Here is a 144,179-nt window from a genome sequence, read left to right as displayed (position 1 = left end):
GTGTTCAAAAATATGAGTGCGGCAGAGTTTCAAGCTTAACAATCCCTGCAGTCCAATACCTCAGTTGTCATAAAACCATCTGATAAGGGTGGGGGTGTGGTTATCCAGGACATTATGGATTATGATAAAGAGTGCAGACACCTCTTAGATGACCGCAATAATTATACCCCTTTGTCCACAGACCCATTTCTACAACTCAGGGCCACGATTACCAACTTGGTTAACTGTGCTGAAGCTTACGGGTATATCTCAAAGCACGAGACTGACTCTTTGACAACTGGTGTAGGAGTTATCCCATACTTTTATACCCTGCCTGAAACCCATCAGAACAGGACACCGCCACCTGGACGTCCCATTGTCTCTGGCATTGGCTCACTATTGGAGCCTTTGTCACGTTACTGTGATCTTTTCTTGAACCCACTGATACAAAAGACCTCCACTTATCTCAAAGATACCAAAAGCCTCCTGGCCCTCCTACAAGATCTTACAGTGGGCAATGACTTCACCATCTTAGTATCACTTGATATTGAGAGCCTTTATACTAGCATTCCTCAGGATGACACTATCCGGGTCCTCTGTGAGGCATTGAATGAGGCAACCTGGGATTATCAGACCCCCAGACATTTTGTCATTGAGTGCGCCACTTTGGCACTCAAACAAAATTTCTTTGAGTACAAAGGGGATCTGGTCCTACAGACCACAGGGACCTCTATAGGCAGTGCATTTGCCACACTTGTGATACCAACCTAAGGTTCACATATTCCTTTCATAAAGAAGGAATGATCTTCCTGGATGTTATATCTCAAAGACAGGAGGGCGATTTTCCACTAAAACCTACTATAAGACCATATTTAAAAGCAACCTGTTGACTTTCTCCAGCTTCCACCCGAGACCCTTGCGGAAAATTCTCCCTTATGGACAATATCTACGAATAAGGCATAACTGTAGTAAGGTGGAGGATTACCGCTCTCAGTCTGCTGAACTCACGAATAAACTCCGGAAGCGGGGGTACCCTGAGAGTATCTTAAAAAGGAGCTGCAAAAGGGCCAGAAATCAACTTAGGGAGGCACTGCTTGAGGACATCACCAAGCATACTGAAGATGTTCCACTTACTTGTGTAACGACTTACAGTGTTTCATCTAACGCCATCACCAAATCTATAAAGAAACACTGGCGTATTCTTGAAAGCAACAACAGAAGGTGGGAAAAAACGTTATTTTCTTTCAAAAAGGCTAGAAGTATCAGGGACGCAGTAGTACATGCGCGCCCTAGAAAAACCAATAATGACTAAGATTACTCTGTACTTAATGCTTGGGGCGAATATATGATGTTACTTAGCATGCGTTTAGTTCGCATGCCATTACTACGCGGTCGTTAGTACGACTGCGTTGTTAGTTTGCATACCTTTACTACGCAATTCGGAACAACGAATTGCAGTAGGGGGTGCTGGATGTTGGAATAGTATAATTTACTATTCCAACTCCAGTCTATGCGGACACTAGGGAAGGTGTTGGATTTTAAATCCAACACCTTCTCCCCCCTAACGCAAGTCGCTGTTCCGACTTGCGTAGTAAAGGTTTGCTAAGTAACAACGCGTGCGTACTAACGTCCGCGTTGTAATGGCATGCGAAGTATCGCATGCGTAGTAAACGCTGTTTACCCTTGGGGCTTGCCCAGAGTCACTGGTCATTTCCCTTGTGGTTCGCTCAATGTTTTACTCTTAACCACAGCCACAAAAACATTGGATCTGGAGAGTGGAAAGACATGGACACAACGTTCTCACACAAATTGTAATTCGACCAATGTGGTCTACCGTATGACATGCCCGTGTAGATTACGGTATGTGGGCATGACCACACGCAAAATAAAGCAACGGGTGTGTGAACACCGAAGTAACATCCGGTGTAGAAAGAACACTACAAAGCTGACCGAACATTTCCTCTAGTCAAATCATACCACCAACGATTTGCATTGGACAGTCATTGAACAAATCAAACCAGGGAACAAGTCATCCTGAGTACTGTTCGATAAAGAACAGCGGTAGGTTTATCGCCTTGACACATACGCACAGGGACTCAACGATAATATTCCTTGGGGTTCAGTGATGCGACACTGAAGTCTTAAGGACATAACCTCTGTCCCCACGAAATCATGAGTCTTGTAATTAGACTTATTAATATCAAACTGCACCACATTATCAAATGCTTTGTGTGTGCCTCTAACTTTCCAAGGTCTACATTGTAACAGTGCACCTGCCCGCTTATGATCTACTCTTAACATCGTGCTCTTTTATAGACGGGGCATTAAACTTTTCATAATCATTCACTATTAACTTGATGACTACCTTAATAAAGTTTTACCCTTCAGAATAGCTCTATTGCTTTCCTAAGGTTAGCGCTCCAGCCGTTTAGTACACCCGACTGGTACGCATAGACGTGCGCATAGATGTTCTTATGTCACGTGACGTGGGCCAGTGACGCACGCCACAGATTCCTGATTCTCCACCGGTTACTCACTTTAAAAACTCCTCGACCTGACCCCATGGCAACTTCGGGGTCCTTGGGAAGGGAGTATGTAGGTGCCATACGGGCACATGGCTTTGACGAAGTGAGGAACGGTATGGGTTCTCTAACTCCTTGAGGCAAAACAATAGCCTTGTTGAGTTTGACAATGTGTTACTTGTGTCTTTAACCTTACAGCGTGTGACTACAAGCCACAGCCCCCCACCGTGATCTATGCTGTGAGGTTACCATATACCCTATGTAAGCCCTGTTTCTCCTATGCTCCTAAGTCTGCCTTCTTCACCGGTGCCACGATTCTCACAACTTCTCGTGCCCCGGATTTTTTGTCACGTTCATCGTTTTTAATGACTTTCTTACCGGTAATGCCCGAGTAGGCGTGTAGAAAAGTAAGCGCGCCCATTATTTTGAATGATCTAGTATCAAACAAATCAAGAGCCTGGCATGTCATCAGGTCACATGAATAGCAGAACTTGTTAGGGCTAATTGTTCACGCATCACTCTCACTGATACAGCACCATAGCCTGCTAGAGATAAAGCCTATTGCTGCACTTTGAAGAGCACTGAGCAGCGGCATGAGCTGTGTCACTCCTGGACATTTCCAAGCACTCTAGCAATTATGTATTCTTTGTTATGTGACTTGTGTTGTCTTTCTGTATGTCTCTTTGTTTCCACAGATGCATACAGTTTTCAGAAATTCTGAAGGCACAACCACAACCATGAGTTAATTTGGTGTTTTTACCACCACAGGTTAGGGTGCGCCTTAGCATGCGCATACCGACGTATTGTGCTGGTCCTGACGAATGCCTAGCTAAGACCATAAGGAGGCAGAAACATGTTGATCATTCTTTTTCTTTCACATTAGGATGTATCTGGTCAATCTAACCAGTTGCTAAACATCCTCCACACTTGTTTTTACTTATGCCTAGTTTTCCACCAATAAAACTTTTTTGATAAAACCAAGACATTTTTAATCACTTTTTGCACTCACCTTTTTGCACACTCACTCCACACAAAAAACCTGCTCCGATGTTGAGAGGCATCGTAGCACACTAGGGAGGCTCTCAGCCTCCCTGGTGGGAACCCAATGAGGAGGCATGTTACCAACTAGGTTGGGAATGAGGGTTCTTTTTAAAAATCAGAGTGACTTCTCTTGCTGGCTCTTCTTTTGTGGGCCGCATTCTTTTGTTGTTTATACAATATTGCTCAGGGGGACTAAGAGTGGCTTTATCTACCCTCTCTCTCCTGTTGTTTAACTCTATCCTCAAGCTCCTCAAGTCTACCCTGGGGCAGAAATACTGTTTGGCCCATTCTGGAGAGGGAGCACCCCACCCCTTCTTTTTTTGACCATTTGTCCCTTAGTTGTATTGTGCTTTCTGCCCCTCTGGTGGGCAGAGTGGGCATAAACTCCCCCAATCTCAGATGTTCAAATAATCACCCTCACACACAAAACTCGGCTCCTAGCCCAAGAAAACTACCCGACCCCAGCACCCCCACCTTGAGCCCTAAAAACCACCCCCAGCCCTACTAACTGCCCCTTCCATCCACTGCCCTGAGCCCTAAAATTTAGCCCCCTGCTCTAAAACTATGTCGATCTTGGGCCCCCGATCTGAACCCTAAAACCACCTCCCACCTCTAAAACCTACCCCCAACTCGCCCCAGCCCAACTTACCAAGCCACGCTACGGTCCTTTTTCCTGCTGCAGTTTTTGCAGTTCCTCTCCCCTCCCATCTGCTCAGACAGCTAGAACACCGACAGACTTAACCATATGTGTGGTTAAGGCAAGGGATGTCCCGCTTTTGGGTAAGCAGGATGTGTGCTTAAGGCTGACATATAACGGCTGTTCCCCTGAGAATTACTGAAAATCAGCGCAGGGGATGCACTGAGTTAAAGGACATGCTAGATATTTTATTGTCAGCCTGCTGAGATCTGGCCATTGTTCATTTTGTGTATGCTAACAGACAAATAGTTCTGTATTTAGTCAGAACTCGGTTTGGGCACCCATGCAGTCTTGTAAAATCTTCTCATTTGTCATACTTGATGACATATGCTGTTTCTGAGGGCCCTGTGTGCTTCATGCATGTGCTGAAACTGTAAAAAATCAACGCAGCTCAGAGTTCAGTTTAAGTCATGATGTCATATTGTGGTTTTAGTAGCAGTTATGCCTTGGAATGATGATTGCTTTACGAAAGGCTGGGAACTGTAGTGGGGGCAATAATGCTGGTAGGGACTTAAAGTATAACCAAGCACAAAAAAAGGGTGAATTAAATTAAATTAAATTATTTAAAATGTTAAAAATAAAAATAAATATAATTAAAGTAAAAACATTAAAATGAAGCATATTTATGATTTGATGAAAAAAATCTTTTTTTAATCAACAAATTAGCATAACAATAACGTTGGATAAAATAGAATTAAATTACTTTTTATTAAATCTAATTATCTCTTTCAGTAATTATTAATGCATAGCGAAAAAAGCATTTTTTTTTGTGGGAATGAATTTTTAAGTTAATCATCAGAAATGTATCTTATTTATATTAATATATTTAAATAATCAAATATTTGATTCAAAATGAAGTTAATAGTGTTCTAGCAGTTGTTATTGTTCTAAATTAAAAAGACATACATATAATAAAACTTCCTTAATATTTAACATTAAAATAATGTTACTATTTTTTTCGAGTTAAATAAACATTTGTACCTTTCCACATACTTTATAAGTGGGAGACTCCACAGTCTCTCAATGATAAAGTAAACGGAAAATGTAAACAAGTTCCTTAAACGTTCTAATAAGTTAATACATGTTTTTTTAGCTGTTTTTAGGATTAAATTTCATTTATTTATATTTAGAAAATTTTAAAAAATTTAATTTACCATTATTTCCCAAAGGGATTTATTTTACGTCCCTACCTCCATGGAGGGTGTTGCAGTATCTGTAGGTAGCCATGTATGGTGCTAGCTGGACTTAATACTGATCATTTGGCCAGTAGCGAGTTGCACTTGTAAATTTAGATCCACTACTTTTTTCACGGGGTGGAGATATGTAAGTCTACTCTTTTGAGTAGCTTTACACTCAGTTTTTGTTAATAGCCAAAAGTAGTGAAGTGACTTGAAAGCGAAAGAATAAATGACACATAAAAATTACTCACAAATGTAAATTACCTTTGTAAATTGCCCCATCAAAGTGGTGTATCTCTGTGGACTGAAGAAGGGTGCAGATCCTAAGTTATTAATGTTGCAGACATGATGGACATAACTAACTTGATTTTTCCTGTGTTTGGGTGATCCATCATTCACGGGATATGCAGCCAGTTATCTGTTTGCCTGGAAAATTGGCCTTAGTTAATGGTAAACCAGATTATGCCTCTCACGCGCTCCACTGAGCCCTTGCACACCATGTTCACCTTGACTAATATTGTCCTTTTCTTTTCTTATTGAACAGGCCTCTTCTGCAAGGAACTTAGTCTGCACTCCTGATCTGCGGCTCAGCCCCATTGCCAAGATGGACAATACCAGAATACAGTTGTACCATATATAAGCTGCATCAGTTGTAATTATTATATAAAATATTTAACTCTGAGAGACCTCCCTATTTTGAATTCCATCATAGGTATATAACTTGGGAGTGTGTGGGTTTCTGAAGACTGAATAGGTTACTGTAAATGTCGTCTTCATTCACATGACATTCTCATGGAGTGCCTGAAGCCATTTGCCTCTCTCTCTCAACTTTACCTTATTCCTCCTCTTATCCATTGATGGAATCCTTAACTCTCCTCCTCCCAGCTGTGACAACTATTATGCTGTAGTCTATTGATTCTGCCTACATTTGTCATACTTAGCACTGTGAATGTGGTGCAAGCGATGGTAAATGTTTGCAACAGGAGGGTAAAATAATTTCTAGGTCAGCCACACCTTACCCTATCCGAGCCATGAGAAATTCTGATGCAGAATAAAATACACTCAGGGCCCACTTAAGATTTTCTGCAGTGCGAGGGCAAGCGATACTCCACCACCACGCCCCTGCGCCGCCAAGACTTGTCGCCGCCCGTCCGCCAGATTACTGACTGTAGCTGCTGTTGGTATACCGCCTGTACTCAGATTATCAGAATTGATTCTCACAAGGCTGAGAAAGATACTGTGAAGTTATTGCATGTGTGCTTTAATTTTAGCTTCTGGGGCATCTACCATAACCTCTGTGAGAACACCATGAGTGACACGATTCATCAAATCACAGCAGAGGGTCAGTATTTTTCACAGGGCAAATTCACATGAAAACTCACCAGGATTCCTAAAATGAGTATAACACCACCAGCAAATGATTTATATTGTGACTGCTTTTTTAGTTACCCTGTAAATCTGGCCTTCATGACAATGCATTTCAATGAGGACCAAGTCCATGAGTCCTGTAATGCCCTTTGGGACCCCACCCACATGGGGTCTGTGTGTGCTCAACTTACCCCATATATTTTTCTATTTTATTTTCTGGCTACAGGGACCATGTCCCAGAGTCCTGTAATGGCTGTCATAATATATTGCTGATGTTGCAGTCAGGATTGACTAGTACCATTTAACTTGTCCAGTGAGAGCATATCTGGACATCAACAGTTCAGATATACCTAACTTTTTAACTCCTTCAAGCCCAACCCCTTGCCCATCTTAATAATGCTAATTTCTTGAAAATAGCTGAACTGATTTACACCAAATTACAACCCACCTGCTTTCCGGATAAAGTTGTAACTCTGACTTACATCATATGATTACACAATGGCTACCACCACTGTGTAAAATATATGCATTGATATATATATATATATATATTACCTACTGGCGGTCGCCAGTAGGTAGTTATAGTTAGGACCACGTTTCCATAGGAAAACCTCAACATTCTATTTTGAATAACTTTGGCGCCGGTCGACGAATCCTCGCGAATTTCTCAAAATAGGTGGGGCGCTACGCTTCGCTCCTACCCTGAAAGTCTCGGGGGGATCCGTCAAGCGGGGGCTGAGATAAAAGGGGGGTCCCAAAACGCGTTTTTCCCATGCATTTTTCCATAGGACCTTTAGAACGAGCTACAGCCCGAACGGCTGAACAGAATTACTCAAAATTTGGCAGAGAGGTAGTCCCTAGGTCAAGGAAGTGCCTTTTGTAGGTTTGGTGTAAATCTGTTCAGTAGATTCTGAGAAAATAGCCTTTAAATCAATATATATATCTGAGCCCGCTTACGGTACGCTTACCGTACGCTTACGGTAAGCGTACGGTGGCGTGCGCGAGCGCGATTCTGATTGGCTCTTAGATCTTAGTAAACATTCGAATCGGCCGAAACCAGGAAGCGGCGGCCGCCATTTTGTCTCTCGCACTGAGTGTTGTTTATCAAACATGATGGCCAAAAACATGTTACGGGGCTGTTTTGACAACTCCCTCCCACATAGTCATGTTGAGGGAGTCCACAAACATCCCCCAAGAGCAAAAACGGTTTTATTTTGTTTTTCGGCAATTTCGCGGGGTACGCTTACCGTACGCTTACCGTAAGCGTACGGTAAAAAAATAAAAATAAAAAAAACACTATCCACACTTACCCCACCCCCTGTGCTTTTGGTGGCCGAAGGCCACCAAATGTACAGGGCTTATTAATAGGTAAAAAAAACTAAATTTTGGCAACATGAAATTATAAAATTGAAATAAAAAAAACACTATCCACATTGACCCCACCCCCTGTGCTTTTGGTGGCCGAAGGCCACCAAATGTACAGGGCTTATTAAAGTTGATAAAAACCGTGCACGGAACGAACTGCGTTAAGTGGGCGCGCACGCCTCGAATGGCGTAAAGTAACTTAGCATTTAAAAAACCGTACAAATTCACTGAAAAAACCATAGGTTTCACACACGTTATAGTTAGGAATTAGCATTTAAAAAACCTTGCAAATTCACTGAAAAAACCATAGGTTTCACACATGTTATAGTTAGCGGAAATTTTACTGATAAAAAACCAGTGAAATTCCCCCGTTATAGTTAGTGCAGGCAACTATAACTCACGCGACCGCAATCTTCTGCTGATGACATATGTGTCTTTATGAAAAAAAAATATTTGTAATATATGTATAGCTAAAAATGTATGGAAGAAGACATGGGCATATAAGTGTCTAAATACAGTATTAGCATCAGCAGAGGATTGCGGTCGCGTGAGTTATAGTTGCCTGCACTAACTATAACGGGGGAATTTCACTGGTTTTTTATCAGTAAAATTTCCGCTAACTATAACATGTGTGAAACCTATGGTTTTTTCAGTGAATATATATATATATATATATATATATATATATATATTGATATATATATATATATATATATATTCACTGAAAATACCATAGGTTTCACACACGTTATAGTTAGGAATTAGCATTTAAAAAACCTTGCAAATTCAATGAAAAAACCATAGGTTTCACACATGTTACAGTTAGCTGGACATTTCACTCGTAAAAAACCATTGAAATTCCCTCGTTATAGTTAGTGCAGGCAACTATAACTCACGCGACCGCAATCCTCTGCTGATGCTAATACTGTATTTAGACACTTATTTGCCCATGTCTTCTTCCATCAAATTTTAGCTATACATATATTACAAATATTTTTTTTTCATAAAGACACATATGTCATCAGCAGAGGATTGCGGTCGCGTGAGTTATAGTTGCCTGCACTAACTATAACGGGGGAATTTCAATGGTTTTTTACGAGTGAAATGTCCAGCTAACTGTAACATGTGTGAAACCTATGGTTTTTTCATTGAATTTGCAAGGTTTTTCAAATGCTAATTCCTAACTATAATGTGTGTGAAACCTATGGTTTTTTCAGTGAATTTGTACGTTTTTTTAAATGCTAAGTTACTTTACGCCGTTCGTGGCGTGCGCGCCCACTTCACGCAGTTCGTTCCGTGCGCGCACGGTGCGCTTCGCGCACCGTGCGCGCACAGTGAGCACGCGGTGCGCTTCGTGCACCGCGCGCCCACTTTACGCAGTTAGTGCCGTGCACGCACAGTGGGCACGCGGTGCGCTACGCGCACCGCGTGCCCACGTTACGCTGTATGGGCCATGTACGCACGATGCGCTTCGCGCACCGTCCGCACACGGACATATTATGCGCTTCGTTGTGAAAGGTTATCTATTATTTGTTCCATTGAAACATATTCCATGCACACGGGGTGGGGCAATTGTGGATATTGTTTTTTTTTTATTTCTTTTTTACCGTACGCGTACGGTAAGCGTAATCGGCGTTTTTTAAAAAAAAAAAAATATTGAATTTTTGGCCTGGGGGGTTCTTTTGGGACACCCTAACCATGGCTATGTGGTTAGGAGCTGTCTAGCCTGTCCCTTTTCATGTTATCCAGCTTTGTTTTTCCTCCCCCCCTCAGAGTGCGAGAGAGAAAATGGCGGCCGACACTTCCTGGTTTCGACCGATTCGAATGTTTACTAAGATCTAACAGCCAATCAGAATCGCGCTCGCGCACGTCACCGTACGCGTACGGTAAGCTTACCGTAAGCGCAGAAGCTGCCACAGATATATATATTGATTTAAATGCTATTTTCTCTGGAACTACTGAACAGATTTACACCAGACCTACAAAAGGCACTTCCTTGACCTGTAGACTACCTCTCTGCCAAATTTCAAGTAACTCTGTTCAGCCGTTCGGGCTGTAGCTGTGTCTAAAGGTCCTATGGAAAAATGCATGGGGAAAACGCATTTTGGGACCCCCCTTTTTTCTCAGCCCCCGCTTGACGAATCCCCCCGAGACTTTCAGGGTAGGAGCGGACCGTAGCGCCCCATTAGTTTTGAAAATTTCGCGAGGATTCGTCGACCGGCGCCAAAGTTATTCAAAATAGAATGTTGCGGTTTTCCTATGGAAACAGGGTCCTAACTATAACTATCTACTGGCGACCGCCAGTAGATAATATATATATATATATATATATATATATATATATATATATAGCAGGTAACCTTTTTCCTTCACGATTCACTGGTTTCCGAATCGGAAAAATGGAATGGACTTGACTCCTTTTTCTGTTGGGCAAATTAGTTGATTTTAAATGTTCTATTTTCCTTTCTGATGCGTTTTGGCATGATTGCCTTAATCATAGGAAATGACGCCTTGTAACAATATAAATGAAATGTTTTAAAAACTGAAATTCACCAATTATAATTTTACAAAACGAACTAAAACTTTGGCCCCTGCCATGCATTGCTTTTGACTTCACATATCACATGATATGTTCAATAAAATCATTGATGACATCACGGATAGCATGACAACACTGTGAATGGAATTGCGCTAGTTATAGTCATTTGGAGGTGGTGTGTAAATTATACATTTTTAGGTACATCTATACCTTAAAATTTCCTAATGTTTATGTGTACTTTAAGTTTGGTTTGTATAGAAAAAAATCACGTTTTCAAAACCAAAACTGTTAACCTTTGGTTTTTTTCATTGAATTTTTATGGTTTTTATTTTTTAATAAAACAGTATTTTAAATCGCAGAGTGTACCATTGTCAGGGGGAGTGTCATTAAGTGGAGTGTTATATAATACATTCAAGGACAGTGTCATATGAGGTAGTGTTATATAGTGGAGTGTCGGAGAGTGGAGTAGACTGGAGCGACGTACAATGGAATAGCATAGAATGGAGTGATGTAGCATGGCTTAGAGTGAAGTGGCATACAGTGGAATCGTACAGTCGAGTGGCATACAAGGGAGTGGCGAATAATGGCGTGCATAAAGTGGAGTGGCACAAAAAGGAATAGCATAGTATGGAGTGGTGTAGACTGAAATGGCGTAAAGTTGAGCAGCATTGAGTGGAGGGGGGACAATGGAGTGCTGTAGAGTAAAATATCGTAGAGTGGAGTGGCGTAGAGTGACATAGAGTAAAATGGCATCAAATGGAATATGGAAGAGTGGAATGACATGGAGCTGAGTTCTGAGTTGAGGGGCATACATTAGAATGACTTAAAGTGGAGTGATGTAGATTAGAATAGCATAAAGTGGAGTGGTGTAGTGAGGAAGACCGTAGATGGGGGCATAGAGGGGAGTGGTGTTCAGTGGAGCTGAGTACAGGGTGGTGGTGTAGAGTGAAGTGGTGTAGAGTGCAATTGCATAGAGAGGAGTGGAGTAAATTAGAGTAGCATAGAGTGGAGTGGCATGCAGTCGACTAGCGTAGAGTGGAGTGGCGTAGAGAACAGTGATGCAGTGCGGAGTGGCATAGAGTGGAGTTGCGCCCAGTGGAAGAGTGTAGAGTGGCATAGAGTGGAGTGGTGTAGAGTGTAGTGGTGTAGAGGGAAGTGGTGTAGAGTCAAATAAATTAGACTGTAGTGGCGTAGAATGGAGTGGAGAAGAGTGAGATGGAATAGAGTGTAATAGGGTAGAGTGGACTGGCATAGAATGGACTGGCATAAAGTGGAGTGGAGTGGAGTGGCGTAGAGTGGAGTGGTCTACAGAGGAGTGGCATAGAGTGGAGTGGAATAGTGTATAATTGCATGGATTGGCATGTAGTACAGTTAAACAGTGTAGAGTGGAGTGGCAAACAGTCGAGTGGAGTACAGTGGAATAACGTAGAGTAGAGTGGCATAGAGTGAGTGGTATAGACTGATATAGTGTAGAATGGAGGACCATACATTGGCATAGACTCAAGTAGCTTATAGTGGAATAGCATAGAATGGAGTGGCATAGAGTGACATACAGTCAAGTGGAGTAGAACGAAATAGAGTAGAGTACACTGGTGTAGAATAGAGTTGCATAGAGTGGAGTGACGCACAGTAGAGTGGCATAAAGTGGAGTTACATAGAGAAGAAAAGCAGTAAGTGGAGTGGCCATACAGTGGTATAGAGTGAAGTGGCATGGAGTGAAACAGTGTTGAGTGGAGTGGTGTAGAAGGAACTGGCATCTAGTGGAGTAGCGCATCGTGGAGAGGCAGAGAGCAGAGTGTCAGACAGTCAGAATCATCTTTATGTTGGTAAAAAATAATGGTCATAAAAATGCATACAAGTCAATAATAAGCAAATATACAAGACAATAATCAGAAAACATAATGCAATAAATGTGTTAAAACCACTATTCACAGATAAAAACACATAATCCATATAGAGAAGATAAAATGCTATAAAGGATTTAAATACAATACTTGAACAGCAAGGCATGATGTCATTTTACAGCTGACTTTAGAAATAAGTCCATTCTAAAACAGACGTTAGGCTTTTGGTCTAAGTTTACCTTTATTAATAATGAAAAGTAGTAAAGTTGGACTTTTGGTCTAAGTTTACCTTCGTGAATACTGAATAGTAGTAAACTTACACAAAAGTGTATGTTTACCTTTGTGAATCGGGCCCTAACACTTTGATAGCAGACCTTCAAGACTCTGGAAAAGAAGCCTCACAAGGAGAATTAAAAAAGTTAGTGAGCAAGGGGGCCCAGAAGTTAATATTAGCCTTGAGCAAGTCCATTGGGATGGCATCCAGACCAGAAGCTTTGTTAGCCGGGCTGTAGAGCAGAGTGGCATACAGTGGAATGGCGTAGCACTGTAGTGGTGTAAAGTTGTGTGGTTTAAAGTTGAGTGGAGTGCCATAGAGTGGAGTGATGCAGAGTGACTGGCATAGAGTGGAGTGGCATAGAGTGGAGTGGCATAGAACGGAGTACTGTACAGTTGAATGGCATAGAGCAGAATATTGTATAGGGGAGTGGTGTAGAGTCAAGTAGCATAGAGTGGCATATAATCAAGTGTCATAAATTGAAATACTGTAAATTGGAGAGGCGTAGAGTGGTGTAGACTCAGGCGATGTACAGTGGAATAGTGTGGAATGGAGTGGCATAGAGTGAAGTGGTGTACAGTAGAGTAGCATAGAGTTGAGTGGCGCAGAGTGGAATAGCATAGAATGAAGTGGTGTACTGTTGACTGGCGTACAGTGGAGTGGCTTAGAGTTGAGTGCTGTGGAGTTGGGTGGCGCAGAATGGTGTAGAGTGGAGTGGGGTACAATGGAGTGGCATACAAAGAAGTAGCATACAGTGCACTGGTGTAGTGTGTAGTGGCGTACTCTGGCATAGAGTGAATTGGCATACAGTGGAGTTGCATAGAGTGCAGTAGCTTACAGTAGAGTGGTGTAGAGTGGAGTGGCATATAGTGGAACAGCATAGAGTGGAGTGGGGTAAAGTCAAGTGGTGTATAGTGGAACAGCATAAAGTATAGTGGCATAGAGTGGAGTGGCATAGATTGGAGTGGCATAGATTAGAGTGGCATAGAGAGGAGTTGCAGAGTTGAATAGCATAGAGTGGTGTAGAGAGTAGTTGCCTAGAGTGTGATGGCATAGAGTGGAGTAGTGTGTGGTGTAGTAGAATATATTTATAAATATGTATTGTGAAAGTGACAGAACGGATGCAGATGACATCTTACAGGAATATGCATTATGGGGTGTAAAGGATTTTTTTGCTGTTAGGTCAACTTGATTACGTAGTAATAAAGTTATAAGTGCCAAAACACTTAGTTATAGAATGTACCACGGTATACCTTGGTAACTTCATGGTAAACTGTGGTACATGCCAATTACAAGGCAGTATATGATTGGCTAATGGCTGAAAAATGCAGCCTTGTGGTTATCACCACACTTTGACTGTATACTGGGTTAGGACCTTATAAATATAGGTAAGTAGCAGGTTTCATTGTTAATCCCTACTTATTTCCACTTTAATAAAGTGGTAATATAAGGGGAAAATAATATTTATTTTAAAATACATTTTTACCTCACGTATACCTGCAAAATGACTGTAGTAGTTACAGGAAAACTAAAAAAATTAATATAAAATATAAAATGCACTTTAGTACAGTATATTTGTGAAATGTAGTGAACTACAGTGAAAATGTTCTTTGTGCAAATTGTTTTTCAAAATTATTTTTAAGTAGCACAGTACATTATAGGTAGAACCGTAGTACTGCGTTTTTTTAAAAGTAAATATGTAAAAAATTCAAAATACACTATAGTACAGTATATTTGTGAAATGTATGGTAGAACAGTGTAATTTTATTTTTTATAATATGTTTGTTGTTTTTAAAAAAAAAATTAAGTACAGCTGTACTTTCTAGAAAGTACTGCAGTGCTCAGTAAATAACCGCGGTAATCCTTAATTGTTTTTTAAATATATGAAAAACGTGAGATAATTTTCCCTATTCAGTTCCACTTTAATAAAGTGGTAATAGGAAGCAAAATAATAAAACCTAATTCTTACCTATATCTAAGACTTTAACCCAGAACACAGCTGAAGTGTTCGTACAATAACATCGCTACCTTTAAGTTTTGTAACGGTAGTCATTAGCCAATCACATAATGCCTTGTCTCGCTATGTCCCGCAGTACTTTTGCGCAATACCGCAACATATTACGAAACGACAACAGCCTGAGATAGCACTAAGTTTAAATGGCTTATAACTTTAAAAATATTTACTCTATTTACCTGCACTATAATCCTGCTAAATTTCATGGAAATTTGAGTTTCCGTTTGGCAGCTACGTGCGAGTACAAAGCCTTTGAAGAATGTATTGGCGGAAAAGGTCGTTTTGGGCTCCCTTTTCCTTCCCCTCCTTGACCAATCACCATGAAAATTTGCATCCTCCAGCAATGTAGAGAAAGCTATAGATCTGCAAACTTTTATAGCAATTTATTAGGTAGGTGCAAAGTTATTAACAGTCAATACTGAAGAATTCCTATGTCTGAGACTCCTAACCATAACTACAAATATGTGGGCTCCAGGGTACCCAGCATCAAGAGGCTGCCCGGGGGATGGGGTCCCAAGGGCTGAAATAGGCCCAGAGATTGGGGACCACGTGACACCCCCTGTGAAATCATTGATGGAGGTGAATTTACTGTTGATGCATTGGAGCGCAATCTGATCTGTGGTGAGAGGCTTCTTTCTTGTTGTCTCCTGGTGAAAGCAGAGTCCATGGTTCTCACTTTTAATTACCCTGAGTATGCCTATTTGACCCTGCTCTGTTTTACTTAGTGGTATGTCAAGGCCTTCCTGTCTTCTCCCTCATTGATGTGCAGCTTACCAAAAGGCCCTCAAGAGTGTTTACCATTAATTTGGGTGACAGGTTCTTTATGCAGAGGAATTTGAGGACATCTCCTACAACCAAAGAAGCACTTACTTCATAAAGTTAGGAGGAAGTACCCTTTTTTGGTTGAGATCGCTCTCTTTGTAGTCTTGTCATCTTCTCTAGCAAGGATTCATGTTATCACAGATTTTATCACACACCCAGTCACAGACTCATAGAGCCACTCACACACCCAGTCACTGATTCATACACCCACTCACACACCCACAAAAACACTCACATAGCCAAAGCCAAACCCATACAACCACTCACACACCTACTCACAGACCCATATAGCCGTTCACACACACACTCATTAACCCATACAATCAATAGCACACCCACTTTGCTAAAACAAAAGTTACAGGGACATTATAGTTAGAAAATAGAATAAAAGACATTAAAAAAATTACACAAAAAAGCAAAGGTTAGAGGGACATATTAGTTAGGCTCAGATTTCTCTCTTAGAAAACCATGGAAATTCAGCAGTTATAGTTACTTGAGCTAGTGTCAGCTTATGCCCATGCTATGTACTGCTTATGACCTCACATATTACATCACTCATGGCATGTTAAGTGACATAACTCATGAATTCACTGATGACATCTCAAATGGCACTTTTGATGACATCGCCAAGTGAGTGTGAGTGGTTTCTTAGAGTTTAGAAGTGTTAAACAAATATACTAAGCTACTACAAAAGTTAAATCAGAATACTAGGTGTACTACTGAGTGATACCTATTTTTACATATGTGATCTGAGTGGCTATGGGACTGTTTGTATCAGTGTATGAGTGGCTGTGTGGGTGTGTGAGTGGGTGCATGAGTGGCTGTATAGGGGAGTGAGGTGGGTTCTACTTACCTGTATGGGTATGTGAGTGATTATGTGAGTGATTCTATAGGTGTGTGAGTCAGTGTGTGAGTGTTTGTGTGGGTGTGTGACTGGGTGCCTGAGTTCCTGTATGGATGAGTGAGTGGGTGAGTCAGTGACCATATGGTTGAGTGAGTATATCTGTGAGTGCTTGTATGGGTGAGTGACGATATATGTGGGGGGCTGTATGGGTACATGACTGAGTGTGTGAGTTTCTGTATGGGTAAGTTAATGGCTATGAGTGGCTGTATGAGTAGGTGAGTATGTGTATGATTGGCTATATAGGTGACTGATTGTCTATGTGAGTACCTATATGGGTGAGTGACTGGGTGTGTAATTATATATATGAGTGAGTGAGTAGCTGTTTGAATAGGTGTTTGGTTAACTGAATGGGTGTGTGAGTGGCTGTAATATTGAGTGAGTGTCTGTGTGAATGGCTATTTGGGTGAGTGAGTGGACATGTGAGTGCTTATATGGATGTGAGAATGGGTATGTAAGTGGTTACATGAGTGTGTGAGTAGGTGTGTGAATGGTAGAATGGGTGAGTGAGTGGCTGAATGAGTGAATAAGTGGGTATATGAGTAGCTGTATGGGTGAGTGAGTAGCTATGTGAGTATCTGTATAGGAGAAGGAATGGTTGCATGAGTGGCTCTATGGATGAGTGAGTGGGCATGGGACTGGTTGTATGGGTGTGTGACTGGGTGTATGAGTGGTTGTGTAGGTGTGTGTGGGAGTAGGAGTGATTCTATAGATGATGGCATCAGTGATGTCATTTGAGATGTCATTTGTGATGTCTCTGACCATGTCATGAGTTATGTAATATTTAAGGTCAAAACCAGCGCATTTCAGGAGCATAAGTTATGGTTAGCTCAAGGAACTATAACTGCTGAATTTTACCGGTTTTGTATGAGTAAAAATATGAGCCTACCTATAATGTCCCTTAAGCCTTTGTTAATTCAGTGAAATTCTATGTTTTTTAATGTTATTTCCTAACTATAAAGTCCTATGTGAGTGGGTATGTGATTGGCTGTAGGGGTCTGTGAGTGGGTGTGTGAGCGGCTGAGTTGGACTGTGAATGGGTCCATGAGTGGGTGTGTGAGTGTGTGACTGAGTATGCGAGTGGGTGCATTAGTATCAGGATAAGGGTGTAAGTGGGTGCATGAGTACCTGAGTGGGTACATGTCTGAGTATGTCTGTCAATAGGTGCATAATTGTCTGGGTAGGTCTGAGCGTGGGTGTGTGATTCTCTTAATTGGTCCGTCAGTGGGTACACAAGTGTCTGAATTGGTCTGTAAGTGGGTACATAAGTCTATGAATCAGTCTGTGTATGGGTGTGTGTCTCTGAGTATGTCTGTGAGTGATTGTATGAGTGTCTGAGTGGGTCTCTGAGTGGATGTGTGAGTCTCTGAGTGTTTTTGTGAGTGGGTCATGAGTCTCTGAGTGGGCCTGTGAGTGGGTTTAGGAGTGTCTGAATGTGTGTGTGACTGGGTGCATGAGTGTCTGAGTGGGTCTGTGAGTGGGTGCATGGGTGTCAAAGAGGGTGTATCAGTGTGTGCATAAGTATCTGAGTGGGTCTGTGAGTGGGTGTATGAGTCTCTGGATAGGATTGTGAGTGAGTGCATGGCTCTGAATAGATCTGAGAGTAGGTGCTTAAGGCCCATGAGTGGGTGCATGAGTCTCTGAAAGGTTTGAGAACAGTTACATGCATCTCTGAGTGGGTTAGTGAGTGAGTGGGTATCAAAGTTGGTCTATGAGTGGCTGCATGAGTGTTTGAGTGGGTCTGTGAGGGGTAAGTAAGTATCTGAGTAGTTTTGTGAGTGGGTGCACAAGTCTCTTAGTACATCTATGAGTAGGTGCATGAGTCTCTGAGTAGGTCTATGAATGGGTACGTGAGTCTCTGAGTGGATCTGTGAAAGGGTACATGAGTCTCTGAGTAGGTCTGTGAGTGTGTGCATACATATCTGAGTGCGTCTATGAGAGGGTGTTGGACCCGGCCTCGTGGCGTGGTCCTTAACCCCCCTGGACTGTGGCCGTTCCCCGCCCCGGCCTTCACGGGCCACCCGTCTGAACTGCTCCAAGGCCCTTCACCTGGAACTGCACGTGGTCGCATGCTCCTCAGGGCTCCGCCATCTTGTTGGCATCTACGTCACCCCGTACACCAGCCGGAGCGGCCCCGCTCAACCCGGCCTTGACCCCAGCGAAGCCCCGACATCGAGGCACCACGGACTGGCCAGGGGGTGCCGCAGGAACCATTCATCGCCCCCGGCGGAGGACGGTCTCGTTGGGACCCCCAACTGTCCTCCCCTCTCGAGGTGTGATCGCCCTGCAAACTCCCATGGGCCTGGCGCCTCTCCTGCTGGGCGTCTGGCCACCTCCACCCGGCCACTCCGCCCCCTCGGGCGCAAGGGTCCGGACATCAAAGGGCTCCAGACCTATATCTGGGGCGACCCCACCACAGCTCGGCAGTTGTATCCCGGAGTCGAGAGCCCTGCTGATCGAATCGCGGCTGACCCTACGGAGAAGAACTCTTGTCGGAACCATCACGAGCCCTGCTGACTGCGTCGCGGCTCCCTCTTGTGAACCTTTCCTGAACCACCTGGAACATCGGAGCCCTGCAGACGCCGTCGCGGCCCCACCTCGCTGAGACCTTCCTCGGAGCCCTGCTGACGACGTCGCGGCTCGAGCTGAGCAGAAACCATCTTGAGAGCCCTGCTGATTGAATCGCGGCTCTCCACGAACTGTACGCCAGAGCCCTGCTGACGCCGTCGCGGCTCGACCCCTCCGAGATCGGAGGTCCTCCAGCTTGAGGATACGAACTGGGCCCCAGGTACCCTCGTACCACATTCCTGCCAAAGACTGTCCCGCTACCCCTACCCTTCTAAAGAGACATTGAGACTTTTGGTGGATCCCTCGATCCCTTCGTGTAAATATTGAACTCGTAACCTTTTATTGATGATAAAGAATTGCTTGTCTTGAGACAACCTCCTTGAGTCCGGTGTGGTGGTGTTACTGTGCTAGTACGTGATAGGAGAAGGATCTCTCAGGAGACTTCTCGGCAGCGCTCGGCTACTTCGTACAGTGTGAGGGCCCCCCTTGGTGGTCTCGCCGACTCCTCGGGGTCCGCCTTCCAACATTTGGTGGCCAGCGACGGGATCCGAGCCGAACGCAGTACGTACCAGCCAGTACCCACTAGCTACCCATCCAAACGAATAGCATCATGAGCAGCCAGGAAAACAACGCGACAATGGAGTTCCAGCCCGAACGGCTGGAAGAATATACGCACAAAGAATTAAAACAGTTCTGCAGAGACAAAGGCATTGCAACCACCAGCCTCGGTACCAAGGAAGAGATGCAGAAAGCTCTGAGGACATGGCTGGAGGCCGGGGCAGGCCCCTCCCAGGAAGAAGGGCCCTTGCCCCTGACGGAGACCACAGCAACCGCACTGACCCCGGCAACCGGAGGACGAAAGAGCCTAGAAACCGGCCTCTCCGAAGAAGAAATACGAGAGCGGGAAAAGGTCCGGAGCCACGAGCTAGAGCTCGCCCGACTGCGACTGGACGGCGAACTCCAGCTGGCAGAAAAGAAACTGGCCCTCGAGCAGCTACGCCTTCAAGAAGAAATAGAGGAGAAGAGACGACACCGGGAGTTGGAGGAAAAGAAGCTCACCCTTGAGCACGAGCGCAGCCTCAAGGAGCTCGAGATCAAGGCCAAGAACGGAGGGACCAACACCCCCAGTACGAGAGACACTCTACCGCCTGCCGAGGCCAAAGTACATATCCCGAAGGAGGTCGTCAAGGAGTATTACAAGAATGACGATATCCAACAATGGTTCAAGGCCTATGAGGTGGCCATGACCTCCCATCGAGTGCCCCGAAAAGACTGGGGCGCAGGCCTGTGGGGGCGATTCCTGAGTGAAGGGCGGGACACGCTGCTCCAGCTACCGGAGGAAGTGATGACCTCCTACGATCACATGAAGGAGGCCCTGCTCACCCGCTACGGGCTAACAGCGGAGATGTACCGCCAGCGGTTCCGAGACTGCAAGAAAATCCCGGGTACCACATGGGTGGAATATGTGGACTTTTTTAGTCGGGCCCTAGAAGGGTGGATCAAAGGCAGCAAAGTAACCACCTACGGGCAGCTGGTCGACCTCATCGTGTGGGAACATCTTTCAAACAATTGCTTCGTGGAGCTGAGACAGCACCTCCTCGACAGCAAAATGACCGACCCGCGGAAACTGGCCGTCGAGGCCGATCGATGGGTCAACTCCCGGGTCCCCCGGAGCTCAATGGGGGAGTACCAGAGGAACCCCAACGGACCCCCACGCCAGCGCGGTGGGGGGGAGGGCCGAACAGGAACCGAGACCCTCCCGCTGGGGCCCCCAGGAGCCCCCCTCGAGGGCCACCGCAGCCACATCTCTCCCCGAGCCTAGCACGAAGGGTGGGCCCGGCCCGACCCGGACCACGGCCACCAGTGACCTGCTATGGCTGCCAACAAACCGGACACTTTGCCAGCGACCCGGCCTGCCCTCTGAACCGAAGAAACGGGGCCGGCGGGCCCCCGCCCCGGCAGCTGACAGCCGCCGCCTTGGGGGGAGGAGAAGAGGAAGAAGAGGCCCTCGACCAAGAAAACACTGAGTGGGAGCCGGCAGCCATGTCCCTGGTCTGCCTGGGTAGCCGGGAGATGGTACCCTGCACCCCCATCCCAACCAACACCCAGAAGTACCGGCAGCAGGTCACGGTCAACGGACAACGGGCCGAAGCCCTTCGCGACACCGGCGCCAGTATCACCGCTGTCCGCTGCCACCTGGTGACCCCTGAACAGATTCTACCGAATGTGCTGTGCCCTGTCCGGACGGCCGACAACAGTGAAAGCCTATGCCAGATGGCCCTGGTCCCCTTCGAGTGGGGAGGGGTGACGGGCCTGCTGAAGGTGACAGTGCGCGACGACGCCCCGGTCGACTGCCTCCTGGGGAACGACTTGGAGAGTTCCCCCTGGGCTCAAGTAGAACGACGAGAGCACCTCCGAATGTTGGGACTGGCTGATTGGGCCTGCGCCATCACCCGGTCCATGACCGCCCCGGCCCCCCGCTCATCCTCGACCTCCGGGACCGCCCGACCCGAGGGGCTCACACCCCCTCCCGCCAGCAGCGAGGAGGAGGCGGACACCGACCCTGGGTCCAGCGAATCCTCCCCCGAAGAGATGACTTCTCCGAGCGCCCTACCAGGGCTGACGCAATGGCAACACGAAGGGGGCCCCACCCGAGAGCAGTTCCAGCAAGAGCAACAATCCTGTCCCTCTCTCGAAGGGGTCCGGCAGCAGGCGACCGCGCAAGCCAACGGTGACCAGACCGGCACCCACTGGATCTACTGGGCCGAGGGCCTGTTGTACAGCGAACAGAAAGTAGCAGAACTCGGGGCCAGCCGCGTGTTGGTGGTCCCCCTCCGCTTCCGGGAGTTTCTTCTCAACCTGGCCCATGATGTGCCCCTCGCCGGACACTTGGGGCAAGACAAAACGTACAGTCGTCTGGTGACCCACTTCTACTGGCCCCGGATGCGGAGAGATGTGGACAACCACTGCCGGTCCTGCCAGACCTGCCAAGCCAGCGGAAAGACGGGGGGTCGGGTCAAGGCCCCCCTCCAGCCCTTTCCCGCCGTCAGCACCCCGTTTGAACGGGTCGGAATCGACATTGTGGGACCCCTGGACCCCCAAACCGCCCTGGGCCACCGCTTCATCCTGGTCCTCGTGGACCACGCCACCAGGTACCCGGAGGCGGTCCCGCTCAGAACCATAACGGCCCCTGTGGTAGGCCGGGCCTTGATGGGGATCTTCTCCCGAATGGGATTCCCCAGCGAAGTGGTGAGCGACCGCGGCACGAACTTTATCTCCAGGTACATGCGGTCCCTGTGGCAACAGTGCGGGGTCACATACAAGTTCACGACCCCATATCACCCTCAGGGGAACGGACTGGTTGAGCGGTTCAACCGAACATTGAAAGGGATGATCCAGGGCCTGGAAGAACCACTCAGGAGGAAATGGGATGTCCTGCTGCCCTGCCTCCTGTTCGCCTATCGGGAGGTCCCGCAGAAGTCCCTGGGGTTCAGCCCGTTTGAACTATTGTATGGACACCCGGTCCGCGGACCGCTCAGTCTGGTCAAGGAGGGCTGGGAGATGAAGCACCGAGGCGCCCCTCCTGACGTCTACCGATACCTCCTGACCCTCCGAAACCAGACCCGCAAGTTCCGAGCCCTCGCCGAAGCCAACCTCGAGGCCAGCCAGGAGGACATGAAGCGGTGGTACGATCGCAACACTTCTACTGTAGAATTCGAGCCAGGTCAGAAAGTATGGGTCATGGCCCCGGTCGAACCCGGCGCCCTCCAGGACAAGTGGACCGGGCCCTTCAAGGTGGTGGAGAAGAAAAGTCCCGTCACCTACTTGGTCGATCTGGAGTCCCCCCGGAACCCCCTCCGGGTCCTACATGCTAACAGGCTAAAACCCCACTTCGCCCGGACCGAACTGAGCCTGCTGCTGGCGACCGACGAGGGGGGCGAGGACGACTCCGAGCCCCTGCCCGACCTCTTGCAATCCGACATTCACGATGGATCGATCGAAGGGGTCCAACTCGCCTCGTCCCTGACCCCGGAACAGCGCAACGACTGCCAGCGATTACTGCGGGACTACGCAGCCCTCTTCTCTCTCACCCCGGGGGTGACCCACTGGTGCGTCCACGACGTCGACACCGGGGAGAACCCCCCCATACGACACAGAGCCTACCGGGTGCCTGACCGAGTGCGGGCCTGCATCCAGGCCGAAGTAGCAAAGATGCTGGCCCTGGGGGTCATCGAGCCTTCCGACAGCCCGTGGGCCAGCCCTGTCGTCCTGGTGCCCAAGGCCGCAGCTCCCGGCCACCCCCCGGAGTTGCGATTCTGCGTAGACTACCGGGCCCTGAATGTAGTAACCAAGACAGACGCACACCCGATACCCCGGGCCGACGAACTCATCGACCGCCTAGGGGCCGCTCGCTACCTGAGCACGCTGGACCTCACCGCCGGGTACTGGCAAATCCAGCTCACCCCCGGCGCCCAAGAAAGATCCGCCTTTTCGACTCCGGATGGGCATTACCACTTTCGGGTGATGCCCTTCGGAATGAAGAACGCCCCGGCCACCTTCCAGCGACTGGTGAACAAAGTTTTGGCCGGGCTTGAGGCCTTCAGCGCGGCCTACTTAGATGACATTGCCGTGTACAGCAACCACTGGGCCGAGCACCTCCTCCACCTAAAGGCCGTCCTGGCCGCCCTCCAGCGGGCCGGGCTCACAATCAAGGCCAGCAAATGCCAAATCGGCCACGGATCCGTGACCTACCTGGGCCATCAAGTGGGGAGCGGGCAGGTGGCCCCCCTCCAAGCAAAGATAGATGCCATCCAGACCTGGGAACCCCCCACTACCCAGACCGCTGTCCGGGCCTTCCTGGGCCTCACCGGATACTACCGACGGTTTATTCGGGACTATGGGAGCATTGTCGGCCCCCTCACAGAGTTAACGTCCAAAAAGCAGCCCAAGAAGGTACACTGGACACCCCGCTGCCAAACAGCCTTCGACACCCTCAAAACAGCCATGTGTACTGCTCCGGTGCTGCAGGCCCCGGACTACCAGAAGGAGTTCGTGGTACAGACGGACGCCTCCGAGTATGGGATCGGGGCCGTTCTCTCCCAAACTGACGAAAAGGGGCTCGACCGACCAGTGGCCTTCATCAGCCGGCGACTACTGCCCCGGGAGCAACGCTGGAGCACTATTGAGCGCGAGGCCTTCGCTGTGGTGTGGGCCCTCAAGAAGCTCCGGCCCTACCTCTTTGGCGCCCACTTCCGGGTCCAGACCGACCACCGGCCCTTGCAATGGTTAATGCGAATGCGGGGCGAGAACCCCAAACTGCTGCGATGGTCCATCTCGCTACAAGGGATGGACTTTGACGTCGAACACCGGCCCGGCAATGACCACGCCAACGCCGACGGCCTGTCCCGCTTCTTCCGCCTTGACGAGGAGAATCCCCAAGGAGATGGGTGACTCTCCATGCCTTCGGCTGGGGGGGACGCCTGTTGGACCCGGCCTCGTGGCGTGGTCCTTAACCCCCCTGGACTGTGGCCGTTCCCCGCCCCGGCCTTCACGGGCCACCCGTCTGAACTGCTCCAAGGCCCTTCACCTGGAACTGCACGTGGTCGCATGCTCCTCAGGGCTCCGCCATCTTGTTGGCATCTACGTCACCCCGTACACCAGCCGGAGCGGCCCCGCTCAACCCGGCCTCGACCCCAGCGAAGCCCCGACATCGAGGCACCACGGACTGGCCAGGGGGTGCCGCAGGAACCATTCATCGCCCCCGGCGGAGGACGGTCTCGTTGGGACCCCCAACTCTCCTCCCCTCTCGAGGTGTGATCGCCCTGCAAACTCCCATGGGCCTGGCGCCTCTCCTGCTGGGCGTCTGGCCACCTCCACCCGGCCACTCCGCCCCCTCGGGCGCAAGGGTCCGGACATCAAAGGGCTCCAGACCTATATCTGGGGCGACCCCACCACAGCTCGGCAGTTGTATCCCGGAGTCGAGAGCCCTGCTGATCGAATCGCGGCTGACCCTACGGAGAAGAACTCTTGTCGGAACCATCACGAGCCCTGCTGACTGCGTCGCGGCTCCCTCTTGTGAACCTTTCCTGAACCACCTGGAACATCGGAGCCCTGCAGACGCCGTCGCGGCCCCACCTCGCTGAGACCTTCCTCGGAGCCCTGCTGACGACGTCGCGGCTCGAGCTGAGCAGAAACCATCTTGAGAGCCCTGCTGATTGAATCGCGGCTCTCCACGAACTGTACGCCAGAGCCCTGCTGACGCCGTCGCGGCTCGACCCCTCCGAGATCGGAGGTCCTCCAGCTTGAGGATACGAACTGGGCCCCAGGTACCCTCGTACCACATTCCTGCCAAAGACTGTCCCGCTACCCCTACCCTTCTAAAGAGACATTGAGACTTTTGGTGGATCCCTCGATCCCTTCGTGTAAATATTGAACTCGTAACCTTTTATTGATGATAAAGAATTGCTTGTCTTGAGACAACCTCCTTGAGTCCGGTGTGGTGGTGTTACTGTGCTAGTACGTGATAGGAGAAGGATCTCTCAGGAGACTTCTCGGCAGCGCTCGGCTACTTCGTACAGTGTGAGGGCCCCCCTTGGTGGTCTCGCCGACTCCTCGGGGTCCGCCTTCCAACAGAGGGTATATGAGTCTTTGAGTGGGTCTGCCAATGGGTGCATGATTGTATGAGTACATGTGTGAGATCTAAGTGGGTCTGTGAGTAGATGCATGTGTGTCTGAGTGGGTCTATGAGTGGCTGCATGAGTCTCTGAGTAGGTCTGTGAGTGGCTGTATGAGTGTCTGAATGGGCCTGTGAATGGCTGCATGAGTGTCTAAGTAGTTCTGTAAATAGGTGCATAAGTCTCTGAGTAGGTCTGAGAGTGTCTGTGTGGAACTGTGAGTGGCTGAATGAGTGTCTGACTGAGTCTGAGCAGATGTGTGAGTGGCTGAGTAGTCTGTGAGTAGGTACATATGTGTCAGAGTATTTTGTGAGTGGGTTTGTGAGTCTCTGAGTGGGTTTGTGAATGGGTGCATGAGTCTCCTAGTGGGTCTGTGAATGGTTGCATGAGTGTCTAAGTAGTTCTGTAAATGGGTGCATAAGTCTCTGAGTAGGTCTGAGAGTAGGTGGATGGCTCTCTGAGGGGGTCTGTGAATGGATGCATGAGTCTCTGAGTAGGTTGGTGAATGGGCACATGAGTATCTTAGTGGGTCTGTGAGTTGATGTGTGAGTGCCTGAATGGGTGTATGAGTGGTTGCATGAGTTTCTCAATGGGTCTATAAGTGGGTGCATACATATCTGAGTGGGCCTTGAGAGGGTATATAAGTCTCTGAGTGGGTTTGTTGATGGGTATGTGAGTGTATGAGTACATGTGTGAGTATCTGAGTATGTCTCTGAGTAGGTGCATACGTTTCTGAGTTGATCTATCAGTGGATGCGGAAGTATATGAGTGGGTCTGTGAGAGGGCATGTGAAACTCTGAATGAGTCTGTTGTGGATATGTGAGTGTATGAGTACATGTGTGAATATGGTCTGTGAGTGGCTGCATAAGTGTCTGAGTGGGTCTGTTAATAGCTGCATGAGTGTCTGAGTGGTTCTGTGAGTGGGTGCATGAGTCTCTGAGTGTGCCAGTGGGTGTGCCCATGACTCTCTGAGTGGGTCTGTGAATAGATGCATGAGTATCTTAGTGTGTCTATGAGTAGATGTGTGAGTATCTGAATGGGTATATGAGTGGGTGCATGAGTTTCTCAATGGGTCTATGAGTGGGTGTATGAGTGTCTGTGTGGGACTGTGAGTGGCTGAATGAGTGTCTGACTGAGTCTGAGCAGATGTGTGAGTGGCTGAGTAGTCTGTGAGTAGGTACATATATGTCAGAGTATTTTTGTGAGTCTCTGAGTGGGTTTGTGAATGGGTGCATGAGTCTCCTAGTGGGTCTGTGAATGGGTGTGTGAGTCTCTGAGTGTGCCTGTGAGTAGGTGCATGGGTCTGTGAGTGGTTGTGTGAGTGTCTGAATGGGTATGTGAGTGGGTGTGTGAATATCTCAATGTATCTATGAGTGGGCATGTTAGTGTCTGAGTGGGTCTGTTAGTAGTTGTATTAACGAGTGGGTCTCTGAGTTGGAATGTGAGTCCATGAGAGGGTATGTGAGTGGCTGCATGAGTGTCAGAATGGGTCTGTGAATAGGTGAGTGCCTGAGTGTGCCTGTCAGTGGTTAGTTCAGTTTCTGAGTGAGGCTGTGAATGGGTACATGAGTCTCTGAGTGGGTCTTTAAGTGGGTGTATAAGTCTCTTAATGGCTCTGGGAGTGGGTATGTAAGTCTCTGAGTGGGTTTGTGAGTAAGTGCATGAATCTCTGAATAGGTATGTGAGTGGGTACATATGTATCTGAATGGGTATATGAGTGGGTTCATGAGTGTCTGAGTGGGTATGTGAGTGAGTATAAATCGGTCCTTTTTATTGTAAAGTGTATTTTATGATCTTAAATTGAACAAAATAAAGATTAATTAAGTGAGTATGTGGGTGGTTGAGTGGGTTTTTCAGTGAATCCATAAGTATCTGAGTCGATGTGTGAGTGGGTCTGTGAGTCGCTGAGTGGGTCTGAATGTAGATGTGTGAGTGACTGATTGGGTTTGTTAGTGGGTGTGTGAATGTCTAAGTGGGTCTTTGAGTGATTATACGAGTCAATGAGTTGGTTTGTGAGTGGGTGAGTGAGTCTGAGTAGATCTGTGAGTGAGCATGAGAGTATCTCAGTGGGTCTCTGAGTGGGTGCATTAGTGTCTGAATGGGTGTGAGTGGGTGTGTGAGGTCTGAGTGGATCTGTGAGTAGGTGTGTACTGTTTCAGTGAGTCTGTGAGTAGGTTTATAGGTGCCTGAGTGGATCTGTGTTTGGGTGCGCGAGTCTCTGAGTGTGTCTGTGAGTCTGAATAGATCTGTGAGTGATTGCATGAGTCTCAGTGGGTCTGTGAGTGAGTACATGAGTGCCTGCATGGGTCTGTGACTGGGTGCAAGGATGTCTGAATGGGTCTGTCAGTGGACGTGAGAATTTCTCACTGGGTCTCTGAATGGGTTCATGACACACTAGGAAAACAATATTCCTGTGCATTTTCTTCTTTATCAGGGGTCCCTCACAGCCTCTTATATTGTTTCCCAGCGGGTCCCAGTACCTCTACCATGACCCCAATTTTTACTTCTGTGGACCATGAGTGGCTGAGTTGGTCTGTGAATGGGTGTATGAGATTCTGAGTGGGTCTATGAGTTGGTGCGTGAGTGTCTGAATGGGTTTGTGAGTGGGTCATGAGAGTCTAAGTGAGTCTGTCAGGGGTCCCTCATAGACCCCTATATTGCTTGCAGAGGGTCAAGGGGACTTCTACTATGATCTCAAGTTTTGCTGATATGGACCACAAGTATCTGAGTGGGTCTGTGAGTAGGTGTGTGAGTTTATGAGTGGGTCTATGAGTGGGTGAATGAGTCTCTGAGTGAGTTTGTGAGTGGATGTGTGAGTGTTGAAGGTGTCTGTGAGTGGGTGAATGAGTGTCTGAATGGGTCTATGAGTGGATACATGACTGTCTGAGTTGGGTTTTAGTGTGTGTGTGTCTATAAGTGTTTCTGTGAGTGGATGTGCAAGTGCCTTAGTGGGTCTGTAAGTGGCTGTGTGAGTGTCTCAGTGGGTGTATGAGTGTCTGAGTAGGTTTGTGAGTGGCTGCATTAGTGTCAGAGTGGGTCTGTGAATTACTGAATAAGTGTCTGAGTGGGTCTGTGAGTTGGTGCAGGTCAGGAGTCTCTGAGTAGGCCAGTGAATGGATGCATGAGTCTCTGAGTGGGTCAGTGAGTATCTGAGTGGCTCTGTGAGTGGGTAGGTAAGTGTCTGAAAGGGTGTGAATGGATGCATGAGTGTTTCAGTGGGTTTTTGAGTTGGTGCTTGAGTGTCTGAGTGGGTCTGTGAGTGGGTGCATATGTGTCTGAGTAGGTCTGTGAGTGGATTTATGAGTTTTTGAGTGAGTCTGTGAGTGGGTGCATGAGTGTCTGATTAGGTCTGTGAGTGGGTGCATAACTGTCTGAGTTAGTCTTTGAGTGGGTGTATGAGTCTATATGTGGGTCTATGAGTTGGTATGCAAGTGTCTGGGTCTGTGAGTGGGTATGCAAGTGTCCGAGTAGGTTTGTGAGTGGGTGCAAGACTATCTGAGTGGGTCTCTGACTGGGTGTGTGAGTCCAGGTATGGGTCTCTGACTTGGTGTGTGAGTCTCTGAGTGGGTTTGTGAGTGGGTGCTTGAGTGGGTCTGTGAGTAGATTCAATAGTGTCTGAATGGATCTGTGAGGGGTGCATGTCTAACTGAATAGGTTTCTGAGTGGTGTGAGCCTATGAGTGGGTCTGTGAATAGGTGTGTGAGTCTTGGAGTGGGTCTGTGAGTGGACCTATGAGTGTCTGTGTGGGTCTATCAGTATGTGCATAAGTGTCTGAGTGGGTTTGTGAGTGGGTGTTTGAGTCTCTGAGTAGGTCTTTGAGTGTGTGTGCAAGTGTCTGTGTGGGTCTGTGAGTAGGTGTGTAAGTCTCTGAGTGAGTCTTGAGTGGGTGCATGAGTCTCTGAGTAGGTATGTGAGTGGGTGCATACGTATCTGAATGGGTATGTGAGTGAGTTCATGAGTGTCTAAGTGGGTCTGTGAGTGAGTACCTGTGTGTTTGAGGGGGTCTGTCAGTGGGTGCATAAGTGTCTGAGTCAGGGTGGGCATGAGAATATCTCACTGGGTCTCTGAAAGGGTACATGACACACTTGGAAAACAATGTTCCTGGGCATTTTCTTCTTTATCAGGGGTCCCTCACAGCCCCTATATTATTCCCAGAGTGTCACAGTACCTCTACCATGACCCCAATGTTTGCTGCTGGGGACCATGAGTAGCAGAGTTGGTCTGTGAGTGGGTGTATGAGTCTGTGAGTGGGTCTCTGAGTTGGTGTGTGAGTGGCTGAATGGGTTTGTGAGTGGGTTGTGAGAGTCTGAGTAGGTATGTGAGTGGCTGTATATGTATCTGAATGGGTATGTGAGTGGGTTCATGAGTGTCTGAGTGGGTCTGTGAGTGAGTATGTAGGTTTCTGAGTGGGTCCATCAGTAGATGCATAAGTGTCTGAGTCGGTGTGTGAGTGGGTCTGTGAGTCTCTGAGTGGGTCTGAAAGTAGATGTGTGAGTGACTGATTGGGTCTGTTAGTGGGTGTGTGAATGTCTAAGTGGGTCTTTGAGTGATTATATGAGCCTATGAGTTGGTTTGTGAGTGGGTGAGTCTCCGAGTAGGTCTGTGAGTGGGCTGGAGAGTATCTCAGTGGGTCTCTGAGTGGGTGCATTAGTGTCTGAATGGGTGTGAGTGGGTGTGTGAGGTCTGAGTGGATCTGTGAGTGGGTATGTACATTTCAGTGAGTCTATGAGTAGGTTCATAGGTACCTGAGTGGATCTGTGTGTGGGTGCAAGATTGTCTGAGTGGGTGTGTGAGTCTATGAGTGGGTCTCTGAATGGGTGTGTGAGTCTGAGTGAACCTGTGAGTTGACCAATGAGTGTCTGTGTGGGTCTATCAGTGTGTGCATAAGTGTCTGAGTGGGTCTCTGAGTGTGTGTGTGAGTCTCTGAGGAGGTCTTTGAGTGTGTGTGCAAGTGTATGTGTGGGTCTGTGAGTGAGTGTGTAAGTCTCTGAGTAGGTCTGTGAGTGGGTGCATGAGTCTCTGAGCAGGTATCTGAGTGGGTGCATAAGTATCAGAATGGGTATGTGAGTGGATTCATGAGTGTCTAAGTGGGTATGTGAGTGAGTACCTGTTTGTTTGAGTGGCTCTGTCAGTGGGTACATAAGTGTCTGAGTCAGGGTGTGAGTGGGTCTGTGAGTATCTGGGTGAGTCTGAATGTAGATGTCTGAGTGACTGATTGGGTTTTTTAGTGGTTGTGTGAATGTCTAAGTGGGTCTTTGAGTGATTGTATGAGTCTATGAGTTAGTTTGTGAGTGGGTGAGTGAGTCTCTAAGTGGGTCTGTTATTGGGCATGAGAGTGAGTGGGTCTCTGAATGGGTGCAAAGGAGTTTGAATGGGTGTGAGTGGGTGTGTGGGGTCTGAGTGGATCTGTGAGTGGGTGTGTACTGTTTCAGTCAGTCTGTGAGTAGGTTCATAGGTACATGAATAGATCTGTGTGTGGGTGTGTGAGTCTGAGTGGGTCTGTGAGTGGTCAGGTTAGTCTCTGAATAGATCTGTGAGTGATTGTATGAGTCTCTCAGTGGGTCTGTGTTAGACGGCGACCTCAGAGGAGCCCGGAAAGGGGGTCCTGACTACCCTGAGACCCGCCCTCAAAGTATCGTAGCCGGGCACTGGCGGGAGACTCCTCAGGGGGAGAAATCTCGCATCGAGGATCGTACTTCTGGCACCACACGACACAGAAACACCACACCGTGCGTTCTTAGGAACCAATCTTTATCAAACAGGTTAGCACTGCAAATATGTACAAGGAGAGCACGGGCCCAATGAGTCTCGGAAGGGATAGGGGGTAGCGGGACAGTCTCTGGTAAAAGGTTCAAGGCAAGGGCGTACCCGGCGCACAGCTCACAATCCTCGAGCTGGGGGGTAGGCTGGTTGTCGTGGGGTCCGGCGGGACCGGTGGAGTCTGTGGAAGCCGCGAGTCACTCAGCGGGCTCAGGTACAAGTTCGGAGGTCTTACGATCTTCAGGGAGCCGCGAGTCACTCAGCAGGCTCAAGAACAAGTTTGGAGGTCTTACGATCTTCAGGGAGCCGCGAGTCACTCAGCAGGGCTCAGATACAGTTCGGAGGTCTTACGATCTTCGTGGAGCCGCGAGTCACTCAGCAGGGCTCAGGTACAAGTTCGGAGGTCTTACGATCTTCAGGGAGCCGCGAGTCACTCAGCAGGGCTCAGGTACAGTTCGGAGGTCTTACGATCTTCAGGGAGCCGCGAGTCACTCAGCAGGGCTCAGGTGGTTCTAAGTTCCAGGAGCCGCGACCGCGTCAGCAGGCTCTCATTGTTCCAGCGTCGAATCTGCGGACAGTCCCAGATCACCCCTTGTTATAGGTCGACCCCTCTTTGATGTCCGGAGTCTGTGCAGGCAGGGGTCTTGTCACCTGGGGGTCGCTTGTCGGGGTTTCCTGCCATTGTCTTGTGATCTTTTCAGGGCCGGGTCGGGAGGAGTCCCAGACACCCAGAAGGCGTGGAGCCAGCCCTCAGGGAGGCCGGAGGGCCGATCGAAACCCATCGCCCCAGGGGGGTTCAGAGGTGCGATAGAAACTGCTCCTCCCTCTCTCATCCCCTGGAAGCGTGATGTCCTCCAGCCGGAGTGGCGCCTCTAGGCCCGGGTCGCGCTGGGGCCGGGCGGCCATCTTGGTGCATGAAGTGGGCACGCGGGCCCGGGGTGGCCGAAGGGAGAGAGGCCATGGACGAGGAGGTCCGGGTCGGGTGCGTGTGTTCTGGTGGAAAGGATCGGTTAGGCCGGGGGATTGGGGCTGCCGGTACCAGGTTAGGTGGTGTGGGGACCAGTAGAGCCATGTTACGAGGCTGGGTCCAACACGCGTCCCCCCCAGCTGAAAGCCGGAGAGAACTGCCCATCATCTTGGGGGGTTCTCTTCGCTGAGGCGGAAGAACCGGGAGAGGCCATCGGCGTTGGCGTGGTCAGTACCAGGGCGATGTTCTACGGTGAAATCCATCCCCTGGAGGGAGATTGACTACCGCAGTAGCTTGGGGTTTTCTCCTCGCATCTGCATGAGCCATCGCAAGGGCCGATGGTCGGTTTGGACTTTGAAATGGGTGCCGAACAGGTAAGGGCGTAGTTTCTTGAGCGCCCAGACCACGGCAAAGGCTTCGCGCTCAATGGTGCTCCATCTCTGTTCTCTGGGCAACAGCCGCCGGCTGAGGAAGGCGATGGGCTGGTCTAGGCCTTGGTCATTCACCTGGGACAGGACGGCCCCAATGCCATGCTCGGAGGCATCGGTTTGGACTACAAACTCCTTGGAATAGTCGGGAGCCTGGAGGACGGGGGCAGTACACATGGCCTTCTTTAGAGCCTCGAACGCCTCCTGGCAGGCAGTCGTCCAGTGCACCTTCTTTGGCTGTTTTTTGGAGGTGAGTTCTGTGAGGGGGCCGACAAGGCTGCCATACCCCTTGATGAATCTTCGGTAGTAGCCAGTGAGGCCCAGAAAGGCTCGGACCTCCGTTTGGGTGGTGGGGGGTTCCCAGGCCACGATGGCGTCGATCTTTGGCTGTAGAGGGGCGACCTGGCCACTCCCGACCTGGTGCCCCAGGTAGACTACTGATCCTTGCCCAATTTGGCACTTGCTGGCTTTTACTGTGAGGCCTGCTTGGCGCAGGGCGGTTAGCACCCTCCGGAGGTGCTGGAGGTGCTCACTCCATTCGGAACTGAAAACGGCGATGTCGTCTAGATAGGCCGCGCTGAACTGTCCCAGGACTCTATTCACCAGTCGCTGGAAGGTGGCCGGGGCATTTTTCATTCCAAAGGGCATTCCGCGGAAGCGGTAATGCCCATCTGGGGTGGAGAAGGCGGACCGCTCCTTGGCCCCCTCGGTGAGCGCAATCTGCCAGTATCCGCAGGTGAGGTCGAAGGTGCTGAGGAACCGGGCTGCCCCGAGTCGGTCAATGAGTTCGTCGGCTCGTGGAATGGGGTGGGCATCGGCTCGGGTGACGTCATTGAGCCCCCGGTAGTCCACACAGAACCGGAGCTCGGGGGCGACACCGGGGGCCGCTGCCTTCTGGACCAGGACCACTGGGCTGGCCCAGGGGCTGTCAGATGGCTCGATCACCCCCATGGTCAACATCTTTGAGACTTCAGCTTGAATGCAGGACCGGACCCGGTCTGGGACCCGGTATGCTCGGTGTCTCACCAGCGGGCTGTCCCCGGTGTCCACGTCATGGACACACCAGTCGGTGACTCGGGGGATCAGGGAGAAGAGGTCGGCAAATTGTCCTAGTAGCTGGCGGCAGTCCTCTTGTTGCTGGGCAGTGAGAGCTGGGGAGAGGTTTACTCCCTCCACGGAGCCATCCTGCTCCTTGACACACAGGAGGTCCGGGAGGGGATCGGACTCATCTTCGGCCCCGTCATCGGTGGCCAGCAGGAGGCTCAGTTCTGTCCGCACGAAGTGAGGCTTGAGGCGGTTCACGTGAAGGACCCGGAGGGGATCCCGAGGCGACTGGACGTCCACCAAGTATGTGACTTGACTCTTCCGCTCAATCACTTTGTAGGGCCCGGTCCACCTGTCCTGGAGGGCGCCTGGCTTTACGGGGGCCATGACCCATACTTGTTGGCCCGGCTGGAACTCGACCAGAGTGGCATTCTGGTCGTACCAGCGCTTCATCTCTTCTTGGCTTGTCTCTAGGTTGGCCTCGGCCAGTGCTCGGAACTTCCTGGTCTGGTTCCGGAGGGTCAGAACATAGTGGAACACATCTCGTGGGGTGGTCTGGGGTGCCGCCTCCCACCCTTCCTTAACCAAGCTGAGGGGGCCTCGGACGGGGTGTCCATAGAGCAACTCAAACGGGCTGAACCCTAGGGACTTCTGGGGGACCTCTCGGTAAGCGAATAAGAGGCAGGGGAGCAGGACGTCCCACTTATGCCGGAGGGGCTCTTCTAGGCGGGTGATCATCCCTTTCAGAGTCCTGTTAAACCTCTCTACTAGGCCGTTCCCTTGGGGATGGTACGGGGTGGTGAATTTGTAGGACACTCCACATTGTTGCCACAGGGACGTCATGTACTTCGAGATAAAATTAGTGCCGCGATCGCTCACGACCTCGCGGGGGAAACCTACCCGGGAAAAGATCCCCATCAGGGCCCGGCCCACTACGGGGGCCGTGACGGGGCGTAGGGGGATCGCCTCAGGGTATCGGGTGGCGTGATCCACCAGGACCAGGATGAAACGGTGACCTTGGGAGGTGGGGGGGTCCAGGGGCCCCACGATGTCGATCCCGACTCGTTCAAAGGGGGTACTGACGACCGGGAAGGGTTGGAGGGGAGCCTTGCGCTTCCCCCCACTCTTCCCACTAGCTTGGCACGTGGGACAGGACTTGCAGTGGGCTTCTACAGCTGCTCTCATTCTAGGCCAGTAAAAATGGGTCACGAGACGGCTGTAGGTCTTGTCTTGACCCAGGTGGCCGGCGAGGGGGACGTCGTGGGCTAAGCCCAGGAGGAAGTCTCGGAAGCGGAGGGGTACCACCAGCACCCGTCCGGATCCCAGCTCCACCGACTTCTGCTCACTGTACAAAATGCTATTCTCCCAATAAATTCGGTACGTTCCAGTTTGGTCGCCTGCGGCTTGGCCCTCGGCCTGGCGCCGTAGTCCGACCAGGGAAGGACAAGTGGCTTGCTCCCGGCAAAACTCCTCCCGGGTGGGCCCGCCCTCGTGGCGCCATTGGGCCAACTCGGGTAGATCGCCTAACTCGGGGACCGGGACGGTGTCGGACAGGGAGGGCTCGTCGCTGGCGACGGGCCCTTCCGGTTGGGGGACGGGAGGACCCTCGGGGGTTACTGCTTTGACTTCTTCGGTCGGGGCGTCTTCGACTTCTCCCAGGGGCGGAAGTCGAGCTGACATGGATCGGGTGGTGGCGCACACCCACTCGGGGAGCCCCATCATCTCTAGGTGGGCCTTGCGCTCGACGTGCTTCCAGGGAGAACTCTCCAGGTCGTTCCCTAAGAGGCAGTCGACCGGCTGGGAGGTTCTTACGGCAACCCTCAGCTTACCTATCACCCCACCCCACTCAAACGGCACCAGAGCTACCTGACACATACTCTCTCTATTATCGGCGGAAATTACTGGGCAAAAGACGTTGGGGAGGATCTGCTCCTCGGGGACTAAGTGCCTGAGGACACCGGTGATGCTGGCCCCGGTGTCCCGCAGGGCCTCTATTTGGTGGCCATTGATCTTGACGAGCTGCCCGTATTTCTTCGTGTTGGAGGGCAGGAGGCTACCAGGGACCATCTCCCTATCTCCCAAGGATACTAGGGCCATGGCTGCGGGTTCCCACTCCCCGGTTTCCTCAACCTCCTCCCCCAGAGCTATGTTGGCTATCTGTCTTGCAGGGGTGTTTTGGGTGGCCATGGGGCATTCTGGGTCATTGGCGTAGTGGCCGGGCTTCTGGCAACGGAAACAAGTGACGGTTACCCTGTGTCCCCGTCTCCCGGGGGGTCCGGTTACTGGTGGCGGGGGCGCTGGGAAAGGTGGAGGTTGGGTTTTTGGGGGACTCGGCTGGGACTCTCTCTGGCCTCCCTGGTTCCCCCCTCCTCTCTGGCGGTGTGGTCCCTGACTGGCTCGGGGGTATTCTCCTACCATGCCCCGGGTGACCCGGGTGTTGGTCCAGCGGTCTGCTTCCACCGCCAGCTTCCTGGGATCGGTGAGTTTGCTGTCAAGCAGATGCTGGCGTAGTTCCACAAAGCAGTTCGCAGCCAGGTGTTCCCACAACAGGAGGTCGGTGAGTTCCTCAAGGGTGGTGACTTTGCTGCCCTTGACCCACCCATCGAAGGCCCGACTAAAAAAGTTTACATATTCCACCCAGGTGGTGCCCGGGATTTTCCTGCAGTCCCGGAATCGCTGACGGTACATCTCGGGGGTGAGACCGTACCTTGTGAGTAGAGCCTCTTTCATGTGGCTGTAGGAGGTCTGCAGAGAGAGGGGTAGGTCGAGCAGGGTGTCTCTTCCTTCGCTCAGAAACCGTCCCCACAACCCTGCCCCCCAGTCCTTCTGCGGGACCCGATGGGAGGTCATGGCGACCTCGTAGGCCCTGAACCATTGTTGAATGTCATCGTTTTTATAATATTCCTTGACCACGTCCTTGGGGATGTGGACCTTCTGCTCCGCTGGGGAGGTCGCCTCTCGGTTTCCCGGGGGCCTCCCTTCCTCACTTCTGGCCTTGAGCTCGATTTCTTTCAAGCTGCGTTCGTGCTCTAGTTGGAGCTTTCTTCCTTCGTGTTCCCGTTGGAGCTTCTTCTCTTCTAGCTCGCCTTGCACGCGCATTTGCTCTACTGCTAGCTTTTTCTCCGCTAACTTTAATTCGCCTTCAATTTTGAGTTTAGCTAACTCGAGTTCGTGATTGCGGCTTCTCTCTCTGTCCGCGAGTTCTTCCGGGGATAGACCCCCGTCTGGTACGATGCCTCGCACCTGATTGCTGCTGCTTTCGCCTTGGGGGGGTTCGGCCTCGTCGGGGCGCTCCCCCGTGTCTTCCGGGCGGGAGGCCCCGGCATCCACCCAGGCTTTCAGTGCTTTCTGCAAATCTTCCTTGGTGTTGAGACCGGTGGTAGCGATCCTAAATTCTTTGCAGAATTGCTTTAGTTCTTTGTGTGTGTATTCTTCTAGTTGTTCCACCTGGAACACCCTGTTGGCGTTGATTTCTGCGGGGATCATGGCGTTTCCTTCTGCCATCTTTGTCGGTAGTGCGTCCGTTGTTCACGGTACGATCTCTCGGTGATGGGCCCGAATCCCGTCGCTTGCCACCAATGTTAGACGGCGACCTCAGAGGAGCCCGGAAAGGGGGTTCTGACTACCCTGAGACCCACCCTCAAAGTATCGTAGCCGGGCACTGGCGGGAGACTCCTCAGGGGGAGAAATCTCGCATCGAGGATCGTACTTCTGGCACCACACGACACAGAAACACCACACCGTGCGTTCTTAGGATCCAATCTTTATCAAACAGGTTAGCACTGCAAATATGTACAAGGAGAGCACGGGCCCAATGAGTCTCGGAAGGGATAGGGGGTAGCGGGACAGTCTCTGGTAAAAGGTTCAAGGCAAGGGTGTACCCGGCGCACAGCTCACAATCCTCGAGCTGGGGGGTAGGCTGGTTGTCGTGGGGTCCGGCGGGACCGGTGGAGTCTGTGGAAGCCGCGAGTCACTCAGCGGGCTCAGGTACAAGTTCGGAGGTCTTACGATCTTCAGGGAGCCGCGAGTCACTCAGCAGGCTCAAGTACAAGTTCGGAGGTCTTACGATCTTCAGGGAGCCACGAGTCACTCAGCAGGGCTCAGATACAGTTCGGAGGTCTTACGATCTTCGTGGAGCCGCGAGTCACTCAGCAGGGCTCAGGTACAAGTTCGGAGGTCTTACGATCTTCAGGGAGCCGCGAGTCACTCAGCAGGGCTCAGGTACAGTTCGGAGGTCTTACGATCTTCAGGGAGCCGCGAGTCACTCAGCAGGGCTCATGTGGTTCTAAGTTCCAGGAGCCGCGACCGCGTCAGCAGGCTCTCATTGTTCCAGCGTCGAATCTGCGGACAGTCCCAGATCACCCCTTGTTATAGGTCGACCCCTCTTTGATGTCCGGAGTCTGTGCAGGCAGGGGTCTTGTCACCTGGGAGTCGCTTGTCGGGGTTTCCTGCCATTGTCTTGTGATCTTTTCAGGGCCGGGTCGGGAGGAGTCCCAGACACCCAGCAGGCGTGGAGCCAGCCCTCAGGGAGGCCGGAGGGCCGATCGAAACCCATCACCCCAGGGGGGTTCAGAGGTGCGATAGAAACTGCTCCTCCCTCTCTCATCCCCTGGAAGCGTGATGTCCTCCAGCCGGAGTGGCGCCTCTAGGCCCAGGTCGCGCTGGGGCGGGCGGCCATCTTGGTGCATGAAGTGGGCACGCGGGCCCGGGGTGGCCGAAGGGAGAGAGGCCATGGACGAGGAGGTCCGGGTCGGGTGCGTGTGTTCTGGTGGAAAGGATCGGTTAGGCCGGGGGATTGGGGCTGCCGGTACCAGGTTAGGTGGTGTGGGGACCAGTAGAGCCATGTTACGAGGCCGGGTCCAACAGTCTGTGAGTGGGTACATGAGTGCCTACATGCATCTGTGACCAGGTGCAAGAGTGTCTGAGTGGGTCTGTCAAAGGGCGTGAGAGTTTCTCACTGGGTTTTTGAATGGGTACATGACACACTTGGAAAACAATGTTCCTGGCCATTTTCTTCTTTATCAGAGGTCCCTCAATTCCCCTTATATTCCTCCCAGAGGGTCATGGTACCTCTACCATGATCCCAATTGTTGCTGCTGGGGACCATGAGTATCTGAGTGGATCTAGGAGTGGGTGTATGAGTCTCTGAGTGGGTCTATGAGTTGGTGCAATGGTGTCTGAGTGGGTTTGTGACTAGGTCATGAGTGTCTAAGTGGGTCTGTCAGGGGTCCATCACAGACCCCTATATTGCTTGCAGAGGGTCAAGTAGACCTCTTCTAGTATCCCAAGTTTTGCTGATAGGGACCATGAGTATATGAGAGAGTCTGTGAGTAGGTGTGTGAGTTTATAAGTGGGTCTGTGAGTGGGTGCATGAGTCTCTGAGTGGGTCTGTGAGTGGGAATGTGAGTGTTGAAGGGGTCTGTGAGTGGGTGCATGAGTGTCTGAGTGGGTCTGGGAGTGGGTGCATGACTATCTGAGTTTGTCTTTGAGTGGGTGTGTGAGTCTATAAGTGTTTCTGTGAGTGGGTGTGCAAGGGCCTGGGTGGGTCTGTGAGTGGATGTGTAAGTGTCTTAGTGGGTATATGAGTGTCTGAGTGGGTTTGTGAGTGGCTGCCTGAGTGTCAGAGTGGGTCTATGAATGACTGGATAAGTATCGAAGTGGGTCTGTGAGTTGGTGCAGGAGTCTCTGAGTAGGTCTGTGAATGGATTCATGAGTCTCTGAGTGGGTCTGTATGTGTGTGTTTGAGTCTGAGTGGCTCTGTGAGTGGGTGCGTAAGTGTCTGAAAGGGTGTGAATGGGTGCATGAGTGTTTCAGTTGGTCTTTGAGTTGGTGCTTGAGTGTATGAGTGGGTATATGAGTTGGTGTATAAATGTCAGACTGGGTCCGTGAGTGGATTTATGAGTTTCTGACTGAGTCTGTGAGTGGGTGCATGAGTGTCTGATTAGGTCTGTGAGTGGGTGCATGATTGTCTGAGTGGGTCTATGAGTGGGTGTATGAGTCTATAAGTGGGTTTGTGGGTTGGTATACAAGTGTCTGATTGGGTCTGTGAGTAGTTATGTAAGTGTCTTGGTGGGTTTGTGAGTGAGTGCATGACTGTCTGAGTGGGTCTCTGACTGGGTGTGTGAGTCCAGGAATGGGTCTTGGATTTGGTGTGTGAGTCTCGGAGTAGGTCTGTGAGTGGGTGCCTGAGTGTCAGAGTGGGTCTGTGAGTAGATGCCATAGTGTCTGAATGGGTCTGTGAGGGGGTGCATGACTAACTAAATAGGTTTGTGAGTAGGTGTGTGAGCCTATGAGTGGGTCTGCAAATAGGTGTGTGAGTCTTGTAATGGGTCTATAAGTAGAAAGGATAGTGTCTGATTGGGTCTGTGAGTTGGTGCATGAGTGTCTAAGTGGGTCTGTGAGTGGGTGTGTGAGTCTATTAGTGGGTTTCTGAATGGGTGTGTGAGTCTCTGAGTGGGTCTGTGAGTGGGTTTATGAGTGTCTGTGTGGGTCTATCAGTATGTGCATAAGTGTCTGAGTATGTTTGTGAGTGGGTGATTGAGTCTCTGAGTGGGTCTGTGAGTGGGAGTGCCTGAGTGGGTCTCTGAGTGTGTGTGTGTGAGTCTATGAGTGGTTCTTTGAGTGTTTGTGCAAGTGTCGTTCTGGGTCTGTGAGTGGGTGTGTGAGTGTCTGATTATGTGTCTGAGTGTCTGAATAGGTCTATGAGTGTATGAGTGGGTCTGTGAGTATACACCTTAGTATCTGAGCTATCTGTGAGTGGGCATATGAGTGTCTGGCCGTGTCTGTCAGTGGGTATACAAGTGTCTGAATTGGTCTGAGTGGTTGTGCAAATCTCTGGTCTGCAAGTGAGTGCTTAAGTCTCTGAGGTGGTCTGTGAGTGGGTGCATGAATGTCTGAGTGGGTCTGTGAGTTGGCATGTAAGTATCTGAGTGAACACATAATTGGGTGCATGAGTGAGTGGGTCTGTAAGTGGGTATGTGTGTCTGAGTAGATCTGTGAGTGGGTGCATTAGTCCTTGAATGGGTCTATGAGTCAGTGCGTAGGTTTCTCAGTGGGTCTATGAGTGGCTGTTTGAGTGTCTGAGTGGGTCTGCAAATGGTTGTAGGAGTGTCTGAATTGGTCTCTCATTAGGTGTGAGAGTGTCTGACTGGGCTTCAGAGCTGGTGCATGAGTTTAATTTTTCATCAGAATTCACAAATCTGCTGTAAAGTTACATAGGTGGCCATGCTGACGATTGTGACAGATTCGCAAATCCTCACACATCAAAAAAAATATGTTCCTGGAAATGTTCTTCTCCATCTGGGGTCCCTCATAGGCCCCCTCTATTGCTCCCAGGGGGTCAAAGTACATCTACTCTGACCCATTCTACAACATTTTAGCTGAATTTTTGGTGCAGGGGACCATTTCCCGTGGCAGAAGCAACTTTCTACCTAGGTAGCGGCCAGCCTATCATGGCAGTGCTGTTGTCATGTACGTTTGCAAAGCGTTGTGATAGATTCTTGAAGGATTCACTCCTCTAGATATACACATTTATATTTCCTTTAATATATCAAAAACTAATAAACAGATTTACACCAAATCACAAAAAAGGCTTTTTCTGCCAAATTTGGTGTAATTCTGTCCAGCAGTTCAAGCTGTAGTCCCGACCGTGCCCAGGGGCCACAACCCCTGGCCGTTGTACTGGAAATCCAACAACTTACAGCTCGCATTTCCTGCTGGAGCTGAGAGGAGATACTAACCCCAACTGTCTACATTATTTGAACGCTGCTGACGACCCCTCCCACTGTCCACACTGTAATTTTAAGTTTACGCCTCACAAACATTTTAAGCCCCATACAAGCACACCACTAAGGATGTTTCTCGTAAACTGCAGATGGCTGTCTAAACCTTCTGCTGAAATAGCTTTGCTATTAGAGGAGCTTAAGCCAGATGCTCTTTTCTTAACAGAGACATGGCTCCAGATTGAAACTGACCCTGCTGTTATTCAAGCCCTCCCCCAGGGTTATTCAATATGCGGAGCCGATCGCACATCTGGCAGAGGCGGAGGTCTGGCCATTATATTCAATGAGACCTTTAACTGTCGAACTACACTAACTACGCTATCAGACTGTGAAAGTATGGCCTTTTCCTTGGAGTTCTCGCCAACGAGCACCTTTTCCGGTCTGCTGATTTATCGCCCCCCGGGAACCCCATGGCAATTTCTTTCTAATCTTTCTACTTTAGTCGCCAATTTAGCACTGGTGCTAGCTAATTTTACGGTGCTTGGTGACCTCAATATTCATCCAGATGACCCCTCTAATCCCGTAGCCTGTGAACTACTATCGAGTCTTATGGCGATCCAACTTAAACAAAAAGGATTCGCCTCTGCACATATTAAGGGTCATCTTCTTGACCCTGTATTCAGCAATCTGGACAATTTGGTCACAGGGACCCCTACCCCACTCCCTTGGACGGATCACTTTTTAATCCCTTTAATTTGGGACACTTTCGTGCCACCGCCATCCCAGAAAGCAATACCGACCCTAGAAAGGAAATGGTCTAGGCCCTCCTCTAACTGTTGGTCGGGAGTTCTTGAAAACACAAGACCGCCTAGGGATCCTAATCCCAATCTGGCCAGTAGCAACTTTAATGCATGGATCAAAGCTCCCTCGACCTAGTTCTCCCCAAGGAACCCATCCACATAAAAACATACATGGTTCTCCCCCAAATTAAGGGACCTGAAGCAATCATGTCGAAGATTAGAGAGAAGTTGGAGACAGAACTTCTCAGAGATTAGAAAAGCGGAATATAGGAAAGCAATCAGGCTATATCAATCAAAAATTAAAACTGCCCAAACTGTGTTCTCTGAAGAAAAAATAAATACAGCTGCAAACTCACCTAAGGAGATCTTCCGTATCGTAAAATCTCTTGTCACCCTTCTCCCAAAACCCCCGACAACAGAAGGAGCACTCACACAATGCAATGACCTGGCAATTTTTTTCCATCAAAAAATCCAAAACATTTATTCATCCTTCCCTATCACAATATTCAAGTCCATGGCTATCGTAACAAGTAGTTCCATTACCATATCCAAGTGCTCATTAGAGCAATTTTCCCTCCTAGATGACGACTCACTAGATCTGGTCATCTCCAAAGTAGACTCAGGCTCCCCATTGGATCCTGCTCCCCGCAACACCTTACCTTGGTCATCAACTCCACTCGCCCAATTATTCTTGATGTTCTGAATTCCTCGATCATCTCTGGTATGGTTCCTACAGCATGGAAATGCGCGATGGTTAGGGCCCACTTGAAGAAACCCAGTTTGGACCAGCCCAATCTAGCCAACTATCGCCCTGTCTCCCTCCTCCCCTGGATGAGTAAGCTGATTGAGAAACACATCAACACCATACTGGTTGATTATCTGGAATCCAACAACCTATTATGTGATTGTCAGACAGGCTTTCGTCCTCAGCATGGGACGGAAACGGCCCTGCTCGCGGTGACGGAGGAGGCGAGGAGATTGCTGGACCAGGGAGGAACTGCTGCAATCATCCTCCTGGACCTCAGTGCCGCGTTTGACACTGTTAACCATAACATCTTGGCCCATCAACTTTCAAGTATGGGAGTGTCAGGCTGGTTCCAGTCTTTTCTTGGTGACCACTTCTTCCAAGTCTTTGAGGGAGATGTGGTATCCTCCCGGCTACCTCTCAGCTGTGGGGTTCCACAGGGCTCTGCCCTGAGCCCCACACTTTTTAATATCTACATGAACCCTTTGGCAGAGGTTGTCCATCCATTCGGCATTAAGATCATCACCTATGCAGACGACACTCAGTTAGTGGTAGCACTCAATCACTCTGAGGGGTCGTCTAACACCCTAGGTCCTTGCCTAGAGGCGGTGGCCGAGTGGATGGAACTCTCCTGCCTCACGCTCAACGAGGACAAAACGGAGATCATGTTCCTGGGTAATCCATCGTCCCCCGTCCCCGCCCTTCGGTGTCTGGTCTGTTTGGGCCCTGCTCCTCCTCCAAGGACACAGATCACGAGCCTCGGCATGTGGCTTGATAGCTCTCTTGATTTTAACCATCAGGCCACCAAGCTCTCAGCCACCTGCTATGGACTGATGAGAATGTCGCGGAAAATCATCCCCCTCCTCCCCTTCCAAGCGAGAAGAATTATGGTACAGGCCCTTATACTTTCTCGCCTTGATTATGGGAATGCCCTATACCTCGGAGCTCCTCAATTCACCATTCACAAACTGAAAGAAACGCAAAACTGTGCAGCCCGCCTGCTTTTCCAGATGCCACGGTGGCAGTCTGCAAAACCAGCACTGAGGAGTCTTCATTGGCTTCCTATTCCAGCCAGGATACAGTTCAAAGCTATGTGCCTGGCCCACAAAGCCATCTGGAAGACTGGTCCGGCTATTACTCATTCCCTGGTCACCCCTTATCTTCCTCACAGAACCCTGCGCTCCAGTTCTCTATATCTGGCCACCCCCAAGAAAATATGAAGATCGATATGGGGTGGACGCTCATTCTCATTTTATGCAGCAAAAATATGGAACACTCTCCCTCTTATCCTACGAGAGAACAATAATTTTCTGGCCTTCCGGAAGCTCTTAAAAACCCATCTTTTCAAGACACTTCCTTAACATCGCGACTTTTGCTTTTCTGTCCTTCTATCCATCAGCGCTGGGAGGCCTTAGGGTAGCCATGCGCTATACAAATTGAATTTTCAATTCATTTCATAGTCACGTTCAAAATCCTAATGGGAAATTGCATGGGAAACACAAGTTTTTTGACTCACCCCTTTATTTAGCATCTGCTTGACGGATCACCCCAAAACTTTCCATGCACAACAAGACACAGCAAAACACCTTTTTGGGGGTACATTTTGTGAAGATTCATCAAACGGCACCACAATTATAAGCAAGTAAAAATACGCTTTTTCTATGGAAACTAGGTCCTAACTATAACTACCTACTGGCAACCGCCATTAGGTAATGTATATATATATAGGCACATTACCCTCTGTTGTGGGCCTAGTGTAGAATCTTGGAGTATTTGTATGTTGGTGCTGGATTCCAGGACCCGAGTTGCTGCCTGGAGCCTTTTGTTGGAGGCAAAAAATAAAGTTGCTCTGACACCCTTACCTGCCGCCTTCCTTTCACATGACGACGAGGATGAGATATGAACCCATGTGTGCAAAGCACAATGGATTCACTCTTTTTAATCTGTCCACTATGCTACTTTTAATTTTTGCCTTGTTTATTTTTTTTACACTGTCTCTTTTTCTCTAACTCCCTATCCAATTTTGGTGATATTCCTGTTCTCCCTGCATTTTTCGTTTCCTTATTTCATGTTTCTTATTTTGGAAGCTGACTTTTCTGGTCTCTTTTTGACTTATGTTCTGCTTTGCTGGTAATCTTTCCCTCTCCTCACTATATGTTGTTGTACTGTAAGACTAAGAACACTTTTTTGGTACTCTACTGTCTACTGTGAAGATTGCAGGCCTAAATAAGCTAATATTATAAATAATATTCACCATGTATGTTTGTTAAGAATGCTTTCTTTTTCTTGCTCATACTCTAACAGTTAACAAGAGAGTGGCCATGGTCATGGGCCACCTCCCAATGTTTGTTCTGTGTAATACATTTGTACAATATACCAGCAATTTTCATGATAGTGCAACATGGCTGGAAAGTATGAGGTCCCATTGCATTTGCCAAACAGCACCAAATGTCTTTCCTTGACCATTATTCCACCCCTTCATTGTACTTTAAGGACTCTGAGTCACCATAATCATCATAAGTTATGGCGCTGCCCCTCTATGATGAAAAGGTTTTGGTTGGTTCACTACCCGGCTTGTATAACATTGTCAACTAACAAAATGCCCAGAGTGACATTTTAGTTAGAAGATACTGCAGTGCTAACTGATCTGTAGTGATGTATGTATTGCGGTAGTATTGTTTTGATTGAAAAATTAATGGGAGGCATATCTTGCATCTAAATAATGCATAATGTTTTATTGTAGCCTCACAGGTCACCAGTGACGCCGGCTCAAGTGCTGCTGCAGGAGGAGCGTCAGTTGGAGGGAGAGAAGCAAAGGCAGGGACGGGCACTGGTAAGTCACATAATTGCTTGCTTATTGATACTTGCTATTATACCCACTAGCTACCAGGGCATTGTTGACTCATGACAATCAACCCCCCCCCTTTACCACCTGCAGTGGTGGTTGAGATATGGCATCTTCTAACTGTAGCTCAGCAAAACTCACATAATGAGTGTTGATGGTTTGAGGGAAACAGGAGAGAATGGAAGATTAAAAGAAAGGATGGGTGAAGTGATATATGAGTGAAAGTATGGTTGGGTGAAAAGGTGCGTGGGTGAGTAAAGGGATGGATGGGTGAAAGGATGGTTGGAAGAAAGGGTAGATATTGAATGGATGGATAATGGATTGCAAATTTTGGTTAAATGACTGGATGAGAGAAAGCAAAGATTAAATAATGGTGGCTATGGATGAATTAGAATGAAAGGAATAATGCATATTTGGATTGCGAGGATGGCTAAGCAAGGCAGTCTTCTCATGGAGAGGGACATGCTGCTCACCTACTTTTCTTACTTTGTTTTATGGCTATCAAAGCTTTGGTTCAAAGCAGGGGGTATTTTGTTAATTTCTGTTCTACTCCCTTGACTCATTTTATTTGTTTAGTGAAGCAGTTGTAACCCACCCATCATTCATCATCCCCCTCCCTGCCCATAGCATTTTGCCACCCATGATCGAAGAGCAATATGGTTCAATTCGTGACTGCAGGGTTGGCTGTGCAATGGGTATATGCGAACAGTTAATGTGGCATTTACAAAGTTTTCAATGCACTGAAAATCAAACACACGAGGTGTGTTTTCCTTCACCCGCTAAGTCACCTCTTGGTACTTCACTCTTTTATTCTTAAATATTCCATACCAGCCTTACAAAAAATTGAAAAATCCATTCTTGGAATGGGCCACATTTTATAGCCACATGAAGGGTTTTCAAAATATATTTAATAGTTTCTCATAACAGATTTATTTTTAGATTTTTCCCTTTTGACTTCTGTCAACCACAGTGACTGATTAAACCAAAGCTTAATAGTCACATGATGAATCAATGACAGTGACCCCTCTATTCTGTATCAAAAGCTCTACCCTACCTGCCTAATCCATCTACCCTACCTTGTAATAGAGTAAGTCATGTTTCCTTTCCTTACTGCCCAGCAAATGAATTTGTTGGAAATAATATGTGGTGGTAGGCGAGGCCAGTGAGTAAAGTGGGACTGAGTGCATGATTTGATTTCAAGTTTGGTGTATGGGATACACTGTAATGAACATGCCAAAAATAATATTTAAGCTGTTTCTTTCCCTGTAGTGTATTGCATAGTTTTCCCCAAAATCTACTTATGGCAGACAGGAAAATAGCCGCATTGTAAATGTGAGGTATGTGATGTTTTATCTTATTTATTATTCATCTGCGTCTTAAGAGTCAGGATAGAAAAAAAAGGGCATTTGGAGAAGAGCAGGGCAATTGAAATTAAAAATAGATAATTGTCAACTCCTGCTGTCCCAGTTGCAGACAGTAGCAGAATACCTGATGCGCTGGCTAGCAATAAGCATGCTTCCAATAGTTCAGCCCGACACACAACTGGTACTCCATTGTGCATAATGCCTTACTTAATCATAAGAGGTATGCTATGTTTCCACTGTTTAGTTACTTGAACAGCCTTTAGAAAAAAAATCAAATCACAGTTTTTAAAATCTGCTGTTATTCAGACCTTGATAATTTTCTGCCACACAGTCAGTGCTTTATGCGAGGCATGTGTTAGTAAAACATAAAATTGGCCTTGTGACTCACCTAATCATAATCACATCAAATTCCAATGGCTTTAGGGGACCAACAATGTACTGCTACTGTGCCTCCTACTAATTTCAAACAATTGTTTGCACAGAGCATTATTTACAATTTGTCTTTTTTTCTTTTTGTTTGTCTCAATATAGCTACTCCTGCTGATCCTCCCATAGCACCCAAAGGGCAGGAGATAGTTGCCCACCTGCAGCTGCAGAGGCTGGCCCATATCCAGCAAGAGTACTGGCAGATGGTGGCCCTGGATGACAAAGACGTGGAAAAAGCTCCCACTCAGCTGGTCACCCTCGTCTCCGCGCCATCTAATCACCAGAGCTTCCGCCAGTTATCAGGGGTACTGACAAAAACTGCTGCTCCGCTCTGACAGACCATTGCTGTGCCTCATCCTGCAGCAGCTGGACAATATGGAGAGCCGGATCGTCAGAATGGAGCAGAGCCTGTACCAGCTCTGGACCCAAATGGACAAAGCCCTCTTCCAGTGCTTTTAAAAAAAAATAAGTTTGGTGGGAGGGACTTGTTGTGGGTGGAAAGGGTAAGAAGGGAGTTGGGACTATTTTTGTATTTGTTGGACATTGGTGGTGGGGTCAATTTGTTTGGGGAGAAGGATGATGAGCCTATTGTGGGTGGAGAGGGTGGACTTGTTTGCAAAAAAAAAGGGAAATTTATTAAATTTCATCAAAATCTATGCCTGAAGTAGTTTTTGTGATTTACTTTTACTTTTGCACTGTTGCCATTAGTTTTCATGCAGCCTGTTTCTATGCTTGCAGGAGTTTATAACGCTTAGTTATAGGTAGTTATACATCTGTAATTATATTGACTATTAGGAGGATGCTGCCAATCCATGACTTATATTGTTTACAACAACCTAGATAAATGTTTATGTGTAGTAGCAGTTAGTTACTTACTCACTAACTTAACTAGTTCACTTCACTCCATAATTTTCTTACCTGAATATTAATGAAGCAATTCACAACTTCACAAATGAGGTCCCACTGTAGGATTAATCGGGAGGATTATTCAGCGCAAGCAACTAAATGGAAATAAAACCACTGAGTTAGAGGGTTATAAATTATATCAAAGCTTTACAAAGAATTGAGACCAGCCTACTACATAACAAAACAAATTCCAAATAGTGAGTGATAAATTGACAAAAAATAGCAATAGTGACTTCAGAGCAATAGTGAGCTACTACTTGATTAAAACTAAAGTTACGAAATCCTCGAGTCATGAAAACTGGACTCAAACTCTGGAGTGGACAAGGTAAGTCATTTAGGGTTAACCAACACAAGGCCTGAATGCTGATGCTGACGACCGATGTTCTTCATTCTGTATCTAACATATGGATCAATTTTACGCATGGGTTGGTAAATGGGGCCAGTGTGGGCTATTGCTTAGGTAATAGAAGATCATGCAGTGAGTTTGTGTTGCTTTCACCACATCCACCCCACCAAGCCCGTGACCCACTTATGGTGTAAATTAAGCCACACCTCAATAAATCCCACAGCCCGGGGAAAAAGGGTTAGGGGTTTGATGAATGGATTGAAAAGCGTTTTTTTGGAATGGTTTGACAAAGATACACTCTACACAAGGACAACATTCATCTGGGTGATGAGAAGCACATCATCTTCATCAATCTGTTGTGAAAGGAAATTAAGGAAGGAGTATGACATAGTGCAGCTAAATGCATTGAAAACAAACCTTCTGACCCAAGTTATCAGATATCTAAATGTTCTGTCTTCTAGGTTGGAAAAAATAAAATTATGGAGGAGTGAACCCACCCACCCAGTTATCCAAATATGATTGTTGAAAGAAAGATGATACTGTATTGCAAAATTAGGTGATGCATCTGAATCAACCTAGAAAATGTCAATAACTCGTGGGTGCCTGTCTGGACTAGTCCAGTAGGTAATCAGGAGTGTTGAGTAGGGGTGGGCGGAATTTGCGTAATCGCGTTACGCAAATCTCCGCGAAACGGTAAAAAATCTCCGCAAACATGCAGAAATTCCGCGAACACGCGGAATTGCATGTTCGCGATGCTTTTTTCCTGTTCACAGTTGCTGTTTGCATGCTTGGGGAGAAATATCTCGCGAACACGCATTGTGAGAACGTGAACAAGAAAAAATTTCGCGAAGTCGCGTAAAGCAGAATTTTGGGCAATTTCACGTTCTCCGCGGAACGCGAAATTACCGAAATTCCGCAAATTCCGCGAGCGGAACGGAATTTGCCGCCCAGGCCTAGTGTTGAGCTCAACTTTCACCTTTCGTTCATTTACGAGGCAAGAAGGCCTGAGGGATGTAAATCAGAAACTGTATTTTAAAGACAAGGAGAAGGACAGAAGGAAGGTAAGCTTCATGAGGAGTGCACCAAGAAGACTCAGAGGCAGAGCAGAAAAAAACAAGAGGACTCACGATTTCACTTTTGTCATCAGTGCAGCACACAGACACTCAGCAAAATTCCACAAATCAACATAGCTCTCTCCATTCCACATAACTGAGTACGAGGCCTCAGAGTCATGAATTCCCTTTGAAGTCAATAACTTCTTACTTCTAGCTGTTGATGAGGTAGCACCACCCTGAGTTCTTCTATCCTCTTCCTGACTCTGAGTAACTCTGTTCCAGTCGCGACCCGAGCAAGATAGACGTGTAGTACACTGCTGCTGAAGAACAAGAAGAGAAACAGAATTGCACTATTTTGTATAGGTTTTTGTTTGTGAACTAAAGTGACTGTTCTGGTCTCTGAAGAAACAGAAAAAAAAAGGAGTGGACCCTACAAGTAAACCTGGCTAAGTGTGAAAGGGCCAATCACCCCCAGGAAAAAATGATAACCCATCATTCAGGCCCCAAACATTGCAAATCATCTCAAGCAAGTTCCCAAATTACGGTTGAACTCTCTCCTTCACTGCCTGTCACCACATAAATCATTAATCATCACTCACAAAAAAAGCACTCAATAATCACTTGTTGGTGCAAGGGTTACCTGCTCCAATACAAGCACAGTGGTAGGTACACTATCTCCTCTTTGATGCAAGCAACAGATTTGGAATTTGGTAGTCTTGTAAATCAAATGATCATCTGGGGCAGCCCTCCTAGGTGATGCAAAAAACAGAAGAATCATAGAAGTGGACTGTACAGGTTAGTTTTTTTAGGTAAGTTTGTGAAGGCCAACCACCCCCTAGAAAACATGATCACCCATCATTAAGGCCCCAAACCGTGCAAATCATCTTAAGCAAGTTCCCAATTTACAGTTGAACATCCTCTCTCTCTGTCTCCCGCCACATAAATCATCAATCATCACTCACAAGCAATCATTCAATAATCACTTGTTGGTGCAATGGTTACCTGTTCCAATACAAGCACAGTGGTGGGTACACTATCTCCTCTTTAATGCAACCAACAGATTGGAATTTGGTAGTCTTGTAAATCAAATGATTTTCTGGGGCAGCCCTCCTAGGTGATGAAAACAGAGAGATCATAGGAATGGACCGTACAGGTTAATTTTCGCTAAGTAAGTTTGTAAAGGCCAGCCACTTCCAGGAAAAAATGATCACCCATCATTCAGGCCCCAAACACTGCAAATCATCTCAAGCAAGTTCCAAAATTACAGTTGAACATCCTTCCTCGCTGTCTGCCACCACATGAATCATCAATCATTACTAATCACTCACCCGCAACTGTAGTTACCTCTTCCAATCCAAGCATGGTTAGGTTAGGTAGTAGGTACACAATTGCATCTTTGATGCAGGCAACACATTGGAATTTGGAATTGGGACTCTTTTAAATCAACGATCTTCTGGTGCAACCCTGCTAAGTGATGCAAAAAAGGATAAGCATTCAAGGGAGGCATGCATTGGCTCAATGTCATGAAGAAATTGTGGAGGCTTCTTCACTGCACACTTGTCCAACTGCAATCCAACAATATATGTGACTAAAAAATGGTGGGGCAGCAGATAAATCTGACACAAGCTTTTTTTGTTGCAAAGAATAAAGTTAAACAAGAAATAATTAAAACGTTCTATGGTGGAACCGGCATACTTAGTCCAGGAAGTAGAGGTCATCCTCAAACACAGGTGGTTCACCCAGAAGTTGATCAGCTAACTTGATTCATTGTCTGATCAATCATTCTCCTCCTCCACCTGCGCTATTTCAGAAACGGTGTAATTGTGTAGCCTGAAATGTTGGTTCATTTTGATTATTGTCAAACTCTCCAAATTTTGAGGTGAGAGATTGGTCCTTCTCAATGTAACAACTGTACCTGCTGTACTGAACACATGCTCAGCAGACACACTGGCTGCAGGACAAGCCAGCTACTTTATTGCCAGCCTGCTGAGCTCTGTCCATTGGCACATCTTCCTATGCCAATACATCAATGGATTTTGAGCCACATAGACCTCTTTTGGATCAACCAGATTCTCCTGAACATCCTGTGGATGGTCAATGGTGCTGCTACTTGCTCCACCTTAATTGCCATCGCATCTGCACTAGACTTAAGCCCTGCCAATTGAAACCAATACAATGCAGAGGTTGGGTCTTATCCTTCTGTTGCTGCTATTGTCGGATTTCTGGTTGATGGTGTTGTTGGCTGCTTTGAGGCAAGACTGCCCTCTCTGGAAGTTAAAGGCAGCACGCTAGAACTGCTGGGTGGGACTTTAAACTCCATCCGTTCTTCTTCCAGGTCTGAGGCTTGCTCAGCACTTTGAAACATCCCCTTCAGGAAAAAGAATGAAAGTAGGCAGAATTTGTTTGGTACCGTGGATCAAGTAGTGTGGCACAGAAGTACTGTTTGGACTAGAAGATGTTCTCTTGCAGTCTTGCATTGGAAGCGAATCGAAAGAGTAAGCTCTCAACCAAGACATGTGCTTCTTTGTTTTTGTTCACACCTGCGAGGGCAACCCTTTCAGACATCTTCTTTAGCTGGTCCAGTAGTAAATACAACAATGGGATAGCTTGGCCCATTGTACTTTCTTCATTTCTAACTTCCCTTGTGAAAACATCAAAAGGAAGTAACATCTGTGTCAGGCATTTGACTAGGCCCGATTTCTCCACATCCATGGTCATAGCAATCCAACTGCTTCACATCCTCTTTGAACGAAATAGTCATTGATCTGTTCGTACTGCTCAAACAGATGTTGCAACATGTAATAAGTCGAGTTCCAGCATGCTTTAACTGGTACTCAATTGGCATGCTGAATAATCAGCAACTGCTTCTATGCTTTAAAAGAATAGCTGAAATGAGTGCAGATTCTATTGCGAGTGGTCAGTATGTTGCTGACAATGTCTTTTTTGGGGGAAAGTCTTGAACCACCAGGCTAATTCAAAGGGCCAAACACAGGACTCTGAAATAGCCACCGCCTGCCATGGTCTTGACTATGTTCCTGCCATTGTCCATGCAACAAATCCAATTCTGAGACCTTTGGGTTGCAGCCATTCAGACACCTGGCTGTCAAATTCCTCCATGACATTCACAGCTGTATGTGATTTCTCCATGATGAACATGGCTACTGTTGTATGCTGCTGAACGCCCTTAAAACTTTCTTTAGAGTCAAGACCTGTAGATATTTTTTCCTTTCGGCCCAAAAAAGAGATTCAGTGTGCAGTGATGCACATGTAATCAGTCACCTGACAACTGTTCCGCATGTCTGTCATCAGGTGGATATTGTGAACAACACTTTGCTGCAAAGCTTGTCCAACCAATTGCAGCACATCCTGATGCAATGCTGTAACAGCAACTCTGGCAAAATAGGTTGACTTGGAAACTTTCAGGTAGATGGCTGCCACAAATTCTAAGAATACCACTCTTTCCACAAATGAAAAAGGGTGAAGGTCCAGCGTTAAAATGTTTGCCAGCTTCCTATTGTACAAACGTGCCATTGGTTGGTTACAATCGCAGGGCGCCTCCTGCCTAAACCTGCCTGGAATAGTAGCCTATATTTTTGTCACTTCTGGAGCCACTGACATAGGCGACCTTCGAGAAGTAGGTGGTAGTAGACTCAATGTTTATCATGGTGGGGCAATCACTGTATGCTGTGGTGTCTTCATCTCACTCTGAGTCTTCTTGTGCCATTGTGAAGTCACTGAGGTAGGTGATTCTGCTGGTGCACGGCTAGGGACAGGGCTGCTTTGTGTGAGGATGTCACCCTCTTCTTCCTCATCATCACCTCCCACCCTGACTGGACTTGTAGCTGATGTTCCCAGGCCCTCTTTCACCACCACGTTCAGCAATATGTTTAAGGTTCTCCTCCCACTTGATTGCATGGTAGTTTTTCATATGGGTCGTTTGGCCTCCAGTACCATAATGTGAACCAGACTTTCCTCGACAAACATTTGTGTGTCAAATGGTGCATACTGCAATGTGCACCCCCTCTTTGCTAACTGTGCTATTGCCAATGCCTGAAGAAGAACTGGAGGTAGGTGGGCATGTCGTTGATTGTCTCTGTGCTGTGAATACTTCGACTGAGGTAGGGGTTGATGCAAGTCTCTGTTGGGGCCTTGCAAATATGGGAGATGGCAGTGCTACCTGTGCCACATCCCTCAGAGCAGGTTGAAAAACAATGTCTGACTCCTCTGTGTCACCTTCCACAAAGACTATCTCATGGTTGTCCTCCTCCTCCTCATCCCCTTCCATAATTCTAAGGCTTTTAGGAACATTTTTTTTCCCTTGCCTCTTCTGGCATCTCCTGGACTCGGCCGGGATCCAATCCAAGTCTGTATCACCATCATCAGAAGTGGTGATTGGAAAAGGTGGTGGAGTAGTAGCCTATGGGAGCCAATGATTCTAAAATAGGAGGTTCTTGGTCAGCAGGAAGCTCGACCTTCTCTACTGCTCCAACTATAGGAAGATGTGCTATTGCTGGTTGTGGTTGTTGTCCACTTTGCTCTGTTTCCTGAAATGATTGGGTACCACTGTGCAAAAGGGACAAATCAAATTCAGCGTCACTGCTCGTCGGCACCTCCATGATTGTAGTGGCTGCCTCACTGACAGACATGGTCCTGGGCTTAGTTAGGGTGGTGCTGTTGATGCAGGAGTGCTGCTCCCAACTTGCACCCGGGAGGCCAGTGAGGGAGGCACACAACGTTGTCTGAAAAATGTTTTGCATGACATGTCACTGGTGGAAAGTTGCTTCCTCTCACTGGCTACTTTAATTTGAGTACTTTTCTTTGGGGCCATCTTAAAGCTCTCAGTTGGCAGTGACACTAAGTTGCACAAGCGGAATAGATTAGAGTACTGATGTGTGACATCACTGTACTGGCCTTTTGTTTGGCAGTACTGTATACGATGTCTCTTCTCTTGTGCACCTAAAAGCAAACAAGCAACAAGCAAACAAGCAAAAAAATACATTTAGAGAAATGTGACATTGTTGCAGTTTGAACTAGAACAGACAAAGGCAATATTAGTGTAGTTGGTTACTTAGGTGATAAATATTAACCACTGTAAAGGAAAACCATAACACTATGCTATAAAATGTAATTTCCCATCAGGGAAACACACACAACAGACAGATAGAGCTCTTTCATTTCTGTTCATAAAGGAGGCACCTGTGGCACTCAAGGTACTGCATACGTAAATGGAATAATGTTGTTTTTAAAAATTCTGGTACGTTGTGTGCATATGGCAGGCAATGTGGTCCATGGGGAAATAGAAAAATGGGTGCAAAAATATATCAACCAAGGCAAAATAAAAAATAAAAATGTAAATGATAAAAAAAATACTTCATGTTTTTACTTTAAAAAAATAAAGCAAAATTAAATTTAAAAATACCTAACAAACCAAAAAAGAAATAAACTACAGAAAATTAAAAAAGATAATATAAAAATGTCAATTAAAAAAAACAACTATTAATAAATGCCAATGTTTCTATGAGCGAATGAGAAGAAACCTATTATGAGGCAAAGAGGTGCAAAATAAGAAAAATGCATAAAATGCATGTATTATATAAGCACTGTTCATCAAAATCATATTCTTAATATACATACCACAATTATGCTTAAGCATATTATTAAACTGATATCACATCCATCCATGCAAGGCTACGGCAAAAGCACACTGGCTGGATCCACATAATGGCTGCCAGATAGTGTCACATGGTCAAACACCAACACTGAGCAAGGAGGCATGAGGAGCAAAGAATGCATGCATGCCTCTGGCAAAAGCACAATGGCTGGATGCACAAAATGGCTGCCAGCCAGTGCCACATGGTCGAACAACAACACTGAGCAAGGAAGTATGGGGAACAAAACACGAATGCAAGCCTATCCTATTTCAAAAACACACTGGCTGGATGCACAAAATGGATGCCAGCTAGTTCCACATGGTCAAACAACAACACAGAGCAAGTAGGCATGAGGAACAAAAAACATATGCAAGCCTATGGCAAAATCACACTGGCTGGATGCACAAAATAGCTGCCAGCCACATGGTCAAACAACAACAGCAAGCACAGAGGCAATGGGAACAAAGCAAACACAGTCATGCCTATGAACACACAGACTCCACAAAATGGCCCCCGAGCATATGGAGAACAAAGACAAATCTCTCTCTCTCTCTCTCTCTCTCTCTCTCTCTCTCACACACTTTCTTTCTCTCTCTCTCTCTCTCTGCTCGCTCTCTGTCATCTCTCTTTCTCTTCTGCAGCCTTCCTTTCACCCACGTGCCCGTTGTAATTACAGGGGGAAGCTAGAGAAGGTGGAGAAGGTACCAGCAGAGGCTCCCTGCATTTAAAACAGGCTCCAGTTCTCTGGGGAAATGGTTGGTGAAACAAATAGGCAGTCCATGCCTGGTTATTACTATTGTAAGAACCTCTTGGCAAATGCACATTTTCAAGCAATTTACTCTTATGTGTGAACAGATATTTTTATTGTAAATTTAAACAGAATATTCTATTTCATGTGTGGGACAATACAACTTGTTGGAATAGTCTTAGTGTTTAAAACAAAATGCTGAATAGAAATTATGCACTATTGATGTGACCTTCAAAAACCATTTTTGAAAGCTGAACTACATATATTACAATTGTTGCACAAGGTAGAATTTGATACATGTTTTAAATTTAACTATATAATTTACAGTCTATGAACATCTTCTTAAAGTTTCTATAGTTTGAGGTACATTAGTTGTTGGTAATTCTGTTTATTGTGCAAACACAAGCCAGGGAGATTCGAGCGAGTAGCTGCTTAGGTGGGCATGGACCCTTGACAAAGGTTTGACTTCAGGGCCACCCCTTTATCTCCCACCCCAAGAAATGAGAAACTAATACAAATTGGGTTGGATCAAAAGAAAGGGGCAAGTATATTTACTGCCTATGCACGCCCTTGATTACATGCTTTATATGAATTGAATGGCCCAAATAGCTTTAGAACTGGGATGGTGAGCCATATCATTCTGATAAAAGCCCCGGGCCTGTTTAGGCCTTTGAGATTTGAAAGTAGGGCTGAAACATGTTGGACTATGAAGGGTCATAGGACCATTAAATCCTAAATATCCATTGCTATTTAATTTGATCTTCCCTGACCACTTAGCGAACAAAGGGACACATTGAAACGATCAAGGGATTTCTAATCTGTAGTAACGCCCTAGTACTTTTTTTTAGGAGCTCTCTGGAATATTGTTGAGCCCACCCTGACCTTTAGGAGTCAGGGTGAACCCGATGATGAAGCATGACACTACTAGAGTGTGTGAGGGTTATTTAAAGAAAAGGAATTATTTCCTTTCACACGCATAGAGATGCACAGTCCAGTTAGGGCGAACATTACCCCATGCCACATTGCTGTGACACTAGGTGGGATACCCAAGAGTTTTCGTGGATTTAATGTGCAAAGACTCCATCGGTTGGAAGAAGGCACACCACTGTGTGTCACAGCTGCCCACTGAGTGTACTTTTATTGTTCCTTTTTGGCTCTTTCACGTTTTTCATATATTTTTGTTGTTGCCCTGATGGAGTGTTTCAAACCCCCTTCAAGGCACCAAAGTACATTTGCAGAAGGGCATTGCACTATTATGTTGGAGTGTTAAGGATGGAAGACCGTCCATGTGTCATATGGTCTATGTTTTGTTGTCAAACATTAGAACCAGAGTTTTGCTTTCATTGTTTATTGTTGCAGCTCCATTTATGAATTTGAAGTGAAAATAAATAATAGGCTTGATAAGCATTAGATTGTGGTGTATGGAAGGGTATAGTGTGTGAGTATAGCGTAACCTATGTGAGAAGTGCTTTGGTGTTATGCTTGTATCTAAAAACTGTTGAAACCGCATTATTGCAAGAATATAGCTATTTGTCCACATGAGTGTAGGAAAAAAGCATGAAAAACAATGTTGTCATCTTCATCTAAGTGACCACCAGGTTTGCAGATCCAGTCCCCTCATAGAAGAGCCCTGTGCTTCTATTGGAAGATGGAGAATTTGAGATTTGTTCTCCTTCGAGCTCTCTTGGAAGAACCCTGATGATCTTCATGATGTTCTTCTCATAATGCCTTGAAGCCCTCAAGAGTCAGCTGCTGTTAATACGTATGAATGTTTAGGGTCAGGAGTACCTTCTGTACATCAGGGAGGGGTCTACTTGCTCCCATAAAAAATCCTCACGATGGACTATCGCCAAACGCAATATTGCCCAGAAGTGGGGGGTGGAAGTGACGCCTCGAGTAAGGGACTGGGCGAATGACATGGACTATGCCATGATTGATGAAACAACAGTGTTCAAGAGGAGGGGATGCCCCCAGAAATGGGACCACAAATGTGGAAAGTGGAACAGATACAGGGGTGACATTTGCATATCTCCTACGGTGGAATTGAGGAGGGAGAGACGTACATTGATGGAGAGATTGGAAGGGACAAGGGTAAACCCCATACCGGGTAGCCAATAACATGATACAATTGCAACCGGACCAGCTGCTTGTGTTTCTATACTATTGACCCTGTGAAAATGTTATAATTAAGGAGGAAGGGATAATCTCTGAGGTTAGCGAATTTATGTACTCCTGATTCTGAAGATGTTGCGAAACACTGTTGTGATCCTGTTTTACCTTGCCAAAGATTTCTATTCAATGCCTTGCACCGATGCATTTTTTGTTATCAATAAAAAGTTATTTTTTTTTAAATCCTCACAGTTTCATCATAAGGACTCCTACATGCTACCTTTTGAATAAATATGCATATGCACCCTCAAAAAGAATATCTTCTTCTTTTATCAAATGTGCCCCAAGGAGGACTAGCTCTGCAGCTGTAAACATCCAACAACCTACATTTATGCTAGATCCTATCTTCTCTGTTTGGTTTTACTGAGGGTATAATAAAAACACAGGCAAACACCCTACTCATGAAAGCAGCATGTCAGAGGAAGTAACTTCATATCTGGCTTGGAAGCGGGAATCCACATCCTGCTCCTATCAAAGCCAGGTCTGGCTGCTCAGCACCGGAAAAAAACATACAAGTCAGCTTTCCTATGTTGTCTGAATGGTTTCATTTATGAACAACAACAGGCACGCGAAAATGGACACCCCTTGATGCTTGATTGACTGAGTCTGAACTGTGAAGACGTTTGCCTGTTAATTGAAATAAAAGCCTTAGGGTTGTTATATAATACACAAATCCACTCAATGAAAAAGCTATGCTTATCAACCTTTTTATAACAGCCTATAAGAAATACCATCATTTTAAGTGAACGCCTTTTCAGCATAGGGGAATTCAATCAAGGTTTTGTGATTGATCTCCACCCAGTCAATCAAGACAGTGATTGTTGTATCTGCACTTGGAAGAGGGATATGCTGTTTAGCAAGTAAAAGACAAGAGAGTTGAACACGGTCATCATATATGTTTCTCATTGGCATTGTGGCCTAATCTTTGAAACAAACTTTGACATTATCCCAGTGGTGATAAAATCAAAACCTGCATCCTTGATCTGGGACCCTGCCAATGATGCCCAGAATCTCTGATAGTGTCACCTGGCAGATGTGCAGCATTGCTAGCTCACCTATTATCTATGGTAAAAGAGCCTGCCTTAAGCAGTCTTGAGTTTTCACAGCACTGGGAGAAAACTATAGCCTCTCAGGCATTGACTGGATCAATATGCTGCCCTTGATGCTAAACTTTCTTGATTATGGCATAATAACAATAGGAACAAATCAACCACATAAAAGCTTCTTGATAGGGTAGGTAGCTGCGAAGTAAAATTGTTCTCAAAGTGGATAAAAGGCAAGATTAATTAAAATGTTTGGGATACTGGTGAAAAGCAAATTTAGCACAGGTTTTCTGAGTAGGTCTGGATGAAATTTCCATCACACAGGCGTAATCTTGTGTAATTTCCGTAACTTTGTGTTCCACTTGTTACGAAAAAGTCTTCAAATTGCACCATTATGCCATACAAAATACTTAAGTGCCATTCATTCACAAAGCTTAGAGCGAGAACGCGGCAATAGCGTGAATGACCAGAACATGAATGAACAGCTTGTTGTGGCACTTTTGTTGTTGCAGCATTTTTGTAGCGCAAAATATGTCCGGGACCCCCAAAATAAGCATGAGGACACGTTTTGTGTTAAAATAAAGCACCAAAGGCTTATTTGTAACTTAATATAATTTTCTGAAACTTAGCATAATTCTGCAAAACTAAATTACGCAGATTTCACACACCCCTACTTCTGAAGTCAAAGGTGTTGAAGGCAGTGCAAGTCCAGAAGGCACCTATGTCACTGAGTTGTAGGGAAGAGTCTGGAACTGATAGGCTGACTGGAAAAGAAGGTTTATATCCCACCGATTCATTTGGTCAGCCACAATGGTCGTTGCTAACACTGAGAATAACTGAAAAAGAGGCCAAGAGTTTGTACTGCCCTACAACAGTCTCTTCAGTTCTTGCTGCATATACGTGCTTGCCACTCTGTCTATGAAAGGAGAGGATCCCTTCAGAATAAATAGGAAAGAGATACCACAGGCAGAGATCAGAAAGTAAAAAAGAGCTACAACCAGTGCTTAATTTGTAAAAGAATAAGGGCTTTATTTATGAGGCCTTGCAACAGTTTTGTGCTTCCGTTGCGTCACTTTTTGTGACGCATCGGTGGCGTAAAACATGCCTCCTGTTGTGCTCTATTTACAAAGTGAAGCATCTAAGCAGATGCGTCACTTTGTAAACCCTTTCTCTACATTATACCTGCATCAGGTATGATGTATGCAGGGTGGGCGTTCCTACGTAAGTAAGCCTCGTAGAAGTGACGCAGTGAAATCTACGAGATTTCACTGCCCCACTTCTAGGGTGCACATGCGTCAATATCTTATGCCTGCCTCACAGCAGGCGTAAGACTGACGCAGGCCCTTTCACATGGGGCTTGCCCCATGTGAAAGGACACATTGCTGGAGTTTCGTCACTTTTGTGACACACTCCAGCAATGCGTCATTTTTGCGCCTACGGATAAGTCAGAAACACTGACGTATCTGTAACTCCTTGCGACATGATGCATCATACTGTAAATATGACGCATCATTGGTGTCGCAAGAAGGGCGCAATGAAAATTGACGCATCGCTGTTTTCTCGCAGCGATGCGTCACTTTTCATAAATGAGCCTCTAAGTGACGGGGCTAAACGTTTTGCTAAGCATCCTACTGCCAGCACTTTTGAAGTTTGGAGTGCTGCATATCCTTGATTCCAGCTCAAGCCTCTGTAAGCTAGCACAAGACACTCCCTGCCCCTTTATCTCACTCTTACAGGTTCTTTTTCATCCCTGCTTTCTCTCTTTGTCACAGTTTTTCCGTCTTTCTCCTCCTTCCCCCTTTTTATGTTTTTTTCTGTCTTGCTTTGTATCAAGGTCTAATGAGGAAAATAAATGAGTGCCGGTGGACCCCCCCTGCAATCACCAGTTCAAATCAATCAATGGCTTCAGCATATAAGAGGAACAACCATTCTCATGGGCAAGGAGCTACGGTTAGGAGTTGTCTTCCTCCAATCATTGCACACTGTAGTGCACATAAGCACTTTGAGCTCAATCTATAACAAGTGATACAGGCACTATTTTCACAAGTTTTATATTTTTCTAAGACTGTTTGAATTTAAAATCTGTTGCAAAATATTCTGATTCATTAGGCTGCCAAATATGGAAGTTTTTCTGCGGGATATCGATTTAAATATATCTTTTTACAAATTAATCAATTTTGCAACAAATAGTTTCATTTTTAATTTGACAAATCACTTTATTCTTGTCATATGTCGACTGTTTTTCGTTTGAATAATGAATTATTATTTTTTTCAAAACATTATTCGTTCTTTAAAAAAATAAAATAACTTTTAGAATTTTCTCAGGGCTAATATTTCGGTGGCATAGATGAAGAATCAAAATTTGCTGCAAAGTACATTTAGGGCCAAATTCTGGCCAATTTGCTTTCTGAGAATTACATTTGCGCATCATTGTTCTGCACTGAATGAGTTTTAGTTCACCGTGGCAGAGTAATCTGATTTTAAGTTTTATGAGCAAAAGAAAACTAAAATTACAAACCCACTGAGAAAATGAAGTTCATATTAATAAAAAACAGTAACTGAACATGGAATAAAAATCAAAAGATCAGATTGTTAGTATATGAAGTTTTGTTATAAAATAATACCCAAAATAAAGGAACTTTTAAATTGGAATGAAATTTTGTACAGATTTGGAAAATATCAGGTTAAATGCCAGCATTGTATGTAAAGATATATTTCTACATCATACAATAGAGAAAGATTCTGAGCTATGACTATCTATAAATCCACCATTCCCCTTTTCTTTAGCTGTGTGTCTTCGAATTTTAATAGCTATTTTCATTTGTGTTCGTTTTAATAATACCTTAGTTTCTGTTCAGCTTTGACCGCCCGAAGTTAGTTGAAGAGATGAAAAGGCTTGTGTGCTGCCATTAACCTCTACAGCCCTAGAATGAAAAGGAATTAAAAATTAATGGCGGTAGAAAAGAAAAGGCAGCTGTGAACTCCTACTTTTTATTACATTTTGACTGCAGTAAACAACTATGTTTTGAGCTCAGCAGGAATGCTCTTTATTCATGGTAACATACTATTACCTTGGAAGTTGTTAGCAACCTCGGGTGTGTCAACGTGTGGTCTTTTCTTGTTTGTGGGGTGGTCATTTAAAACTATTTACCATGCATGGCAGGGATTGCTTCTGGGCAAGGTGTTTATTGTTCATATACAAAACAAATAGTGCGTGATGTTCATTTACAAATGTACAATTTAAAACTCAAAATATCAATCACTCCAGAATAAACTTCACATAACAAAACCATACCCTAGTTATGTGTCTGCTTGTAGCTTAAACAATGCTCTTGCTATCTAAAATAATTCAAATACAGCTGATTATCTGTTAGAAAATTCAGTTTTCCTTTGATGAGCAAATGTAACATCCCTTCCGGGTTGCCAACTATACTAACACCTCAACCTGCAGTCTGACTGTGAAATGTCACCATAACAAGTGTTATATTACATCTCACCTAGTCCTTAATATCTCTAATATGATTGAATGGCAGGCTCCCAGGTGTGTGTGAACACAGCTGCTAATTAAACACAATCTAATTTGTGTCTTATGTATCATTTCTACTGGAGTGTTTTGGTGAATATTGCCTAATAGTATATCTCACTCAAAGTAGTTTTTAAAAAAATTATTTTCAGCAAGTTTGAGTTTTCTTCACTACATTTTTACAGGAAATTTCCAGATAATAATAATAATAAAATGTCAGCTATTAAATGATAAAGAACATTATTACTAATTCACAGTATGAAAACTCCCTGGCTTTCCAAGTGGCCTTTTTCGCGTAAAAATCTTATTAAAGCAAAATAGGCTTGAAAACTATTTTGATAAATGAAAGTGAAGTGACTGATTAATCTGCCCATAAAAGTCCAGTGACCTTCTCACGTCATTTGTCGGCAATAGGTATGTTTACTAAAAGTTGACTCGAGATATACTAATAGAATATGCATATTGGCCATGTACTATCCGGTTAGCGCATGTGATGTATATTCCCCTAACCCACAGTAACAGAGAATGCAGGTATTGGCCCGTCTTACTTATGCCTACTCCCCCCACCACCAGGGTATAGGCCATCAACCAGGACTCTCCAGCCACATCTGTTCTGGGCTTTTCTTTCAATCTGAAAGCAGGTGTAACCCATCTCCTTGCAGTAAGCCTCAAGGCCTCAACGCAAGGTGTTTTTTGGCTTTCCTCTTTTCATTTCCCCTTGAGTGTTCCAGGTGAGGGCTTGTCTGGTGGTGTTTGATGCAGACTTGTGAAGGGTGTGACCGATACGGCCCCAGGGTTTTTCAGGATCTCTTCATGAGCAGGGAGTTGGATGGAAAGTCTACTGCCATAGGCCGTTTTTTTCTGAAGGTGCTTGGCCAGCGGATTTGGAGGATTTTCCTCAGGCAGGGGATGATGAAGGTCTGAATTTTGTTGGTGGTAGTTACTGTTGTCCTCCAAATTTCTGCTTCATACAGAAGGACCAATTTTACGTTGGTGTTAGAAAGCCTGATCTTGGTTTGCAGTGTTAGGTCTTGGAGCTCCAGATCTTTTTTAGCTGAATGAAGGCAGCTCTTGCTTTGCTGATTCTTGCCTTGACATCGGCGTCTGTGCCGCCCTGCTTGTCTATGACACTGCCTAGGTAGGAGAAGGCCTCAACCTCTTCCAGTGCAATAGCTTGCAAGACTGACTGCAGTTGTGACGGTCCTATTAGCTTTCAGGATCTTGGTTTTTCCCCTGTGGATGTTGAGGCCAAGTTGTGCTGATGTGGTTGCCACTTTTCGATCTTCTCTTGAATCTGTTGATGGGTATAGGAGAGTGGGGCCAGCTCATCTGCAAAGTCCAAGTCATTGAATTGGATTCAAGGTGTCCACTGGATCCCATTTCTTTTCCTTGTTGTGGATGTCTTCATGATGCAGTCTATGGCCAGCAGGAAGAGAAGAGGTAAGAGAAAAAAACTCTGGTGGAATCTAGTCCTCACTTACTTCACAAGAGGAAAGGAAGGGACTGTTACATCTTGTGTGGTGGTGCCCTACCCACGTCTTCTTCTACCACATTGGTAGTTTGGAAACCTTCTGTGGAGATAGGACATTTTTTCTGGTTTTGTTACTGTGGGCAGGTAATGGGGTGTGCTTTACCTTTTGAATACCTGTTGCAGTTGGGTGTTGCCGGATGATATTCATAGATGTTTTTGTGTGTTTTTCAATCTCTTCCCCATTGCTTCTCACATGGTATACTGAAGTCTGTCAATGCAATGAATTTTCCTAGTCGAATTCTGTCAATGCCCATGTGGGCTTGATTTATTTGACTGGGAGGGGAAGCTGGAGATAACATGATTTGGTTGCCCACTTGGGTTATATACTTTGTTTTGTGGACTGTTAACAAGGCTCATTAAATTATATACGCACCACCCTTGAATGGACTGGGTCTGCGCAGGGGGAATTTGTTTCCCTTCGTGATCGGCGGAGCAGGTATTTCAAATTAGACAGGCAGAGTCCTATTCGGGGGCTCAATGGAGGGTTGTAAAGAATGGTCCCTGCAAAGAAAACATGAGCACTCGTCCCACTGAAGGGTGTAAATGGTGCACAGAATGGACTGCAGATCCCAACATGCTTTGTTAAAATGAACTAAATGATTGGCACACCGGAGGCTAATAACATTTAAATAGTGTGCAGGGGACAGTGCAGTTGCACGCAATGTAAAGGTTGCTCATGTTTGGCCTCTGAAGAAAGGGAAAGGATTCCCTGAAACGCGTTAGGCCAGGGGACACCATGACGGAATGAGAAGCTGCCTGTTTCCTGAATAAAGGATTGTTATCCTACCTGTGACGGAGTGCGGCCTCATATCTGGGGAAAATGTGTAAAGACATTTAAACACGGCGCTTCCAGGCCGTGGAGGCGACGCACCGCCCTTGAATGGACTGGGTCTGCGCAGGGGGAATTTGTTTCCCTTCGTGATCGGCGGAGCAGGTATTTCAAATTAGACAGGCAGAGTCCCATTCGGGGGCTCAATGGAGGGCTGTAAAGAATGGTCCCTGCAAAGAAAACATGAGCACTCGACCCACTGAAGGGTGTAAATGGTGCACAGAATGGACTGCAGGTCCCACCATGCTTTGTTAAAATGAACTAAATGATTGGCACACCGGAGGCTAATAACATTTAAATAGCGTGCAGGGGACAGTGCAGTTGCACGCGATGTAAAGGTTGCTCTTGTTTGGCCTCTGAAGAAAGGGAAAGGATTCCCTGAAACGCGTTAGGCCGGGTGACACCATGACGGAATGAGAAGCTGCCTGTTTCCTGAATAAAGGATTGTTATCCTACCTGTGACGGAGTGCGGCCTCATATCTGGGGAAAATGTGTGAAGACATTTAAACACAGCGCTTCCAGGCCGTGGAGGCGACGCACCGCCCTTGAATGGACTGGGTCAGCGCAGGGGGAATTTGTTTCCCTTCGTGATCGGCGGAGCAGGTATTTCAAATTAGACAGGCAGAGTCCCATTCGGGTGCTCAATGGAGGGCTGTAAAGAATGGTCCCTGCAAAGAAAACATGAGCACTCGACCCACTGGAAGGTGTAAATGGTGCACAGAATGGACTGCAGGTCCCAACATGCTTTGTTAAAATGAACTAAATGATTGGCACACCGGAGGCTAATAACATTTAAATAGCGTGCAGGGGACAGTGCAGTTGCACGCAATGTAAAGTTTGCTCATGTTTGGCCTCTGATGAAATGGAAAGGATTCCCTGAAACGCGTTAGGCCGGGGGACACCATGACGGAATGAGAAGCTGCCTGTTTCCTGAATGAAGGATTGTTATCCTACCTGTGACGGAGTGCGGCCTCATATCTGGAGAAAATGTGTGAAGACATTTAAACACGGCGCTTCCAGGCCGTGGAGGTGACACACCGCCCTTGAATGAACTGGGTCTGCGTAGGGGGAATTTGTTTCCCTTCGTGATCGGTGGAGCAGGTATTTCAAATTAGACAGGCAGAGTCCCATTCAGGGGCTCAATGGAGGGCTGTAAAGAATGGTCCCTGCAAAGAAAACATGAGCACTCGACCCACTGGAGGGTGTAAATGGTGCACTGAATGGACTGCAGGTCCCAACATGCTTTGTTAAAATGAACTAAATGATTGGCACACCGGAGGCTAATAACATTTAAATAGCGTGCAGGGGACAGTGCAGTTGCACGCAATGTAAAGGTTGCTCATGTTTGGCCTCTCAAAAAAGGGAAAGGATTCCCTGAAACGCGTTAGGCCGGGGGAAACCATGACGGAATGAGAAGCTGCCTGTTTCCTGAATAAAGGATTGTTATCCTACCTGTGACGGAGTGTGGCCTCATATCTGGGGAAAATGTGTGAAGACATTTAAACACGGCGCTTCCAGGCCGTGGAGGTGACACACCGCTCTTGAATGAACTGGGTCTGCATAGGGGGAATTTGTTTCCTTTCGTGATCGGTGGAGCAGGTATTTCAAATTAGAGAGGCAGAGTCCCATTCAGGGGTTCAATGGAGGGCTGTAAAGAATGGTCCCTGCAAAGAAAACATGAGCACTCGACCCACTGGAGGGTGTAAATGGTGCACAGAATGGACTGCAGGTCCCAACATGCTGCCTGTTTCCTGAATAAAGGATTGTTATCCTACCTGTGACGGAGTTCTGCCTCATATCTGGGGAAAATGTGTGAAGATATATATATATATATATATATATATATATATATATATATATATATATATATATATATTTATATTTATATTTATATATTTATATTACCTACTGACGGTCGCCAGTAGGTAGTTATAGTTAGGACCTATTATCTATAGGAAATCCGCAACATTCTATTTAGAATAACTTTGGCACCGGTTGACGAATTTTCGCAATATTTTCAAAACTCGTGGCCCACTCCGGTCTGCTCCTATCCGGCAGTCTCGGGCTAATTCTTAAAGCGGGGGCCGAGAAAAAAGGGGGGCAGCTACAGCCCGAACTGCTGAACGGAATTACGTCAAATTTGGCAGAAAGGTAGACCTTGGTTCAGAGTCGTGCCTTTTGCATAAATGGTGTAAATCCGTTCAGTAGTTCCTGAGAAAATCAAAAGTAAAATCACATAGATATCTGGGCGGAGCCTAACCACACATCTCATCGTGAGATCTGATTTCCTGTCAGCACTTCATCCAAGAAGTGTTGGCAGCCATCTTGGGACCAATATACATGATAGCACCTCATTAAAAAGCATTGCAGTTAATAGAAGGTTTTAAGACTTTAGTTACATTATAAATCATTTGTTGATGGTACCATACTCATTTTAGGAATTGTGGTATGTTCTACGGTGATTTTACCATGTGAAAAAGCCTTCTGCTGGGATATCATGAATCATGTTTGAGAGAAAACTATTTTCTCATGCTTTTTCCCACAGAGGTTTGGAAGGTGATCTATAAACTAAACTGAGAGCATATTTTCTGTAAATTCACATTATCTTTCTCAGTCATGTGAGAATGAAGTCTGACATTCTCAGTAAAACATGTACATCCAACAAGGGCAGAGACTGTCACTTGATTCCTTTGTGTTCTACTGCAGCTTTCCAGAGTGTTCCAAAGAACAACTAGAGCACGAACAGTCCTCCTTATGATAAACGTATGGCACACCTGAAGCCATCTTGATTGGAATAAAGTGGTAACTCTTAAAATATTTAATTTAAAAAGGAACAAAATGAGGGAGTTCATTGTGCCATAGAAAGTATGATTAGTGCTGGAGAAAGCAAAATTAGGGCACATTTTGAGTGACTTCTATAAATCCTCTTCTATTTCATAAAAGAATTCTGACATGCAGACTGAAACATGCACTTTCAATAACAGCAGCAGACTTCCCTGGTCACGGTACGAAATGCTGTTTCGCTTCACTTTCGTTTTTACGTTATCCGAGCGAGTTGCAATTCTCTCACCACCTTGAGACGAACAGCATTTCGTACCGTGACCTGTACTCCCGGAATCCCTAACCCGTAGGCATTGCCCTACCATCTCTGAACTTAGACACGCGTCCCTTGGACTATTCCGGTTTCGCTACCCATCCTAGACGCCCCCCCAATTACCCAAGAATTCAACTTTGATCACCGAGGCTTTTGAACATGGGCAATTTAATTGATTAGTTCTGATGATGATCCGATATCCCCCTGATATCGATCGAAACGCCGTCGACACAGTTGTCTACCTTACACATTCTACTCTTTGTATATAACGTATTGTGAAGGTGACAGTATATGTATCAGATGTTTCGCTACTCTATATATTCTTCAGATAGAAACATCCTTGAAATTGCCTGAACGTCTTTCACATGTTGTCCTTACGAAATGTAAGTCTCAGGATACAGGCTTGTATCCCACTAAGATTGTACTTACATTCTCTGGATTAGTGTTAATCATTATTAAAGGTGCCTTTGTCCGGCTGGACACTGGCTGCAATATAGAACCAACCTTGGCTATATTTATTGTATTACTAATCTCTTCGTTTTCAGGGACAAAAGTATGGCACACCTGAAGCCATCTTGATTGGAATAAAGTGGTAACACTAAAAACATTTAATTTGCAAAGGAACAAAATGAGGGGATTCATTTTGCCATAGAAATTATGATTAGAGCTGCAGAAAGAAAAATTAGGGCAAATTTTGACATCTCAAATCCTCTTCTATTTCATTAAACAATTCTGACATGCAGACTGAAACATGCACTTTCAATACCAGCAGCAGACTTCCCTGGTGAGCAGTAGCTTTCCTACAGTGATCTAATGAGCAACTAGAGTGCTACCATTCAGAATGTATGGCAAATGTGTGACACATCCGAATGCCTTCTTGATGGAACCAAAGTAAACAAGCATTGAAAATGCAATAGGTCTCGCCCTCGTTTAAGTTAAAGCAATTCTGTTTGTAATTAGGTGGCTTTTTAGCTTTGCTTTTATTCGTGTTTTTCAAACTTTCATGTACATAACATGCATATGAATGCATATATGTATATGTATATGTATGCATGCATTTATATTTTTATTTATATAGATATGCAGATTACATATATGTTTATATAGGTATGCATATACATATATACACATATATAAATGCATATGCATATATATGCATACATATATGTGCATATGTGTGCGTGTAGAGAGAGGTAGAGAGAGGTAGTGAGGTAGAGGTGTAGAGGTAGAGAGGTAGAGGTAGAGAGGTAGCGGTAGAGAGGTACTGAGTAGTAGAGAGAGAGGTAGAGAGAGGTAGAGAGTAGAGGATGAGTAATAGAGAGTAGAGAGTAGAGAGTGAGTAGTAGAGAGTAGTAGAGGGAGTAGCAGAGAGTGAGTAGTAGAGAGTAGTAGAGTGAGTAGTAGAGAGTGAGTAGTAGAGAATGAGTAGTAGAGAGTAGTAGAGAGTGAGTAGTAGAGAGTAGTAGAGAGTGGGTAATAGAGAGTGAGTAGTAGAGAGTAGTAGAGAGTGAGTAGTAGAGTGAGTAGTAGAGAGTAGTAGAGAGTGAGTAGAGAGTAGTAGAGAGTGAGTAGTGGAGAGTGAGTAGTAGAGAGTGAGTAGTAGAGAGTAGTAGAGAGTGAGTAGTAGAGAGTGAGTAGCAGAGAGTAGTAGAGAGTGAGTAGTAGAGTGAGTAGTAGAGAGAGAGTAGTGGAGAGTGAGTAGTAGAGAGTAGTAGAGAGTGAGTAGTAGAGAGTAGTAGAGAGTGAGTAGTAGAGAGTGAGTAGTAGAGTGAGTAGTAGAGTAGTAGAGAGTAGTAGAGAGAGAGTAGTAGAGAGTGAGTAGTAGAGAGTGAGTAGTAGAGAATAGTAGAGAGTGAGTAGTATAGAGAGAGTAGTAGGGAGTAGTAGAGTAGTAGAGAGTGAGTAGTAGAGAGCAGTGGAGTAGTGGAGAGTAGTGGAGTAGTAGATAGTGAGTAGTAGAGAGTAGTAGAGAGTGAGTAGTAGAGTGAGTAGTAGCGAGTAGGAGAGAGTGAGTAAAGTCAAAGTCAAAGTCAAAAGTTTGCTTTATTCGGTTAAAATTTTAAAACCATCAAAGCACAAGACAAAATTTCATGGTACGGGTAAATGCAATTACAAAAAATTCACATAAAAATAAATACTATACATTTTGGCACTACATACAATAAAAGTATGTCTTTCAATTAATTCAACCATATTACAAATCTATAAAATCATTTCTACTTCAGCATTCCAACTTCAACAGTTTATTAAAAACAATAGGGTGGGGATTACTGAATGGGCTAAACCCTATTTCTACACCTAATGGCCCCGACGATGAAGCTAGCAACCCCAAAACAAACCAGAGGAGACTCCAGCATTTGTAAATAGGCCAAAGCAGGCCTCACTTGCTCAAAATAACGATTCTTAAAAATCGGGAGAATATGTTTTTTACGCTGTGAAGAGTAAAAATTACAAAAAAATACCATGTGCAACGTATTTTGTTCGGAAATGTTGTCACAAGGGCAAGGCCCCAAAGTACCCTCTTTGAAAAAACCTTTGGGGTAGGCCAATAGCCAGGGAAGCATTCCATGTTTAAACCTTATTAACAAAAACAGATGGAATGGTTTGTTTATATAGGTTAAGTATGGCTGGATCTCACAACCTAAACTTAGCATGACAAACTTCCTAACTGCCGACTTCCCCAATTCATCTCCTTCCCTCAGCAGCATCGCTCTGTTAAAAAATTGGGTCTTAAAGGCCTTTATTTCCACCTTGCTCAGCGCACATGGACTGTCAAACAATTCGAGACAGCCAAGAGACTCCAGATTGTTTTTAATGTAACGAATCCATGGGATAGACATAGCTTCATCAAGGGACAAACAGTCTTGAATAATTTGTTGGTTTAGATTTGGAGGCTGCTGTGCCCAAACTCTAAGCCAACCTAATAGTGGAGCCACGGAAATTTGATCAATAAGATATCCCACCCCCAAATCCTCATGTATGTTAAAAATTGAAGCAGAAGGGGGAAGAGACAACAATTTCCGAAAGAAAGTATTTTCTACTATTTGGATGTCAGGCGAGGCCTTATAACCCCAAACCTCGCTACCATATAGGGCCATGGGAATACACTTAGCTCTATAAATCTTCATAAGAGCAGGAAGCGGTTTACACCCCAAACGTTTTGCAAAGCCCAACAGCGCTCCTGTTGCTCTAGTAAGGGTATTCTTTTTCTGGGCACGTTGCATGACCCAAGATCTTCCATCGTCAAATACGATCCCCAAATATGGGAAGGTCTGCACTTTTATTAGCTCCTGCCCATTACATAAAAATGTAACCCTTTTCGCCCTCCTAGTGCCTATTGACATGGAATGTGATTTTTTGAAATTTATTAATAAGTCTAAGGAGACCATAAAATCATAAAAACCATTTAAAAGAGCTTGTAAACCTCTCGCGGTTCTTGCCAACAAGACAGTGTCATCGGCATATAGTAACGCAGGGATCATTTTTGAGCCGGCTTTGGGGATATCTTTACTAACCGAGGTTAAAACCGCACCCAAATTATTAATGTAAAGCGAGAAAAGCAGGGGGGCAAGAATGCACCCCTGTCTTACCCCACGCCTTACCTGCCAAGCATCTGACAGACTCCTTTCTTCACTATAGCGGACAACTGCGGTAGTGTCCTCATGGATAACAGCCAAAAATGAAATCAATACTGGGTCAAGCCCCAAAACAGCTAATAAAGCCCATAATTTTTGCCGATTTACAAGATCGAAAGCAGTGGACAAATCCATAAAAGCTAAATGAAGGTCCCCCTGCTTAGCGACCGTGTATTTCCCAATAATGAGATGTAAATTAAGGCATTGACCTACAGTACCCTTTCTTTGCCTAAACCCGTATTGTAGGTCAGAGATTATGGATTTATCCTCCAACCAACTTGTTAAACGGGCAAGGACAACTTTACCCATTGCTTTCATGGCAGAATCCAAGAGAGAAATTGGCCGATAACATGCCGGATCTTCTCTTGAACCTTTTTTAAATAGTGGGACAATAACAGCTTTGCCCCAGGAATTAGGAGCACCGGCCTCAGATGCAGCATTAAAAACACAAGTTAGAAGTTTTGCCCAAAACCTTGGATCTGCCCTATAAAGGTCCGCGGGGACTCCATCCGGTCCTGGAGCTTTACCTTTTGCCATTGACTCGATGGCCTCCAGGACTTCTTCTTCCTTAAAAAGGATTCTTGAGGCTAATATACTATCCGCAAAGTTTACTGGATTAAATTCTTGAATCTCCGAGTAAAGACCACTGAAATGAGCCACCCATCTATCTGGCGGGATAAGACACTCTTTGTTAGTATTCTCCAGTTCGTCGAAAAGTGGACTATTAATCACCTTCCAGAACTGGATACTATTTTTCTGAACATTTGCGTCTGACAAATCATCCCATGCCTTGTTTCTTAACTCAGTTTTCCTGTCCTTTATTGCTTTTTTATAACATCTTCTTGCCTCTGTAATCTTACTTGGGTTTTTACCGGATTCTTTCAGTGCCGACAAGAGAGCGGAGTGAGCACTAACACAAGCATGGTCATACCAGTTTTTAAGTTTCTTGGACCTTGGTCTCCCATAACTGGTAAGATTGCCCACAACTTGTTTAGTTATCCTATCGAAGGCACCAAGAAATTCCCTCGGAAGCGCCACTACCAAAAGACATAGACTAAAATCCTCTTTATTACTTTCATATAAGTTTTCAAGGAAATCAGCCGGGGTGATAACATCCCATCTCAGTCGTCTTCCCTGGCTAATAGACACTCAGGTGCCGATCACGATCCTGTAAAAACCGGGTACGAACCGTCGGACGGAGCATATTCTCCGTCCGACGCGTACCCGGTCGTAAAAATATACAAACATGGAAGTACGATTGGCACGGAAATACCATTTCCGTATGAATCGTACAAAACCCCGACCGACGAAAATAAACATACAAATGTGATCCGGGAAAGCGCCGACGTGACGTCGGGACGCACGCAGCCTGCCATTCACGAACCAGGAATTACGATTCGCACCGACGTCATCCCGCACGGACAATATTTTCCGGCAGCCAAAAACTGCCGGGAAATCAGGACGATGTGAACAAGGAGTACCTGCACGCGACGGACAGACATGGACCAGAACCTACGTGTCATCCCGGCCCTCATAGCAGTCGACCTCCTCTACAGGTTACGATGCAGATGCCGCAGAAGGTCAGAACAACAAAGGGAGGGGGGAAAGGAGGGGGGGCAGGACCAGGGGCAGGCCACAAAACCCCCACCAAAGTCACACAGCACACATGCCCTGGACATACCTGACCCCCAGGCCCTGGTCACTATGAGGGGGTGGGGGCGTGTCCAGCAAAGCCAGCGTCCGCCACAACGGAAGTGCTTGACGACGCGAACCGGCAACACAACAATACAGGTACGTCCCGTACCCACGCCTTAAGAGCGTGGGTACGAGTCGTACCCCGCCCACACCTACGTCACCCCAACAATGGCGGGACGGCTGTACCCACGTGGCAAAGGCCTGGGTACGGCCCGCACAAGCATTCCATAGCGTGGGTACGGATATGTATGGACCGTACCCCCACCCCCGTATGCATGGAGCGTACCCCCCACCCCAACAGTGTAAGTCTGACTCGTACCCTCACCCGCGTACGTATGGAGCGTACCCCCCCCAACAGTGTAAGTACGACCCATACCCTCACCTGCGTATGCATGGAGCGTACCCCCACCCCAACCGTGTATGTACGACCCGTACCCTCACCCGCGTACATATGGAGCGTACCCCCCACCCCAACAGTGTAAGTACGACCCGTACCCTCACCCGCGTATGCATGGAGCGTACCCCCACCCCAACCGTGTATGTACGACCCGTACCCTCACCCGCGTACGCATGGAGCGTACCCCCAACCCCAACAGTGTAAGTACGACCCGTACCCTCACCCGCGTACGTATGGATTGTACCCCCAACCCCAACAGTGTAAGTACGACCCGTACCCTCACCCACGTACGTATGGAGCGTACCCGCCACCCCAACAGTGTAAGTACGACCCGTACCCTCACCCGTGTATGCATGGAGCGTACCCCCACCCCAACCATGTATGTACGACCCGTACCCTCACCCGCGTATGCATGGAGCGTACCCCCCATGCCAACAGTGTACGTACGGACCGTACCCCCACCTCGTATGCATGGAGCGAACCCACACCCGTGTATGTTCTAAGCGTGCATATCCTGAAATAGGAGGGTTGGGTGCAGAGTCCTCCCAGCAGTTCCCAGACACAGGAGGGGTGGGTGCAGAGTCCTCCCAGCAGTGCCCAGTCACAGGAGGGGTGTGTGCAGAGTCCTCCCAGCAGTGCCCAGACACAGGAGGGGTGTGTGCCTAACACTCCCAGCAGTGCCCAGACACAGGAGGGGTGGGTGCAGAGTCCTCCCAGCAGTGCCCAGTCACAACAGTGGTGTGCGCAGAGTCCTCCCAGCAGTGCCCAGTCACAAGAGGGGTGTGTGCAGAGTCCTCCCAGCAGTGCCCAGTCACAAGAGTGGTGTGTGCAGAGTCCTCCCAGCAGTGCCCAGTCACAAGAGGGGTGGGTGCAGAGTCCTCCCAGCAGTGCCCAGACACAGGAGGGGTGTGTGCAGAGTCATCCCAGCAGTGCCCAGACACAGGAGGGGTGGGTGCAGAGTCCTCCCAGCAGTGCCCAGACACAGGAGGGGTGTGTGCAGAGTCCTCCCAGCAGTGCCCAGACACAGGAGGGGTGTGTGCAGAGTCCTCCCAGCAGTGCCCAGACACAGGAGGGGTGGGTGCAGAGTCCTCCCAGCAGTGCCCAGTCACAAGAGTGGTGTGTGCAGAGTCCTCCCAGCAGTGCCCAGTCACAAGAGTGGTGTGTGCAGAGTCCTCCCAGCAGTGCCCATTCACAAGAGGGGTGGGTGCAGAATCCTCCCAGCAGTGCCCAGACACAGGAGGGGTGGGTGCAGAGTCCTCCCAGCAGTGCCCAGACACAGGAGGGGTGTGTGCAGAGTCCTCCCAGCAGTGCCCAGACACAGGAGGGGTGTGTGCAGAGTCCTCCCAGCAGTGCCCAGTCACAAGAGGGGTGTGTGCAGAGTCCTCCCAGCAGTGCCCAGACACAGGAGGGGTGTGTGCAGAGTCCTCCCAGCAGTGCCCAGACACAGGAGGGGTGGGTGCCTAACACTCACAGCAGTGCCCCTGCAAAGAAAAGGGTGGAGTACCCACAGATCCAATGCCCACAAATGTCAGTCAGGTGCACAAAGATCCTGCAGTACATGTACAACATGTGTGCGAGGCTGGGAGTATACACATGCATAGCGCCAAAAAGAAAACATGTACACATGAAGTCATGGCAACAGTCTACATACACAAGTACAGTGACCACCAAGGACGCCACGAATGATGCAGGTGGAGACATCGCTCAGCATGCATGGCCCAAGTCTAACGAGTCCGTCACACACCCAGCCAATGTAGACACAGCTCAGCACCACATATTGGAAATACCCTGCAGGGAAGAAGTCAGGTTACACAGAGGAAGGAACACACCTTGGGACGATGTCACCATGCAGTAACTGCTTACATGAACAAAGTTATGTAGCCAACAGCTTGTGATGGCACACAGATACCAGGATCCACCCTATGACCAGCACAAGACTACAATTCCCACACACCCAACACATTATCACCACCCAAAATAATGGGGCAGGTCGACCAACAGCAATACCAGACAGACAGTAGTGTACTAAGGAAAAATAAATTGCTTTAATCAGCATCCAAAAATCTGTCTGTCCCTTGAAAGTTCAAAATGTACAATGCCCATAGGGCAATCCAAAGTTCAAATCCAGGTGGGGGACACAGTGGGACGCGTGTCCCCTAGCTTGCCTGCACAGTCAGACTCCTTCGTCTTCCAGAGCGGGGAGGGCATCATGTGGGGGGGAAGGACCAGGCATCGCAGGGACATGAGGGCGAAGGGTAGGCGTCGTGGGTGCAGGGATGGAGGACTCCACCACAGGGGGTGGGGCAGGGCCAAAGGCGGTGGCCAGGATGGTGCTGGACACCTTAGCAAGGTCCTCCAGCGACTCCCCTGCACCCGAAGGAACCACAGGCCCCAAGGAGGGGGGGGGCGGAGGGATGGGTCGCAGCGCCACTGGGGGAGGGTGTGGACAGGGGGGGGGACTCAACCACCCTGACCGGGGACTCCCTTGACCGCTTGCGGGGTGGTGTCACTGTGGGGCTCAGGGACAGAGCGGCCATGAAGGAGTCTTTGCCGGATATGTGGCCAGGAGAGCTGAGGGAAGGGGATTTGGAGGGAGTGGATTTGGTGGAATGCGGACTCCCACTCTGGCTGCGTGGCTTACGTTTGCCCCCCGACCCAGTGGGTGTGCCTACTTCACCCGGTGTGTGCGTGCCAGGAGGTGTGCGTTTGACCTTCCCTGCTGGTGTGGTGCCTGTGTCTGTTGTGGTGGGTGCATGCTGACATCTGGGTGTACGTGTGACAGGCATGGCAGTGGGAAGTGTGGATGGGTCAGGGGTAGGGGGTTGGACGTAGCGCTGCAGGAGACCCACTGCTGCAGTCAGTGTCGAGTCAATGGACCTCAGCAAGTTGCGTTGGTCAGCCTGCGATGAGAAAATGCCCTCCAAGTATGCCTCCATGTTGTTCAGCACTTGGCTGTGGCCATGGAGGACATTAAGCATCACAGCCTGACCAACCTGCAACTGCCGCTGGATGTCCACAGACTCGGCATTGGCGGCAGCAGTGGAGACAGGGGCAGGGGGTGCGGTGCCTGGCAGGAAGGAGACATGTGGTGACTGGGCACGCTGGGAAGGGACACGAGCAAGTGGGAGGCGACTGATGGCAATGGAGGGGGCGGGGAGAGATGTTGTGCCGCTGTCAGCTGCTGGTGCAGCCTCCGCCCACTCGGAGAGATCATCCTCGGACACGTCAGCTTCATATTCTGTCGTGCCAGTGGACAGGTCCTCGGCCTCACTCTCCTCCGCCTCAGTTCCACTCGATGTGCCAGGCACGATGTCACCGCTGGCACTGGTGCTCGGTCCCTCCGCTCCGTCTGTGCTCATGTCTCCCTCCGTGTCCCCCGACGATGCTGTGGGCAAGGTGAAGAGACAGCAATTAATCATACACCTGTATACATATGTCACATGAGTCCAATCTACATAGGTTACAGTGCATAGCCTGAAAAGAAAGATCAGTAACATCTACAAAACAAGGTACAGATGTAGGGCATGCAACACACAGTTGGTTGACCCACCATGCCACAGAAAAACTATGGAGAGCATGACACAATAGCAAATGACATGAAATGGAGTTTGACAGAGGAGCCAGGCCCTGGGGACAATCCAGCAATGCATCTGCACCACACAGCGTTGCCGAAAATAGGGATGAGCAGGGACCATATCCATGAACTTGAGGCACATGCTGCATAGGTAATACTGAGAACATGCCCACCATGACTGGCTCACTGCACCTTGAGTGTATGTGCAGACAAACATCACACACTGGCCAGACCTAGCAAGGAAATATCAGGTTTTCACATGTAGGCTTTGCCCGCACCAACCACCCCCTACATGAGACAATTTGTTGAGACACAGGAAGCACTTACATCTCTTAGTGTGTGTGAAATACACATGGGCTGGATAAATGCAAGATTGGACACAAAATACCCAAGGTGCGCCTGTCCAAATAATCATGTACAAATGGTCATCATCAGATGATTGTAACAAGACACACAGGCACTGGCCACCATGAGTATGAACAAGGAAAATCAGGTCAGGCTGTACAGTGGACACTTGTACTACATTTTACGTCAATAAACATGGTGCCAGGGGACAATGACACAGAGCACAACCTATGCTGTAGACACTGAGAGTGTCCACGTTTTGTGATGACACACATGACACCTAGGAAAATATGCCCCAGGGGACAGTAGTGGCCACACAACTCCATGGTCCTGAATGGGAATGACTGCAACACACGCCACCACCCCTGCACTATGCGTATCGCACACTCATGCACATCATGTCACAAGCCACAACATAGGACATGCGTGCTGTAAGAAATGACACTTGAGAGACTAACTCCCATGTCTGGACTCAGCATCAGTGCCAACTGACATGGAACCCACAAGTACTGAAATGGACAGGGCACAGGCAAGGTCCCAAAACCTGTTACACACCACCCCCACACATGATGCTACAGGCATAGTTCACGTGGAGAAAGTGCCAGCCTACATAACCTTGTGAAGAAGTGACTACACACAGACCAGGAAACACATTGCAAGGAGGGGAAGGGAGGCAGGAGAGCACCGCTATACTGTGGGTAACTGGATCTGCACAGCACCTTTAAACCCTGGCAGTGTATCCATGCAACTGTGCACTTACAAATGCTGGTGACACACAACAAACACACATGTACCTACCCCCTTCCTGCTGCTGCTTCTCCTGTAAGCGCCTGTCCAAGTCTGGAAATACCACCGCCAGCACACGCTTGTGGATGTGGGTCAGACGGCGGCGCCCACGGTTCTTATGGGTCTCAGGTGAGTCTCCCAGCAGGACCCGTGCGATCCTCCGCGTCCAGCACCGGATATCCTGCCAGTGTTTCCTCACCTGGACCAGGCGCCGCTTGCGACCGTCCGTCCTCCTCACGGCACTGACGGCGTTCATCCATATCTGCTTCTTGGCAGAGGCGCCTACCTGTGAGGATGAACAAGTGACACTACATCAATACACCTGGCACATGTCACAGAGACACATATTAGAAGAAATTTGCTGTTTACAACAAGGCATAGTATGCATCCAACGCATTGCACCTTTGTCATAGGGACATGATCCTCTGGGGAAGGGCAAAAGCAGTACGTGCCATTGAAAGTACACAGGTGGAATGAGGGCAACGACACAATCAATGATCCAGGCTCACACTGTGCATCACAAGCTACACCAGGATAATGTGCAGCACCTCTAAGCAGTCACATGCCACAGGCCACTGATGCTACCGCAGCAGAGTACACAGACACACACAGGCTCAGGACATTCACCTGCCATTGCCAAATGCAGCGACAAACCTCACTCTGCACATGTGCCACTAGACGGGGGGGCTCACAGGTGTGGGGCTGGCTCTGCACGTCAGACACACAGCACTGCTCCCTGCTCACATCACATGGGCAGGGTATATCCATCCCTCATGCAGCCCGGGTGCCACACTCCACATATGCACCCACCCACATGACAGGGGACTTACACACACACCGATGTCCAGGGTACGAACACATCCTGTGGACACTCTCAGCACAGGTACACAGAACTAACACACATCTGTGGGTACAGTCACCTGTCACACTGGGCTGACCACATAATAAAATGAGGACTGTAGAGGCTATATTCCCAGGAGGACAAGACAGGCAGAATGTGGCATGCACCATGCAGTGATTGTCACAGTAAACACAATGCAAGTGAGGACAGCAGACATGCACCACAGCATGCACTGACTGGGAGACATCAGGCATTCCCCCCCCTGGGACTCCCCCTACAGTACATAGCATGTGTGTCACACCTGGACACAATGCCACAAGTCACAGTCACAAACAAGGGACACAGTCTGTGCTAGTAGACTCTGCACTCACCTGATACCCTGGTCGCCCATACAGCAGGGGGAACTGTGGGAGGATCACATCCAGCAAAGCCAGGTTCTCCTCCAGGGTGAAAGGCTGTGCCCTCTCCACAGACCTTGACATGGTTCCAGAGAATCAGTAGCAGCAGCTGGGTCGTAGAATCCAAAGATGTGCAGGCAAGTGCTCCCTCATGGGGCCTGGCTGCCTTATATCTGCCTTGCTGGCCTGTTTCATGCACAGGAGTACAGAGTGATTGGTCACTCACATTTGCATCCTATGTTTCCTTCAATCCCTTCAAACCTAGCACAGTTAGTGGGTTCTTATTGTGTTTTTTTCTTGAGCATGATGTCAACTCCAGAACCACATTGCAATAAAGTAGATTCATTCAAACTGACTACTGCTGTACACCTGCTGAAAAAAATTCAAACTTTAAACTTGGTCTCCATGACAACCAGCATGCATGTAGGCCTTTATACTTGTCCCTCATGTGTCCCCTATGTAATTTGGAGTTTCACACACAGGTACGGTGCGTACCGGGGCCCTAGGGCACCCCAAATGCATAGCAATGGCCCGTACAGGCGTGTGTACGGTCAGTATCACTATGGGTGTGCTCGCGTATGTGTACCCATAGTGATAGTGAGCGTACGCACGCGTGTACGGTCCATACCACTATGGGTACGCATACGCGAGAACACCCATAGTGATAGTGAGCGTACAGGCGTGTGTACGGTCCGTACCACTATGGGTACGCATACGCGAGAACACCCATAGTGATAGTGAGCGTACAGGCGTGTGTACGGTCCGTACCACTATGGGTACGCATACGCGAGAACACCCATAGTGATAGTGAGCGTACAGGCGTGTGTACGGTCCGTACCACTATGGGTACGCATACGCAAGAACACCCATAGTGATAGTGAGCGTACAGGCGTGTGTACGGTCCATACCACTATGGGTACGCATACGCGAGAACATCCATAGTGGTACGGACTGTACACACGCCTGTACGCTCACTATCACTATGGGTGTTCTCGCGTATGCGTACCCATAGTGATACGGACCGTACACGCGTGCGTACGCTCACTATCACTATGGGTGTTCTCGCGTATGCGTACCCATAGTGATATGGACCGTACACGCGTGCGTACGCTCACTATCACTATGGGTACACATATGGCAGCACTCCCATAGTGATAGGGAACGTACACAGGCCCTCTGAGCGAATGTATGGTGCCTTTCACACATCACAGTGGTGACAGGCAGCACACAGGAAGGAATAGGGCTGACATACTTGTCCATGGATGGACATCAAGGCATTGTCTGGGCAGTACTACATGTGTGGGGCACAGGTGTGAAAGGCTGTGATGTGGCACATTACTCCTGAGTCGAGAAGGCACCAGATGTATGATGAGATGTGTACAGATGTTATGTGTGACGGTGCAATGTGTGTCAGGCATGCCCTTAACTCCTTTGACATGTGTGCATGTTGTACTGCACACTTGGGATGAGCGTCACTGGCATGGCACAGTCAACAACACACGCAAGTGTCCCCTGATGCCCGCTACAGGCGTTACCACACCAGACATGTGACTACCCACGGTGCACGATGTGTCTATGTCATGTATGTGTGGGGTGTTCCCATTAGCTTGATGTTGGTGCTCCCTCAAAAGCATCAGCTGTTGCAGCAACCAACATGTGTCTGTGTGTAGATGGACATGGCACACTGTTACGCACACCAGGCCACATGTGGTATCGGATGTGAGGTGCGTATGTATGCATGGGACACGGAGTAGCGTAACAAGGACATGTCTGCATCATCTCAATGAATGTGTGGTGAGTCATTACATGTACACCTTATTGGCAAGGTGTGTGGGCTGTCCTAGTGTAATTTCATGTGACCTGTGGCTCTAGTGTTCCGCTACCAGTCTCTGAAATCGACATCCTACTTCTGCTGATGTGTTGATGTATGTCACTCCTGTGTTGCGTCTGGCTGTTCACTTACACTGGGACACAGCTAATCCCATGCCATGGCATGTGGAGGTTCACAATCTAAGTGTGTAGCTGGGTCTTGGTAGGAGTGTCACCTGGCAGCCATACGTGTCCAGGGCATGTGGCACATACCTGACTCCGTATGTCGCATATGTGTATTGACAGATTAACATGTGCTCAGTACAAATAAATTGTTGTTGTAGTGCACTCACTCTTCCTTGTCACTTCCAAATTACTGCAGAGCGCCGCCTCTTCCCCGACCAATTCCAGATTTGGCTGAAATGCGGGAGAATGACTGTATACGGTGCTACCACTTCCCCCAACCGTTGATTGAGGAGTTGACGGCGAGGCTGGCACCACACCTGCAACCGCTGCACAGGTATCCTACGGCACTGACACCCAAGCTGAAGGTAATGGCAGCCCTACATTTTCTTGGCACGGGTACCTTTCAATATACCATAGCTCATGTTGGTGGCATGTCCCAGAGCATGTTCAGCCATGTGCTGCATGATTTCTTAGAGGCCATGTTGCTTCACCTGGATGAGTTCATCCATTTCCCAACTCCTGAACTGTTGACTGGGGTCAAGCGTGGATTCTATGCCCTGGGAGGGATGCCCCATGTCATTGGGTCCATAGATGGGACACATGTGGCTTTGGTACCACCACAGGCACAGGAGGTAGCGTACAGGAATCGCAAGCACTACCACTCCATCAATGCCCTTGTGGTGTGTCTGTCCAACATGGTGATTTCACATGTCTGTGCTCGTTTTCCAGGATCAGCACACGATGCCTACATCATGAGGCGTAGCAGGGTGCCTGAAATGATGATGCAGCTGCGCAACGAACGAGCATGTGTTGTTGGTGGGTACACTCTGTCTGTCCTGTATTTTGCGGAGACTTCCAGCACGACCGCTTCTCCTGTTCTACTTATGTCCATGTGGTTTCCATGTAGGGGACGCTGGCTATCCCAACATGCCATGGCTGATCACACCTCTCCGCAACCCCATCACGCCGGCCCAGCTACGCTACAACACCGCCCATGGCCGGACAAGGCGAGTGATAGAGAGGACATTTGGCCTCCTGAAGAGCCGATTCAGATGCCTCCACAAGACCGGCGGCGCCCTCCCATATGCCCCGGCGAAGGTCTGCAAAATTTTCATGGTCTGCTGCATGCTGCACAACATGGCAGTTAAGAAAGCTGTGCCACTCATCCTGGATCAAGATGATCAGGACCATCCACCCGTGGAGGACGAAGGGCTTGGCAATGGGGCTAGTGATGTGGAGGATGTGGTTCCGCAAGAGGACATCAGGAGTCAGCTCATACGCGACTTCTTTGCTTAGTGGTGAGTACCAGTGCCTGTGTGTGCACGCATTGGTCCCCGTGTGGCATGTGTTGCGATGTGTGTGTCCATCTGCATGTATGGCACGTGAGTCAGAGGTGTGTGTGGATGTGTCACTGGAGTGATGGTGCCAGTGATGAGTGTATTTCCCCAGTCATAATTGTGACCTAGCATGTTGTCATCCTTACATGTGTCGAGTACATGCACATTGCACATGCAAGTGGCTGTGCTTTTTGTGGCTGACTTCTTGTGTGTCTCTCATCCCCAGGTACTTTCGCATGCCGTCTGCTGGTTGCATTGTTGTGGCACTGCTATTCCTCATGGACACGTCATTGTGTGCTGACTCAGCGTTACACGCACGGACAAGTTTGGAAGTCACCTTAGGGTAAGGGATGCATCAGGGGTGTATTGGGTGTGGCAGTTGTTTACGATGTGTGCACACTGCCCCTGTCGATGTTTGGTTCTTCTGCAGACATGTCGCATCACCATGGGACACATGACATGCAGCTGGGTACACCTGAATAGATGGTCAGACTTGTTGACAGTCATCTGTGATGGGATTGTGGATTGTGATGATGGCATCAATGTGTTACACTGCCCTCGGACACATACGGTTTGCATTGGCTTGACATGGTGTGGGACTTCCACATCAGAGGATCAATGGTGTATGGCAGCCTCTCTGTGAGCAGCAGGGGGTGTTTAGCTGTTAGCCGACACTTGTGTGCCAGTTCCATGGCTATCACGCATTTGTGCTGCAGAAGGGGGGTTCCAGTGTTGGACCCACATGTTACTCCACATGACCTGTTCATGTGTACTCCGAGTTGCCTCTGCATTCCCGAATACATGAATAATAAAGGTTTTCCTATGCCTCCAAGGTGCCTCTTCTCAGTCAATGCTGGTGTGTTGCCACGGTGCATCCGGCATGTCTGGCATGGTTTTCCGTGATAGTGGCTATGTGTCTATGTGTAGAGTAGCAAGATGCAAGCTGTTTATGTGGGATTAGACTGTGTATTGTGCATGATGTCCATGACTGTGTGGGTATTGTGACAAGTGCCATCCCCATGCATCCAATGTTGGCCATGCCACCATTCTCTGCATCCACCTGACTCAAGCTTGCAGGACATGGTTCTGCAACCTGTCCACACATACCTGGGTGCCCCACAGGACACTCCACATGATCCCTGACCTCTGCGCATGGCTGTCGCTGTACTCAATATGTCTGTCGGCTCGGTTGTGCGGCCACCCCCTCAGCTGGTTGGGCCCATCACAGGTGTGTATGGTGCTCCATGTCTGTCTTGCCTAATACAATGTGACCCATGTGTGTCCTGTGCCAGACTCAGGCCCCCGGGTGTGGATGGTTGAAGTCAAATGAGAACTCAGGCATGGTTAGACTTTACAAGACACATGTAAGGTAATAATGCAAAATGTAGGCATCTTCTCTTTATGGTGTAACTTTTTATTTTGGTTGGGGTACGTGGGGGGGGGTATGACATGAGGGGCTTTCCGGGTGTGTGGAATCCAAAGTTCACTAGGGGAGTTGGTGTCCTTGCCATTGGAAATCCTCAGAGTCCATGCCACAGTCTTTGTCAACATTGGTCAGACAGTGACCAGCAAGTCCATGTGGCAGAGAATGTCTTTTGCTGCTGTGGTGCTGTTGGTCCAGTGGGCCAGGTGCCAGGCCAGGTGTCCTGGGAGATGGTGCTGTTGCGCTGACCCTCACGGTCTTTTCCGTGGACGACCCGCCCTCCTGCGGGGACCCTCAGAAGCAGGCCGTGACGATGTTTGGGATGCTCCGTCGGATGTCTCCTCCTCCTCCTCATCCCTCCCTGTGGGTGGTGATGTTCTACGCCTGGTGGCACAGGGAGAGTTGCCCATGTTGTCGGCTATCCGACGGAGTGTACTGTGAATTCCCGTGAACACCGTCACGAGCTCAGCCTGTCTGTCCTCCATCCGCCCTTGGTGTCACAGTAGACAGGCATGTTGCTCCACATGTTGCTGGGCCTGCTGGGTCTTGATCTCCTCGAGGATGGACACAACCTGGGCCATGCCCGTGGTGTCCTGCCGGTATGTGTCCAGGATGTTTCTGACATGGGAATATACCGGTTCCGCAGCCAACCGGTCAGGCTCGCGCCTCCGCCGTCCTCCACTCCCACCACCCCTGCCCACTTGCACCTGGCCTGCCCTTGTGGGCACATCGGGTCTCCGGGACCCCTGAGGGGTGGCATTGGCGTTGTCGTCTGCCTCCTCCTGGGTGCCCTGTACACCGTGTCCCTCCTGGCCAGCCTGGCTGCATTGTGGTGGTCGGGCAGGGATCCTGGGTGTCTCCTGGGATGTGGCAGGAGTGGGGGTGGTGGTTGGCCCAGTTGTACCTGACGTAGGTGCTGCAGGTGGTTGGACACCAGAGGGGCCAGGTTGGTCGGGTCGGGTTTGTCCACAGAGTGGTGAGAGTCGTCGCTGCCGGTGGGTCCATCATCCCGCCGAGCCGGGTCCTGTGAGTCTTCCCCCCCAGTGTTGGGGGGTGATCCACGACGTTGACCTGTGTGTGAGAGAGACAATGTTAATTTTGTTCCATGCAACATCCATGTTTCATTCGTTTCTAAGTTGGCACATTTCCTCTGGGAATTTGGATATGTCTTGCATTCCACTCACAGTGCACTTGTGCATGGGTATGTCCCTTGGCCACAGCTTTTGCGACTTTACCTATGTGTGGCACAGTCTTACTTGCTGCGTCAATTGTGATTGCAGTCAGCAGTGGAGTGAGCAGGTGTGGCGAGCCATGCATTGGCGCCTTCCGTGTTGCACTGTATGTGGGCACATGGAGTTGTTCCACACACTTAGATAATGCAGGTAGCTGGCGTTGTGCTCGTGCACAGGTTGAGACATGGCCCTGTGTTTTGCCATGGAGAAGAGGGGGGGTTCAGGCACTGGCCACCCTTGTCTACATGCACGCAGTCCACCTGCTGACGAGCAGACATTCCCACACCCCCCAAGGCTGAATTTGGCTCCCTGTGTGTCCCTTTCTCACTCCCTCTCTGTCCCCCTCTCCCTCCCTCTGTGTGTCAGCCTCCTCCCTCTGTCCGTCTCCCTGTGTCTCCCTCCCTCTCTCTCCCCCTCTCCCTCCCTCTGTGTGTCACCCTCTGTCACCTCAGCCCAGCTTCCTAGGCACACACTTTTTGCAGATCTTTGAATGGCCCTTGGCTTGTTCATGTGAGTTTGTTTCTGATCTCCAGGCACCCATTGGGTGTAGTGTCTGTGTCTGCGCTGCTGCTGTGGTGGTGTGTGCTGCCACTCTTTCACAGTGTTGGCTGTTCATTAGCTGCTGTCATGTGCAAAAACGTGCCGTCACCCCCATGTGTTAATGCAAGGCGTCCGCCATTTGCTGGCAAGTCTTTCCTGTGTGGGGACACACTGTTTGTCTGGCTGTGACCTAGGCCATATGGGCAGGGGGCATTGTTGTCTGCTTCTGAGTTGCACTATGTGATTTTTGGGGCCCACACTGCCGCCATCCGGCTTACCGTGTCTTGTGTTGGTGTTTTCTGTGGCCTGTGACTTTGCATTGTCCAGCTGGGTGCATGGGTCATGGTGGCGCCAGTGGCATGTGCGTGTTCATGGAGTGTGGTTGAGTCATGCGATAGCTTGGGGTGGTTGTGTGCCTGTTTGGGAGTTTGGTTGTGGATGACGTTCCCCCCATGTGAGGTGAGTTGTTTGTGTACTAACCCGGGTCTCGGAGTCCTTCTAATCCGTCCACTGACACCACCGGCAGTATGGCCATCACCCTCTCCTCCCAGGGATGGTAGTGTACGGGTCTGCGGGGCGGCCCTCCTCCAGTGACGTTGGCCTGGTTGTGGTCGTCGGTCATTTTGGCTCGGACCCTCCTCCGCAGATCGTACCACCTGGCTTGGCATTCATGCCTGGTCCTTCTGGTGGCCGCAACAGCATTCACAGCATCGACAATCCTCTGCCACATGGCTGTTTTTTCGGACATGCAGGTCTGTCTGACCAATGTTCCAAAGAGGTGTGGCTCGACTCTGAGGATTTCGTCGACAAGGACCTCCAACTCTCGGCTAGTGAACTTTGGATTCTTGTTAGTGGGCATGGTGAGGGGTGTGGGTGTGGATGGTTGGTGGGGGGTGTGGATGGTTGTGGGTGTGTGGGTGTGGTTGTGCAGGTGTGTGTGTGAATGTGATGAGGGGGTGTTTGTGAAGGTGTGTGTGTGAAGGTGTGCAAGTGTAAGGTGTAGTAAAGGTTCAAGTATGGTGCTGTAGGTTGTCTGTGGGGTCTGGCAGCAGTGAGTCTGTTGCAAAGGCTCATGGTTTGTGTCTGTGGGCCCTTTTTATTGGTCCATTGGTGGGTGTGGCTGTGTTTGAAGTTTGGGTGGGTGTGTTATAAGGAGTGGTTGTGTTTTGGGCCTCTGTTTGGGATTTTGGCAGTTGCAGGTCAGTGAATGTGTTGTTTTTGTGCTTGTTGAACATGTTTTGTGGCTTTGTGCCATTTGAATGGTGTATTCTTGTGTTGTTTTGCTTTGTCCTGGTTGTGTACGTGCGGTTTTAGCGTGTGTACGGTGTGTACTTCGGGAATTTTGTTGTACAGTGCTGTCCTTGTGTCTGGCTTGGTACGACTCGTACATGCGCGATGTTGTGTGAAGGTGCTGGTGTTGGGGCCTGGGGTGCGCTCCGTACTTAGAATGTTGGGGTGGGGGTACGCTCCATACGTACGCGGGTGAGGGTACGTGTCGTACATACACGGTTGGGGTGGGGGTACGGTCCGTACATACACTGTTGGGGTGGGGGTATACTCCATACGTACGCGGGTGAGGGTACGGGTCGTACATACACGGTTGGGGTGGGGGTACGCTCCATACATACGCGGGTGAGGGTACGGGCCGTACATACACGGTTGGGGTGGGGGTACGGTCCGTGCATACACTGTTGGGGTAGGGGTACGCTCCATACGTACGCAGGTGATGGTACGGGTCGTACATACACGATTGGGGTGGGGGTACGGTCCGTACATACACGGTTGGGGTGGGGGTATGCTCCATGCATACGCGGGTGAGGGTACGTGTCGTACATACACGGTTGGGGTGGGGGTGCGCTCCATATGTACGCGGGTGAGGGTACGGGTCATACATACACGGTTGGGGTGGGGGTAAGGTCCGTACATATACGGTTGGGGTGGGGGTACGCTCCATGCATACGCGGGTGAGGGTACGTGTCGTACATACACGGTTGGGGTGGGGGTACGGTCCGTACATACACGGTTGGGGTAGGGGTGCGCTCCATACATACGCGGGTGAGGGTACGGGTCGTACATACACGGTTGAGGTGGGGGTATGCTCCATACGTACGCGGGTGAGGGTACGGGTCGTACATACACGGTTGGGGTGGGGGTAGGCTCCATGCATACGCGGGTGAGAGTACGTGTCGTACATACACGGTTGGGGTGGGGGTACGGTCCGTACATACACGGTTGGGGTGGGGGTGCGCTCCATACATACGCGGGTGAGGGTATGGGTCGTACATACACGGTTGGGGTGGGGGTACGGTACGTACATACACGGTTGGGGTGGGGGTACGCTCCATACGTACGCGGGTGAGGGTACGGGTCGTACATACACATTGGGGTGGGGGTACGCTCCACACATTCACGGGTGGGGGTACGTCTCGTACATACACGGGTGTACATACACGGGTGGGGATTCGACTCGTACATTGGAGGGCTGGGGGGAGTGTTGGGCGCGTATGCGGGCACATGTCTCCATGGTTGCTATGGGATTTCGGTGAGGACGGTATTTTTTCCATACGGTTGTAACATCGGACGCACGGGATGGATCGTACTTCCGCGGTCGGACTTCACTTTTCACATTTGTACGGTAAATCGTCCAAGGACATGTCGGACACATTTTCCGACCCGAGGACGAGTGGGGAATAATTCCCAATGCGATTCGTATGGACTTTTTCCCATGCGAATCGTAGTTGGCAGTTTGTACGGCACTTGTACGATTCGTACGGTAAAAAGACCGGATACGAGTCGTACGGGGAATTTTTTTACAGGATCGTGATCGGCACCTAAGTTTGTATTGGAAATCAAAGGCAGTGAAACATCTTTCATCAAGGCCTTGACTTTGATTTCCATAGTGAGAGGATTATGGTCACTTAAGGCATTTTGAATAACACGAAAAGAACCCAATAAATCCTTCAAAAGGCGAGATACGAAGATATAATCAATCGTACTACAACGGCCTTGACCCGTAAACGTAGGGACAGGAACCAACAGGTCTTGAACAGGCGTATATAAATGATAAGCAGATACCATACTCTCTAAATATATCCCACCCTTAGAGTGTTCAAAGTGGGTAGCCTCTTGCGGGCAAAGATCATGATTGTTATTGCCAAGACAATTAAGATGACATACATGAATATTAAAATCGCCACAAAGTAAAAGAAAATAAGGTCTAACATTCATTGCATCGTACTCGTCCAGGAATGTGAACAGTGCTTTAAGATGCTCCAATTCATCGTGCCTAGTAAATGAATTATAAAAATTAACCACCAATAGTGATGGCAGGTTAACACCTTCCATTTTCACCGCTAAAATATGTGAGGAATTAGTCACTAACAGATCCGTACTATATAGTAACTTTAGGCTGAATAATAACAAAAGACCCCCTCGTGGTCTCCCCAAAATAGAAGGCACAGCATATTTAATAAAAGACTGATACCCATCCAAATAGTAGGGGTCTGTAGCCTCCCATGTTTCTTGAAGTGCGATTATATGATAAGTAGAAAGAAAAGCCCTCCAATTTTGATCGCCTTTTTTAGAACGCAAACCCGCAATGTTCCATGATAAAGTAGTCATTATATCCATTGCTGGAGTACCCCCTACACACCCTAGCTCTTGTATTATGCTATTTTCCAAATTAAGTGAGAGAGATTGTGAATCAACTTCCACTCCGTGTATAGGCAACAAAAACACTCAGATTTACAGGATCAATAGTGGGAGCTATACCGCTCCCAACTACAGGAGTTTCCTCAATGCACCTCTGAATGGCTCTTTTGCCATACTCTGCCTGTAGAGGTAACATTTTATCTGTTGAATCACTAAAGTTAACCGTATTCTCCACAGCAGGTGCCTTGGGCGATAAAGACCCAGAGAAATTAGAAAAGACTACTCTAGATACATCATTGTGGGTGAAAACTCTATCAACCCTGAGTCAGTCATTAACATCTAAGGTACTAAGGACCTCATATCTATTACTTAATGCCAATAATTTACTTACAGGGGCGTGCTGAAAAGTATGCTCTCTCATTCCGGCAGGCCCCAAAAAATGAGGCGGATAAAAAAAGCCCAATGGGAGAACATTAACATAGTCCTGTTGTATTCTGATAGACCCAGCTTGCCTCAAGATGTGATCTACTATATCAGGGGAACTAAAATTCACAACAACACAATCACCCTTCAGTGTCTTATTGGACTTCCCCACCCATGGAACCCTTCTCACCATTTTAAAACAATCATAGAGGTGACTCCCCAAAACTGTCTTACCAGCCAAATAGTGAAGGGCTATATTTTTTAAGGAGGACCAATGCTCTTTCTTGCCGTCACAAATTTTCGGAACATTGGCCAGAATAACAGTATATGGGCAGGCCTCCGGTGGCAAATGTAATGGACGTTCCTTACAAGTAAGCTGCCCCCGTGAACTTAATCTTTCAGTGTGACCCCTCAACCCGGGACTAACATCACAGTTTGTACCCAGAGCAGGTAGTGGGGGATTTATAGGACCAACAACAGGTGTCGTCATAGACTCTACCAGTTCAGACACTCTAGATGTAACTACACTTATGAAGAATACAGGCCCCAGCTAGGCCCGCAGAATACAAGGGTTCGCTCTCCTGTAACAAAAACTAGAAGGAAGTTGGCACGGAAACTGCAAATACAAAGACAGAGTTTATTAACCCTTAAGGGTGGTCCTACAACCTATACAACACTCTTCAGTATTGCATAGAGTAGCACAAAGAACTTGCGTACACGGTCCCCTTTTATACACAACAGAGGGGCTCATAAATGGGTGGATACAACATGAGGCAAAATTCATTACCTTTTATGGACATTTTCGATACAGAATCAATATGTGGGCGGAGTTAACAATTTCCTAAGCCCGCGAAAACATGGTCAAACAAGGACTAACTGATAACATATGTGGTCAGGTCTGGGCATGCGCCAGACGGACAAAGAAGCTATTTATAGACTGTTACTAGGCAGATTACAAGAGCAACTAACAGAAAGGAAGGACTCTTCTCGTGCAAAACACGTGGAGACATGACATTACAAAATGGAGTCCGGACATTAGTCAACATAAGACAAGAAACATGTTTTAAGGAAGGAGAATTCATGTCTTTAGTGAATGCTTAATCATATCGCCGTTTTAGTTTTCAACAGACGACCCTTTCAGCATTTACTGAAGACATTCGGCTTATTGGGATAATCATCATATATGTCAATTTTCATCATCTCTTCCACCTCTTTGGTTAAATCTTTCTGATAGGTGACATTGGCAATAGCTTTCTTATCAGGAATACAGAATGACACACATAGAGAACAGAGTAAAGGACCACACTGGACACAGATGCAACAGGAAAACAGAATTGCTACAATAATGCAGAGACCAGTTAAAACCTTCCATCCCCATGTAGTGATCAATGCCCAAAACCACCCAGAAAAGGTCCAAGTGCCATTTTCTGTATGAATCTCAGCTGCGATTTTATGAAATTTATTAATAGCGTTATAAACTGATGGCGTATGGTCAGGAATGAACACACAACAACTACTTCCGATAATTTTACATGCTCCACCTCGGTCAGCTAACATAACATCTAATACCATACGATTCTGCAATGCAACAATTCTAGTAATTTGTCATTCTTCCGTAAGATTCCCAAGAGCAGCAGCGGTCTGATTCGTCACAGCCTCTACAACTCTCGTTAACCTTCGAACCTTCCTACTATTTAGGGCAGCTCCAACAAAGAAAAACAATCCTAAGTTAAAATCAATATATTGCTGTAAGCTAGCATCAGTTTGATCAACATCATCAATAGATAGAGTACGTTTATACCTATTTACAGTCACATTATTCAACAACTTCAAATCTTTATGATGGGATGCAGGTGCAAAGAATACAGGAGGTAATAAAAACGCTACATAACATACTCCGGACCAGCCGGCTGGTAAGCGATAATAGCCCCTATTCCCTCATACGAAGTATGTGTTATGGGAGGCTAAGAAAGTACTATTATTTAACCCGTCTATGTTCAATACAATAATGCAGTCGCTAACACCCACAGGAATATAACCCACACTCTGGACACACAGGTCCGCTTGAGCTTGTGCCACTTGAATCACAAATTGTTCATTCCCTACAGTGTCTCTGGTGTTCGTGAAAATGTAGGGGATCGATTCATTGTCTGGTCGATATTCTTCTCATTCCCATATTGTCCCATTCGCTTGTGGATAGCCATCTTTATCTTGATGACATTCCCTATTAAGTCTGAAAAGTAATCGTCCCACTGTGGGTTTCCGTGTGGCGAAAAGCAAAGTATACCATGCTCTACAAGAGCCATTATGAGAGAAAGAAAGAGGTATGAACGGCGTTCCTCCTTTCTTCTGATGAGCTGGCATCATACCACATATCCAACAGTTCGTAGCATTTGTAGCAACATGGGTATGATGCAACATCTGGATGAAAGTATTATTCAAATAAGACTGACGATGCTTCAATTCTTGATACGGAAGGGTATAAAAGTAGTGCTCCTCAGGCACTGGAGTGGTCAAAACAAGCAACTCACGGGCAGGAGTCACATCCTCAACAAACCATGTGGTTATACCAACAATAGCCACAATGATAATAAAGCTTGTCACACAAAAAATCTTCTTTTTCTCCATATTGTAATAAGAAGTCAATATCTTCCTGAAACTAAAAGGTTGTCAGAACTCTTCCCCTTAGGCAGCCGTTGATTTCTTCACCAGCGGGCCAAGACGGGTGTCACTACACTAATGCAGGGCTGATCCCCCCCCTTGCCTCATTGGCTCTCCGTTTCACTAACCTAAGGGCCGTTCTGACAACGTCTTTGGATACAACAATCACTTCCTTGGTCTGAGGTGATATCTTCTTCCTCCAGGAATCGCTTGGTCCGGGAAGAGCTCCTCAGTGTCGTTCGGTTCCACAGCACGGCCTTTCTCTGCAGTCAGGATTTCTCGATGGTCGGTCAACACAGCAGGCTCCACCAATCCAGACGGCACTTTACGACAGTGCAAAGAGTGGATCCAGTTCTTCCGATTGTAAACTCGCACAGCTGTCCTCGTTGCGAGCAGGACTTGCTCAGGACCAACCCATCTCGGCTCCAGACTATTCGTCCTTTCGAACACCTTGATTATAACGTGATCTCCAGGTCGGAGATTATGACCTTCACCCGTGGACCGATCAGGGAGCGCTTCTCGAACCTGTTGATGAATAGAAACCAAATTATCCGTTAACTGTGCCAGGTAATCATTCATCATTACACAAGGTACATCATACACTGACTTCGGTTTTGGTGGACCCCAAATATTCATTGGGCATCCAAACACGATCTCGTAGGGTGTGAGACCGGTCCGAGAATGCGGTATCGATCTAATTGACAATAATGCCAGCGGTAAAGCGTCTGGCCAAGTCAAAGAAGTCGAAGCTTGGATCTTAGCGATCTTAAGCTTCAAAGTACCGTTATATTTCTCAACCAATCCCGCAGACTGAGGGTGAAATACTGCATGAAACTTCTGGGTAATGCCTAGCCCTTTCAGGACATACTTGATAACGTCTGCTATAAAATGAGGTCCGTTATCACTCCACAACAACCTACAAACACCATATCGAGGGAAGAACTCCTTCAATAGCATCTTGGCTGTAGTCATTGCAGTATTGTCTTTCGTAGGGTATGCCTCAACCCATTTACTGAAGGCACAAACCACTACTAGAACATCCTTCAGATTGTTACAGCGCTCAAGCTGAATGTAATCCATCTGCAAAACCTCAAAGGGTGCAGTAGGTGTCGCAAATCCTCCTGCTGGAGTTCGTGTAGCCTTTCCCGGGTTATACCTCAGGCAAATCATGCAGGTCTGCACTACCCTCTTTGCCGTACTAGCGATCTCCGGATGCTCCCAAACTCGTGTGAGTAATTTAACAATTGCGGAAGCTCCGACATGCGCTAGTCCATGTGCCATCTGAACCATAGGTTGTACGAAGGCTGTGGGTAACTTCCATTTATCCATCTGCTTACTTCTCCAACACCCTTCATCATCTAATTCTCCATTATTGGACCATTGCTCCCGTTCCTTATCGGAAGCGGTCCTCTGTATCTCCAGCACTTCTCTCCTAGCATCGTGCCATCTTTCTGTCTGCGACTTCACAACATACATTGCAGTAGCACCAGGCTGCATCGCAGTCTCTCGTGCCACCCGGTCTGCTAAAGCATTCCCTTCTCCAACTTTATCAACCACCTTCTTATGGGCACTACATTTAACTATAGCAATCTTCTTTGGATATGTTAATGCAGTCAAAAGGTTGTGAACTAACTCCAAATACATTATCTGTGTTCCATGTGACGTTAGAAACCCTCTCTCCTTCCAGAGTAGGCCGAAATCGTGCACTACTCCGAAGGCATAGCGGCTATCTGTATAAACATTCACACACAATCCTGCACTGAGCTCACATGCTCGTGTTAATGCTATCAGTTCCGCCGCTTGAGCTGATTTCTGCGGTATGCGTGCAGTCTCCACTATTGTTTGTAATGTGGTAATTGCATACGCTGCTGAAGTCGTACCATCTGGTAGCTTCAGGCATGATCCGTCCACCCATAGTTCTCCATCTACATCTGTAAAGGGCGTATCCTGGAGATCAATACGACCCTTTGTCTGTTCCTCAGTCACAAGAATACAGTCATGTGCTTTTCGTGCTTCAGACTGAGTTTCCGGGAACGGCAACAATGTGGCTGGATTTAACGTTGCACATCTCTTTAACGTAATATGAGGAGCCAAAAGCGTCAACTCATATCCCGTTAAACGAGCACTGGTCAAATGCTGCGTCTTTGTCTGATTAAGCAGAGCATCAACAGCATGTGGAACTAATACCAACAGTTTGTGAGATAACACAATTCCCTCGCTTTGGCGTATTGACACAGCTGTCGCCGCAACCGAGCGAAAACAACCAGGTAATGCTCGGGCAACAGGATCAAGTACGGCCGAAAAATATGCACAAGGGCGCTGCTTGTCGCCGTGCATCTGCACTAAAACTGATAATGCATATCCATCTTTCTCATGCACATACAGTGAAAAGGGCTTCGTATAATCAGGGGTACCTAACACTGGTGCTGAACAAAGGGCTTGTCGTAATTGCTGGAAAGCAATTTCACACTCATTTGACCTGGGAAGAGGAATCGGAGTGTCTTTTGTCAAGAGTGCTAACAATGGCTTAGCTATGTGTGAAAACCCCAATATCCATTGCCTACAGAAAGAAGCAAGACCCAAAAATGCACGCACATCCTTCTGTGTGGAAGGTACTGGCGTGTCCAAAATTGCTTGAATACGATCTGGTGTAAGTGCACGCCCCTCCTTAGACAAAAGGTGACCCTAATACGTCACCTTTGGTCTACAGAATTGCAATTTCTTCCTCGACACTTTGTGATTGTGAGATGCCAAAAAGGAAAGCAAAGATAACGTACTCTTCTCACACAGCTCAGGAGTGTCGGCCGCCAACAAGATGTCATCGACATATTGTATAAGGGCGACGCCCTCAGGCAGAACAAAGGAATCCAATTGCCTTTTCAATGCTTGACTGTAAATACTAGGGTTCTCTGTATAACCCTGAGGGACTCTACAAAATCTATAAGACCTATTATTCAAAGTGAAGCCGAAAAGGTATCGGCTATCAGGGTGAATAGGGATCGAAAAGAAAGCATTTTTCAAATCAATAACTGAAAACGTGGTCGCCGTTGGCGGGACCAAAGTAAGTAACGCCGTGGTATCAGAAACCACTGGATACTGAGGTATCACTATCTTATTCACTTCCCTTAAGTCAATGATAAAACGATAAGCCCTGGTATCGGTATCTTTCTTCAAAATAGGTAAAATAGGACTGTTGCAGATATTATAGGGAACTTCCTCCACTACACCCACCTTAATCAAATCCTGCACAATCTGTATGAGTGCCTCCTCCCCCTCCTGGGAAATGCGATACTGAGGGAGGCGTGGTAACACCGCACCCTCCTGGACACTAATGTGGACAGGCGGAATCACCATCTGTCCCACATCAGTATCCGAAGTGGCCCATAAAGAATGAGGGAGGGAAGCTAATACAGTATCCTCCGCAACCACACACATCCGGTCTGTCATTGGGTGATTATCGTTTAATATCACACGTACTCCAGTAGGGGAGCAGCGGATCGTAGCTCTGAAGTGCTTAAGCATATCAAGACCCATAATGTTGTCGGGCGTGTTCGGAGCAAGCAAAAACGGACAGGGTGCAGAAAAGTGGTCAACATGGAATGCAAGGGGTCGGGAAAGAGGGCTTTGAGAGAGTGTACCATCAAACCCTACCGATGTAACCATTAAGCCAGATGGGGGAGCCCTCGGAACCAATTGTTTGGACAGTGCACTGCGAGTAGCTCCTGTATCAACTAGGAACCGATCAGTAGAACCCAAAACATTTGCTGAAACATAAGGACCCTTCTGAACAACCGGTACTTCAACTGATTCCAACCCCCATCCAACGCAATCCTATGCATGCTGCGAATCATGGTACCCAGGGCGGTCATTCCCAGACATCTGATACTGATGTTGCCGATCAAACACATTAGGTCTATCTCGTTGCTGCACGTTAGGCTCAAAGCGAGCACGATCATTGGAATTCCCTCTGAAATTCGAAAAGCCCCCTCTACCTCTCGGTGGTCCCTGACCATGTCCCTGACGAGATGCATTTAATACCGGACAATCTCTAGCACAATGACCCGATTGTTTACAATATGCACATTGATTTCTATGAACATCTGACCGACCGGAAGGGGGACCATAGAATCCTCCTCTACCTCTTTCGACACCCCGACGAGGCGGACCATACACTTGTGCTAACATCACCTTAGTTTTCAAATCTTTCGATTTCTTCTCCTCATGCCCCTTCGCTTCTTGTTCCTGACGCTCATAATACTGAGCCATAGTCAGGAGGGATGCCGGAGACGAAGTGGACCAAGAACTTTCACTCGCTTTTAAACGAGCTGCTATTCCCGATAATAAATTCGCCACATATTTATCGACAAAAAGATGTCGACCCGTATCATCCGTAAGTGACTGACCACTGAAATCATGAAATGTCTCCTCAAAGCGTGTAAAAAAGTCTGAAACTGATTCATCAACCTTCTGTTTACATGAGGCTAACATGTTCCAGTCAATCTTTTTAGGGGGGATAATTGTTTTCAATTTAGTCAAGGTAGCAGCAGGAAGATCTAAAATAAGCTGGGGTGGTTTTTGCGCGGGTTTTCTCTCCCTATCCACATCCTCAATCTCAGACCATTTGGCCTTAAAAGCGGCTTGATCATCCACCTGCCGCACAGATCGCCACATATCCGGTGGTAAAATAAGCCCAAAGAACAAATCTATATCTGCTAAAGTCATAGTACAAGAATTCAAGGCCCCTTCGACCTCTTCGTAAAAGGCCGCTGGATTCTTGCGGGGGTCAGGCAATGCATTCTTTAATGCCATAACATCAGACCTATGCCAGGGAGTATAAACCCAATTATACACAAAATATCCCCTAGCATCGGGGTAAGATATATCTGAACTGTTTCCTGCTCCTTTAGGAGGAACATACAAAGGTGCCACCTCTCGCATCGGTTTAGCATGCACTAGTTCGCCCTTATCTGAATGGGAAGTAGATGGTTGGCCGCCGCCGATATGTGAATCCGATTGCTCCTTCTCCGCTGCCTGCAGGCGCGCTCTCTCTTTAAGTTCACTCGCCGCATCCCGTAATGCAAACAGCCGTCGGACCGCATCGGGTACCTCAGAGGGAGAAAAGACACCGTTACGTAATGCTTTAGAATCTGATACTACATCATCAGGCTCAAAAACATCTGAATATTTCCGAAAGGCAGTAATCACGTCATCAGAAAGAGTTGCAACAAAATACAGCTTCTCTCTATCCCGCCATCTTTCCAAAGATTCCAACAATTCAGCAAGGGGTAGCTTGCCTTTAAGCGCACGCAATGACATTTTCCGAAGCTCACCCATACGCTCAACTGATAACATGGACCGCGTGTCTACCTTATCCGAAACCGATCCAGAATCCTGTGATCTCGGGGCGGACGCGCCAACATAAGGGGGCGGAGAGCGATCTAATTGATAAAAATCATCTTCAAGATTAGTAAGGACAGGATAAAGTGGCTGGCGGACAGCATATTGACCCGAGACTTGCAACCTATGCTCTTTCTCTTGTCTCTCCGCCAGTTCTCTTTCCTCCCGACGCTTCGCTTCCTGCGCTCTCACATGATCATTTTTCCGTTGCTCTTTATCAAACAGAGCTTTCTCATGTTACTCTCGCTCACGCACTTCCTTCACCCATAACCGTACACATTCAAACATGTCTTGCCGAGCACGCCGTTTACACATACACTGTTCGACATACTCAATTTTACGCATATCAAACGATCCATACAAAGGCCATCGTAACTCAGGATCCTTTTTGGTGTATTTCCTCCACACTGTGCTGTACATTATAGAGGAAAGACCATGCTTCACATACATATCCCTATTAGGAGTCCCCTCTGGGGGGGCTGGAGCAGATTCCTCGAGATTTAACCGGTTTCCAAAGCAGCAGCACCACTTACGGAGTGCGCTAAAAGCAGGCATGCTCAAAAAATAATGCAAAATGTGCAGTATTATCAAAAATGGCACTTAAACTTTGCGCCGTTCAGATTTAAACAACTCCGGAGAAATATCTCCACATTACCTGCCTATATGTGTTGCAACGCATATATTCTCACAGTAATCAATACAAAATATGACCGGTCATCACAAATCAAACTCAAATAGCCAACCCAGGCTTCAAAACTCGGAGCAAGTACCGTACAACGGTTCTTACCAATCAAGAGTGTCCAGATTCCAACTGCCAAGTTCCAAAATTCGGCTGTCGAGGCAAACCGACAGAAGAGGTCTCAGTCGAGGACCGGCGCCACCCAGAAGGTCAGTTCGGAAGGGAAGGAAGAAACCTCGGGATGCCAGGACTAAAAACGCCACTGGCAGTGATCACATCCCCGGCCAAATTCCTCACCTTCGTCACGACCAGTCCTTCGAGCATCTGAGTCGCCGATGAGCCCCACGTGACGGGCGCCAATTGAAGAATACAGGCGCCAGCTAGGCCCGCAGAATACAAGGGTTCGCTCTCCTGTAACGAAAACTAGAATGAAGTTGGCACGGAAACTGCAAATACAAAGACAGAGTTTATTAACCCTTAAGGGTGGTCCTACAACCTATACAACACTCTTCAGTATTGCATAGAGTAGCACAAAGAACTTGCGTACACGGTCCCCTTTTATACACAACAGAGGGGCTCATAAATGGGTGGATACAACATGAGGCAAAATTCATTACCTTTTATGGACATTTTCGATACAGAATCAATATGTGGGCGGAGTTAACAATTTCCTAAGCCCGCGAAAACATGGTCAAACAAGGACTAACTGATAACATATGTGGTCAGGTCTGGGCATGCGCCAGACGGACAAAGAAGCTATTTATAGACTGTTACTAGGCAGATTACAAGAGCAACTAACAGAAAGGAAGGACTCTTCTCGTGCAAAACACGTGGAGACATGACATTATAAACGGAGTCCGGACATTAGTCAACATAAGACAAGAAACATGTTTTAAGGAAGGAGAATTCATGTCTTTAGTGAATGCTTAATCATATCGCCGTTTTAGTTTTCAACACTTAGGGGGTGGAAATCAGATGGATTATGCCATAACACCGGTGCGTTCTGACCCGCTATATGACGTTCAATGAGAACAAGTCTATCATCAATCTTACTAAGTCTATCCATGACTGGCGATATGATAGCTCTCAATCGCTCGTCCATAAGCTTAATCAAATCAACCGACATGTCCCCCATGGAAACTACATCCCCTTGAACCATATGCTCAATAAGCCCATTACCCTTATCAGGAGTTGCCTGAGCCACCAAACTACATTCCGGTCGAACCAACCCTTGAACAGGATCTTTAATCCTGGGTTGTTTAGCTTGTTGACGACCTCCTTTGGGGGCATGATTAGCTTTTCTCTTTCCCTTAGATGCTTTAGCAGGGGCAACAGAAGGGATCTTTAACTGCCTAGTTCGTGTGGCTGGAGGGGAAAGAGAGGGGCTAGAGACGTTCATAAAAAGGGGGGCTGTAACAAGACTGGGCTCTAATACAGGCCCGGAAGGAAGAGGATGGGTAGCCTGTGTAGAACCAAAATCTGCAATAGAATCACCATGTTGTAACACTGAATTAAACTGGGTTAAAGGCTCCAATGACAACCTTCTTTCCACCATTTCTATTTCTCTAGACACGGCATTTTCAGCTTTTTTTAGGTAAGCATCTAGTGTCCCTGACCCCCGCTATTGAGCCCTTAATGGGGATTTTCGCCATAGCGTATACTAATCAGAGACCTCAATGCGTTTATAACAACAACAGCCAAACCGTGGAAGTCCTTGAAAAAGATAACCTTGAAATCCAGCAGGATGTTGGAACACACAGTCTCAAAATACATCTAGCACTAGTTAGGGGGGTGGCCCAGCCCAGCCTCATACAGCCCCGGACGGCCACAGACGGCCCGCCCTTTGCCCGGGCTTGGCCCGCGCGCGAGCCCGTGACGTGGGGAGTGGAGCTGAATTTACAGCGCCTACGGGCGCGGGAAGTGGTGACGCTGCTTCCGAGATTAAACAGCCGGGGAGCCTGGGAAAGGTAGTCCTCTCTATCCCTCCCTCCTCACTGCGGCCGTAAGAGTCACAAATGCGGCAGCGGGAGGGTAGAGGCGGCAGGAGAAACAGCAATGGCGCCACACGGGAGAAACCTGAAGGTAAGCGCAAGTCCCAGCGGGGGCAGCAGGCAACCAGACAAAGTGTCACCCGCTCCACCTTGAGTGGAGCTGAATTTAAAGCGCCTCCGGGCGCGGGAAGTGGTGACGCTGCTTCCGAGATTAAACAGCCGGGGAGCCTGGGAAAGGTAGTCCTCTCTCTCCCTCCCTCCTCACTGCGGCCACAAGAGTCACAAATGCGGCAGCGGGAGGGTAGAGGCGGCAGGAGAAACAGCAATGGCGCCACACGGGAGAAACCTGAAGGTAAGCGCAAGTCCCAGCGGGGGCAGCAGGCAACCAGACGAAGTGTCACCCGCTCCACCGGGAGTGGAGCTGAATTTAAAGCGCCTCTGGGCGCGGGAAGTGGTGACGCTGCTTCCGAGATTAAACAGCCGGGGAGCCTGGGAAAGGTAGTCCTCTCTCTCCCTCCCTCCTCACTGCGGCCGCAAGAGTCACAAATGCGGCAGCGGGAGGGTAGAGGCGGCAGGAGAAACAGCAATGGCGCCACACGGGAGAAACCTGAAGGTAAGCGCAAGTCCCAGCGGGGGCAGCAGGCAACCAGACAAAGTGAGTAGTAGAGTGAGTAGTAAAGAGTGGTAGAGAGCGAGTAGTAGAGAGCAAGTAGTAGAGAGTGTGCAGTAGAGAGTGAGTAGTAGAGAGTAGTTGAGAGTGAGTAGTAGAGAGAGTAGTAGAGAGTGAGTAGTAGAGAGAGTAGTAGAGAGTAGTAGAGTAGTAGAGAGTGAGTAGTAGAGTGAGTATTAGAGAGTGAGTAGTAGAGAGTGAGTGGTGGAGAGTGAGTAGTAGAGAGTAAGTAGTAGAGAGTGAGTAGTAGAGAGTAGTAGAGAGTGAGTAGTAGAGAGAAAGTAGTAGAGAGTGAGTAGTAGAGAGTAGTAGAGTGAGTAGTAGAGAGAGAGTAGTAGAGAGAGAGTAGTATAGAGTAGTAGAGAGTGAGTAGTAGAGTAGTAGAGAGTGTGGTAGAGAGTAGTAAAGAGTATTAGAAAGTAGTAGAGAGTGAGTAGTAGAGAGAGTAGTAGAGAGTAGTAGAGTACTAGAGAGTGAGTAGTAGAGAGAGTAGTAGAGTAATAGATAGTGAGTAGTAGAGAGTGAGTAGTAGAGAGTAGTAGAGAGCGAGTAGTAGAGAGTGAGTAATGGAGAGTGAGTAGTAGAGAGTAGTAGAGAGCGAGTAGTAGAGAGTGATAGTAGAAAGTGAGTAGTAGAGAGTGGGTAGTAGAGCGAGAGTAGTAGAGAGTGAGTAGTAGAGAGTAGTAGAATGAGTAGTAGAGAGGGAGAAGTAGAGAGAGAGTAGTAGAGAGTAGTAGAGAGTGAGTAGTAGAGTAGTAGAGAGTGAGTAGTAGAGAGTAGTAGAGTGAGTAGTTGAGAGTAGTAGAGAGTGAGTAGTAGAGAGTGAGTAGTAGAGAGTATAGAGTAGTAGAGAATGAGCAGTAGAGAGTGAGTAGTAGAGAGTAGCAGCGAGTGAGTAGTAGAGAGTGAGTAGTTTAATTTAAAAGGAACACAATGAGGGGGTTCATTTTGCCATAGAAATTATGATTAGTGCTGAAAGAAGAACAATTAGGGCACATTTTAAGTGACTTCTCAAATCCTCTTCTATTTCATTAAAAAATTCTGACATGCAGACTGAAACATGCACTTTCAATTCCAGCAGCAGACTTCCCTGGTGAGCAGCAGCTTTACTACAGTGATCTAATAAGCACCTACAGTGCTAACATTTCATGGCAAATGTGTGACACATCTGAATGCCTTCTTGATGGAATCAAAGTAAAAAACCTGAAAGTATTTCCTACTGAGGAGACTGTAGTAAATGAGGAAATTAGGGAACTTCATAACAAATAAGTCTCCCAAGATGGCCACCAGAGACAAAAGAGCCCAAATGTAGCACAAATATCACCCAGATGTAGCCCAAGTATAGCCCAATGACAGAATGTCCCAGAGTGTTCTAAAGAACAACTAGAGCGCTAACAATCTTACTTATGACAAAAGTATGGCACACCTGAAACCATCTTGATTGGAATAAAGTGGTAACACTTAAAACATTTGATTTGCAAAGGAACAAAATGAGGGGGTTCATTTCGCCATAGAAATTATGATTAGTGCTGCAGAAGGAAAAATTAGGGCACATTTTGACTTCTCAAATCCTCTTCTATTTCATTAAAAAATTCTGACAGGCAGACTGAAACATGCACTTTCAATACCAGCAGCAGACTTCCCTGGTGACCAGTAGCTTTACTACAGTGATCTAATGAGCAACTAGAGTGCTACCATTCAGAATTTATGGCAAATGTGTGACACATCTGAACGCCTTCTTGATGAAACCAAAGTAAACAAGCATTGAAAATGCAATAGGGCTCGCCCTCGTTAAGTTAAAGCAATTCTGTTTGTAATTAGGTGACTTTTTAGCTTTGTTTGTATTAGTGTTTTTCAAACTTTCATTTATATAGATATGCAGATTATATATATGTTTATATATGTATGTATATGTATATATACACATATATATATATATAAACAGAGAGTAGTAGAGAGTGAGTAGTAGAGAGTAGTAGAGAGTGAGTAGTAGAGAGTAGTAGAGTAGTAGAGAGTAGTAGAGAGTGAGTAGTAGAGAGTGAGTAGTAGAAAGAGAGTAGTAGAGAGCAGTAGAGAGTGAGTAGTAGAGTAGTAGAGAGTAGTCAGTCAGTGTCAGTCAGTGTCAGTCAGTCAGTGTCAGTCAGTCAGTGTCCAGTGTCAGTCAGTCAGTGTCAGTCTGTCAGTGTCAGTGTCAGTCAGTCAGTGTCAGTCAGTCAGTCAATCAGTATCAGTCAGTGTCAGTCAATCAGTGTCAGTCAGTGTCAGTCAGTCAGTGTCAGTCAATCAGTATCAGTCATTGTCAGTCAGTCAGTTTCAGTCAATCAGTGTCAGTCAGTGTCAGGGTCAGTCAATCAGTGCCAGTCAGTGTCAATCAGTCTGTGTCAGTCAGTCAGTGTCAGTCAGTCAGTGTCAGCTAGAGCAGCTCTGCTGACCTGGTTCTCTGGCTCTAAAGCAGCTCTGCTGACCTGGTTCTCTCCCTCTAAAGCAGCTCTGCTGACCTGGTTTCTCTGGCTCTACAGCAGGTCTGCTGACCTGGTTCTCTGGCTCTAGTGCAGCTCTGCTGACCTAGTTCTTAGGCTACAGAGCAGCTCTGCTGATCTGAGTCTCTGGGTCTACAACAACTATGCTGACCTGGTTCTCTAGCTCTAAAGTAGCTCTGCTGACCCGGTTCTATGGCTCTAAAGCAGTTCTGCTGACATGGTTCTCTGGCTCTAGAGCAGCTCTGCTGACCTGGTTCACAGGAGATGTGTTTGCAGAGTGGTTGAGAAAGGGGGCGGGGCATCTGACGAGATCTCAGCCATCCCACTGTGGGAGACTTACTAGTGTCAACAAAAGGGGTTCTGGGCCCCTAAGGACCCCCAGTAGTCAAGGGTACTTCATCCTCCAACCAGTAGTGCACCAAGAGGCACGTTTGCAGAGTGGTTGAGAAAGGGGGCAGGGCCTCCAATGAGGTTTTAGCAATACCACTGTGGGGTCCTGTTAGGAATAGGGGCCTCTAGTTGGCAATGGTTTGCACCTTTGTCCAAGTAGGGAGCCTTCTTCCTAGTCAGGGTTACAGGGATACACTTCTAAAATAACCCCTGGTAGCTTTGCACGTGCAGACAGGCTTATCTCAGAGGCAGTGTGTAAATCATTTGTGTACACATACAGTAGTACAGTGAAAACACTACAAATATACACCACACCAGTTTAGAAAAATACGTACTATTTAAACCAAACAAGACCAAAACAACAAAAATCTACAATACAGTAATCAAAATATGACTTTTAAAAGGTAGAAACAGTTCTGTCCATAGCAAACTATAATTGCGACACTTTCAACACAAAGTACCTTGGATGCGTCACAATCATATATTGAAGATAACATCTGTTATAAATTACACGTATATATTAAAAATAGCACCTGTTAAAAATTACAAAAAGAAGAACTGAAAGCTAGTTTCAGTGCACAGCCATGACATAGATAAAAACCATAATCATTTAATCAATGTGGACGGTAAAAATGTAATCATCTAGGAATTTTAGCTTAATAAAGGCAGGTCGACATTGTCTCAGTCCTTGCATTTTCAGATAAGGCAGAATCCATCTTTTCCTGATTAAAATATAAAACTTGCAGAATAATAAAATGTGGATTGTTGACTGTGCAGATATTTTATCACAGGGGCATGGTCAAAGAAAGCGTGACTAATCATTTATCTGAGGGAATGTAACCAAGTTATGAAAATTGCCTAGGCGTATGCGCGTCAATAACAACCTGTCATAATTTCTTGGGGTAGATAGTAGGTAAGGTTGTATCCCCGTTTGAGTCAAGAGCAATTGATTAGCTGTGACAGATTTTTTGATAATATTGGAGGATAGTCTATTCGTCTCCAGGTGATTGATACATAATACCTTTAATTCCTTCCTCGTAATGAGAGACAGGCTACCGGGGTTAACAAAGTACTCAGAGAGATCTAAGTCATGCATGAAATTTTTAACATATGTGAGCCAAGGAATACATTGTACCTATTGCAAGTTCAAACAATCTTTTATCACGTCCCGGTTGAGACCAGTGGTAAAAGCTGTCTAAACCTTATGCCATAATAAGATCGGCTGAGTTTTAATTAGGTCGGACAGGTATGACAGTCCCAATTCGGCGTGACAAATATATTTGGCCGTGCTATTCGGGACAGCTAGAAGATATCTTAGAAACCGATTCACAACTTGTTAGAGAGACTCTACGTTTGCATAACCCCAAATACCAGCTCCATACAGAGCAAGTGAAGTACATTTGGCTTTGTATATTGTCAACAGGTCGTTAATAGGATGCTTTCCTAACTTCCTGGCAAAGTTGATCAAAGCACCTATGGCTTTGGCAAAAAGTAATTTTCTACAATTGATGGCTTTTGCCCATGAACCCCTTTTATCAAAGACAATTCCCAAGTATGAGAAGTGGTTAGAAAATTCAAGTTTTTTGTTGTTTATAAAAATGTCACGGCACTTGACGCTGGGCTTGCCACATTTCATGATGAAAGTTTTGGTAATATTAACATTAAGGTCTAGGCTTGACATGTAAGATGCAAAGCTCGACACAATTTTCTGCAAGCCGATCCGAGTGTGGGCTAACGATACCGCATCGTCGGCATATAACAGTGCACCAATTGTCCTTTTGCTTAATCTAGGTAGATCTTGGCATTCCCTCGATAAAGTGTCGCCCAGACTATTTATGTAGAGGGTAAAGAGGAGTGGTGCTAAAACACACCCCTGCCCTACCCTCTTTCTGACAGGGAAGCTGTGACTAAGTTCACCAGTCCTACTATAGCGGACCCTGGCCCGAGCATCTAGGTAAGACTGTTTTAAAAAATGTAGAAGTTGCGTTTCCACCCCCATGTTCTCTAAGATGCGCCACAGCTTGTGGTGATTGACTCAGTCAAACGCCGAGCTCAGGTCAACAAAACACATAAAAAAGCTCAATTTTTGGCCTGAGTACATTTTCCCAGTATGAGGCTCAGGTTCAAACTCTGTTCCACAGTACCTAAGCCTTGATGGAATCCGTACTGAAGTTCTGAGATGACACCTGTGTCCTCGGCCCACGACTGCAGTCCGTTTAAAACAACGCGCCCGGCCACTTTCACGAAAGAGTCGAACAGTGACATGGGTCTATAACAGTCCGGGTCGTTGCGGTCACCTTTCTTATAAAAAAGTGACAAGAATGGACTCCGTCCGAGTCGGAGTGAAACCTTGTGTACCGCAGGCCCTTAAGACTAAAGTTAGAAGTGGGCCCCAGAGCAAGGGGCAGGATTTATATAGATCTACTGGTATGCTGTCTGGTCCCGGAGCTTTTTTGCCTATGCTTGTGTTGATGGCCAGGATCACCTCATCCACATTAAAATCGATGCAGATTGGGAGGTAGCTTACGGAGCCTGATCTAAGATCCTCACTAATGTTGGGATTTGCGTTGCTGCAGTATAAGCTGGAAAAGTGGGTCACCCATTGATCCTCTCCGACTGTGTTTTCAAAGCTTGGTGAGTTTTTAGGGGCCAAGAACGGGGCATTCACAGTCTTCCAAAAGCCTTTCATGTCCTTTGTGGCAGATGCTTGCTTAAGGGCCTGCCAGAGTTCAGATCTAATGGCCTCTTTTTGTTCTTTAAGGGATGTTTTATATGCCACCCTGGCCCTTTTTATTGCGTCCTGATCTCTCCTCGGCTTGTGTAGAGCAGATTTCAGAGCTGCATGCGATTTGCTGCACTGAGAATCAAACCATCCTGCCTTACTATTAGAGGATCTTTTGGATTTTGTTATTAAAATATTTTGAATGGCCTGTAAGATTTTGCAAAAGGAATTAAAAATATTGGGATCCGTGGCCATCTCGTCAAGGCAAATCGAGAAGTCTGTTTTACAATTAGTTAAAAGTGACTTAGTTAATTGTAAAGTATCTACTCCCGCCCATCTAATCATTTAAAAATTAGCAATATCTATCCCATCATCAGGTGATAGACCACAATATACTCCTTCTGCATGAGTACAAAAGCCCATATTGAAGTCCTCTCCCCAAATTATGCAAACGTCTTTGGTTGTTTTCCCATAGATAGTATCCAGATTCTCCTGTAGCTGCCTTAAGACTTCCCTCATTTGCATGGCAGGAATATTATTGTAAAAGTTTAAGAGTACGGTACAATGGGATTTATCAGTATGCATTTTTAAAACCTGATAATAGGTATTAGATACCACAAGGGCCACCCTTATTGCATTCAACCTGTGAGATATGAAAGTACATATGCCACCCTTTTTCCTCCCGTGACTGGAGGGAACAGCCGGGGTAAAAAATGTTTTAAACCCATTAATATGTAGAATATCATCTACCCAGGTTTCCTGAAAGCATAAAATATTGAAATCATAGATGAATTTAAGCCAGTCAGGGTTAGACAATTTAGGGGCCGATTCCGATCCTGGAGAAACCGGATACGAACCGTCGGACGGAGCATTTTCTCCGTTCGACTCGTACCCGGTTAAAAAACATTACAAAAATGCAAGTACGATTCATATGGAAACACTATTTCCGTACGAATCGTACAAAACACCGACCGACGAAAATATACATACAAATGTGATCCGGGAAAGCGCCGACGTGACGTCGGGACGCATTTAGGCTGCGTTTCACGAACCAGGAAGTACGATCCGTACAGACGTCACCCCGCACGGATAAAATTTTCCGGCTGCCAAAAACTGTCGGGAATCAGGACGATGCGCACAAGGAGCACCTGTTTGCGACGGACAGCCATGGACCGGAACCTACGTGTCATCCCAGCCCTCATAGCAGTCCACCTGCTCTACAGGAACCGCCGCAGACGCCGCAGAAGGTCAGAACAACACCCAGGGGCAAAGGGGGGGCAGGGACAGGACACATAACCCCCACCCAAGTCACAAATCCTACATGCCCTGGACATACCTGACCTTCAGGGCCTGGTCACTTCGAGGGGGTGGGGGCGTGTCCAGCAACGCATGCGTCCGCCACAATGGAAGTGGATGTTGATGCGAACCGGCAACACAACAATTTTGGTACGTACCGTACCCACGCTTTAAGAGCGTGGGTACGAGTCGTACCACGCCCACCCCTAGGTCACCCCAACAATGGCGGTACGGCCCGTATCCACGTTCTAAAGGCCTGGGTACGGGCCGTACTAGCGTTGTTCGGGTGAGGTAGGGGCACGCGTGGTACGACCTGTACCCACGCTCTGAAGGGCTGGGTACGGTGCGTACCCCTACGGCACCCCATTGGGGGTCCGCACTGTACCCAGGCCTTAAGAACGTGGGTACGGGCCGTACCGCCATTGTTGGAGTGACGTAGGGGTATGCGTGGTACGACTCGTACCCACGCTCAGAAGGCCTGGGTACGATGCGGACCCCTACGGCACCCCAACAATGGGGGTACGCACCGTACCCACGTTCCAAAGCCATGGGTACGGCCGTACCCAGTCCTGCAGAGCATGGGTACGGGTATGCACGGAGCATACCCCCACACATGTATGTCCCGAGCGTACATGGCCAGACATAGGAGGGGTGGGTGCAGAGTCCTCCCAGCAGTGCCCAGACACAGGAGGGGTGGGTGCCTATCACTCCCAGCAGTGCCCAGACATAGGAGGGGTGGGTGCAGAGTCCTCCCAGCAGTGCCCAGACATAGGAGGGGTGGGTGCAGAGTCCTCCCAGCAGTGCCCAGACACAGGAGGGGTGGGTGCCTATCACTCCCAGCAGTGCCCAGACATAGGAGGGGTGGGTGCAGAGTCCTCCCAGCAGTTCCCAGACATAGGAGGGGTGGGTGCAGAGTCCTCCCAGCAGTGGCCAGACACAGGAGGGGTGGGTGCCTATCACTCCCAGCAGTGCCCAGACATAGGAGGGGTGGGTGCAGAGTCCTCCCAGCAGTGCCCAGACACAGGAGGGGTGGGTGCCTATCACTCCCAGCAGTGCCCAGACATAGGAGGGGTGGGTGCAGAGTCCTCCCAGCAGTGCCCAGACACAGGAGGGGTGGGTGCAAAGTCCTTCCAGCAGTGCCCAGACACAGGAGGGGTGGGTGCCTATCACTCCCAGCAGTGGCCAGACACAGGAGGGGTGGGTGCCTATCACTCCCAGCAGTGCCCAGACATAGGAGGGGTGGGTGCAGAGTCCTTCCAGCAGTGCCCAGACACAGGAGGGGCGGGTGCCTATCACTCCCAGCAGTGCCCAGACATAGGAGGGGTGGGTGCAGAGTCCTCCCAGCAGTGCCCAGACACAGGAGGGGTGGGTGCAGAGTCCTCCCAGCAGTGCCCAGACACAGGAGGGGTGGGTGCCTATCACTACCAGCAGTGCCCAGCCACAGGAGGGGTGGGTGCCTATCACTCCCAGCAGTGCCCAGACATAGGAGGGGTGGGTGCAGAGTCCTCCCAGCAGTGCCCAGACATAGGAGGGGTGGGTGCAGAGTCCTCCCAGCAGTGTCCAGACATAGGAGGGGTGGGTGCAGAGTCCCCCCAGCAGTGCCCAGACATAGGAGGGGTGGGTGCAGAGTCCTCCCAGCAGTGCCCAGACATAGGAGGGGTGGGTGCAGAGTCCCCCCAGCAGTGCCCAGACATAGGAGGGGTGGGTGCAGAGTCCTCCCAGCAGTGCCCAGACACAGGAGGGGTGGGTGCCTATCACTCCCAGCAGTGCCCAGACACAGGAGGGGTGGGTTCAGAGTCCTCCCAGCAGTGCCCAGACATAGGAGGGGTGGGTGCAGAGTCCCCCCAGCAGTGCCCAGACACAGGAGGGGTGGGTGCAGAGTCCTCCCAGCAGTGCCCAGACACAGGAGGGGTGGGTGCCGATCACTCCCAGCAGTGCCCAGACACAGGAGGGGTGGGTGCAGAGTCCTCCCAGCAGTGCCCAGACATAGGAGGGGTGGGTGCAGAGTCCCCCCAGCAGTGCCCAGACACAGGAGGGGTGGGTGCAGAGTCCTCCCAGCAGTGCCCAGACATAGGAGGGGTGGGTGCAGAGTCCTCCCAGCAGTGCCCAGACATAGGAGGGGTGGGTGCAGAGTCCTCCCAGCAGTGCCCGGACATAGGAGGGGTGCGTGCAGAGTCCTCCCAGCAGTGCCCAGACACAGGAGGGGTGGGTGCCTATCACTCCCAGCAGTGCCCAGATACAGGAGGGGTGGGTGCAGAGTCCTCCCAGCAGTGCCCAGACATAGGAGGGGTGGGTGCAGAGTCCCTCCAGCAGTGCCCATGGAAAGAAAAGGGTGCAGTACCCACAGATACAATGCCCACAATTGTCAGTCAGGTGCTCAAAGACCCTGCAGAACACGTAACACATGTGTGCGAGGCTGGGAGTACACACATGCATAGTGTGTAAAAGGGAACATGTCCACATGAAGTCATGTCAATATACTCCATACACAAGTACAGTGACCACCAAGGATGCCAATAATGATGCAGGTGGAGACATTGCCCAGCATGCATGGGCAAAGTTGAACGGATCCGTCACACACCAAGGAAATGTAGACACAGCTCAGCACAACATTTAGGAAACACCCTGCAGGGAAGATGTCAGGGGCCACAGAGGAAGGAACACACCTTGGGACAATGTCACCATGCAGTAAGAGCTTACATGGACAAAGATATTTCGCAAATACCTTGTGATGGCACACAGATACCAGGGTCCACCCCATGAGCAGCACACTACTACATTTCCCAGACACCTAACACATTATCACCACCCCAAATCATGGAGCAGCACCAACAACATCAATACCAGAAAAGCAGTAGTGTTCAAAGGAAAAAAAACATTGCTTTATTCAGCATGAAAAAAAATTGGTTAATAAAAGTTTAATATGTACAAGGCCCATAGGGCAGTCCATAGTCCAATTCCTGGTGGGGGACACATAGGGACGCGTGTCCCCTAGCTTGCCTGCACAGTTCATACCTCCTTTGCTTCCACAGGGGGGGGCATCATTTGGGGGGAAGGACCAGGCACCGCAGGGACAGGAGGGGCAAGGGTAGGTGTTGTGGGTGCAGGGATGGAGGACTCCACCACAGGGGGTGGAGCAGCGCCAAAGGTGGGGGTGAGAATGGCGCTGCACACGGTCGCAAGGTCCCCCAGCGTCTCCCCTGCACCCGAAGGAACCACAGGCCCCAAGGAGGGGGGTGTCGGAGGGATGGGTTGCAGCGCTACTGGGGGAGGGTGTGGACAGGGGGGGGACTCAACTACCCTGACCGGGGACTCCTTTGACCGCTTGGGGGGTGGTGACACACTGGGGCTCAGGGACAGAGCGGCCATGAAGGAATCTTTGTTTGAATCTTGGCCAGGAGAGCTGAGTGGAGTGGATTTGGAGGGAGTGGGTTGTGAGGAATGTGGACTCCCACTGTGGCTGCGTGTCTTCCGTTTGCCCCCCGACCCAGTGGGTGTGCCTACTTCACCCTGTGTGTGCGTGACAGGAGGTGTGCGCTTGGTCTTCCCTGGTGGTGTGGTGCCTGTGTCTGGTGGGGTGCGTGCATGGGGACGTCTGGGTGTGCTTGGGACAGGCATGGGAGTGGGAAGTGTGGATGGTGCAGGGGTAGGGGGGACGCAGCGCTGCAGGAGACCCACTGCTGCAGTCAGTGTCGAGTCTATGGACCTCAGCAACTGGCGTTGGTCAGACTGCGCAGCTGAGATGCCCTCCATGTATGCCTCCATCTGGGTGAGCACTCGGGCGTGGCCATGGAGGACATTAAGCATCGCAGTCTGACCAACCTGCAACTGTCGCAGGATGTCCACAGACTCGGCATTCACGGCAGCAGTGGAGACAGGGGCAGGGGGTGCGGTGCCTGGCAAGAAGGAGACACGTGGTGACCTAGCACGGCGGGAAGGGACCCGAGCAAGTGGGAGGCCGGTGATGAGAATGGAGGGGGCGGGTAGAGATTGAGTGCTGCTTTCAGCTGTGGGAGCAGCCTCTGCCCCCTCTGGGAGCTCAGCCTCGGACCCGTCAGCGTCATAGTCGGTGGTGGGACTGGACAGGTCCTCCGCCTCACTTCCCTCGGCCTCCGTGCCACTCGATGCGCCAGAAAAGACAGCACTGGTGCTCGATCCCTCCTCACGGTCCGTGCCAGTGTCTCCCTCGGAGTCCCCCGACGATGCTGTGGGCAAGGTGAAGAGACAGGAAATAATCAGACACCTGTATACATATGTCACATGAGTCAAATCTACATAGGTCACAGTGCATAGCCTGAAAAGCAACATGAGTAACATCTACAATACAAGGTACATATGTAGGCCCTGCAACACACAGTTGGTTGACCCACCATGCCACTGAGAAACAATGAAGAGCATGACACAACAGCAAATTACTTGATATCAAATTGGACAGAGGAGCCAGACTCTGGGGACAATCGTGCACAGCATCTGCACCACACAGCGTTGCCAAAAAAGGGATGAGCAGGAACCATGTCTATTAACTTTTTGCACATGCTGCAAAGCTAATACATTAAACCATGCCCAACATGACTGGGTCACTGCACCTTGAGTGTATGTCCAGACAAACATCACACACAGGCCAGACCTAGCAAGGAGACTTCAGATTTTTACATGTAGGCCTTGCCCGCACAAACCACCCCCTACCTGAGTCAATGTGATTGAGACAGAGGAAGTACTTACACCTCTTACTCTGGGATAAAAACACATGGCCTGCACTAAATCCTGATTGTACACAAACTACCCCTGGTGCGCCTGTCCACACATATCACTGACAATCAACCATCATCAGATTGTCGTACCAAGACACACAGGCACTGCCCACTGTGAGTATGCACAAGCAAAATTGGGTCACACTGTACAGTGGACACATGTAGCACAGTTTACGTAAATACAGATGAGGCCAGGGTACAATGCCACAGAGCCCAACCTATGCCGAAGACACAGAGAATATCCACATTGTTGGATGACACACATGATACCTAGGAAAATGTGCCCCAGGGCACGGTAGTGGCCACACTCCTCCATGGTCCTGGATGGATATGACTGCAACTGAAGCAACCGTCCCTGCACTATACATTACTCCCACTCATGCACATCATGTCAAAGGGCACAACATTGGACATGCATGCTGTAAGGCAGTACACTTTTAAGATACACTCCTATGTCGGGACTCACCATCAGTGCCAACTGACATGGACCCCACAATGACTGAACTGGCCAGGGCACAGGCAAGGTCCCAAAACCTGTTACACAGCGCCCCCACACATGATGCTGCAAGCATTGGGCACTTGGATTAACTGCCAGCCTAGATAACCTTGTGCAAGAGGGACTACACACAGACCAGGGAACACATGGCAAGGAGGGGAAGGGAGGAAGAACAGCACTGGTTTACTTTGGGGAACAGGTCATGCACTGCACATTTAAACCCTGGCAGTGTATCCATGCAACTGCGCACTTCCAAAAGCTGGTGACACACAACAAACACACATGTACCTACCCCCTTCCTGCTGCTGCTTCTCCCGTAAGCGCCTATCCAAGTCGGGGAAGACCACCGCCAGCGCACGCTTATGGATGTGGGTCAGACGCCGGCGCCCACGGTTCTTGTGGCTCTCAGGTGAGTCCCCCAGCAGGACCCGTACGATCCTCCTCATCCAGCACTGGATATCCTGCCAGCGTTTCCTCACCTGGGCTAGGCGCCGCTTCCAACCCTCCGTCTTCCTCACGGCACTGACGGCATGCTTCCATATCTCCCCCTTGGCATGGACGCCTACCTGTGAGGATGGAAAAATGAGAATACTTTAATACACCTGAGCAATGACACAGAGACACACATATTAATAATTTGTCTTGTTTGAACAGGCCATGGTATGCAGGCAACTCATTGCACCTTTGTCATAGGGACATTATACTCTGGGGAAGGCCAAAGGCACTACGTGGCATTGAAAGTACACAGGTGGCATGAGGGGTGCCACACAATCAATGATCCTGGATCACACTTTGCATCACAAGCTACACCAGGATTATGTACAGCACCTCAAAGCAGTCACATGCCCCAGCCCACTGACGCAACCTCAGCAGAGTACACAGACACACACAGGCACAGCACAATCACCTGCCATTGCCAACTGCAGGTACAAACCTCACTCTGCCTGTTGGAGCCGGCCTCGTGGCGTGGTCCTGTTCCCCCTCGCTAATCCGCACGAGGTCCCCTGCACCTCGGGGCTCCTCCATTTTGGATTGTACGTGACTCTATGCAACCGCCCACGTGACCCCGCTCCACCCGGCCTCGGTCCCAGCGAGGCCCGACATCGAGGCGCCAACCCCTGGCCAGGGGGATACCATGTGAACACTTCCCCACTCCCGGCGGAGGGCAGTATCGATGGGACCCCCAACCATCCTCCCACACCTAGGTGCGATCGCCCCACAGCTCTCTGGGGCCTGGCGCCTCTCCTGCTGGGCGTCTGGCCGCTCCCAACCCAGCCTCTCCGCCCCCCCCGGACGCAAGGGTCCGGACATCAAAGGGCTCTAGACCTATATCTGGGGCGACCCGGCAACAAGACAGCAGTTGTATCCCGGAGTCAAGAGCCCTGCTGATCGGATCGCGGCTGACCCTACGGAGAAAAGACTCATCCTGGAACCACGCTCTGAGCCCTGCTGACTACGTCGCGGCTCCACCGTGCTTAAAGACCTTCACGAACCTTTGGGGCCCTGCTGACGCTGTCGCGGCCCGACCTTGTTGAACTTACCATCAGAGCCCAGCTGACCTCGTCGCGGCTCGACCGAAGCGGACCTACCACCGGAGCCCTGCTGACTGTGTCGCGGCTCGACCCAAGCGGAACTACCAACCGAGCCCTGCAGACACCGTCTCGGCTCTCCACGTCCAAGCTGCTTTGAGACCAGCACGCAAGATCTGGCGCAGAGCCTCCCCGTACCAGGCTGATACTAAGACTGTCCCGCTACCCTGTCCCTACAGAGACATTGAGACTCTTCCTGGATCACTTGATCACACTGTAAATATTGAATGTGCTACCATTGATAAAGTACTGAGATAAGCAACTGATACGGAGTCCTGTGTGGTGGTGTTACTGGGCCTAGTACGATCACAGGAGAAGGACCTCTCCTAGGAGGCTTCTCAGCGGCGCTCGGCTATAACTTTGCGGTAGGAAGGTGCCCCGGAGTGGTCCCCTGACTCACCGGTGGTCCTCCCTCCAACACTGCCCATGTGCCACTAGACTGGGGGGTGTCACAGGTGTGGGGCTGGCTCAGCACGGCAGTCACACAGCACTGCTCCCTGCTCACATCAGATGGCCAGGGTATATCCATCCCTCATGCAGCTGGTGTGCAACACTCCCCATATGCACTCACCCACATGACAGGGGACTTACACACACACACCAATGTCCAGGGGAGGAACACATCATTGGACACTCACAGCACAGGTACACTTAACAAACACACACCTATGGGTACTGTCACCTGTCACACTGGGGGGACCACAGAATCACATCAGGACTGTAGAAACAACATTCCCAGGAGGAGTAGCCAGGCAGAATGTGGCATGCACCATGCATTGATTGTCACAGCAAGCACTATGCAAGTGAGGAGTGCACACAGGAACTACAGCATGCTCTTCATGGGAGACATGATGCCTTCCCCACCCTGGGACCCACTCCAAACAACATTGCATGTCTGTCACACATGGACACAATACCAGAAGTCACAGTCACAAAAAGGGGCACAGTCTAAGCTAGTGGAGTCTGCACTCACCTGCTCCCCTGGTCGACCATACAGCATGGTGTACTGTGGGAGGATCACATCCACCAATGCCATATTCTCCTCCATGGTGAATGGCTGGGCCCTCTCCACAGACCTGCACATGGTGCCAGAGGAATCACGAGCAGCAGCAGTGTTGTGGAATGAAAGGATGTGCAGGCAAGTGCTCTCTCATGGGACCTGGCTGCCTTATATCTGCCTTGCTGGCCTGTTTCATTTACAGGAGTACAGAGTGATTGGTCAGTCACATTAGCATCCTACGTTTCCTCCAATCCCTTTAAACCTACCCCAGTGAGTGGCTTTGCATGGTTTAAAAATTGAGCATGATGTCAAGTCAACAACCACTTTGCAACAAAGTATAATGTTTCCAACCGACTTCTGCTGGCCACCTGATGGAAAAATTCAAACTTTAAACTCGGTCTCCATGACAACCAGCATGCATTTAGGCCCTTATACTTGTCCCTCATATGTCCCCTATGTTATTTCAATATTTACACACAGGTACGGTGCGTTCCACGGCCCTAGGGCACCCCAAATGCAGTGAAACTGACCGTACAGGCGTGTGTACGGTCCCTATCACTATGGGAGTGCTCGCGTATGCGTACGCCATAGTAATACGGACCGTACACGCGTGTGTAGGGTCCCTATCACTATGGGAGTGCTGGCGTATGCGTACGCCATAGTAATACGGACCGTACACGCGTATGTACGGTCCCTATCACTATGGAAGTGCTGGCGTATGCGTACGCCATAGTAATACGGACCGTACACGCGTGTGTACGGTCCCTATCACTATGGGAGTGCTCGCGTATGCGTACACCATAGTAATACGGAGCAGGACCATCCACCTGTGGAGGATGAAGGGCTTGGTGACGAGGCAAGTGATGTGGAGGAGGAGGAGGCGGTAGAGGGCATCCGGAGTCGGCTCATACGCGACTTCTTTGCTTAGTGGTGAGTTCCAGTGTCTGAGTGTGCACGCATTGGGCCGTGTGTGGCATGTGTTGCAATGTGTGTGTCCATCTGCATGTCTGCCAAGTGAGTCAGAGGTGTGTTTGGATGTGTCACTCGAGTGATGGTGCAATAGAAGAATGTTTTTCCAGAGTCATCATTGTCACCTAGCATGTTGACAACCTTATACGTGTCGAGTACATGCACATGCATGCAGATGTGCTTCTTTTGGCTGACTCCTTGTGTGTCTCTCATCCAAAGGTACTTGCGCATGCTGTCTACTGGTGGCATTGTTGTGCTCCTGCTATTCCTCATGAACACAGCATCATGTGCTGAATCAGCGTTACATGCACGGACAAGTTTGAAAATCTCCTTAGGGTAAGGGATTTAGCACAGCTTTTTGGGTGTGGTATTTGTTTTGAATGTGTGTGCACTGCTCCTGTTCATGTTTGGTTACTTTGCATACATGTAGAATCACCATGGGGCACATGACATGGAGCTGAATTCACCTGAATTGATGGTCAGACTTGGTGACAGTCATCTGTAATGGGATTGTGGATTGTGATGAAGCCATCAATGTGTGTAACACTTCCCTCGGAAACATACGGGTTGCACCAGGTTGACATGGTGTGTGAATTCCCCATTAGAGGCTCAATGGTGTATAGCAGCCTCTCCGTGAGCAGCCGGGGGTGTTTAGCTGTAACACGTCACTTGTGTGCCAGTTCTATGGATTTCCAGCATCTGTGGTGCAAAGGGGGGTGCCAGTGTTGGTCCCACATGTTCATACACATGACTTGTGTATGTGTTGACAGAGTTGCATTAGCATTCCGACACAAATGAAGGTGTCCCTCTGCCTCCAAGGTGCCTCATCTCTGTCAATGGTGGTCTGTTTCCACTGTGCATGCGGCATGTCTGGCATAGTTATCAGAGATAGTGCATATGAGTCTATGTGTAGAGTAGCAAGTTGCAAGCTGTTTGTCAGGGATTAGAATCTGTATTGTGCATGATGTCCATGGCTGTGTAGGTATTGTGGCATGTCAGTCTCCACGACGGCCACTGTGCTGCATGTGCATCCATTGTGTGTGTGTGCCATGTTGACCCAGACATTCCTTCCTTGACATACACCTTTTGCATAGTTCCTTCCTGAGATCCTTGTCTTTGTGTGCAACTTGTGGCATTGTTTTCTTGACATGGCGCATGCTGCTGCAGGCCCTGCAGCAAGGGCATCCAGTGTCCACGCAAACGAGCTGTTGTTCATCATGGATTGCTTGCTGACATGTGCTATGCTGATCAGCAGCATCTGTGCCTCATGCTGCAGCACACTCTGCATTATGCACAAGATCCCCAGTTCCATCCACCTCAAGGCAAGAGAGACCATCCCCCAGGTCAACTACAACATCCGTGTCTAATCCTACCCTGCACTCTACGGACATGTGCGTTACAACTCCCATGATACTTGTCCACATCCAGGGTGCATCTGCACAGCTTTGCTTCTACATCCGGCGACCAAGCCACATCAACGTCCAACAGAGATGGGGGGAATGGATCACTGCCAGCTGCAGGATGACCTTCTCAATCCACGCACACACTCAGGATGCAGCCCACAACCCCAACACAACCTTGTGGCACTGTGATCCAAGACCCCATTGTGCCATCTCCATGCATCCAACCTTGGCCGGCCCACCATTCTCCACATCCACCTGACTCAAGCATGCAGGACATGGTTCTGCCAATTGTCTACACATACCTGGGAGTAGCACCCCAGGACACTCCACATGATCCCTGACCTCTGTGCATCACTGTTGCTCTTCTAAATAGGTCTGTAGGCACAGTTGTGCGGGCACCCCCTCAGCTGGTTGGGCCCATCACGGGTGAGTATGGTGCTCCATGTCTGTATTGGATGATACATTGTGACCCATGTGTGTCCTGTGCCAGACTCAGACCCCAGGGTATGGATGGTTGGAGTTACTTCTAAAATCAGGCATGGTTTGACTTTACAACACACACATGTAGTGGAATAATGCAAAATGACGGCATCATCTCGTGATTGTGATGATTTTTATTTGTGGTGGGGTATGTGTTTGGGGGGATGACAAGAGGTGCTTGGCAGGAGTGTAGAATCCAAAGTTCACTGGGGGAGTTGGTATCCTTGCCATTGGAAGTCATCAGAGTCTATGCCACAGTCTTTGTCAACATTGGTCAGACAGTGACCAGCAAGTCCATGTGCCAGAGAATGTCATGTGATGATGTGCTGCTGTTGGGCCAGAGGGCCAGGTGCCAGGCCAGGTGACCTGGGAGATGGTGATGTTCCGCTGACTCTCACGGTCTTTTGCGTGGACGACCCACCTTCCTGCGGGGACCCTCAGAAGCAGGCCGTGACGATGCTTGTGATGCTCCGTCAGATTAATCCTCCTCCTCCTGATCCCTCCCTGTGGCTGGTGATGTTCTTCGCATGGTGGCACAGGGAGGGTTGCCCATGTTTTCGGCAATCCGACAGAGTACACGGGTCATGTCCGTTTGCACCGCCACAAGCTCAGCCTGTCTTGCCTCCATCCGTCCTTGGTTTCGCTGTTGACAGGCATATTGCTCGGTCTGCAGGGTCTTCATCTCCTCGAGGGTCCCCTTGATGTCTGTGAGGGTGGACGCAACCAGGCCCATGCCCCTGGTGTCACGCCGGTATGTGTCCAGGATGTTGGTGATGTGTGACATTACCGGTTCCTGAGCCAACTGGTCAGGTTCGCGCCTCCACCATCCTCCACTCCCACCACCCCTGCCCACTTGCACTTGGCCTGCCGTTGTGGGCACATCGGGTCTCCGGGACCCCTGAGGGATGGCATTTGCGGTGTCGCCTGGCTCCTCCTGGGTGCCCGGAGGACCTTTTCGCTCCTGGTCAGCCTGGCTGTGTTGTCGTGTGCGGCCAGGGCTCCGGGGTGTCTCCTGGGATGTGGCAGGAATGAGGGTGGTGGTTGGCACAGTTGTACCTGACGTAGGTGCTGCAGGTGGTTGGACACCAGAGGGGCCATGTTGGTCTGGGTCATCCACGGAGTGGTGAGAGTCGTCGCTGCCGGTGTGGTCCCCTTCACGCAGAGCCTGGTCCTGTGAGTCTTCCCCCCCAGTGTTGGGGGGAGATCGACGACGTTGACCTGTGTGTGAGAGAGACAATGTTAATTGTGTTACATGCAACATCCATGTTTCATTCATTTTTGAGTTGGCACAGTTCCTCTGGGTAGTTGGATATGTCTTGCATTCCTCTCACAGTGCACTTGTGCATGGGTATGTCCCTTGGCCACAGCTTTCAACACTTTACCTATGTGTGACACAATCTTAGTTGATGCATCTTTTTGGAACGCAGTCAGCAGTGTAGTGGGCGGGCGTATCGAGCCATGCAGAGCCGCCTTACGTATTGCACTGTACGTGGCCAAATGGTGTTTTTTCCATGCTATTTGAGAATGCAGGTAGGTAACTTAAGCATTTGTGACAGGGTTCTAACAAACACAGTGGGTGGGTATACTGGGTGTAAGGTTAGGTTTGTGCCGGCAGCACGGATGTACTCGTGCACAGATTGACACATGGCCCAGTGTTTATCAAAGGAAAAGGGGGGGTTAAGGCACTGCCAAACCTTGTCTACATGCACACAGTCCACCTGCTGACGAGCGGACATGGCCACACCACCCAAGGGTGATTTGGTCTCCCTCTGTCTCCCTTTCTCCCTCCCTCTGTCACCCTCCTCCCTCTGTCCGTCTCCCTCTGTCTCCCTTTCTCCCTCCCTCTGTCAGCCTCCTCCCTCTGTCCGTCTCCCTCTGTCTCCCTTTCTCCCTCCCTCTGTCACCCTCCTCCCTCTGTCCGTCTCCCTCTGTCTCCCTTTCTCCCTCCCTCTGTCAGCCTCCTCCCTCTGTCCGTCTCCCTCTGTCTCCCTTTCTCCCTCCCTCTGTCAGCCTCCTCCCTCTGTCCGTCTCCCTCTGTCTCCCTTTCTCCCTCCCTCTGTCAGCCCCCTCCCTCTGTCCGTCTCCCTCTGTCTCCCTTTCTCCCTCCCTCTTTCAGCCTCCTCCCTCTGTCCATCTCCCTCTGTCTTCCTTTCTCCCTCCCTCTGCCACCCTCCTCCCTCTGTCCGTCTCCCTCTGTCTCCCTTTCTCCCTCCCTCTGTCAGCCTCCTCCCTCTGTCCGTCTCCCTCTATCTCCCTTTCTCCCTCCCTCTGTCAGCCTCCTCCCTCTGTCTGTCTCCCTCTGTCTCCCTTTCTCCCTCCCTCTGTCAACCTCCTCCCTCTGTCCGTCTCCCTCTGTCTCCCTTTCTCCCTCCCTCTGTCACCCTCCTTCCTCTGTCCGTCTCCCTCTGTCTTCCTTTCTCCCTCCCTCTGTCACCCTCCTCCCTCTGTCCATCTCCCTCTGTCCCCCTTTCTCCCTCCCTCTGTCACCCTCCTCCCTCCCTCTGTCTGTCTCCCTGTGTCCCCCTCTGTCTCCCTCCCTCTCTCTCCCCCTCTCCCTCCCTCTGTGTGTCACCCTCTGTCACCTCAGCCCAGCTTCCTGGGCACACACAGTTTGCAGGTCTTTCAAAGGCCATTGGCTTGTTCATGTGGGTTTCTAATCTCCGGGCACCCATTGGGCGGAGTGTCTGAGTCTGCGCTGCTGCTGTGGCGGGGTGTGCTGACACTCTTTCAGAGTGATGCGTCTTCATTAGCTGCTGTTATGTGGAAATTGTGCCTTCATACCCATGTCATCCTGCTACGCGGCCACCATTTGCAGGCAACACAGTACTGTGTGGGGACACACTGTTTGTATGGCTGTGCCCTAGGCCATATGGGCTGAGGGCATTGTTGTGTGCTTCTGAGTTGCTCAATGTTAGTTTTGAGGCCCACCCTCCCGGCATCGGGGACATCCTGTCTTGTGTTGGTGTTTTGTGTGGCCTGTGACTTGGCATGGCCTTGCTTGGTGCATGGGGCATGGAGGCGCTAGTGGCATGTGTGTGTTTTTGGAGTGTGGTTGTGTCCGGTGCTGGATTTGGGGGGGTTGTGTGCATGATTGGGATTTTGGTTGTGTATGGCGTTCCCCCCATGTGAGGTAAGTTGTTTGTGTACTCTCCAGGGTATCGGACTCCTTCTAGTCCGTGTACTCCCACCGGCGGCAGCGTGGCCATCACCGTCTCCTCCCAGGGATGGTATTTTACCCGTCTGCGGGGCGGCCCTCCTCCAGTGATGTTCCCCTGGTTGTGATCGTCCGTCATTTTGCGGCGGACCGTCCTCCGCAGATCGTACCACCTAGCTTGGCACTCATGCCTGGTCCTTCTGGTGGCCCCAACAGCATTCACAGAATTGACAATCCTCTGCCACATGGCTTATTTTTCTGCTATGCTGGTCTGTCTGACCAATGTTCCAAAGAGCTGTGGCTCGACTCGTCGACAAGGATCTCCAGCTCCTCCTTTGTGAACTTTGGATTCTTGTTAGTGGGCATGGTGTGGGGTGTGGGTGTGGATGGTTGTGGGGGTGTGGGTGTGGATGGTTGTGGGTGTGTGAGTGTGGTTGTGAAGGTGTGTGTGTGTGTGAATGTGATGAGGGGGTGTTTGTGATGGTGGTTGTGTGAAGGAGTGCAAGTGTAAGGTGTATTGATGGATGTAGGATGGTGCAGTGCATTGTCTCTGTGGTCTGGCAGTAGTGGATCTGTTGCAAAAGATCATGGTTTGTGTGTGTTGGGCCTTTTTATTGGTCCATTTGTGGGTGTGGCTGTGTTTGAACTTTGGGTGGGTGTGTTATAAGGAGTGGTTGTGTTTTGGGCCTCTGTTTAGCTGTTTGGCAGTTGCACGTCAGTGTATAGGATGTATTTGGGCTTGTTGGACATGTTTTGTGGTGTTGTGCGAATCGAATTGACTCTCCTTGTGATGTTTTGCTTTGTCCTGGTTCAGTACGAGTGTTTTTGGCGTCTGTACGGTGCGTACATGGGCCATGTTGTTGTACAGTGCTGCCCTTTGCTATGGCTTAGTACAACTCGTACATGTGCGATGTTGGGTGAGGGTGCTGGTGTAGGGACCTGGGTTAGGGTGCGTACAGACACGGGGAGGGTGTTGGTCCGCACCGTCTGAAGGTGGTGGTGTTTCGCACCGTACATACAGGGGGTGCTGGGTGTACGCTCCGTACATACACTGGTGGGGTGTTGGTACACTCAATACATATGCGGGTGTGGGTACACTCCGTACATACACTGGTGGGGTGTAGGTACGCTCCATACATACACGGGTGGGGGTACGCTCCATACATACACGGGTGGGGGTACGCCCCATACATACATGGGTGGGGGTACGCTCCATAGATGCACAGGTGTGGGTATGCTCCGTACATTCACTGGTGGGGTGTGGGTATGCTCCATACATACACGGGTGTGGGTACGCTTCATACATACACGGGTGGGGGTACGCTCCATACATACACGGGTGGGGGTACGCTCCATACATACACGGGTGTGGGTACGCTTCGTACGTACACTGGTGGGGTGTGGGTACGCTCCATACATACACGGGTGTGGGTACGCTCCATACATACACGGGTGGGGGTACGATTCGTATGTTAAATCGTCCGGGGATGTGTCGGACACATTTTCCGACCCGAGGACGTGTGGGGAAATTTTCCCAATGCGATTCGTATGGACTTTTTCCCATCCGAATCGTACTTGGCAGTTTGTACGCTACTTGAACGATTTGTACGGACAAAAATCCGGATACGATTCGTACGGGGTAAATTTTTCACGGATCGGAATCGGCACCTTAGTGGTTAAACCTGCCACGTTCCAGAAAAGTATGTTCTTTAGGCTAGACCTAAATTCACCCTCAGTAATGCGCTTAGCATAACCACTGGCAGCGTTGGGAACGTTAGAATGGTGATCAGTAATAATTATAGGATGTGAATGGTGAGTATTTACGATTGTCGAGTAAGATTACTGCTTGTTGTTACCAGGTGCAATATAATCGCCAACCACTACGCTGTTTGGCTGGACATCAGCTGGTGGCCCCAGGCTTCGATGGATAGAATTATCAACTAAAACTTCAATATTGCTTTGGTCATTATGAGTGGGCTCCTGTGGATCCATGGATACCCATTTTAGGCTAGGGAGATTATTTTCTATGGTCCTGCTTTGTTCTGCATGACTAGATGTGGGAATAAGTCAATCTATGTCTTCCAGGGATGGGAGTATGTTGAATCTATTTTGTAAGGGTAAGTTAAACTGGTGGTGAGTATTCGGGGTTATAGGTCTCTGCTATAAGTGCTGGTGAAGATGGATCCTTGGTGGGTAAAAGTATCCTAGAGGCAGTACATTTATTCTTATTTGTGACACATGATCACTACCGAGTCTACATAGAATCTCGCGTACCATTCCCGGAGATCTAAAAGTGAGGACGATACAATCACCAGGGAGTGTTTTTTCCCTTATCCCCACCCAGCCTACTCTTCTCGCCATTTTGAACTCACCGAACAGGGCATCTGTTAACCCGGTTTGAGTCCCGAGCCAGCAGAGAGCCTTGTTTCTCAATGCCTTCAATGTTTCATTTGCCTGACGGGTAGGAAGTGGTACATTCGCTAAAATTATGGTTAGTGGGGTGGCTTCAGAGGCCAGATTCAGCCTCACTTCCTTCCTGTCCATGGGAATTGAAAGTGGGATAGATGGCAATAGAATTTCACTAGACTTAGATTTGGCAAGGGCATAGTTATGTTTTAAGTCAATAGTACTCTTGGGTCCTAAGGACACTTTGGTGCCGATTAGGATCCTGGAGAAACCGGGTACGAACCGTCGGACGGAGGGTTTTCTCCGTCCGACTCGTACCCGGTTGTAAAACTTCACAAACATGCAAGTACGATTCGCACGGAAACACCATTTCCGTACGAGTCGTACAAAACACCGACCGACGAAAATATACATACGAATGTGATCCGGGAATGCTCCGACGTGAAGTCGGGATGCTTTCAGGCAGCGTTTCACAACCCAGGAAGTACGAATCGAACCGACAGCAGTCCGGACGGCAATATTTTTACAGAACCCAAAAAGTGCAGGAAAAGCGAAGTACGCTGTGAAACGACCAGATTAGGGGGCCGGGTACGCGCTGTACCCCCCCCAGCCCCCGTGAGTACGCGCCGAACCCCACCCGTGTATGTACACCCATGTACGTACGAGTCGAACCCCCCGTGTATGTACGAGTCGAACCCCCACCCGTGTTTGTACACCCGTGTACGTACGAGTCGAACCCCCCCGTGTATGTACACCCGGGGGTTCGACTCGTACGCACACGGATGTACATACACGGGTGGGGGTTTGACTTGTACGTACCCAGGTGTACATACACGGGTGGGGGTTCGACTCGTACGTACACGGGTGTACATACATGGGGGGTTTGGCGCGTACATACGGGGGCTGGGGGGGTGTTCGGCACGTATGTGGGCACATGTCTCCATGGTTGCTATGGGAGTTCGGTGCGGACAGTGTTTTTTCCATACGGTTGTAACATCGGACGCACGGGATGGATCGTACTTGCGCGGTCGGACTTCACTTTTCACATTTGTACGGTAAATCGTCCGGGGACGTGTCGGACACATTTTCCGACCCGAGGACGTGTGGGGAATTATTCCCAATGCGATTCGTATGGAGTTTTTCCCATGCGAATCGTACTTGCCAGTTTGTACGGCACTTGTACGATTCGTACGGTAAAAAGACCGGATACGAGTCATACGGGGAAATTCTTTCCAGGATCCTAATCGGCACCTTAATCTGATGTGTGCAGGGCATTAGCCTGGGAAGAAGATGCCGCAATACCATCATCCAATACACATTCTGTGGAGTTGTACGGGGGGTAAACACTCAAAATATCGAATTTGAAATATTGACTGGCCAGAATATCGAATTAAAAATATAAAGAGGCCAGAATATCGAATTGCCACAATATAGTTGGATAGAATATATAAATTGGGCTTTAAAATATCGATTTCCATAATATCGAATTTAAAATATTGTTTTCCATAATATCGATTTTATTTTGGTGTTATGTATGCTAGTATATGTGTTAAAATTATATATCATTTTTGTAATGTATGTTTAATTTTTTTAAAGTAATGAATGTTATGTTATTTAATTTTTGTGTAATTGAATTCCGTAGCGGGTTGTGGGTTTATAGGGGAATAGGGTGGGAAGTAATTTAATTATAATACATACACTGGTGTGGTGTGGGTACGCTCCATACATACATGGGTGGGGGTACGCTCCATACATACACGGGTGGGGGTACGCTCCATACATACACGGGTGGGGGTACGCTCCGTACATACACTGGTGGGGTGTGGGTACGCTCCATACATACACGGGTGTGGGTACGCTCCATACATACACGGGTGGGGGTACGCTCCATACATACACGGGTGTGGGTACGCTCCATACATACACGGGTGTGGGTATGCTCCATACATACACGGGTGTGGGTATGCTCCGTACATACACTGGTGGGGTGTGGGTACGCTCCATACACACACGGGTGTGGGTACGCTCCATACATACACGGGTGGGGGTACGCTCCATACATACATGGGTGGGGGTATGCTCCATACATACACGGGTGGGGTACGCTCCGTACATACACTGGTGGGGTGTGGGTACGCTCCATACATACACGGGTGTGGGTACGCTCCATACATACACGGGTGTGGGTACACTCCATACATACACGGGTGGGGGTACGCTCCATACATACACGGGTGGGGGTACGCTCCGTACATACACTGATGGGGTGTGGGTACACTCCATTCATACACGGGTGGGGGTACGCTCCGTACATACACTGGTGGGGTGTTGGTACGCTCCATACATACACGGGTGTGGGTACGCTCCATACATACACGGGTGTGGGTACACTCCATACATACACGGGTGGGGGTATGCTCCATACATACACGGGTGGGGGTACGCTCCGTACATACACAGGTGGGGGTACGCTCCGTACATACACGGGTGGGGGTACACTCCGTACATACACTGGTGGGGTGTTGGTACGCTCCATACATACACGGGTGTGGGTACGCTCCATACATACACGGGTGGGGGTACGCTCCATACATACATGGGTGGGGGTACGCTCCATACATACACGGGTGGGGGTACGCTCCGTACATACACTGGTGGGGTGTGGGTATGCTCCATTCATACACGGGTGGGGGTACGCTCCGTACACACACGGGTGGGGGTACGCTCCATACATACACGGGTAAGGGTACGCTCCGTACATACACTGGTGGGGTGTTGGTACGTTCCATACATACACGGGTGTGGGTATGCTCCATACATACACGGATGGGGGTACGCTCCATACATACATGGGTGGGGTGTTGGTACGCTCCATACATACACGGGTGGGGGTACGCTCCGTACATACACTGGTGGGGGTTCGGCGCGTACATCCGAGGTGGGGGGGGCATTTGGCACGTACATATGTGGGCTGGGGGGTGTTCGGCACGTACATACGAGGGCTGGGGAGGGGTTCTGCGCGTACATACGGGGTCTGGGGTGGGGTGTTTGGCGCGTATGCGGGCACATGTCTCCATGGTTGCTATAGGAGTTCAGTCCGTACGGTGTTTTTTCCATACGGTTGTAAAATCGGAAGCACGGGACGGATCATACTTGCGCGGTCGGACTTCATTTTTCGGATTCGTACGTTAAATCGTCCGGGGATGTGTCGGACACATTTTCCGACCCGAGGACGTGTGGGGAAATGTTCCCAATGCGATTCGTATGGACCTTTTCCCATACGAATCGTACTTGGCAGTTTGTACGCTACTTGTACGATTCGTACGGACAAAAATCCGGATACGATTCGTACGGGATAAAATTTTCACGGATCGGAATCGGCACCTTAGTGGTTAAACCTGCCATGTTCCAGAAAAGTATGTTCTTTAGGCTAGACCTAAATTCACCCCCAGTAATGCGCTTAGTATAACCACTGGCAGCGTTGAGAACGTTAGAATGGTGATCAGTAATAATTATAGGATGTGAATGGTGAGTATTTACGATTGTCGATTAAGATTACTGCTTGTTGTTACCAGGTGCAATATAATCGTCAACCACTACGCTGTTTGGCTGGACATCAGCTGGTGGCCCCAGGCTTCGATGGATAGAATTATCAACTAAAACTTCAATATTGCTTTGGTCATTATGAGTGGGCTCCTGTGGATCCATGGATACCAATTTTAGGCTAGGGAGATTAATTTCTATGGTCCTGCTTTGTTCTGCATGACTAGTTGTGGGAATAAATCAATCTATGTCTTCCAGGGATGGAAGTATGTTGAATCTATTTTGTAAGGGTAAGTTAAACTGGTGGTGAGTATTGGGGGTTATAGGTCTCTGCTATAAGTGCTGGTGAAGATGGATCCTTGGTGGGTAAAAGTATCCTAGAGGCAGTACATTTATTCTTATTTGTGACACATGATCACTACCGAGTCTACATAGAATCTCGCGTACCATTCCCGGAGATCTAAAAGTGAGGATGATACAATCACCGGGGAGTGTTTTTTCCCTTATCCCCACCCAGCCTACTCTTCTCGCCATTTTGAACTCACTGAACAGGGCATCTGTTAACCCGGTTTTAGTCCCAAGCCAGCAGAGAGCCTTGTTTCTCAATGCCTTCAATGTTTAATTTGCCTGACGGGTAGGAAGTGGTACATTCGCTAAAATTATGGTTAGTGGGGTGGCTTCGGAGGCCAGGTTCAGCCTCACCTCCTTCCTGTCCATGGGAATTGAAAGTGGGATAGATGGCAATTGAATTTCACTAGACTTAGCATTGGCAAGGGCATAGTTATGTTTTAAGTCAATAGTACTCTTGGGTTCTAAGGACACTTTATCTGATGTGTGCAGGGCATTAGCCTGGGAAGAAGAGGCCGCAATACCATCATCCAATACACGTTCTGTGGAGTTGTACGGGGGGTAAACACTCAAATTATCGAATTTGAAATATTGACTGGGCAGAATATCGAATTAAAAATATAGAGAGGCCAGAATATCGAATTACCACAATATAGTTGGATAGAATATATAAATTGGGCTTTAAAATATCGATTTCCATAACATCGAATTTAAAATATTGTTTTCCATAATATCGATTTTTTTTGTGGTATGTATGTTAGTATATGTGTTAAAATTATATATCATTTTTGTAATGTATGTTTAAGTTTTTTAAAAGTAATGAATGTTATGTTATTTAATTTTTGTGTAATTTAATTCCGTAGCGGGTTGTGGGTTCATAGGGGAATAGGGTGGGAAGTAATTGATTATTGTAAATTAAATATTAATTTTTATAATTTATTAATTATTTTTAATTTAATTTTGCGTTTTCGTTCTGTAGCGGGTTTTGGGTTTATAGGGGAATAGGGTAGGAAGTAATTTAATTATAATTAAATAAATATTAATTTTAATTTATTCGTATTGATAATTAATTTATTGCTAATTAATTATTAATTAGTAATTCCTTTTTATTAATTGGTAATTCATTTTTATTAATTGATTAATTGATAATTATGTTAATTGTATTCATTTATTATTTGGAGTGGGTTGCGGGTTACAGGGTAATAGGGTGTGAAGTCATTTAATAGTAATTAAGTAATTATTGAAATTATTTTTGTGTATTGATAAATAATGTATTGTTAATTATTAATTGGTAAATGTTTTATTACATATTACATTTTTGGGATCGAAAATTAATTAGTTGTTAAATAATTATTAATATAAGGTAATTAATTTTTAATAAAATATATTTATTGGCATTTATAATTATTTAATTATTCAATATTTTGTGATTGGTAATTAATTAATGTTTTATTGGTATCGATGATTAATTTATTCTTAATTAAATATTAAATCATTACTTTTACTACTGTTGCACTCTCTGGAGTGGGAATAGTAATTTTTACCCCTACGCTATCCAACGCTTTCCCTACTGTTGCACTCACTGGAGTGGGAATAGTAATTTTTACCCCTATGCTATCCAATGCTTTCCCTACTGTTGCACTCACTGGAGTGGGAATAGTAATTTTTACCCTCCCGCTATCCAACGCTTTCCCTACTGTTGCACTAACTGAAATGGGAATAGTAATTTTTACCCCTACGCTATCTAAAGCTTTCCCTACTGTTGCACTTCCTGGAGTGGGAATAGTAATTTTTACCCTCCTGCTATCCAACGCTTTCCCTACTGTTGCACTCACTGGAGTGGGAATAGTAATTTTTACCCCTACGCTATCCAACGCTTTCCCTACTGTTGCACTCATTGGAGTGGGAATAGCAATTTTTACCCCTATGCTATCCAACTCTTTTCCTTCCGTTGCACTTACTGGAGTGGGAATAGTAATTTTAACCCTACGCTATCCAATGCTTTCCCTACTGTTGCACTCACTGGAGTGGGAATAGTAATTTTTACCCTTCCGCTATCCTACGCTTTCCCTACTGTTGCACTCACTGGAGTGGGAATAGTAAACTTTACCCCAATGCTATCCAACGCTTTCCCTACTGTTGCTCTCTCTGGAGTGGGAATAGTAATTTTTACCCTAATGCTATCCAACTCTTTCTCTACTGTTGCACTCTCTGGAGTGGGAATAGTAATTTTTACCCTCCCACTATCCAACGTTTTCCCTACTGTTGCACTCTCTGGAGTGGGAATATTTTTTTTTCCCCTATGCCGTCCAACGCTTTCCCTAGTGTTGCACTCACGTGAGTGGGAATAGTAATTTTTACCCTCCCACTATCCAACAAATTCTTTACTTTTGCAATTGTTGGAGTGTGAATACTAATTTTATTCCCTTAGCTATGTAATGTTTTTAATTTTGTTATATTTAATGTAGTGGAAATATTAATTAACATAAAAAGTATTACTTTAATTATTTAAAGTATTATATATTATTTATTCTTATATTTAGATAATAGTTTTATTCATATATACATGTAAATATATTTGTAATAATGTTTAAAATATTTTAAAATTAAGATTAATAATTATTTTATAATATTATTAAGTAAATATATGTTAAAAAATATATTTAACATTACATTTATTATTTTTACATTTTACGCTTGTTTATGTTATTTTAATTATGTTTTATTTAATTGTGTTTATTATTTAATTACTTTTATATTATTTTTAATACATTTAAAAAATTCGATATTTTAGGTAACTATATTTTAACATTCTATATTTTGTACTTGATATTTTAGTACTTACCTGTTTGTAGATAAGCTTTCTATATTCTGTCCCTCGATGTTTTTGAGTCGATATTTTGGGCAGTCTATATTCTGTTCCTCGATATGTAGTCACTGAACCGTACAGTGGGTTGGTAGCACACACTCCTTGACCTTTTCTTAACAGATCCTCAATGGCTGTTACCCTAGCCCACACTTTTTCTAAGGGGGCTGTGGCTAAGGTATGAGGTGCTTCTATACCCACACCCTCTCCTGTAGTAGCAGCAGTCTGTGATGACCCATTTAGGCTGATCATTTTACTTAATACATGTCCAAGTGATCTAGACGACCCTGGAGTAAAACAAAGCTGTTATCAATCAGTTCTTTCAATTGTGCAAAAGCAATGTTCAGTGCAATCCCACCAGCAGTATCCGGCGCAATGTGCCCGAGAGCACTACATGTGGGTACAGGTGGGGCAGCGTCGGTTTGTGTACTGATGGTGCAGGTTTGAGGCACCTCAAAGTTGATTCGCCAAGGCTGCTTCTGTTGTTTAGGTTTTTGAGTGCCCACCTCCCTCTTACGCTTCCCTGATGGCTCTCTCAGCTTATCCTCAATGTCCTCAGTATAGGGTATGAGGGTCCATGACCTTGTGGCTATACTAGTCTCATTTGGAGTGTCCATGGAGTGTACTTCAGTTGTAGGGGAGTGCCGAGGCTGGCCATGCGCAGTGGAGGGCGAGCAAGTTGTGGGAGCATCACCCGGGGCGATAGAACCTAGGGAAGAGCGCCTCTGCAGGGATAGAGGTTCTAGAGATAATCACCTCTCTGTCAGTTTGATCTCGTGGCTAAGCATTGATTCAGCCCTGACAATAAAAGCATCCAGGGTGCCCACACCTCCATTGCGTTTACTCATTATGGATAATACGACGGGACAACACCACAAAGCCCAGTTAGGGCGCGCAATTAGAGATAGTAGGCACACCGGGAGGTGAGCAATAAAACAATGAGGCCGGACCCAAAAAGGTACAAGGTAGGATGTTACCTGTGTGTGGTACAATTGTTGGAAGAAAGCAGTGGCAATGTCAAAACAGTACCTTATGGCACACAGCCCGAGTCCATGCGCTACAGATGTTGGGGGGTGGCCCAGTCCAGCCTCTTTCGGGCGATGATGGGCAAGGATGGGCCCGCCCTTGGTCGTTGTGGTTCCGGTGTCAGCAGCAGCCGTAAGCACGTCCCGCGCTGCAGGATTCGTGAGCGCTTATATAGCGCAGAGTTGGTGATTTGTGGTGTGCTCCTCCCTCCTGGGAGAGCAAAGGATGCTGTATGTTGTGGTCCCGGTGTCAGCAGCAGCCCATAAGCGTGTCCCGCACTGCGGGGGTTGGGAGCGCCTATGTAGTGCAGAGTTGGCGGTTTGTGGTGTGCTCCTCCATCCTGGGAGATCAAAGGATGCTGGTTGTTGTGGTCCCAGTGTCAGCAGAAGCCTGTAAGCGTGTCTATACACAAACCTAGCAGAGGTGCACAGGATGGCTAAGCAAGAAAATATTCACTTTCTAAAAGTGGTATTTTCAAACCAAGGATATAAAAATCATCCTTACTAAAATATGCATCTTTATATTCTGAATTCAGGCATACCAAACTTGATTCTCCTCTCTTGTTCCCAGGGGCAGTTATACTTATAAGATGTTATAAGTAAACTCCTGATACTATCCTATGGGAAAGATAGCCTTTCGATAGTGGAAAACAAGATTGGCAGTATTTCACTATCAGGACATGCAGCACACATCAGGGCATATCATACCTTTCACGTACACAACACCCTGCCATTGGGGTACCGTGGGCCTACCTTAGGAGTGACTCATATGTAAGAAAAGGCAAGGTTGGGACCTGGCTGCTTGGAAGTGCACCAGGGATTAGCTGGTACTGATTATAAAAACAGTCAAACGTCTAGCTGATGATCTCATTATAAAAATCACAGTGGCAGAAGGAGCCCTAAAGGCCAGCATCACCATCACGTCAAAACTAAACTGGCAGAAATCAACAGCGAGATAGCGGAGAACAAAGAATACTTGATGAGACAAAAAGTCACAAAACTGCAAAAGGACATCTCCAAATTCAGCTAGGAGAAAATCTATTCCTACCTCAAGGAGGATTACTGCCAATCAGTGGATGACAGCTCATCGGATGACAGTCATGTCTCCTGAAGAAGGAACTACTCAAGGAGCAGCAATTCGAGCACTGAGAGCTGGGGGAGACAACAACAGTGAGGACCAGTGAACCCGATGTACGGATACGGAATGCCCCCTACCAAGGACCACCAATGTGGCGATACCCGAGTTGTCTGCAAGGCCAACAGCCACCATTCGCCCCCTTCCAACCACCACCTTTTTTAGGCAGAGGCTGGGGCAGATGGAGAGGCAGAAAAAGAAGAGGCGGCTTCAACCAACAGAAGCAGGTGCAGTGGCAGGACCAATCCCAACAACAGCACATGGTGCTGAGGAGCAACACGGGGAAGAGAAGTTAATTGTTAAACTCTCCAAGAGACATCTCAACGATGTGGAAAAGACAGTCTTAAAAAGAGGTTTGGGTTTTGTTCCCACCCCCAAAATTGCCAACTTTAGAACCAACTTTGAACTCCTCATTTTTCCAGAAAAGTATGGCTAAAAGCTTTCTTTGTCAATCAAACTGAATCTCCGCCGGTGGACTCAGGCCTACGAAAAACATCCCCCTTTATTTCTAATGCTAGCATGGTACCACCGGAGATTCTCACTTTCGAAAAGGCAGTCTTAAAAGAAATCTCAGATAAACACACTAATGCAGGATTCCATAACACATCCAGACTGAAAAATGAGGCCATTCAAAACTTGGCTAATGACTCAGCTATTACCATCGACGAAGCTGATAAGGGAGGTGCCATTGTGATTATGTCAACTACTGACTACAGAACAGAATGCCTACGTCAAATCCATGCTGGAAGATATTACCCCCCTCCCCCCAGAGGACCCAACAACATGTCTGATGACACGAATAAAATCACTGGTGACCTCTGCGCTGAACCAGGGTTGGATTACAAAGAACAAAGCTGATTTCCTCATCAATGACAACCCAAGACTCCCCTACTTTAACGTCCTCCCTAAGATTAACCCTGAGCGTAGTTTGCGAAGTAGCGCTACGCGTAGCTACGCGAAGTTCACTTCGCACTACGCGAGCTACACGTAGCTTCGCAAACTGCGTAGTGCACTGTGCACAATGATGTTTGCACTGATTGCTCAGTGCCGGATGCTTGTCCGCACTGTGTAATCAGTGCAAACTGCATCTTGCACAGTGCAAGCGGTCATTTTCTGCAGCTCGAGTAGATTTCTACTCGAGCTGCAGCTTTCTCAACGCGGACTGGCAGTTTCACATTGTGAGCTGTCGCGAGCATACGCGACCACTCGCAATGAGAAACCTGACCTCCCCGCGTTGAGAAGCACGCTGGGAGGTTTATTTTCCATGCTCGCGATCGGCAACTTGATGTTGAGGACTGCGAGCAAGCAAAAAATGACCGCTGCACTACGCTACGTGTGTTTGCACTGTGCTACGTGCAATTTGCGTAGTGTGAAGTAGCGCAAACTTTGCAAATTACGCGAGCGTAGCGAAGTGCTTTGCCCAGGCTTACCTAAGATACACAAGGAAACACAACCACCACCAGGAAGGCCTATTGTTTCGGGCATAGGGTTTATCCTAGAACCAATATCAAAATTTTGCAACCACTTCTTCCATCCATTGGTCAAGGAAACCCCTACATTAATCCAAGACACAAGAGATGTTTTGACCCTGATTGAGGCCACCAACCTGGAGGGCATACAGCGGGAAGTCATAGTCACCCTTGACGTCGCAGCCCTCTATACAAATATCCCTCAACTAATAACACTGGAGGTTGTAGAGGAGACCCTAAGAGCCACTGTCTGCACATCTACAACTCTCATAAGCTCTATTATGGAGTGCGCTAATATTGCCTTAACAGAGAATTTCTTCCAGTTTGAGGACCGTCTTTACCATCAGATCCAGGGGACATTGATGGACAGCAGCTTCGCCCCTAGTCTGGCAAGTCTTTACATGTCAGACTTTGAGGCGAAGAATGTGCTCACAATCACCAATCCCTACAGGGACAATGTCACCATGTGGCACGGCGTCGCTATATTGACGACATACTGGTGTTTTGGCGATACTGATCTCATCCCTAACTTTGTCTCCTGGGATAATGGCCTCAATCCCTACCTCAGGTTCATGGCCAACACATCAGACCATGAACTACCTTTCTTGAACCTAATGATCAGACGTACTTCCAACAGATTGGAGACAAAAACTTTCAAAAAACCCACAGACAGTCACAGTTCCCTTCTATTCAGTAGCTTCCACCCAAAAGCTCTAAGGGAAAACCTCCCCTATGGTTAGTTCTTGTGAATCAGATGCAACTGTAGTATCCTGGAGGACTTTAAATCACAGTCATCAGAACTGCGTAGTGGCGAAGAATGTGCTCACAATCACCAATCCCTACAGGGACAATGTCACCATGTGGCACGGCGTCGCTATATTGACGACATACTGGTGTTTTGGCGATACTGATCTCATCCCTAACTTTGTCTCCTGGGATAATGGCCTCAATCCCTACCTCAGGTTCATGGCCAACACATCAGACCATGAACTACCTTTCTTGAACCTAATGATCAGACGTACTTCCAACAGATTGGAGACAAAAACTTTCAAAAAACCCACAGACAGTCACAGTTCCCTTCTATTCAGTAGCTTCCACCCAAAAGCTCTAAGGGAAAACCTCCCCTATGGTTAGTTCTTGTGAATCAGATGCAACTGTAGTATCCTGGAGGACTTTAAATCACAGGCATCAGAACTGACCAATCATCTTGTTAAACGGCAATACCCAGTGACCAAAATAAAAACTGCCCAGAAGAGAGCCCATAATACCATCAAAGAGACATTACTGGAAACACAACCAAAAATGAATACTGAACATATGACAGGTGTAACCACCTTTACACCCGAATCTAACATGATCAGACAGGTTATAAGGAAACATTGGAGAATCCTCCAGATAGGTGACCATGTACTAAGCCCACCAAGGTTTGCGTTTAAAAGAACTGCAAATCTAAAAGATTTGTTGATCAGCACCAGGCCTAGAGAAAAAAGACACCTTCAACTCAGAATGCACTGTGGAATTTACCCCCTGTCACCGGTCACTTTCCTTGTGGACAGTGTGCAGTCTGTCCACTGACCAATGCAACTAAAACAGTCACACTGACTAACACCCTTAAGTGGACACAAAATAAACATACAAACTGTAACACACAAAATTGCATATATCTTATCACTTGCCCATGCCAGCTTCAATACCTAGGCATGACTACTCGCCCTGTAAAAAACAGAATTACTGAGCACAGAAGCAATATAAGATGCAAGACAAACACAAAAATGTGTGCTCATTTTGCAGAATACAACAATACCACCAATGATCTACACTGAACCATTTTGAAAGTCCCCTCAAATATCAAAAGAGGCTTTGTTTAGGAAAGAACAAAACTGGGTCTTTAAACTTTCCACACATACCAGGGGTCTTAATGATGACATACCATGGGCGGGGTTTAACCGACCTGGATGACCACCACATCTAGACCCTCTATGTGTCTTGCCCCCTTAATCAAGCCTTCGTACCTAACATTTACAGTGTCACTACCTCAGACTCATGGACAACGCACTTGAAATTGCATGCATACCCTGTGCATTACGCGACAGTCCATATTGTAAAGCCACCGTGCCCGCATATACATATATGTTCGATTTATGTAATTTCAGCAGCAATGTCAACTGATGACTATATAGCTCCCTTGATGCAACAAACAACTGCTTAGCGAGTATGCCTGAAGTCTAGATTTTTGCACGTGTAACTATCGTACTTCTCTTCAATCTGTATATTTGGTTTCCAACATGACACTGTTCCTAGTGGGGACACCCATAAGCATACGCTCATGAACTACTCACAATTTAGCCCATAATAACATTTAATACGAACCCCAGCTTGCACGCACTCTGCCGGCCTACAGCACTGTTTATTTTAAAATTGTCAATAAAATTGTTAATAATATCCTCAACAAAGATGGCCGCATTAGATAGTGGTCTAGACCCACGACGTACAAATGTATCATCCAACAGCGTTACATATACCACATACCCAGAATTATTCACTACGGGGACCGGAGTCAGGGTAGGACCAAAGCTAGTTGGTACGCCTCCTTGCTATCAGAGCAACCAAGTGCTCTGTTACCCCGTCAGCACAGACCGACTTGCCTAGCGGTGAGTCCACAAGTATACACGATCTGCAATACAGGGGTGCGATCCTGTGCTGTCAATCACTTTTTACCATGATCACCAGGACCTATGGATTATCACCACTCCCTTAGTTAGGTTACTCAATAGTCTGGTATCGGGCCACTGTACACTTTTATTCTAAGATGTACACAGACTATACTCCTAGTCCGAGTGTTCGAATGCAAATTTTAGTCCAATTCGCCAAAAATGTAAGCTTAATTGTCGCTTATTTGTGTGACTGTCACGGTTGTCTGTGTGTTCCCTGAAAAATCACGAGGGCCCTCTCTGCACAGGTAAATAATGGACGCTGTGGAATTTTCAAATTTGAGCATGGAACCTCATACAATGGTAACACCAATAACCTACAGCACCCTTACAGTCGTTGCACACTAGACCACCATCGGTGCAACCAACACCCCAACTTTGAAAGTTTAGTCATTAGTACAAGCACTGACTGATAGTTAGTAATTAGGCACGTGCTACGAACACCTTCATAACTAGGCACTCGCTGTCTCACTTTCCCGTGGTGATACTACACACTACATCACTCAGCATGTTATTACATGCAATTTGACATTTGCATTAGAGCCTCCCTAACTGACCTATGGTTGTTCTTGTTTTTATCTCCCTCCTTTTCCCTGTCCCTCAGGTCTCAATTCTCTGGGCCAAATTGGACCCGTTTTTCTCACTGCAAAGCTGATTACTATCCAATTAAACGAATCCTAGAACCAGCATTGCGGTAGTGCTAGAGTATAATCAAACCTTTTACCACGGTCTTGATGAAGTACCACCAGACCCGTTAGGGGCTTCTCTTGGCATGAAACATGTCGACCCTATGCACCACACAAGCCCTGGAGGATCATTACATCTAGTCGGGGCTCACTTTTTTAGTTCAGCTAGTGCCCCCTTGGAATAAAAGTATTAGACAGGGTTGCTCTAGACCTATTTTAACTTTCACTCTCACTGCCCTACCGAGCCCACACACCTGTACTCACCCTACTTCATCATCAACAAAAGATCTCCACCAAAGAACCCCTACGCGGGTGCCCGTCAGGCATTACAGCACCGGCCGGACAAGGAGCAGGCCCAATGATGAAGCAGGACATCCTTCGGGGTCAGTTGCGGCCCATATAGGGTGTGCTGCCGGGTGGTGATGTGGGGCGGGGGAGGGGGAGGGTGGGGGTAGTAAACTCTGGAATACGGCCAATTGCAGGTAAGTAAACAAAAAAAATAAAACTAATTTCGTTGCACGAGCCGCATTGCTAAATACAATGCAGCTCGCGCAACAAAATTTGTTTTATTTATGTTTTTTGTTTACTTACCTGCAATTGGCTGTATTCCGCAGTTTACTACCCCCCACCCTGCCCCTCCCCCGCCCGACATCACCGCACGGCAGCACGCCGTATACAAGCCGCAACTATTCAGGGTATGTCAGGGCACTTTTTAGAAAGACCTGATTCCTCTCTCACTCCTAAGAACTGAATACCCTCTGTTTTCTCATATAACTTAGGAGCCTGTGTGCAGGACCTGTTAAAAAAGCTCCCGGTTCCTTTCATTAAAAAGAAGAAGTGGGTGCACTTGCCAGGTCGACATGGCAGTACTAGACTGCACACAGGCACTGCAATGGCAAGCCTGAGACCCTTTTGCAAGGCTGTTTGTGTGGGTGGCACAATGGGTGCTGCAGGTCCACTAGCTCCATTTGAATTACAAGCCCTGGGCACTCACAGTGCATTGTACTATAGACCTGGTAGTATGTCAAACAAGCCAATCATGGAAACACCAATCCCTAATCTCAATTTACACACAGACCATATGCACTTTAGCACTGATCACCAGCAGTAAAGTGCACAGAGCTATAAAACCAACCAAAACAAGGTCAAAAACAGGAGGCCAAAAAGCAAAAAGTCTGGGGATAAACATACTGAAAAGCCAGGTCTAACATGGTCTTACTGGTGGCAACAATGGGGGTTCTTGGCCCCAAGTACCCTCAGCAGCCAAGGGGACTTCATCACCCAACCAGTAGTGCACCAGGAGATGCGTTTGTAGAGTGGTTGAGAAAGGGTGCGGGGCCTCTGAGGAGGTCTCAGCAATTCCGCAGTGGATGACTTACTGGTGGCAACAATAGGAGTTCTTGGGACCCAAAGACCCTCAGCAGCCATGGGGACTTTATCCTTCAACCAGTAGTGTGCTAGGAGGCACGTTTGCAGAGTGGTTACGAATGTGGGCGAGGCCTCCAAAGAGGTCTCAGCAAACTCACTGTTGTGGCTTACTGGTGGGCTCTTGTCCCCAACTATTCTCAGCAGCCAAGAGGACTTCATCCACAAACCAGAAGTGCCCAAGGAGGTGCGTTTGCAGAGTCGTTGAGAAAGGGGACAAGCCCCCCAATGAGGTATTACCAATCCTGCTGTGGGGGAGTTACTGTTGGAAACAATAGGTGCTCTGGCTCCCAAGGGGACTCAGCAGCCAAGAGCACTTCATCCTCAACCAGTAGTGCGCTATGAGGTGTGTTTGCAGAGGGGTTGAGAAAAGAGGGGGGTCCTCTGACGAGGTATCAGCAATCTCACTGTGGGGGGACTTACTGGTGGTAATAGGAGGGATTCTTGGCCCGAGCTACTCTCAGCATCCAAGGGGACTTAATTAGGGGTGGTGGAGCAATACTCCACCTGCTCATGGAACTGCTGAATTTGGCAGAGTTTTTGGGTAACTCCATGACCCCCTCTGGCCTAGCAGAAAGAGGATAAAATAAAGGTCAGTATTGAGTAGAAATAGGCAAAATAAAGGTCATAAGTGAGGAGAAAAAAGGCAGAAAATGAGCAAAACCCAATCAGGCATATATGCACCCCCTCACAGAACAACTCAGCTACTCAGCTACCCTTTCAGACACTCATGCACCCACTCACACACCCGGTGGCACACACATACCCACTCACATACCCAGTGAGACACTCACACACTCACTCACACACCCACTCAGACACTTATGCACTCACTCACACAGTCACTCTCAAAGGTTAAAGGTAATATTAAGGAAATAACATAACACACATAGAAATTCACTGAAAAAACAAAGGTTATAGGGGCATTTTGTTTAGGAAATAGAATAAAAAAAAACCCTTAGAAATTCACTGAGAAAACCAATGCTTACAAGACGTTATAGTTAGACTCAGATTTCACTCATACAAAGCCATATAAATTCAGCAGTTATAGTTACCTGAGTTAACTAAAACTTATACCCCAATGCGCTGCCTATGACCTCACATAGTACATCACTCATGACATCATCAGAGACATCTCAAATGACACCACTCATGACATCCCTGATTATATCATCCACAGAACCACTCACAGAACCACTCACACCCCCATGCAATATCTCATACACCCACTCACACACCCACACAACCACTCACATACCCCTTCACAAACCCATCTAAATACTCATGTACCCGCTCACCCATGCATAGAGACACTCACACACTGACTCACTAACTTGTACAGGCACTCACACAACCAATAACTCACCCATACAGATACTCACAAACCCACTCACTTACTCATACAGATACTAACACATGTACTCAGTCACCTAAATAGTCATTGAGACAGCCACATAGTCTCCTATAATGCCTCTCTTATACTCCCTCACACACAGAGGCATTAATACCCACTCACTCATCCATACAGCCACTCATACTCTCACTCACTCACCCATACACCAATTTATACACCTCTGCGTGTACCAATACAGCCACCCATGTACCCTCACACTCACCTATGGAGACACTCATGTACCTGCTCACTCACAGTCACTTATGCACTCTCTCATTCACCATTCACAACTACTCATGCACCCACTCAATCATATAGCAGCTCATGCAACCTCTCATTTACCATTTACAGCCAATCACACCCACTCACTCACCCATACAGCCAATCACTTACTCCTAAAGCCACTGACACAGCCACTCACTCATCTAGACAGTCTTTCACATACCCATCACTCATTCGTACACCGCTTACACAACCACTCACTCACCTATGCAGAAACTCACATAGCTACTTAATCACCCACACAGCTACTCACACACCCACTTATTCACCCATACAGTCACAAACATACCCACTCACACAAGAAGATGCACGGTTACACAGACACTCACATGATCTTTGTTTTAAAATAGAATCACTCATTAGTAGTTAACAAAGTTAACAAATTTATTTTTTGTGATACCTTAGTATATCTGTTTAATACTCAAATACTTTTAGAAAACAAACACAATCACTGGATGATATCATCAGTGATATCATTTGAGATGTCTTCAGTGATGTCATCAGGTATGTCACTGACCATGTTATGAGGGATGTAATATGTGAGGTCATAAACAGTGCATTGTGTGTGCATAGGTTATAGTTAGCTCAGGTAACTATAACTGCTGAATCTCCATGGTTTTGTAAGAGTGAAATCTGAACCGGACTATAATGTCCCAGTAACATTTGTTTTTTTCAGTGAATATATATATTCAGCTGAAATGCCCTGGGGGACGTTTTGGTAAGCTGCCCATGATATTGGCAGAAGGAAGGAAGACATACATATATATATACATTTTTCACTGAAAAAACAAAGGTTACAAGGAAGTTATAGTTACAAAGAGAATTCAAAAAACCTTAAAAATTCAATGAAAAAGAACAAAGGCTACAGGGCATTAGAGTTAGGCTCAGATTTCAAAATCGGACCTTCCAGAAGATAAGAAGGCATATAAAGTTAGCCTTAAATCTTATCACACTCTGGTTAAAAAGGCCAAGACTGATTTTTATAAATGTAAGATTGACAATGCTCAAAACAGGAGCAAAGACATTTTTAGGATAGCTAAATCCTTTATTTCCCCGAAAGCCTGCGCTAAGGTAAGGGCCTTGCATGGAGGAATGGGCAAAGAAGATTGCTGAATTCTTTCATGGGAAAGTCTCCCTGATCGAACTTGCACTCTCTAAGATAACTGAGGATGAGTTGAATTTTTACAATAATGCAAACTGTAACTCCCACACCACTGATCATCCACTCCTTCTCACTTTCCCTGAGATTCAGTTAGAATAATCTTTGTCTCTTCTCCAAAGTATTAAGCCTGGCTCTCCCTCTGACCCCTGTCAAGCTTATATTCTGTCTCAGATTGCTTCTATAACCAATCTGTTTGCTTATCAGCTTTTTAATACTTCCCTTTCCAATGGCATAATGCCTAAATCATGATCTGCCCTTATTAAAGAAGTCTAATGTGGATCCAATAGATCCAGCCAATTATAGGCCAATTTCCTTGCTTCTGGCCCTTTCAAAGGTCTTGGAGAAGTTTGTAAATAAGGTTCTGCAAGAACATATTGAAGATGGGAAGCTTCTCCATGAATCCCAGTCCGTATTCAGGGCCAACTTCAGCAATGAGTCTGCGTTGTTGGAAGTTACTGAGTTTATTAGGGGTAGATTGGATGCGGGAGGTAAGGCCATTCTGATACTGCTTGATCTGTCAGCGGCCTTAATGGTCCCGCATGAGAGG

The sequence above is a fragment of the Triturus cristatus genome, chromosome 11 (assembly GCF_964204655.1).
Source record: "Triturus cristatus chromosome 11, aTriCri1.1, whole genome shotgun sequence".
NCBI classification, from domain to species: domain Eukaryota; kingdom Metazoa; phylum Chordata; class Amphibia; order Caudata; family Salamandridae; genus Triturus; species Triturus cristatus.
This window is presented reverse-complemented; position numbering follows the sequence as displayed.